General features: G+C 42.8%; 1 protein-coding gene across 1 annotated transcript; it reads left to right on the top strand.

Moving 5' to 3' along the window:
- The first annotated feature begins 75,022 nt into the window (after positions 1–75,022).
- Positions 75,023–134,469, top strand: XDH (xanthine dehydrogenase). The gene is made up of 36 exons (XM_061168661.1): positions 75,023–75,064; positions 81,219–81,276; positions 84,264–84,360; positions 85,666–85,774; positions 88,916–89,042; positions 89,997–90,058; positions 93,333–93,401; positions 93,720–93,806; positions 94,912–95,053; positions 97,262–97,354; positions 97,981–98,132; positions 99,392–99,485; positions 101,142–101,251; positions 103,390–103,574; positions 105,001–105,175; positions 106,587–106,670; positions 108,267–108,436; positions 110,163–110,286; positions 111,973–112,092; positions 112,573–112,669; positions 113,651–113,775; positions 114,501–114,634; positions 115,049–115,136; positions 116,372–116,458; positions 121,362–121,553; positions 121,732–121,877; positions 122,693–122,774; positions 123,281–123,376; positions 124,017–124,145; positions 124,735–124,809; positions 126,982–127,034; positions 128,822–128,936; positions 129,595–129,660; positions 131,122–131,310; positions 132,622–132,798; positions 134,419–134,469. The coding sequence occupies exons 1-36, from the start codon at positions 75,023–75,025 to the stop codon at positions 134,467–134,469; spliced, it is 4,002 nt and encodes a 1,333-aa protein (XP_061024644.1).
- The last annotated feature ends 9,710 nt before the right edge of the window (positions 134,470–144,179 follow it).

Here is a 144,179-nt window from a genome sequence, read left to right as displayed (position 1 = left end):
GAGAGAGTGAGGAGTGCTTGGATTTACATTATATTTTAAAGGTAGAGCCAATATCATGGCTGATGGATTGGATGTAATGTGTGAGACAAATAGAGAAGTCAAGGATAATGCTAAGAGTTTTGGGTTTTTTGACCTGAGCAATTGATTGAAACTGATGGGGGACTATCTGAGGAGAAACATTTTTAAAAAGGTAGAAGAGGAACTGAGTCCAGTTTGGGGTAGAATAACTTTGATATATCTAGTAGTTATTCAAGTGAAATTATTGGGAAGACAGTTGGATGCACATGTCTGAAGATACTGTGTATGAGTTGGATACCAGGGCTGGAGGTATATACAGAAATATATGGCATTTAAATCCATGAGATTGGGTGTGATCACTATGGGCGTGAGTGTAGAGGGGTCAGAGAAGAGGTCTGTGGATCAAGGGCCCTCTGGCTTTTGTTGTAAAAATTGCCACTGAGCCATCTTGGAGCTATCCAGAACTTTTCTCTCTTATACACTCCACATCCAATTCATCAACAAATCCATGTTCTAACCACTGCCACAGCTATCACCCCAATCACAGCTGCCATGATCACTCCCCTTGATGATTACAGTAGCTTTCTAACTTTATTATGGCAGCTGGAGCAGACTAATACAGATGGTAGTGACTTTTGTAGTGCCTGATATCTGGGTGACAGTACCTCTCCCCACCTCTCCCCACTTTGGTTCTCTAGTCCTTTTAACACTTTTAAGCAATATCTCCTGCATTAAATTCCTTTGAGCTGAAAATACCTAAGGTGATTTCCATTTCTTTCTGAATAAATCCTGATGGACACAGTATTTGCTACCAAGGATGATGGCATTCACGTTGGATCAAACTGCATCTATTGATATAGGTACAATTGCCAGAGATTTTGAAAACTCTGTGTTATCAAGAGCAGCTGGAGTGATTGCTATCAGCTTGCTTGTTTAGTTGACTGAAATCTGGACTCAACAGTGGCCTAATTCAATGAATCTGAGGTGCTATAACTTCTTTGGTGAAACAGAAAGGAAGAAATCCAAAAGCTTAGGGAGAAGAAAGTTGGAATACCTTTTTCAGGTGTGACCCTCCTATATTCCACTGTGTCTCCAGGAAGACCCAAAGCATTGAGAAACGCATTGATGAGAAACACCATAATTTTGTAAAGCTCTGTACTGTCTGTCTCTTGCTACCTGGGCATGAAAGTGATAGATGCCACTTTACAATACACCTCCAGAGTGGCTGAGACTAAGTGCCAGCACTTAACTGCCTGAGACAACATGGGCCCAGGTCCTGAAATGGTCAGTAGGGATGGGACAGCAAGGTGAATATTGTGACCCATTGTGACAATTTGATCTGTGTCCTTAGGACTGATAGATGGGCATTCAACGAAAGTAATAAATATAATCAGAAACATTTGAGACCTGGACACAGATCTTGTAGAACTGTGTGCTCTCACCCTGATCCCAGACTCAAGCCAGTTCAGTGACTTGTAGCCTCTTGAATGAAGAAGGGACTGAGTCTCCTTGAGGAAGGAGCCCATGACACGACCAGAGTTATAGAGTGTAAATATTCCTCCAAGATTTCCCCCAAAGGACCTGCATCCATATAGCATGATGATAGTGAATTGAGGAAAGAAAAATAACAATATCTTTAGGAATTGTAGACAATAAGTTGGAAGGAATGTTACTCCCTGGGGACCTGAAAGGCATCCGTAGTCTGCCAGAGTGGGGGCCTGTGAAGGTTGGGCAATAAGCAGAGTTTTAGTCTAAATTGATCTCACAGTGGGCCTAGAAAGTCTGAATTTACCTCAGGTTATTTCCTAAGTTCCCAAATGCATGATTGGAATAGACACACTGGTAACTGGCAGAATCACCAAGTTCGTTCCTTCACTTATGGGCTGAGGGTTATTAAAGTAGGGAGATCCAAGCAGAAGATGCTGGGGCTTCCTCTCCCTACTAATCCCTGGGTGAACTGCAATTGTTGGTACTACCATTAAGGGCTTGAAAGATGCAGAAATGGTGATTCCTTCCATATCCTTACTTAATTTGCCTGTTGGTCTGTCCATAAGGCAGATGCATCTTGGAGAATGACTGCACATTTTTGGAAAGTTAATCAGATGTAATTCCAATTGTAGCAGCGATACAGCTGGAGTAGGTGCCATGGAAGACTGAGCCACCTATTCATCAAACTTGCTTATGTTTTAGAACCATTTCTACTCAGTTACAGCATGGTGTCGTGCATGCCCAATGCTATAAACTGGGATTCAGATAATACCCAGCTCACATGTAAAAGAATGAAATTAGAACACTCCCTAACACCATACACAAAAATAAACTCAAAATGGATTAAAGACCTAAATGTAAGGCCAGAAACTATAAAACTCTTAGAGGAAAACAAAGGCAGAACACTCTTTGACATAAATCACAGCAAGATCCTTTTTGACCCACCTCCTAGAGAAATGGAAATAAGAGCAAAAAATAAACAAATGGGACCTAATGAGACTTAAAAGCTTTTGCACATCAAAGGAAACCATAAACAAGATGAAAAGACAATTCCTCCTGAGAGGCTGAACCAAGATGGCGGAGTAGAAGAACGTGCTTTCACTCCCTCTTGTGAGAACACCAGAATCACAACTAGCTGCTGGACAATCATCGACAGGAAGACGCTGGAACTCACCAAAAAAGATACTCCACATCCAAAGACAAAGGAGAAGCCACAATGAGACGGTAGGAGGGGTGCAATCACAGCAAAATCAAATCCCATAACTGCTGGGTGGGTGACTCACAGACTGGAGAACACTGATACCACAGAAGTCCACCCACTGGAGTGAAGGTTCTGAGCCCCACGTCAGGCTTCCCAACTTGGGGGTCCGGCAACGGGAGAAGGAAATCCTAGAGAATCAGACTTTGAAGGCTAGTGGGATTTGATTGCAGGACTTTGACAGGACTGGGGGAAACAGAGACTCCACTCTTGGAGGGCACACACAAAGTAGTGTGTGCATTGGGACCTAGGGGAAGGAGAAGTGAACCCAGGGGAGACTGGACCAGACCTACCTGCTAGTGTTAGAGGGTCTCCTGCAGAGGTGGGGGGTGGCTGTGGCTCACCATGGGGACAAGGACACTGGCAGCAGAAGTTCTGGGAAGTGCTCCTTGGTGTGAGCCCTCCCAGAGTCTGCCATTAGCCCCACCAAAGAGCCCAGTGTAGGCTCCAGTGTTGGGTTGCCTCAGGCCAAACAACCAAAAGGGAGGGAACCCAGCCCCACCCATCAGCAGTGAAGCGGATTAAAGTTTTCCTGAGCTCTGCCCACCAGAGCAACACCCAGCTCTACCCACCACCAGTTCCACCAATCAGGAAACCTGCACAAGCCTCTTAGATAGCCTCATCCACCAGAGGACAGGCCGAAGTAGCAAGAAAAACTACAGTCCTGCAGCCTGTGGAACAAAAACCACATTCACAGAAAGATAGACAAGATGAAAAAGCAGAGGGCTATATACCAGTTGAAGGAACAAGATAAAACCCCAGAAAAACAACTAAATGAAGTAGAGATAGGCAACCTTCCAGAAAAAGAATTCAGAATAATGATAGTGAAGATGATCCAGGACCTCGGAAAAACAACAGAGGCAAAGATGGAGAAGATGCAAGAAATGTTTAACAAAAACCTAGAAGAATTAAAGAACAAACAAACAGAGATGAACAATACAATAACTGAAATGAAAACTACACTAGAAGGAATCAATAGCAGAATAACTGAGGTAGAAGAACGGATAAGTGACCTGGAAGACAGAATGGTAGCGCTCACTGCTGCAGAACAGAATAATGAAAAAAGAATGAAAAGAAATGAAGACAGCCTAAGAGACCTCTGGGACAACATTAAATGCAAAAACATTCACATTATAGGGGTCCCAGAAGGAGAAGAGAGAGAGAAAGGATCAGAGAAAATATTTGAAGAGATTATAGTTGAAAATTTCCCTAACATGGGAAAGGAAATAGCCACCCAAGTCCAGGAAGCGCAGCGAGTCCCATACAGGATAAACCCAAGGAGAAACACACCGAGACACATAGTAATCAAATTGGCAAAAATTAAAGACAAAGAAAAATTATTGAAAGCAGCAAGGGAAAAATGACAAATAACATACAAGGGAACTCCCATAAGGTTAACAGCTGATATCTCAGCAGAAACTCTACAAGCCAGAAGGGAGTGGCATGATACACTTAAAGTGATGAAAGGGAAGAACCTACAACCCAGATTACTCTACCCAGCAAGGATCTCATTCAGATTCGATGGAGAAATCAAAAGCTTTACAGACAAGCAAAAGCTAAGAGAATTCACTACCACCAAACCAGCTCTACAAAAAATGCTAAAGGAACTTCTCTAAGTGGGAAATACAAGAGAAGAAAAGGACCTACAAAAACAAACCCAAAACAATTAATAAAATGGTCATAGGAACATACATATCGATAATTACCTTAAACGTGAATGGAATAATGCTCCAACCAAATGACACAGGCTTGCTGAATGGATACAAAAACAAGACCCATATATATGCTTTCTACAAGAGACCCACTTCAGACCTAGGAACACATACAGACTGAAAGTGTGGGGATGGAAAAAGATATTCCATGCAAATGGAAATCAAAAGAGAGCTGGAGTAGCAATACTCATATCAGATAAAATAGACTTTAAAATAAAGAATGTTACACGAGGCAAGGAAGGACACTACATAATGATCAAGGGATCAATCCAAGAAGAAGATATAACAATTATAAATATATATGCACCCAGCAGAGGAGCACCTCAATACATAAGGCAACTGCTAACAGCTATAAAAGAGGAAATCGACAGTAACACAATAATAGTGGGGGACTTTAACACCTCACTTACACCAATGGACAGATCATCGAAAATGAAAATAAATAAGGAAACAGAAGCCTTATATGACACAATAGACCAGAGAGATTTAATTGATATTTATAGGACATTCCATCCCAAAACAGCAGATTACACTTTCTTCTCAAGTGTGCACGGAACATTCTCCAGGATTGATCACATCCTGGGTCACAAATCGAGCCTCAGTAAATTTAAGAAAAGTGAAATCATATCAAGCATCTTTTCTGACCACAACGCTATGAGATTAGAAATGAATTACAGGGGAAAAAATGTAAAAAACACAAACACATGGAGGGTAAACAATACGTTACTACATAGCCAAGAGGTTACTACAGAAATCAAAGAGGAAATCAAAAGATACCTAGAGACAAATGACAATGAAAAGAGGACAATCCAAAACCTATGGGATGCAGCAAAAGCAGTTCTAAAGGGAAGTGCATAGCTATAAAAGCCTACTTCAAGAAACAAGAAAAATCTCATATAAATAATCTAACCTTACACCTAAAGGTACTAGAGAAAGAAGAACAAACAAAACCAAAGTTAGCAGAAGGAAAGAAATCATAAAGATCAGAGCAGAAATAAATGAAATAGAAACAAAGAAAACAATAGCAAAGATCAATAAAACGAAAAGCTGGTTCTTTGAGAAGATAAACAAAATTGATAAACCATTAGCCAGACTCATCAAGAAAAAGAGGGAGAGGACTCAAATCAATAAATTTAGAAATGAAAAAGGAGAAGTTACAACAGACACCACATAAATACAAAGCATCCTAAGAGATTACTACAAGCAACTCTATAAAATGGACAACCTGGAAGAAATGGACAAATTCTTAGAAACGTATAACCTTCCAAGACTGAACCAGGAAGAAATAGAAAATATGAACAGACCAATCACAAGTAATGAAATTCAAACTGTGATTAAAAATCTTCCAACAAACAAAAGTCCAGGATCAGATGGCTTCACAGGTGAATTCTATCAAACATTTAGAGAAGACCTAACACCCATCCTTCTCAAACTCTTCCAAAAATTTCAGAGGAAGGAACACTCCCAAACTCATTCTATGAGGCCACCATCACCCTGATACTAAAACCAGACAAAGATACTAGAAAGAAAGAAAATTACAGACCAATATCACTGATGAATATAGATGCAAAAATCCTCAACGAAATACTAGCAAACAGAATCCAACAACACATTAAAAGGATCATACACCATGATCAAGTGGGATTTATCCCAGGGATGCAAGGACTCTTCAACATATGCAAATCAATCAATGTGATGCACCATATTAACAAATTGAAGAATAAAATCCATATGATCATCTCAATAGATGCAGAAAAAGCTTTTGACAAAATTCAACACCCATTTATGATAAAAACTCTCCAGAAAGTGGGCATAGAGGGAACCTAGCTCAACATAATAAAGACCATATACGACAAACCCACAGCCAACATCATTCTCAATGGTGAAAAACTGAAAGCATTTCCTCTAAGATCAGGAACAAGACAAGGATGTCCACTCTCACCACTGTTATTCAACCTAGGTTTGAAAGTCCTAGCCATGGCAATCAGAGAAGAAAAAGAAATACAAGGAATACAAATTGGAAAAGAAGAAGTAAAACTGTCACTGTTTGCAGATGACATGATACTATACATTGAGAATCCTAAAGATGCTACCAGAAAACTACTAGAGCTAATCGATGAATTTGGTAAAGTTGCAGGATACAAAATTAATGCACAGAAATCTCTTGCATTCCTATACACTAATGATGAAATATCTGAAAGAGAAATTAAGGAAACACTCCCATTTACCATTGTAACAAAAAGAATAAAATGCCTAGGAATAAACCTACCTAGGGAGACAAAAGACCTGTATGCAGAAAAGTTTAAGACAGTGATGAAAGTAATTAAAGATGATACCAACAGATGGAGAGATATACCATGTTCTTGGATTGGAAGAATCAGTATTGTGAAAATGACTATACTACCCAAAGCAATCTGCAGATTCAATTCAATCCCTATCAAAATACCAATGGCATTTTTTACGGAACTAGAACAAAAAAATCTTAAAATTTGTATGGAGACACAAAAGACCCCGAATAGCCAAAGCAGTCTTGAGGGAAAAAAACGGAGCTGGAGGAATCAGACTCCCTGACTTCAGACTATACTACAAAGCTACAGTAATCAAGACAATATGGTACTGGCACAAAAACAGAAACATAAATCAATGGAAGAAGATAGAAAGCCCAGAGATAAACCCATGCACCTATGGTCAACTAATGTATGAAAAGGGAGGCATGGATATAAAATGGAGAAAAGACCGTCTCTTCAATAAGTGGTGCTGGGAAAACTGGACAGCTACATGTAAAAGAATGAAATTAGAACACTCCCTAACACCATACACAAAAATAAACTCAAAATGGGTTAGAGACCTAAATGTAAGACCGGACACTATAAATCTCTTAGAGGAAAACATAGGAAGAACACTCTTTGACATAAATCACAGCAAGATCTTTTTTGATCTACCTCCTAGAGTAATGGAAATAAAAACAAAAATAAACAAATGGGAGCTAATGAAACTTCAAAGCTTTTGCACAGCAAAGGAAACCGTAAACAAGATGAAAAGACAACCCTCAGAATGGGAGAAAATATTTGCAAATGAATCAACAGACAAAGGATTAATCTCCAAAATATATAAACAGCTCATGCAACTCAATATTAAAAAAACAAACATCCCAATCCAAAAATGGGCAGAAGACCTAAATAGACATTTCTCCAAAGAAGACATACAGATGGCCAAGAAGCAAGTGAAAAGCTGCTCAACATCACTAATCATTAGAGAAATGCAAATCAAAACTACAATGAGATATCACCTCACACCAGTCAGAATGGGCTTCATCAGAAAATCTACAAACAACAAATTCTGGACAGAGTGTGGAGAAAAGGGAACCCTCTTGCACTGTTGGTGGGAATGTAAACTGATACAGCCACTATGGAGAACAGTATGGAGGTTCCTTAAAACACTAAAAATAGAATTACCATACGATCCAGCAATCCCACTACTGGGCATATACCCAGAGAACACCACAATTCTAAAAGACACATGTACCCCAATGTTCATTGCAGCACTATTTACAATAGCCAGGTCATGGAGGCAACCTAAATGCCCATCAACAGATGAATGGATAAAGAAGTTGTGGTACATATATACAATGGGGTATTACTCAGCCATAAAAAGGAACGAAATTGGGTCATTTGTTGAGACGTGGATGGATCCAGAGACTGTCATGCAGAGTGAAGTAAGTCAGAAAGAGAAAAACAAATACTGTATGCTAACACACATATATATATATGGAATCTAAAAAAAAAAAAAAGGTTTGAAGAACCTAGGGGCAGGACAGGAATAAAGATGCAGACATAGAGAATGGACTTGAGGACACAGGGAGGGGGAAGGGTAAGCTTGGACAAAGTGAGAGAGTGGCATGGAGATATATACACTACCAAATGTAAAATAGCTAGTGGGAAGCAGCCGCATAGCACAGGGAGATCAGCTTGTTGCTTTGTGTTCACCTAGAGGGGTGGGATAGGGAGGGTGGGAGGGAGACGAAAGAGGGAGGAGCTATGGAGATGTATGTATATGTATAGCTGATTCACTTTGTTATACAGCAGAAACAAAACACCATTGTAAAGCAATTATACTCCAATAAAGATGTTAAAAAAAAAAAAAGATAATACCCAGCTCATAATGAATAGCCATGATGGAATTGTACCTTGAGCTCCATGGTCAGGCATTCAGTCTCAACTAGGGCTCAGTAGTAAGCCAGAAGCTGTTTCTCAAAGGAGAATAGACATTTGAAGCGGAGGACATGGCTTTGCTTCAAAACCTTAGGGTTCTGTGCCTCTACTGGGGCTGGACAGAAATTCCATTCAGTATCCTTATCTGCTGCAGGCACTGTGACCATCGCAGGATCTTCTGGGTTACCAGGCCCAAGCGGCCAAGCAGCTTTCATTAATCAGACTAATTGCAGAGGCTTCTCTTGCTCTTGGCTGAATTTGAATCAGGCAACCTTGTGGGTTTCTCAATGAGTCAGAGTAACTAATGCAATTAAATGTGGTATATGTGTAGAATGACCTTCCGTTCCAATCTGCCCAGGCCAGTCCCAGTTGATTCTAAAAGACAAAATCTCAACCACCACAGCGTCTTTAATGTTTTATTCTCTTGGATGCTTTTACTTTTATATAGATCGTCACCATTTTACTCTCCTGGAAAAATACTTTGACTCTTTTATAGAGCTTCAGTACTTTACTCCCTTGGACAAATGCCATGGACCTTTATAGATGTTTATTACTTACTGGGCAAATACATGTCTTCTTTTGAATGTTTGCTATCAGCACCCATTTCAAATAGCTTATTTGGAAATTATCTAATTTATGATGGCAAAATCTAATCCCACCCTCCTGCTGAGGTCTTATCTCCCCTTTCTGGGGCATCCTCTCCTGTTGACTTCAAGGAAATTCTCAGAGGATTCTTGGATTATATTTATGTAGGAAGGAAACATGAATGTGTTAAGGATGTGGTAGTTAACGCCCCAAGCTGGTGAAAACTCACCACCTTTTTTCCTGCAGGCAGTTTTTACAAATACGAGTCTTATTTTTAAATCTGAAGTCTGAAGGCTATCTGTAATAGTTGCTACCTGCCATTCCCATGCAAATGCTTTTCTAAGCCTAGGGCATGGAAAGTCTTGGTTAGGAAATTAAATTTTTTTTTTTTTTTGCACTTTGCCAAAAGACTGTACTTTAGGCCTTGGAAAAGAATGCTTTGCATTTCAGGTTAAATATAAAAGCCTGTAACCATCAATGACTCAGAGCAGTAGAGTAGATCTGCAAATAACAGCCTTTCTGTTTAGGAAAAATAGTGCTTTCTCTCTGCTGGTGTAGAAAAGTCCCATGTCAGATGTGTAAGGCATCATTTTATACATGCATTAAGAATACTGATTTATAGTACTTTTAATAAGAAAATGAAAAGAAGTGTTCATAATGTAAAGGTTTATTTAAAGTGCAGCTGAGTTCCTTCATTACAAACAGTACTCCTAAAAGCATGCTTACCATATCCTTCAAATTTTACTACATATATATATTTATCCACAAACTTTCAAGAGAATCTTTAAATATTACATTTCCCATTTTTAAGACAGATATTTTGTGGATCGAAAAATAGTTATCTTTTTCTTAGCTCTGTTCAGAAAGCATTTCCTTTAGTTTTTCCCTCAATTTCTCAGTAAGTCATATTGTCACAGTATCACTGACACTGACATAGACCGCTGAGTACTTTCTTTTTTTGAAAAATAGTGTCATTCTTTTATTTATATATTTATTTTTGTAACATCTTTATTGGAGTATAATTGCTTCACAATGTTGTGCTAGTTTCCGCTGAACAACAAAGTGAATCAGCCATATGCAAACATATATCCCCATATCCCTTCCCTCTTGAGTCTCCCTCTCACCCTCCCTAGCCCACCCTTCTAGGTGGTCACAAAGCACGGAGCTGATCTCCCTGTGCTATGTGGCTGCTTCCCACTAGCCATCCATTTCATATTTGGTAGTGTGTATGTCACTGCTACTCTCTCACTTCATCACAGCTTACCCTTCCCTCTCTCCATGTCCTCAAGTCCATTCTCTACATCTGCATCTGTCCTGTATATATTTTATATATATATATATAATATATATATATATAAAAATATATATATAATATATATATATTATATATATATATATATAATATATATATATTCCTGTCCTGCCCCTAGGTTCATCAGAACCATTTTTTTTTTTTAGATTCCATATATATGTGTTAGCATACGGTATTTGTTTTTCTCTTTTTGACTTACTTAATTCTGTAAGACAGACTCTAGGTCCACCCACCTCACTACAAATAACTCAACTTCATTTCTTTTCATGGCTGAGTAATATTCCATTGTATATATGTGCCACATTTTCTTTATCAGTTCATCTGTCGATGGATACTTAGGTTGTTTCCGTGTCTTGGCTATTGTAAATAGTGCTGCAGTGAACATTGTGGTACATGACTCTTTTTGATTTATGGTTTTCCCAGGGTATATGCCCAGCAGTGGGATTGCTGTGTCATATGGTAGTTCTATTTTTAGTGTTTTAAGGAACCTCCATACTGTTCTCCATAGTGGCTGTATCAGTTTACATTCCCACCAACAGTGCAAGAGGGTTCACTTTTCTCCACACCTTCTCCAGCATTTGTTGTTTGTAAATTTTCTGATGAAGCCCATTCTAACTGGTGTGAGGTGATACCTCATTGTAGTTTTGATTTGCATTTCTCTAATAATTAGTGATGTTGAGCAGCTTTTCATGTGCTTCTTGGCCATCTGTATGTCTTCTTTGGAGAAATGTCTATTTAGGTCTTCTGCCCATTTTTGGATTGGGTTGTTTGTTTTTTTGATATTGAGCTGCACAAGCTGCTTGTATATTTTGGCTATTAATCCTTTGTCAGTTGTGTCATTTGCAAATATTTTCTCCCATTCTGAGGGTTGTCTTTTTGTCTTGTTTATGGTTTCCTTTGCTGTGCAAAAGCTTTTGTTTCATTAGGTCCCATTTGTTTATTTTTCTTTTTATTTCCATTTCTATAGGAGGTGGGTCAAAATGGATCTTGCTTTGATTTATGTCGTAGAGTGTTCTGCCTATGTTTTCCTCTAAGGGTTTTACAGTGTCTAGCCTTACATTTAGGTCTTTAATCCATTTTGAGTTAATTTTTGTGTATGGTGTTAGGGAGTGTTCTAATTTCATTCGTTTACATGTAGCTGTCCAGTTTACACAGTCCCACTTATTGAAGAGGCTGTCTTTTCTCCATTGTATATTCTTGCCTCCTTTACCAAAGATAAGGGGACCATATGTGCATGGATTTATCTCTGGGCTTTCTATCCTGTTCCATTGATCTATATTTCTGTTTTTGTGCCAGTACCATACTGTCTTGATTACTGTAGCTTTGTAGTATAGTCTGAAGTCAGGGAGCCTGATTCCTCCAGCTCCGTTTTTCTTTCTCAAGATTGCTTTGTCTATTTGGGGTCTTTTGTGTTTCCATACAAATTGTGAAATTTTTTTCTAGTTCTGTGAAAAATGCCATTGGTAGTTTGATAGGGATTGCACTGAATCTGTAAATTGCTTTGGGTAGTATAGTCATTTTCACAATGTTGATTCTTCCAATCTAAGAACTTGGTATATCTCTCCATCTGTATCATCTTTAATTTCTTTCATCAGTGTCTTATAGTTTTCTGCATGCAGGTCTTTTGTCTCCTTAGGTAGGTTTATTCCTAGTCATTTTATTCTTTTTGTTGCAATGGTAAATGAGAGTGTTTCCTTAATTTCTCTTTCATATTTTTCATCATTAGTGTGTAGGAATGCAAGAGATTTCTGTGCATTAATTTTGTATCCTGCTACTCTACCAAATTCATTGATTAGCTCCAGTAGTTTTCTGGTAGCATCTTTAGGATTCTCTATGTATAGTATCATGTCATCTCTAAACAGTGACAGTTTTATTTCCTCTTTTCTGATTTGGATTCCTTTTATTTCTTTTTCTTCTCTGATTGCTGTGGCTAAAACTTCCAAAAGTATGTTGAATAATAATGGTGAGAGTGGGCAACCTTGTCTTGTTCTTGATCTTAGAGGAAATGCTTTCAATTTTTCACCATTGAGAATGATGTTGGCTGTGGGTTTGTCATATATGGCCTTTATTATGTTGAAGTAGGTTCCCTTTATGCCTACTTTCTGGAGAGTTTTTATCATAAATGGGTGTTGAATTTTGTCAAAAGCTTTTTCTGCATCTATTGAGATGATCATATGGTTTTTCTCCTTCAGTTGGTTAACATGGTGTATCACATTGATTGATTTGCGTATAATGAAGAATCCTTGCATTCCTGAGATAAACCCCACTTGCTGATAGTCTATGATCCTTTTAATGTGCTGTTGGATTCTGTTTGCTAGTATTTTGTTGAGGATTTTTGCATCTATGTTCATCAGTGATATTGGCCTGTAGTTTTCTTTTTTTGTGACATCTTTGTCTGGTTTTGGTATCAGGGTGATGGTGGCCTCATAGAATGAGTTTGGGAGTGTTCCTCCCTCTACTATATTTTGGAAGAGTTTGAGAAGGATGGGTGTTAGCTCTTCTCTAAACGTTTGATTGAATTCACCTGTGAAGCCATCTGGTCCTGGACTTTTGTTTGTTGGAAGATTTTTAATCACAGTTTCAATTTCAGTGCTTGTGATTGGTCTGTTTATATTTTCTATTTCTTCCTAGTTCAATCTCAGAAGGTTGCACTTTTCTAAGAATTTGTCCATTTCTTCCAGGTTGTCCATTTTATTGACATATAGCTGCTTGTAATAATCTCTCATGATCCTTTGTATTTCCAGACTCAGTTGTTACTTCTCCTTTTTCATTTCTAATTCTGTTGCTTTGAGTCTTCTATTTTCTTTTCTTGTTGAGTCTGGCTAATGGTTTATTAATTTTGTTTATCTTCTCAAAGAACCAGCTTTTAGTTTTATTGATCTTTGTTACTGTTTCCTTCATTTCTTTTTCATTATTTCTGATCTGATCTTTTTTTTTTTTTTTAAAGTATTTGTTTATTTATTTATTTATGGCTGTGTTGGGTCTTCGTTTCTGTGCGAGGGCTTTCTCTGGTTGTGGCAAGCGGGGGCCACTCTTCATCGCGGTGCGCAGGCCTCTCACTGTCGCGGCCTCTCTTGTTGTGGAGCACAGGCTCCAGACGCGCAGACTCAGTAATTGTGGCTCACGGGCCCAGCCGCTCCGTGGCATATGGGATCTTCCCAGACCAGGGCTCGAACCCGTGTCCCCTGCATTAGCAGGCAGACTCTCAACCACTGCGCCACCAGGGAAGCCCTCTGATCTGATCTTTATGATTTCTTTCCTTCTGCTAACTTTGGGGTTTTTTTGTTCTTCTTTCTCTAATTGCTTTAGGTGTAAGGTTAGGTTGTTTATTTGAGATTTTTCTTGTTTCTTGAGGTAGGCTTGTATTGCTATAAACTTCCCTCTTAGGACTGCTTTTGCTGCATCCCATAGGTTTTGGGTCATCGTGTTTTCATTGCCATTTGTTTGATTTCCTCTTTGATTTCTTCAGTGATCTCTTGGTTCTTTAGTAGTGTATTATTTAGCTTCCATGTGTTTGTATTTTTTCAGTTTTTTCCTGTAATTGATATCTAGTGTCACAGCATTGTGGTCGAAAAGATACTTGATACAATTTCAATTTTGTTAAGTTTACCAAGACATGGTTTGTGACCCAAGATATGGTCTATCCTGCAGAATGTTCCATGAGTACTTGAGAAGAAAGTGTATTCTGGTGCTTTTGGATGGAATATCGCATAAATATCAATTAATTCCATCTTGTTTAATATGTCATTTAAAGCTTGTGTTTCTTTATTTGTTTTCATTTTGGATGATCTGTCCATTGGTGAAAGTGCGGTGTTAAAGCCTCCTACTATGATTGTGTTACTGTCGATTTCCCCTTTTATGGCTGTTAGCATTTGCCTTATGTGTTGAGGTGCTCCTATGTCGGGTGCATAAATATTTACAATTGTTATATCTTCTTCTTGGATTGATCCCTTGATGATTATGTCGTGTCCTTCTTTGTCCCTTGTAGTAGTGTTTATTTTAAAATCTATTTTGTCTGATATGAGAATTGCTACTACAGCTTTCTTTTGATTTTCATTTGCATGGAATATCTTTTTCCATCCCCTCACTTTCAGTTTGTATGTGTCCCTAGGTCTGAAATAGGTCTCTTGTAGACAGCATATATATGGGTCTTGTTTTTGTATCCATTCAGCTGGTCTATGTCTTTTGGTTGTAGCATTTATTCCATTTACATTTAAGTAATTATCGATATGTATTTTCCTATTACCATTTTCTTAATTGTTTTGGGTTTGTTATTGTAGGTCTTTTCCTTCTCTTGTATTTCCTGCCTAGAGAAGTTCCTTTAGCATTTGTTGTAAAGCTGGTTTCATGGTGCTGTATTGTCTTAACTTTTGCTTGTCTGTAAAGGTTTTAATTTCTCCGTCGAATCTGAATGAGATCCTTGCTGGGTAGAGTAATCTTGGTTGTATGTTTTTCCCTTTCATCACTTTAAATATGTCCTGCCACTCCCTTCTGGCTTGCAGAGTTTCTGCTGAAAGATCAGCTGTTAACCTTATGGGAATTCCCTTGTATATTAGTTGTTGCTTTTCCCTTGGTGCTTTTAATATTTTTTCTTGTATTTAATTTTTGATAGTTTGATTAATATGTGTCTTGACATATTTTACTTTGGGTCTATCCTGTATGGGAGTCTCTGCACTTCCTGGAGTTGATTGACTATTTCCTTTCCCATGTTAGGTAAGTTTTCAACTATAATCTCTTCAAATATTTTCTCTGACCCTTTCTTTTTCTCTTCTTCTTCTGGAACCCCTAAAATTCGAATGTTGGTGCATTTAATGTTGTCCCAGAGGTCTCTGAGACTGTCCTCAATTCTTTTCATTTTTTTTTCTTTATTCTGCTCCCTGGCAGTTATTTCCACCATTTTATCTCCCAGCTCACTTATCCATTCTTCTGCCTCAGTTATTGTGCTATTGATTCCTTCTAGAGTATTTTTAATTTCAGTTATTGTGTTGTTCATCACTGTTTCTTTGCTCTTTAGTTCTTCTAGATCCTTATTAAATGTTTCTTGTATTTTCTCCTTTCTGTTTCCAAGATTTTGGATCATCTTTACTATCATTACTCTGAATTTTTTTTGAGGTAGGTTGCCTATTTCATCTTCATTTATTTGGTCTTGTAGGTTTTTACCTTGCTCCTTCATCTGTAACATATTTTTTGTTGTTTCATTTTTTTGTGTGTGTGCTGGGTGGGGCTGTATTCCTGTCTTACTGGTTGTTTGGCCTGAGGCATGCAGCACTGTAGTTTGCAGGCAGTTGGATAGAACCTGGTCTTGGTGCTGAGGTTAGGACCTCCAGGAGGCCTCACTCCGATTAATATTCCCTGGGGTCTGAGGTTCTCTGGTATTCCAGCAGTTTGGACTCAGAGGTCCCACCACAGGAACTCAGGCCCGACCTCCAGCCTGGGAACCAAGATCCCACAAGTCGGTGGCTTGGGGTTCCTCCTGTCCTTTTAGGTGCCCATGGTCCCTGGTCCCCCACCGGTGCCTGGTAGGTGCCCTAGTTGTGCAGAGACATGAATTCTGCATCCTCCTAGTCAGCCATCTTGTCTCCAACCTCTGCCGAGTATTTTCTTGCTTCAGTTTCTGACATATCAGTTGCCCTGTCTGCATAGAAGCTGCTCTTATGCCATACTGTCTCCTTGAATGTGCATCCACTGTGTGCAAGCAACTATGCTAAGTCCTGTAAGAGTTACCAAATAATGAGATCCTACTAGGTGCTAGGCTTCGAGCCATCATGCAGGCTGGCTCCTGACTGGCAAGCACACTCTGTGCTGGTAGTTACCAAGTCCGGAATTCCGCACATGGAGAAACTTTTTGGCCGGCGGGGCAGCCGCAGGGAGGTGGACGGGGGAGGAAATTAAATTTAAGGATCCAGTTTGATGGCATTTTTATTAAGGTTAAGTAATGGGAGCATACACTGGCCCCCACTCTATTGCCATTTTCCCCATGGATAGAATAAAAGATGTAGATGTGGACGCTGGAGGAGAGTTATGATGAAAGAAGAGAAGGAATCTGGGAGTGGTGGAAATTTGTAGGCAGAAAAAGTGACAAAGAAAGGGTTGGGAGAAAAAGCTGCTGAGGGTAAACCATCCTGTTACTTTTCCACCTGCAGAACAGGACATTTGAGAGGAAGATGATCTGTTTTGAAGGTAACACACCACCTACATTTGGCAGGAAACCAGACCCTGGCTAGGTGGTTGTGGGCCTGTCCTACTTGCTGTCCTATATGGAAAATTGATTCTTCCATCGCTGTGAAACCTGGTGTTGCTGGCTCTTGCTCTCATTTCCAACACTGGACTATCAGCCTCTTGAAAAAACACCCTCTCCACCTCTGGTGTCCAGTCTATTCAGTTACTCTGTAATTGTCAGTTCTTTCTCCCTCTCCTCCTCTGCTTCTACTCAGTACTGTATGAAGAGGTAACTGTGACTTTGGGGACCTCTTGAGTGTCTCCCTCTGTCTCTGTTCCAGGGGTCCTGGGGACCAAAGCTGAGTCACATTCTTCCTCCTTAACCAAAGCCAGCACCATGCTGAGTCACATCGGTGCCCGGGGCCAAAGGAAAAATGTGCACCCCTATAAGTAGGTTTTTACCACTCTTTTAATTTTTTTTTTCCTGGAACATTCAAGAAGTTGAACCAATATTGAAAAATCAACCTCTCTGTGCCTCAGTTCACTCATCTGTAAAATGGGAGTTAATTACAGTCCCTGTCTCATAGCGTTGCTGTGAGGTTAAATGCCTCTGGCTGACTGAGGCTGCTGCCTTTCTGCAATTCACTCGTAAGGCGCTGGAGAGGCAGTGATGAGCTGACCAGGTGCAGTCCTATTCTCCTGGAGCTGACAGTCTGGGAAGGAAGAGATAATTAAACAATAACAGAGTAACTCATGGGGTAAATGGCTTCATTTTTCTGACAGAGAACAAGCCTCCACAAGCCCTGTGGGGTCAGAAAACTTAGAAGATCTACCTCACTGTCTTTCTCACCTATCTTTCTTCAGTAGATCCTGATACTGCAGTGAGCAGATCTTTGTAGAAAAGCTTAGGGCTGTGCTGTAAAGTTTTACAGGGTGGGGCTGCTGATGGTGGTGGCAGGAAACCAGGCACTGTGTCATGGGTTCTGCTCTCATGCTTCCCTATTTTATCCTGAGCAAGAGGTTAGTTTCCTTGCCAGGTCTATGAAATATTGGGTGGTGGAGTTCCATGTGAGAGGGGTTCTTAACTCTCCTCTTCCCATTTCTTGCTGCCCTTTCCCTTAATCCCTTTTAAACGACACAAGCACACACCCTGCATATACACATACCTTTGTCATAAGACATGCCACATTTCCCTAGAGAAGTAGTCAAGCCTAAGTTCTCATCAGCCCCCTCTGGGTCTTGAAAAGTCCTAGTCTCAGGCGGTCCCTGTGTGTTTGCAGCTTTTCCCTTTCCTTCAGTCATGGCTGTTTCAAGGAGGGGGCTTGTAGCTACATCACTCCAACCTCTGCCTCCATCTTCACATGACAGTCTTCTCTGTCTCTATGTCTTTTCTTCGGTCTCTTATAAGAACATTTGTCATTAGATTTAGGGCCTATATGAATAATCCAGGATGATCTCATCTCGAGATTCTTCACTTAATTATGTGTGCAAAGATCTTTTTTTTTTCCAAATAAGTTCACATGATTGGCCACTGGGCTCATGTTTGCTCACTTCCCTGGGTGTGATGGGGTAATTGCTCAGGGCTGATTCTTTCCATGGGAGCACAGATTGGAAGGACCAGATTTGGCTGCTGGAAACATGGGCCAGCAAACATTTTCTGTAAATTGCCAGACAGAAGTCATTTGGGGCTTTGCTAGCCATACAGTCTTTGTTGTAAATGTTCAACTCTGTGGTTGTAACATTAAAGCATCCTGGACAATGTACAAATGAATGAGCATGGCTGTGTTCCAATAAAACTTTATTTGCAAAAGCAGGTGGTGGGCCAGATTTGGTCTACAGGCCATGGTTTGCTGACCATTGTTCTAGAGTATCTTAAGTCAAACATATTCAGTCATTACAAGAATTCATTTTCTTCCAAAATCTTACTTCTTACCTACCTCAAAAATCCCACCAGAACAATTCTTTAACCATATCAAGATCCATGGACTCCACCACCTTTTCACTTTCTCTCATCCCTGCTCATGACCTCACTTCCCTCCTTATCCTACCTGGTTCCAATGACTGTCATTAACACTATAATTAGTTCCTTGCTCACACTGGCGATTCCCTTGCTATGCCCTCTCCCCAGCCCATTACATATCTGGCAAACCCCAGCCCTGGGGAAATCTGACTCTTGGCTTTATCTGGGCCTCTACACCAGCCCACAGGCTGGTCTCGCTCTAAATTGATGTCCACACAGTACAAATGGACCCTCAGTACAAATGGAAACTGCATTTCCCTTATCAATTGCTCTTTTACTTGAGTCAACTCATCCACATTTCCTCCCTTCTGTGAACCTCCAACCCCCAAGCCCCTGCTTATCCGCCAATGATGACATTACTTCTTATTTCAGTGAGAAAATAGAAGCAATACAAAGAGAACTGCCTCATCTTCCCACCCCCCAACCAGCAATAGTGTCCCTCCTATGACAGTGTGTTAACAACTCCTGCTTCTATCGAAGGCTCCTTCTTTTAAAACACCCTCCGTGGTCCCACACCAACTCCAGCTACTGTCCCCTTATAGCAGCACTCCTTGAAAGGCTTTTCTCTATTTTTCTTCTCCACATCTTTACTTCCCATTCTCTCCTCAGCCACCTCCATTCCATCCCTCCACTGAAACCATTCTTCTGAAGGTTAGCAAAGACTTCCAGCTTGTTATGTCAATAGTCAAATCTCTTTCCTTATCTGACTCAGATTCTCAACAATACTTGAGATAGGTTTTCACTTCTTCCTTCTCAAAACCGTGTGTTCACTTTGGTTCTGGGATACCACACTCTACCGGTTTTTCTTCTACCTCTCCAGCCACTCCTTCTTCATCTCCTTTCTGGCTCCCGCTCATCTTAACCTCTAATCTTGGAATTCCCCAGAGCACAACCTTAAGATCACTTTTCTGCTCATTTCCCAGGTGATCTCAAATAATGGCATGATTTTAAATATCATTTATATTCTGCCTTAGTGCATTCAGGCTGCTATAACAAAAATACCATAGACTGGGTGGCTTAAACAGCAAACAATTACTTTTCACAGTTCTGGAGGCTAGGAAGTCCAAGATCAAAGCCCTGGCAGATTTGGTGTCTGGTGAGAGCCCACTTCCTGGTTCATAGATGCCATCTTGTCATTGTGTTCTTACATCATAGAAGGGGCAAGAAAGCTCTCTGGGGTCTATAAGGGCATTTATAAGGCCACTAATCCCATTCATGAGGGCTTTGCTCTGATGACCTAATCATCTACCAAAGGCCCCGCCTCCCAATGCCATCACATTGGGGGTTAAGATTTCAACATAAATGTTGTGGGGGACACAAACATTCAGTCTATAGCATTCCACACTGACCCTCCAAAACTTGTGTCCTTCTCACATTACACTAACAACTCCTAAATTTATATCTCAATTCTTGATGTCTCCCCTTGCTTCTAATCTTATAAATATATTTGTTTACTCAATAAAGAAACTTAAATATTTAATAGACATTTTGAGTGTAACAGATCCAGAACAGAATTCTTGATCATCCTCCAAACCTATTCATCTCTCATTAAGCTGTGTCACCATTCATCTAGTTGCTCAGGTCAGAACTTTGGAGTCATTTTCATAGCTCACATACAATCCATTTGATAATCCTTCAACTGTATCTTCAAAATATATTGTAAGTCTTTTCATTTACTTTTTATTTCCATTCTTACCATTCTGGTTTGTGCTATTGTGGTTGTTTTTAAATATTTTTATGAATTGTTTAATTATCTCCTTTCGAAAGTTGGAGCTTAACTCCCCTCCTCTTGATTGTGGGTTATACTTAGTGACGTCTCATGAATACAAGTGGTGGAAATGACAATGTGAAATCACATTTTGCTCTGGGGAAAGCCAGCTGCCATGTCATGAGGACACTCAGCATCCCTTTGGAGAAATCCATATGGGTTGGGGGGTGAGGCTGAGTGACCCATCTTGGAAGTGGATCCATCAGCCTCATTCAAGTCTTCAGTTAATGTCACCCCAGTTGACATTCTTGACTGTAACTTCATGAGAAACCCCGAGCCAGAATTACCCAGCTAAGTCACACCTGGAAAATAAATGTGTGCGACAATAAATGTTTATTATTTTAAGCTGCTATGTTTGAGGATAATTTCTTATTCAACGATATAAATAATATACTTTATTAGTTTTCTAGAGTTGCCATGACAAATTACCACAAACTAGGTGGCTTAAAACAACAGACATTCATTTCCTCAGAGTTCTGGAGATCAGAAGTCTGAAGTCAAGGTGCTGGCAAGACCACGTTCCTTCTGAAGGCTCTAGGGAGGAATCCTTCCTTGCCTCTTCCAGCTTCTGGGAGTCCCATGCACTCCTTAGCTTGTAGCTACATCACTCCAACCTCTGCCTCCATCTTCACATGACAGTCTTCTCTGTCTCTATGTCTTTTCTTCGGTCTCTTATAAGGACATTTGTCATTTGATTTAGGGCCCATTTGAATAATCCAGAATGATCTCATCTCGATATTCTTCACTTAATTATGTGTGCAAATATCTTTTTTTTTCCAAATAAGTTCACATTCACAGGTTCCAAGGGTTAGAATGTAGACATATCTTTTGCGGGGGTGGGAGGATGCCATTCAACCCACTATATACACAATTATTTCTTACCAGGATCAGTGCAATAGCTTTTTTACTGGTCTCCATGTTTTAATTTTTGTATTCCCCTAAACACACACACACAATTTATTTTAGAATAAAATGTAACTTCTTACCATGGCCCACAGAGTAGGTAAATTTAATCTCTGACCTCATTTATCAGATACTACTGATATTATCCAGGTTAGTAGGTGACCCTCAGGCAGGGAAAAACAGGGGCCAATCAGATTCTCATGAGCATGGGAGGTCAGCCATTCTAAGGAGAGGTATGTAAATAACACACACCCAAAGCCTTAAGCTGAAATCAGTATGTAAATTTCACAGAGACGAGAGGGAACAGGCAGGGAGTGAGATGGCTGGGAACACTTCCAGGGGCTGGGACTCAGAAGGAGGTGGGCAGAGTAGACATCAGAGGGTGAAGTCAGAGACACACGTATGGGGTTTAGCATTAGGTGGGTGAGTCCACGAAGAGGCACAGCATTGTTACAGCCACTGAGGTCAGTCTCTTCATTCCTCCTCTGCATCCCTGGGTCCTGCACAAGTGTAGTACCACCAAGAGGCAAGACTCCATTAGAGGATGGTAACTGTACTGCAGCAGTCACCTCGTGTTCTGGGAATAGAGCCTTTGCAAAAGTGAATTATCCAGATATGTGACTATCACAGTGGTGGAGTAAAAAGAATATGAATTAGACATCTGTTTTTAAGTTCCAGTTCTTCCACTTACTAGATAGACTTGTTTAAGTTACTTTCCCTCTTTGGAAAATTCATCTGTAAAATGAGCATAAAAGCATCTGTGCTGGATGCTCTGGATTGGGTCACCCAGTCTCCATTTTAGCGTTCTTCTCACTGGAGAGGCTGGAAGACTAAAAACTACATTTCTCAGTTCAAAATATGAATTTGATTTTACCAATTTGATACACTTGTATGATTTTTAGAAAGTTAGAGGTAAAAGGAGGCCATTTTCTGGGAAAAAAATTTGTGGAAACACATGACATCCCTACAGATGGTTCCAGGGTCAAGTCTCCAGTTTCCTGGGGGTAGAGAAAGAGGGGTAGTGTCCACAGCTTCTTGGTTTGACTTCTAATCCTGATCACAGATTGGGCTGTCCATTCTCCAATTTTCTGAGCATGAGAAGTAGTTGGCAGGGCAGTGGCTTTTTGCTTCTATAGTTACAGTGACAGTCTCAGAGGAATAGCTCCCATGGTGGATCAGTTCTCTATTTCTGGGGATTATTCCAAGAGGACCAGTCTGGAACCTGATCCTTAAGCCCTTCCCATGATTTTGAAAAAACCTAATCTTAGGAACCAAATCCTTTCTTGCTTAAAATTCTCAAAGTAGTTTCTATTTCCTGAATTGGAGAAAGGGACCCTTAGAAAGGGATGAGGGGGTGTTGCCTGGGAAAGACCAGTTCAGCATGAAGAAGACTCACAATATACTATAGCGTTTACCTTGGAGAGTACACTGAGGTGCAGGTCTGGCCTTTGGCTTACCGTTTTAGGACCTGATATATTAGGATTGATGGGGCTTGAACACTGACTCATGCTAACAAAGCTCTCAAGATGAGAATTTATGAAATCAGAATGGTGGTTGAATAATTTATAATGAGAAAGACACTGCCAAGAAGACCAGATGCAAGTTTTAGCCTGACTAGGAACTCTGTCAATTGTGGTCAAGCCACATGGGAATTTAAATTATCAAAGGCTGCTCAGTGAACAGGCTATAGAAACAAAGAAAGAGCCATACAGAGATGGAGTTGCCTCCTGTGCCAGACTAACCATGGGTCTCGGGCAGTCTCTCCGCTGGACAGTGCTTGGAGGGGACTCTCCAAAATGGTGTCCCTGAGGTCCTCCTTTCCATGTTTTTAAGACAGACCAGAATTCCTTCTGATTCTAAACATCACAAATCCTAAGACCTAGGAGGAATTCTGCTCCTTAGGTAATACCTAAGAACATCTCTATTCTATTTCATAATTAGTGGATTCTCAGTTTTACATCTCATAAGATAAACTTACTTCTCCAATTTCCAAGGTCTTAGAGAAAAACTATCTAAAGCACATACTTGTCAGGGTTGTTGTGAGGATTAAATTAAGTAAAATCAGTGTATGTGTTCAAAATACCTACCGTAATATCTGGCTTATAGCTGCATATTTAATAACATTAATTTTCTTTTTATGATCTTTTTTCCTCTCCCAGATTTGAGCATAACTTTAATAATATAAAATATCTTAATATAAATCTTTGGAAAGTACATTGTTTACTTATCTGCCTTCCTAAAGAAGGAATACCAAACTTAACTTGGCTTTTTCTTATTGACTTTTGGTTATCAATATAAACAGCCATTACTTTTAGTGTAATGATACTCTCTGGGGTTCATTTGGATATAGATTAACTTGTTTCGAAGCCAGATGGCTCTCCATTCCTTTGTTTTTCTTGTTCCATGTCTCCTACTTAGGATTTATAGTCTCCTCCTTTAGAGATAATTGGTACTTTGTTACTTCTAGGTACTGTCAATTTGCCTGTCTTTATCAACCATGACCTACCTGTAGGTTACAAATCAGGTACTAAGCCTTGTCAGAATTGCATATCAAATAAGAACTGTCAAAGCTCTGAGTGAGCATCTAAGCATTGACTATGGGTTCTAGGCAGGTGAGAGAAATTCTAGGTGGAGAAGAAGCAGTAAGTTTGAGAGCTCTAGACAGGATGAATACGGGGAGGCCAACCAAAAAGTACGCGCAGGTGTCATAAGTCAGTCCAAAAGCAACCTGAAATCAAGAGGTCAGTGCTAACAAGTATAGCCGAAGTCCTATTGGAGCAGAGGCTATTTTCTCTCTGCTGACACATACTGCCTGCCAATCAGGTGGAATTTACCGTAAATATGAAAGAACTGCAGAAAGCAGGGAGAGGAGCCCAGATGAGTCAGTAAGAAAGTTCTTTTGGAAATTACCCTGTGGGATTTTAATCCTACAGCCTCCACCAAAAGAACAGAATTTCTCTTTGTAATTTCCAGACTTGGTTTTTGGCACTGCACCTCTTCTTCAAGTCACCCTTATGTATTTTGAAGATATGAATATTAGCACTTCTTCTGGCATCTTAACTTTGCCTTGGGTACAGAGGTGAAGGCCCTCAATTAGCAGCCCCTAGAGGTCCATGCTCAATGAGAAGATGTAACTGGGCTTCCAAGAGGGGGCTGGGAAGTGTTGACACAGAGACAGTGTTAGCGCAAGTCCGTGTGCCCGAAGCACAGTGAGGCCAAACAAACCGAAACGTCGGAGTATGAAGCAGAGAAAGTTTTACTGCAGGACCACGCAAGGAGACAGGTGGCTCATGCCCTAAATAGCCTTGAGCTCCCCGAACGGTTTTGGCAAAGCATTTTTAAAAGCCAGGTGAGGCTGCAATGAGAAACCTGCAGAGCACAACGAAGAGTAGACCCCACTAGCCGCAAGTAGAGAAAAGCTGTGAGCAGCAACGAAGACCCAATGCAGCCAAAAATAAATTAAAAAAAAAAAAAAAAAAAAAAAGCCAGGTGAGGGAGGGGGGGTCACAGGGTATGTGATCAGCTCATGCACAAGTCTCTGATTGGCTGATGGTGAGGGAACAGGGTAGTGTCACAGAGGTTAACATTATTAGCCCTTAGGCTCCAGGACGTGTGGGAGCTATGTGCTCAGGGTCGTCAAGTAGTTAACGTCTTGCATTTGGGGGGAGGGTTCACATCTGTAAAACAACTCAGGAAATGTGCATCAAATACTGTTATCTAGGTACTTCAGAGAGGAGCTAAGGCAGAGGATATGGGGGAAGAGCCTGTCTTGGGAAGGCCCCATAGTGTCCTGCTCCCTTACAATTGGACTTGGAGGTGCAGGCAGGCAAGGGGGAGATTGCAATGTAAACATAGATTGCACCTCTCTAGGCAATCTGCCAGCAAAAGACTCAACCAAGACTTTGCCCTAATTTCTGTCTAACTCCCAGTATCTTTAGAAAAATATGTAAGATCTGAGCAAAGGTCAGTTATCATCAGGAAGAGTAGGCTTAATATTGATTAATGAAGAGTAAACTCGGACTCTCAGAGAAAGGATTATATTTAGAAAAACATCTTGATAAGCTATGTTTTGACATGAAAGAGTAGCCCTCAAAGAATTTTCTGGACTGGCTGGCATCAATCAAAGAAGACAAAACCATTTCTGCAAAAATCATGAAAGCAGAATTTTGAGTGTCCAGGGGCAACCTAAGAAGGGAAAAGGTGAGGACAGCCCCGTCCCCTTTATTTTCCTCCTTCCACCAAAGGCACAAGGAATAACCAAAGGAAAAGGGAGAGGGGGTATAGGGAAGAGGACTTAGCAAGATGCACACAGCTGAGGAGAGGCAGGTAGAGGTTCTGTATCCAACCTTGGGGAATTTGTAGGGGCTGTGACTCCCTGTCTGTGTCCCAAGATCCTTAATAAAACCTTTCTCTTCATAACTGCTTATGTGGTGTTGCTTTGGAAAAACAAGGGAAAGGGACTGAGCTCCAGGTTTGGGTTGCTGCAAGATGGAGAAGAAAAAGCACTCCAGGAGGGAAGATGGCAGAGAGTACGAGGATTCTATGAAAGGAGGAGGTGGATTAAGCAGTTGAAGCCAAATCTGGCCTGTGTACCCCAACACTGAATTAAATCTCAGAGACAGAGTTTTGGGTAAAGTAGAAAAGAATAGCTTTGTTGCTTTGCCAGGCCAAGGGGGACACAGTGGGCAAATGCTCTCAAAACTGTGTGTCCCAACCTGGAGGGGGTAGTGAGGAGTTTTATAGTAATGGTTCAAAGAGGGCGTGATCAGCTCATGGACATCCTTCTGATTGGTTGGTGGTGAGGTAAGTGGGAGTCAACATCATTAACCTTCAGGTTCCAACCGGTCTGGGGTCTATGTGTTTGTGGGCAGCATACCATTAATTTCTCCCACCTGGTGGGGGTTTCAGTATCTGCAAAACATCTCAAAGATATTGTTATGTGTGTCCCTTAAGGGAGAAACAGGACCCTGCCCCAAGGCTGCACTATTGTTTCTTTTGACTGTTCCTCCCTTGTCTCCACATCCCCTCCCTTCCTTAATTAGCAACTGTTTGAACCTGCCCCTTGGAACTCAGGGAAGTTCATGGAAGCTGAATGAAGCCTATTTCCTGTAATCAAGAAATGGGAGACACAGAAAGGCTTTTGTGCCCAGGAACCCCACAGGGTCCTGCTCAGTATCACAATGACTGGAATATATAACTCACTAAGAATTCCCAGTGATCATGGTGGAAGGAGAGTGCTGTGTGCTCATACTATGCAGGATCAAGTTCAACCCATTTTTATTTAAATCTCAAACGACTGGCAATCTGGGTGGGCTCGAGAGCACAGGGCACCCAGAGTCAGTGCAGTCAGGAGCTACAAGGTTTGGCTTAAAGAAGAGGAGGGTGTTAAGTACAAGATAGCATAAGTAGACCCTTGTGTCCTACCTTTGGAACAGATATTTCAACTTCTTACAGTTCCCCTTGACCTCTTGGAAGATGTTAATAACTTAACTTTCCAGAAGCCAGAGAGGGAAGCTTTTCTTCTAGTATTTCCTAGACCTGTTTCCTCCCACACTATGTTGTCTGACTGGCCAACGTGGTTTTCTGCTAATTCCTAAAATAATCCCTGTACTTTCTTCCTATTGTGTCAATACACACCAGGAGATCATACTGACTCATGCTCCTCAGGCTTTAAAAAGCCCATAGCACCAAATAGTACTTCCTCTTTTTTCTCTAAGTCTTAAAAGACCTTTGATGGAGATCAGTAAAATTCTGTCCCACTAAATATGTTAACTGCAGAGTTTTAACTACTTGATGAAAGGCCCTTTCCCTTGAGAGGAAAATATATTCCTCCAGTTAGAAACAACTGATCCTCAAGGATAAGTCACACAGCTCACTGCCTGGTGCCCACGTGAGGCTTCTAAGGACTCGCATTTGGGTTTGAAGTCATTTTGTATAAGGGACTTCTTGTTATGGAAGGGGACAAAGCTGAGTGGAGGAGTAGGAACATGAGCTCTCTGGAAGGTTCTATGCTGCTGCCAAATGCTTCCCCTGAAAGAGTGGAACACAGTGTCTGTGAGACATTTTGACACCAGATTACCCAAAGCTTTTAAGAGCCTTAGTCAGGGCCAGAAACCCTTACTCATGAGTAAGGATTTTGTGGATGAAAGGAATGTTTTGGCCTAAGTTTTTTAAACTTCATAAATAGAACCAGAGTGAAATCTGAGGTAAATAAAACTTAATGAGTTATAGCAGCATTATTCACAATAGCCAAAAGGCAGAAGTAGCCTAAGTGTCCATCGACAGATGCATGGATAAACAAATGTAGTATCGTTTGGCCTTAAAAAGGAAGGAGACTCTGATACAGGCTACAACATGGATGAAACTTGAAGACATTATGCTAAGTGAAATAGCCAGTCACAAACATGCTGCATGATTCCACGTGTATGAGGCACCTAGAGTAGTCAAATTCACAGATACAGAAAGTAGAGTGGTGGTTGCCAGCGTCTCGGGGGAGGGGAGAATGAGAAGCTATTATTTAATGGGTGCAGAGTTTCAGTATGAAAAGATGAAAATAGATCTGGAGATGGAGGTTGGTGATGGTTGCACGACTATGTGAGTGTACTTAATGCCACTGAACTGTATATTTAAAAATGGTTACAATGGTAAAAATGATAAAATTTATGTTGCGTATATTCTACCACAATAAAAAAAAAGTTTAGTGAGAAAGATATTGTGCTGTTTGCAAAATTTTGCATTTCTTTTTTTTTTTTAATAAATGTATTTATTTATTTATTTATTTTTGTCTGTGTTGGGTCTTCGTTTCTTTCTTTTTTTTTAATAGTTTCTCTTTTTTTTTTTAACTTTTGGATTTATTTATTTATTTATGGCTGTGTTGGGTCTTCTTCGTTTCTGTGCGAGGGCTTTCTCTAGTTGCGGCAAGTGGGGGCCACTCTTCATTGCAGTGCGCGGGCCTCTCACTGTCGTGGCCTCTCCTGTTGCGGAGCACAGGTTCCAGATGCGCAGGCTCAGTAATTGTGGCTCACGGGCCTAGTTGCTCCATGGCATGTGGGATCTTCCCAGACCAGGGCTCGAACCCGTGTCACCTGCATTGGCAGGCAGATTCTCAACCACTGTGCCACCAGGGAAGCCCTGGGTCTTCGTTTCTGTGTGAGGGCTTTCTCCAGTTGCAGCGAGCGGGGGCCACTCTTCATCGCGGTGCGCGGGCCTCTCACTGTCGTGGCCTCTCCCGTTGCGGAGCACAGGCTCCAGACGCGCAGGCTCAGTAGTTGTGGCTCACGGGCCTAGTTGCTCCACGGCATGTGGGATCTTCCCAGACCAGGGCTCGAACCTGTGTCCCCTGCATTGGCAGGCAGATTCTTAACCACTGCGCCATCAGGGAAGCCCTCTGCATTTCTTTTAATCATATTTTTCCACGTGTGTTCCATGAAAGCACTCATGAGAAAAAGATTCTGTTGTTTGAATCAGCTAGGGAACTCTCCATACACAAAGCACATTAAATACAGAAAAGTCGCTGACAAGACCTGCATTGAAATTTTTAAAACTTTGTTTAAGCCAGCTTTTCACATATGTATTTGACCTTAGAACACCTTTTCCCCAGAGATCCCTTAAATACCTGTTAGAACTGGTATTCCATAAAATATCAGCTTGGAAAGCACAATTTATTTATTTTTTATTTTTTAAATATTATTTATTTTTTTATACAGCAGGTTATTATTAGTTATCCATTTTATACATATTAGTGTATACATGTCAAACCCAATCTCCCAATTGATCACACCACCCCCCACCTCCCCACCGCTTTCCCCCCTTGGTGTCCATACGTTTGTCCTCTACATCTGTGTCTCAATTTCTGCCCTGCAAACCGGTTCATCTGTACCATTTTTCTAGGTTCCACATATATGCGTTAATATACGATATTTGTTTTTCTCTTTCTGACTTATTTCACTCTGTATGACACTCTCGAGATTCATCCACATCTCTAAAAATGAGCCAATTTCGTTCCTTTTTATGGCTGAGTAATATTCCATTGTATATATGTACCACATGTCTTTATCCATTCGTCTGGCGATGGGCATTTAGGTTGCTTCCGTGACCTGGCTATTAGTAAATAGTGCTGAAGTGAATATTGGTGTGCAGGTGTCTTTTTGAATCCCACTACTGGGTATATGCCCAGTAGTGGGATTGCTGTGTCATATGGTAATGCTATTTTTAGTGTTTTAAGGAACCTCCATACTGCTCTCCATAGTGGCTGTATCAATTTACATTCCCACCGACAGTGCAAGAGGGTTCCCTTTTCTCCACACTCTCTCTAGCATTTGTTGTTTGTAAATTTTCTAATGATGCCAATTCTAACTGGTGAGAGGTGATACCTCATTGTAGTTTTGATTTGCATTTCTCTAATAATTAGTGATGTTGAGCAGCTTTTCATGTGCTTCTTGACCTTCTGCATGTCTTCTTTGGAGAAATGTCTATTTAGGTCTTCTGCCCATTTTTGGATTGGGTTGTTTGTTTTTTTAATATTGAGCTGCATGAGCTGTTTATGTATTTTGGAGATTAATCCTTTGTCCATTGATTCATTTGCAAATATTTTCTCCCATTCTGAGGGTTGTCTTTTCATCTTGTTTGTAGTTTCCTTTGCTTTGCAAAAGATTTTAAGTTTCTTTAGGTTCCATTTTTTTATTTTTGTTTTTTTTCCATTACCCTAGGAGGTGGAACAAAAAGGATCTTGCTGTGATTTAGGTCAAAGGGTGTTCTTCCTATGTTTTCCTCTAAGAGTTTTATAGTGTCCAGTCTTACATTTAGGTGTCTAATCCATTTTGTGTTTATTTTTGTGTATGGTGTTAGGGAGTGTTTTAATTTCATTCTTTTAGATGTAGCTGTCCGGTTTTCCCAGCACTACTTATTGAAGAGACTGTCTTTTCTCCATTGTATATCCTTGCCTCCATTGTCATAGATTAGTTGACCATAGGTGCGTGGGTTTGTCTCTGGGCTTTCTATCCTGTTCCATTGATCTTTATTTCTGTTTTTTGTGCCAGTACCATATTGTCTTGATTAGTGTAGCTTTGTAGTATAGTCTGAAGTCAGGGAGTCTGATTCCTCCAGCTCCGTTTTTTCCCCTCAATACTGCTTTGGGAATTCAAAGTCTTTTGTGTCTCCATACAAATTTTAAGATCTTTTGTTCTAGTTCCATAAAAAATGCCATTGGCAATTTGATAGGGATTGCATTGAATCTGTAGATTGCTTTGGGTAGTTCAGTTATTTTCAAAGTATTGATTCTTCCAATCCAAGAACATGGTATATCTCTCCATCTGTTTGTATCATCTTTAATTTCTTTCATCAGTGTCTTATAGTTTTCTGCATACAGGTCTTTTGTCTCCCTAGGTAGGTTTATTCCTAGGTATTTTATTCCTTTTGCTGCAATGGTAAATGGGAGTGTTTCCTTAATTTCACTTTCAGAATTTTCATCATTAGTGTATAAGAATGCAAGAGATTTCTGTACATTAATTTTGTATCCTGCTACTCTACCAAATTCATTGATTAGCTCTAGTATTTTTCTGGTAGCATCTTTAGGATTCTCTATGTATAGTATCGTGTCAACTGCAAACAGTGACAACTTCTTTTTTTCCAATTTGGATTCCTTCTATTTCTTTTTCTTCTCTGATTGCTGTGGCTAAAACTTCCAAAACTATGTTGAATAATAGTGGTGAGAGTGGGCATCCTTGGCTTGTTCCTGATCTTAGAGGAAATGCGTTCAGTTTTTCACCATTGAGAAAAATTTGGCTGTGGGTTTCTCAGATATGGCCTTTATTACGTTGAGGTAGCTTCCCTCTATACCCACTTTCTGGAGAGTTTCAATCATAAATGGGTGTTGAATTTTGTGAAAAGCTTTTTCTGCATCTATTGAGATTATCATACGGTTTTTATCCTTCAGTTTGTTAACATGGTGTATCACATTAATTGATTTGTGTATAATGAAGAATCCTTACATTCCTGGGATAAACCTCACTTGATCATGGTGTATGATCCTTTTAATGTGCTGTTGGATTCTGTTTGCTAGTATTTTGTTGAGGATTTTTGCATCTATGTATATCAGTGATATTGGCCTGTAGTTTTCTTATTTTGTGACATCTTTGCCTGGTTTTGGTATCAGGGTGATGGAGACCTCATAGAATGAGTGTGGGAGTGTTTCTTCTGCTGCAATCTTTTGGAAGAGTTTGAGAAGGATGGGTGTTAACTCTTCTCTAAACGTTTGATAGAATTCAACTTTGAAGCCATCTGATCCTGGACTTTTGTTTGTTGGAAGATTTTAAATCACAGTTTCAATTTCATTCCTTGTGATTGGTCTGTTCATATTTTCTATTTCTTTCTGGTTCAGTCTTGGAAGGTTATACCTTTCTAAGAATTTTCCATATCTTCCAGGTTGTCCATTTTATTGGCATAGAGTTGCTTGTATTAGTCACTTAGGGTGCTTTGTATTTCTGTGGTGTCTGTTGTGACTTCTCCTTTTTCATTTCTAATTTTATTGATTTGAGTCCTCTCTCTCTTTTTTTTGATGAGTCTGGCTAATGGTTTATCAATTTTATTTATCTTCTCAAAGAACCAGCCTTTAGTTTTATTGATGTTTGCAAATGTTTTCATTGTTTCTATTTCATTTATTTCTGCTCTGATCTTATGATTTCTTTCCTTCTGCTAACTTTGGGTTTTGTTTGTTCTTCCTTCTCTAGTTTCTTTAGGTGTAAGGTTAGATTGTTTATTTGAGATTTTTCTTGTTTCTTGAGGTAGGCTTGCATTGCTATAAACTTCCCTCTTAGAACTGCTTTTGCTGCATCCCATAGGTTTGGATCATCATGTTTTCATTGTCATTTGTCTCTAGGTATTTTTTGATTTCCTCTTTGATTTCTTCAGTGATCTCTTGGTTATTTAGTAATTTATTGTTTAGCCTCCATGTGTTTGTGTTTTTTACATTTTTTTCCCTGTAATTCATTTCTAATGTCATAGCATTGTGGTCAGAAATGATGCTTGATATGGTTCCACTTTTCTTAAATTTACTGAGGCTTGATTTGTGACCCAAGATGTGATCTATCCTGGAGAATGTTCCATGCGCACGTGAGAAGAAAGTGTAATCTGCTGTTTTTGGATGGAATGTCCTACAAATATTAATTAAATCTATCTGGTCTATTGTGTCATTTAAAGCTTCTGTTTCCTTATTTATTTTCATTTTGGATGATCTGTCCATTGCTGTAAGTGAGGTGTTAAGGTCCCCCACTATTATTGTGTTACTGTCAATTTCCTCTTTTATAGCTGTTAGCAGTTGCCTTATGTATTCAGGTGCTCCTATGTTGGGGGCATCTGTATTTATAATCGTTATATCTTCTCCTTGGATTGATCCCTTGATCATTATGTAGTGTACTTCCTTGTCTTGTGTAACATTTTTTATTTTAAAGTCTATTTTATCTGATATGAGTATTGCTACTCCAGCTTTCTTTTGATTTCCATTTGCATGGAATATCTTTTTCCATCCCCTCACTTTCAGACTCTATGTGTCCCTAGGTCTGAAGTGGGTCTCTTGTAGAAAACATATATATAGGTCTTGTTTTTGTATCCATTCAGCAAGCCTGTGTTGTTTGGTTGGAGCATTATTCCATTCACGTTTATGGTAATTATCAATATGTATGTTCCTATGACCATTTTCTTAATTGTTTTGGGTTTGTTTTTGTAGGTCTTTTTCTTCTCTTGTGTTTCCCACTTAGAGAAGTTCCTTTAGCATTTGTTGTAGAGCTGGTTTGGTGGTGCTGATTTCTCTTAGCTTTTGCTTGTCTGTAAAGTTTTTGATTTCTCCATCAAATCTGGATGAGATCCTTGCCAGGTAGAGTAATCTTGGTTGTAGGTTCTTCCCTTTCATCACGTTAAGTATATCATGCCACTGCCTTCTGGCTTGTAGAGTTTCTGCTGAGAAATCAGCTGTTAACCTTATGGCAATTCCCTTGCATGTTATTTGTCATTTTTACCTTGCTGCTTTCAATAATTTTTCTTTGTCTTTAATTTTTGCCAATTTGATTACTATGTGTCTCGGCATGTTTCTCCTTGGGCTTATCCTGTATGGAACTCACTGCACTACCTGGACTTGGGTGGCTATTTCCTTTCCCATGTTAGGGAAGTTTTCGACTATAATCTCTTCAAATATTTTCTCTGATCCTTTCTCTCTCTCTTCTCCTTCTGGGACCCCTATAATGCGAATGTTGTTGTGTTTAATGTTGTCCCAGAGGTCTCTTAGGCTGTCTTCATTTCTTTTCATTCTTTTTTTCGTTATTCTGTTCTGCAGCAGTGAATTCCACCATTCTGTCTCCTAGGTCACTTATCCATTTTTCTTCCTCAGTTATTCTGCTATTGATTCCTTCTAGTGTAGTTTTCATTTCAGTTATTGTATTGTTCATCTCTGTTTGTTCTTTAATTCTTTTAGGTCTTTGTTAAACATTTCTTGCATCTTCTCGATCTTTGCCTCCATTCTTTTTCCGAGGTCCTGGATCATCTTCACTATCATTATTCTGAATTCTTTTTCTGGAAGGTTGCCTATCCCCACTTCATTTAGTTGTTTTCCTGTGGTTGTATCTTGTTCCTTCATCTGGTACATAGCCCTCTGCCTTTTCATCTTGTCTATCTTTCTGTGAATGTTGTTTTTGTTCCACAGGCTGCAGGATTGTAGTTCTTCTTGCTTCTGCTGTCTGCCCTCTGGTGGATGAGGCTATCAAAGAGGCTTGTGCAAGCTTCGTGATGGGAGGGACTGGTGGTGGGTAGAGCTGGGTGTTGCTCTGGTGGGCAGAGCTCAGGAAAACTTTAATCTGCTTGATTGCTGATGGGTGGGGCTGGGTTCCCTCCCTGTTGGTTGTTTGGCCTGAGGCGACCCAACACTGGAGCCTACCTGGGCTCTTTGGTGGGACTAATGGTGACTCTGGGAGGGCTCACGCCAAGGAGTACTTCCCAGAACTTCTGTTGACAGTGCCATTGTCCTCACTGTGAGCCACAGCCACGCCCCATCTCTACAGGAGACCCTCCAACACTAGCAGGTAGGTCTGGTTCAGTCTCCTATGGGGTCACTGCTCCTTTCCCTGGGTGCTGATGCACACACTACTTTGTGTGTGCCTTCCAAGAGTGGAGTCTCTGTTTCCCCCAGTCTTGTCGAAGTCCTGCAATCAAATCACTCTAGACTTCAAAGTCTGATTCTCTAGGAATTCCTCCTCCTGTTGCTGGACCCCCAGGTTGGGAAGCCAGACGTAGGGCTCAGAACTTTCACTCCAGTGGGTGGACTTCTGTGGTATAAGTGTTCTCCAGTTTGTGAGTCACCCACCCAGCCATTATGGGATTTGATTTTATTGTGATTGCACCCCTCCTACCCTCTCACTGTGGCTTCTTTGTCTTTGGATGTGGGGTATCTTTTTTTGGTGAGTTCCAGTGTCTTCCTGTCGATGATTGTTCAGCAGTTTGTTGTGATTCTGGTCCTATCACAAGAGGGAGTGAGAGCACGTCCTTCTACTCCGCCATCTTGAACCAATCCCAAAATAAGTTGATTTTTGGAAAGCACAATTTAAATCTTCCTCCAACCTGTAGAGGGGATGTGTCTGGAAAGTAATGGACGGTTTTCTTTGGAAACTCAGTTCTTTATAAATATACCTGGTGGACTTTGTGATTAGCAGTTAGAGATTAATTTGTTATGCTTTGTTAGTTCAGTAAAGAGACCATAAATAAAAAGTTCTCAGTGGATATGTAGTCTGACTCACCTACTGCAAAACTAGTAGGATTTTTGGATTTTGCTAATAATGGAGGCAACCTCTGTAACTCCAGTGGTAGCTACCTGGATTGCAGGCATGTGATTTGCAAATATAATAAAAATCAGTCAGTTGACAGTAACTGTCCCACAACTGACTTTTTTTTTTTTTTAATCTGCCAAGGGCTTCCCTTTTCCCTGATTGATGTAAGTATCTATTAGGCCTGCATGGATGGAGAAGCTAATGTAAGACATGATCTTGCTTTTGCAGTTACTATTTTATGCTTGGATTTTTGACCTACATCTCCATCCAGTAACATTATTTGATGGTGTATCTCATGCCCACAAATCAACATTTTGGGCACATTATTTCCACCTTCTGGATTTCATATTCCCCATCTCTAAAATAAAGAGCTTGCATTAGATTGCAAAATTCCTTCCTGTTAAAAAAAACACCCTTTTTCCAGATAAACGGGAGTCATTTTCCCTTTCCTTGCAAGTCAACATTTCTGTCTTTACCTTATGAAGATTTGAGGTCTAGATACTTCCTGTTTTATAAGCATTTGCAATTTGCATACAATATTTTTTATATTTCATACCTACCAAACACTTAACAGTTCTGTTGTTCTTCTGACACTTTTATTGCCATGTTTTTGACCAATTGTTCTTAGAAAAGGTGGAAGGTATGAAACTACAGCTATTTTAGAAAAGAATAGAACATTTAAAGTGAAACAAAGCAAAGTTTTAAAAACACCTACAGACATTCACAGAAAGATAGACAAGATGAAAAGGCAGAGGGCTATGTACCAGATGAAGGCACAAGATAAAATGCCAGAAAAACAATTAAATGAAATGGGGATAGGCAACCTTCCAGAAAAAGAATTCAGAATAATGATAGTGAAGATGATCCGAGACCTCGGAAAAAGAATGGAGGCAAAGATCGAGAAGATGCAAGAAAAGTTTAACAAAGAACTAGAAGAATGAAAGAACAAACAGACAGAGATGAACAATACAATAACTGAAATGAAAACTACACTAGAAGGAATCAATAGCAGAATAACTGAGGAAGAAAAATGGATAAGTGACCTAGGAGACAGAATGGTGGAATTCACTGCTGCAGAACAGAATAACGAAAAAAAGAATGAAAAGAAATGAAGACAGCCTAAGAGACCTCTGGGACAACATTAAACACAACAACATTCGCATTATAGGGGTCCCAGAAGGAGAAGAGAGAGAGAAAGGACCAGAGAAAATATTTGAAGAGATTATAGTCGAAAACTTCCCTAACATGGGAAAGGAAATAGCCACCCAAGTCCAGGTAGTGCAGTGAGTCCCATACAGGATAAGCCCAAGGAGAAACATGCCGACACACATAGTAATCAAATTGTCAAAAATTAAAGACAAAGAAAAATTATTGAAAGCAGCAAGGTAAAAATGACAAATAACATGCAAGGGAACTGCCATAAGGTTAACAGCTGATTTCTCAGCAGAAACTCTACAAGCCAGAAGGCAGTGGCATGATATACTTAAAGTGATGAAAGGGAAGAATCTACAACCAAGATTACTCTACCCAGCAAGGATCTCATTCGGATTTGATGGAGAAATCAAAAGCTTTACAGACAAGCAAAAGCTAAGAGAATTCACCACCACCAAACCAGCTCTACAACAAATGCTAAAGGAACTTCTCTAAGTGGGAAACACAAGAGAAGAAAAGGACCTACAAAAACAAACCCAAAACAATTAAGAAAATGGTCATAGGAACATACATATCGATAATTACCTTAAACGTGAATGGAATAATGCTCCAACCAAACGACACAGGCTTGCTGAATGGATACAAAAACAAGACCCATATATATGTTTTCTACAAGAGACCCACTTCAGACCTAGGGACACATAGAGTCTGAAAGTGAGGGGATGGAAAAAGATATTCCATGCAAATGGAAATCAAAAGAAAGCTGGAGTAGCAATACTCATATCAGATAAAATAGACTTTAAAATAAAGAATGTTACACGAGGCAAGGAAGTACACTACATAATGATCAAGGGATCAATCCAAGGAGAAGATATAACAATTATAAATATAGATGCACCCAACATAGGAGCACCTCAATACATAAGGCAACTGCTAACAGCTATAAAAGAGGAAATCGACAGTAACACAGTAATAGTGGGGGACTTTAACACCTCACTTACAGCAATGGACAGATCATCCAAAATGAAAATAAATAAGGAAACAGAAGCTTTAAATGACACAATAGACCAGATAGATTTAATTGATATTTATAGGACATTCCATCCCAAAACAGCAGATTACACTTTCTTCTCAAGTGCGCACGGAACATTCTCCAGGATAGATCACATCTTGGGTCACAAATCAAGCCTCAGTAAATTTAAGAAAAGTGAAATCAAATCAAGCATCTTTTCTGACCACAACACTATGAGATTAGAAATAAATTACAGGGAAAAAAACGTAAAAAACACCAACACATGGAAGCTAAACAATACTTTACTAAATAACCAAGAGATCACTACAGAAATCAAAGAGGAAATCAAAAAATACCTAGAGAAAAATTACAATGAATACACGACGATCCAAAACCTATGGTATGTAGCAAAAGCAGTTCTAAGAGGGAAGTTTATAGCTATACAAGCCTACCTCAGGAAACAAGAAAAATCTCAAATATACAATCTAACCTTACACCTAAAGGAACTAGAGAAAGAAGAACAAACAAAACTCAAAGTTAGCAGAAGGAAAGAAATCATAAAGATCAGAGCAAAAATAAATGAAATAGAAACAAAGAAAACAATAGCAAAGATCAATAAAACTAAAGGCTGGTTCTTTGAGAAGATAAACAAAATTGATAAGCCATTAGCCAAACTCATCAAGAAAAAGAGGGAGAGGACTCAAATCAATAAAATTAGAAATGAAAAAGGAGAAGTTTCAACAGACACCGCAGAAATGCAAAGCATCCTAAGAGACTACTACAAGCAACTCTATGCCAGTAAAATGGACAACCTGGAAGAAATGGACAAATTCTTAGAAAGGTATAACCTTCCAAGACTGAACCAGGAAGAAATAGAAAATATGAACAGACCAATCACAAGTAATGAAATTCAAACTGTGATTAAAAATCTTCCAACAAACAAAAGTCCAGGATCAGATGGCTTCACAGGTTAATTCTATCAAACATTTAGAGAAGAGCTAACACCCATCCTTCTCAAACTCTTCCAAAAAATTGCAGAGGAAGGAACACTCCCAAATTCATTCTATGAGGCCACCATCACCCTGATACCCAAACCAGGCAAAGATACTACAAAAAAAGAAAATTACAGACCAATATCACTGATGAATATAGATGCAAAAATCCTCAACAAAATACTAGCAAACAGAATCCAGCAACAAATTAAAAGGATCATACACCATGATTAAGTGGCATTTGTCCCTGGAATGCAAGGATTCTTCAATATATGCAAATCAGTCAATGTGATACACCATATTAACAGACTGAAGAAGAAAAACCATATGATCATCTGAATAGATGCAGAAAAAGCTTTTGACAATATTCAACACCCATTTATGATAAAAACTCTCCAGCAAGTGGGCATAGAGGGAACCTACCTCAACATAATAAAGGCCATATATGACAAACCCACAGCAAACATCATTCTCAATGGTGCAAAAATGAAAGCATTTCCACTAAGATCAGGAACAATACAAGGATGTCCACTCTCACCACTCTTATTCAACATAGTTTTGGAAGTCCTAGCCATGGCAATCAGAGAAGAAAATGAAATAAAAGGATACAAATTGGAAAAGAAGAAGTAAAACTTTCGTTGTTTGCAGATGACATGATACTATACACAGAGAATCCTAAAGATGCCCCCAGAAAACTACTAGAGCTAATCAATGAATTTGGTAAAGTTGCAGGATACAAAATTAATGCGCAGAAATCTCTTGCATTCCTATACACTAATGATGAAATATCTGAAAGAGAAATTAAGGAAACACTCCCATTTACCATTGCAGCAAAAGGAATAATATACCTAGGAATAAACCTACCTAGGGAGACAAAAGACCTGTATGCAGAAAACTTTAAGACAGTGATGAAAGCAATTAAAGATGATACCAACAGATGGAGAGATATACCATGATCTTGGATTGGAAGAATCATTATTATGAAAATGACTATACTACCCAAAGCAATCTACAGATTCAATGCAATCCCCATCAAATTGCCAATGGCATTTTTTACGGAACTAGAACAAAAAATCTTAAAATTTGTATGGAGACACAAAAGACCCCGAATACCCAAAGCAGTCTTGAGGGAAAGAAATGGAGCTGGAGGAATCAGACTCCCTGACTTCAGACTATACTACAAAGCTACAGTAATCAAGACAATATGGGACTGGCACAAAAACAGAAACATAGATCAGTGGAACAAGATAGAAAGCCCAGAGATAAACCCACGCACCTATGGTCAACTAATCTATGACAAAGGAGGCAAGGATATACAATGAAGAAAAGACAGTCTCTTTAATAAGTGGTGCTGGGAAAACTGGTCAGCTACATGTAAAAGAATGAAATTAGAACACTCCCTAACACCATACACAAAAATAAACTCAAAATGGATTAGAGACCTAAATGTAAGACTGGACACTATAAAACTCTTAGAGGAAAACATAGGAAGAACACTGTTTGACATAAATCACAGCAAGATCTTTTTTGATCCACCTCCTAGAGTAATAGAAATAAAAACAAAAATAAACAAATGGGACCTAATGCAACTTAAAAGCTTTTGCACAGCAAAGGAAACCATATACAAGACGAAAAGAAAACCCTCAGAATGGCTGAAAATATTTGCAAACGAATCAACGGACAAAAGATTAATCTCTAAAATATATAAGCATCTCATGCAGCTCAATATTAAAGAAACAAACAAGCCAATGCAAAAATGGGCAGAAGACCTAATAGACATTTCTCCAAAGAAGACATACAGAAGGCCAAGAAGCACCTGAAAAGCTGCTCAACATCACTAATTATTGGAGAAATGCAAATCAAAACTACAATGAGGTATCACCTCACACCAGTTAGAATGGGCATCATCAGAAAATCTACAAACAACAAATGCTGGAGAGGTTGTGGAGAAAAGCGGACCCTCTTGCACTGTCGGTGGGAATGTAAATTGATACAGCCACTATGGAGAACGGTATGGAGTTTCCTTTAAAAACTAAAAATAGAATTACCATATGACCCAGCTATCCCACTACTGGGCATATACCCAGAGAAAACCATAATTCAAAAAGACACATGCACCCCAATGTTCGTTGCCGCACTCTTTACAATGGCCAGGTCATGGAAGCAACCTAAATGCTCATCAACAGATGAATGGATAAAGAAGATGTGGCACATATATACAATGGAGTATTACTCAGCCATAAAAAGGAACGAAATTGGGTCATTTGTTGAGACGCGGATGGATCTAGAGACTTTCATACAGAGTGAAGTAAGTCAGAAAGAGAAAAACAAATATCGTATATTAACGCATATATGTGGAACCTAGAATAATGGTACAGATGAACCGGTTTGCAGGGCAGAAGTTGAGACACAGATGTCGAAAACAAACATATGGACACCAAGGGGGAAAGCCGCGGGGGGCTGGGGATGGTGGTGTGATGAATTGGGCGATTGGGATTGACATGTATACACTGATGTGTGTAAAATTGATTTCTAATAAGAACCTGCTGTATAAAAAAATAAATAAAATTAAATTAAAAAATTAAAAAAATAAATTACGTAACTGTGGTCACAGGAGAAATGGGAAATCCTTAGATGCTAGAAATGAAGGGGTAACTGGAAAAAAGCAGTGAGCTTTGGAAGCTGATGAGCACCTTTCCAGAGAGATTAGTGGTCCTGGAAGCCTTGCTTGGAGATTTTTCTTTTAACACCAAAACATTGGGCTGGGCCCTTGAGCAACTGAAAGTGATACCACTACATAAATTTGAAACCTTTAAAAGATTTGCATCGTGGTCCAGTGGGTAAGACTCTGCACTCCCAGTGCAGGGGGCCCAGTTTCATTCCCTGGTCAGGGAAGTAGATCCCACATGCCGCAACTAAAGATTCCACATGCCACAACAAAGATCCTGCATGCCGCAACTAAGACCCAATGCAGCCAAATAAATAAATAAATAAATAAATATTAAAAAAAAAAATTTGCCTCCTAAGTAAAAGGCAGAGTACAAAAAACCAAAAACCCAAACCCATGCATCAGCACTAAGAGAAGATAAGAAAAAATAAATAAATAAAAAAATAAAATAAAAACACCTATAAATGACAAGGTTCAAGGACAACCATTATAAGAACTGAAATGGAGTGTAAATCTTCCAAACCAGAAAAGAGAAAGAAATGGAATAAGAAAATAAATATGTCACAGGGCTTCCCTGGTGGCGCAGTGGTTAAGAATCAGCCTGCCAATGCAGGGGACACGGGTTCGAGTCCTGGTCCGGGAAGATCCCACGTGCCACAGAGCAACTAAGCCCGTGCACCACAACTACTGAGCTTGCGCTCTAGAGCCCATGTGCCACAACTACTGAACCCATGTGATGCAACTACTGAAGCCCACATGCCTAGAGCCCATGCTCCGCAACAAGAGAAGCCACCACAATGAGAAGCCCGTGCACCGCAACTAAGAGTAGCCCCCGCTCGCCGCAATTAGAGAAAGCCCGCACGCAGCAATGAAGACCCAACACAGCCATAAATAAATAAATAAAAAGAAAGAAAATAAATATGCCACAAATTCAATATTTTAAAAAAAGAAAAGAGAAAAAAATCCTACAAAAGAAAACACAAAGTAAAATGGTAGGAACAAGCCCAAACACTTAATCAACAAAATGTAAATGACTTAAATATGTTAGTTAAAATAGGCTTAGAATGATTTTGAGAACAGTAATACAAAATTCAGCCATGTGCTTTTACAAAAGAAGTATCGAAACCTTACAGACATGGGAAGGTTAAAAGTAAAAAGAATAGAAAAAGATGAAACACATAAATCCTAAACAAAAGAAAACTGGTGAAAAGATATTAATTTCAGATAAAATGGACTTTAAGACAAAAAACATCTTTAGGAGCAATGTAGTGTCTACATAATATTTTGAAACCTTTAACACTAGAAAGATGCTTCAACATAGTTTCAAAAACAAAGTAAAAATTGATAAAATTACCTAGAATTACCAAGAGGAATGGCAGAATTCAGCATCAGAGTGAAATATTTCAATAAAAAATGTGCAATTATTGGGAGGTGAAACAGACAAATGTTAGGGTTGTGGTGAGGGTTAACTGATAAGGTGTATCATTTCACGTATAAAATTTTGGCTGAGCACCTATTTAGTATTAGGGCACTATTCTAGACTTTGGGTTAGAGGCATGACACACAGATGTGGTCCCTGATCTCGAGTCAGAGTCCAGGACCTGGGGTAATGTGGAGAAGGTGGCCAGGACACCCCCTCGCCACAGTATGAAATTTGGAGGTATAGTTCACATACTTGGGACTTAGATCTTCTTTGGGTCTCATCTGTAGCACTTAGGAACTGCACATATTGGGACAGTAATTTAATCTCAATCTATATATAAAATGGGATGCAGTGTGCACCTCCAAGTGTAGGTGGGTGACATGACATAAGGTATTTGAAACTCTTAGCACAATGCTTGGCATAAGTTCTCAGTAATTGATAGCATTTACTATTACTTGTTATTTTTCAAAAAGCTCTGAATCAGCAGTTGCTGCTGAACCTGATGATAAAGTTTTAATAACACTCTGTTTGAAAGCAATGGTACTTTGTGGATGAATATCAGATGGATGAATCTATTTTCCCACAAATCCTAGTTTTCCAGTTTTTTATTCATTTTAGCTAACTTTATAGTTCTGCATATTTGAGGCCCACAGTAGGCAAACCTGAATGCTATGTTTACTTTTGGCAGTTCTTAGTGTGCTTAGAATTTTAGAGTCAGGGTAATGCAATATGTCTTTTTTAGCATCCTGATCAGAATGGTCAATGTCTCCTGGCCATGCCTAGACCGTCTAACATGATATTTGCATAAAACTCAGAATCTGAAACCATTAACTCTTTAAAAAAAATTCTTTCATCAGTGGTTGCCTGTTTATATGAGCTGCCATTTCATTTTAAGAGATTAGCACTAAATGTGGCAAGGATTCACAACAGAACAGGTCCCAGTGCATTTCTGCTATCTGTCATTTTTAAAATATATCAATAAATATTTACTAAATTCTTCTTAGATGACAGACACTTTTCTGTGTCAGGCATAGCAGAGAGCACAATCATGAATAAGTCATGATTCCTACTCTGGAGGATCTCACTGTTTAGTGGGAGAAATAAGACAGATTAAAAAAAATTACTCTCCCTAAGATCAGGAAAAAGGCAAGGATGTCTACTCTCACCACTTCTACACAACACTGGTCTGGAGATAATAACCAGTGTAATAGGCAAAACTTTAAAAAGAGAAATAATAACATAAATAATGGAGATGAATAATTAAAACTCTTTATTCTCAGACAACTAAAAACTTCTTTGTATTTTGTCACAGTCTTTGTTTTAAAGTCGAGTTCGTCTGATACAAATATTGCTACCTCAGCTTTCATTTCATTTCCATTTGCATGAAATACCTTTTCCCATCTCCTCACTTTCAGTCTCTGTGTGTCTGGATCTGAAGTGAGTCTCTTGTAGGCAGCATGTACATGGGTCTTGTTTTTGTATCCTTTTGGCCGCTCTACGTCTTTGATTGGAACATTTAGTCCACCTATATTTAAAGTAATTATTGATAGGTATGCAATATTGCCATTTTGTTAATTGTTTTGAGGTTGTTTTGTAGTTCTTTCTTGTTCCTTTTTTCTTCTTTTTCTCTCTTCCCTTGTGATTTAATGACTATCTTTAGTATTATGTTTGGATTCCTTTCTTTTGTGTGTGTGTGTGTGTGTATCTATTGTAGATTTTTGGCTTGTGGTTACTATAAGGTTTATATATAGCAGTCTCTCTCTCTTCCCATTTATATATATATACTTATATATATATGTATATATGATTATTTTAAGTTGATGACTTCAAGTTCAAATGCATTTTAACAGCCTTGAATTTTTACCACCCCCCGTTTAATGTTTTTGAAATCATATTTTACATCTTTTTGTTTTGTCTATCCCTTAACTACTTATTGTAGATATAGATGATTGTACTACTTTTGTTTTTTATCCTTCCTACCAGCTTTATAAATGGTTGATCTACTACCTTTACTCTATGTTTGCCTTACCAATGAGACTTTCCTTTTGTAATTTTTGTATATCTAGTTGTGGCTTTTCTTTTCTGCTTAGAGAAGTCCCTTTAACATGTCTTGTAAAGCTGGTTTCTTGTTGCTGAACTCTTTTAGCTTTTGCTTGTCTGTAAAACTCTTGGTCTCTTCTTCAGACCTGAATGATGGCCTTGCTGGGTAGAGCATTCTTGGTTGTAGGTTTTTTCCTTTCTTCACTTTAAATATATTGTGCCACTCTTTTCTGGCCTGTAGAGTTTCTGATGAAACTTAAGCCGATAGTCTTATGGGTGTTCCCTTGTATGTAATTAGTTACTTTTCCCTTTCTGCTTTTAGTATTCTCTCTTTATCTTTTGTCTCTGTCATTTTAACTACAGTGTGTCTTGGTGTGATCCTGTTTGGTTTGATCTTGTTTTGGACTCTCTGTGCCTCCTAGACTTGATGTCTTTTTCTTTTCTCAGGTTACAGAAGTTTTCAGCTATTATGTCTTCAAATACGTTCACTGTCCCTTTCTCTCTCTCTTCTCTTTCTGGGACCCCTATGATGCAAATGTTAGTATGTTTGATATTGTACCAGAGGTACCGTAAACTGTCCTCATGTTTAAATTTTTTTTTTTTTTTTTGCTGTTCAGCTTGAGTAATTTCCACTACTCTGACTTCCAATTTACAGATCTGCTCCTTTGTATCATCTAATCTACTCTTGACTTCTTTAGTGTATTTTTAATTTTAGTTATGGTATTCTTCAGCTCTGTTTGGTTCCTCTTTATATTTTCTAATTCTTTTAGAAACTTCTAACTTCTTACTGTGCTCATCCATTCAACTCCCAAGTTCTTTGAGAATCTTTATAATCATTACCTTTATAATCATTATCTTTATAATCATTACTTTATTGGTAGATTGCTCATTTCTACTTCACTTAGTTCTCCTTCTGGGGCTTTATCTTGTTCCTTCATTTGGAACATATTCCTCTGTTGCCTCATTTTGTCTAACTATCTGTTTTTATTTCTATATATTAAGTGGGTCGGTTATGTTTCCTGATCTTGGAGAAGTGGCCTTATGTAGGAGATGTCCTATGGGGACCTGCAACACACTTCCCTCTGGTCACCAAAGTTATATGCTCTAGGGCTGTGCTCTGTGTGGGTTGTGTGGCCTTTTATTATAATGGGTTGACTGCTGTGGACACACTGGAAGGCATGTTTGGCCCCCAGCCCAGTTGGTTGCTAGGTCCTGCCTAATGCAGAGTATGCCAGCTACTGGTGGCCAGGACCAGGTCCTGGCATAGCTGGTTACAAGGCCTGAGGAGTCCCATCTTGGTGCTGGCCCACTAGCAGGAGGATCCAGGTATTTAGGTAGCTGCTTGCAATACTGGGGTTTCCAGGGCTCATGCTCACCCACTGGGTGGCAGGGCCAAGTCCTGGGGCTGGGGCTGGCCCACTGGTGGTTGAGGCATGATCCTGAGGTGGCTGGCTGAAAGGCCTAAAATGTTCTGGAGCTGGTGTCTGCCTGCTGATGGGTTGGTGGGGTCAGGGCCCAGGGGGTCCAGGAACTAGCACTGGCCCATTTGTGGGTAGAGCTGGGTCCTGGGGTTTCTGGCTCAGGGTCCTGGAGGTCCTAGAGCTGGTGTTGGCCTGCTCTTGGGTGGGTCTGTGTCCCAACAGTGGATAGCTCGGCCCTGAGGGTCCCAGGGCTAGTGCTGGCCCAGTGGTGGGTGGAGCTGGGTTCTGGTCCCTCTGATGGGTGGGGCCATGTCCTGGGGTGGTTGGAGAGCTAATGGGGGCCCATGGTGGCCAGTCTCCTGGTAGGTAGGACTGTGTCCCCATGCATCCAGTAGCTCATCCTGGGGTGTCCCAGGACTGGTGCTGACTGGCTGCTGGATGGGTCTGGGTCCCAAGGCTAATAAGCTAGAGAGAGGATTCCAAAATTGTGCTTACCAGCACTAGTGTCCTCCTGGTAAGATGAATTCCCCAAAATGGCTGCTTCCAGTGTCTACGTATCCAGGGTGAGTCCCAGTTGCCTCCTGCCTCTCCTCTCTGGGAGGCTCTTCAAGATCAGCAAGTGGGTCTGACCCAGGCTCCTTTCAAATAACTACTTCTGCTCTGGGTCTCAGCGTGTGTGAGATTTTGTGTGCATCCTTTAAGAGTAGAGTCTCTGTTTCCTATAGCCTTCTGGTTTTCTGCAAATCAAGCCCCTCTGGCCTTCAAAGCCAAACATTTGGGGGGCTCATATTCCCAGGGCAGGAGCCCTGGGCTGGGGAGTCCAATGTGGGGCTCTGACTCCTCACTCCTTGGGGAGAATCTCTGAAATTGTGATTATCCTCCCATTTGTGGGTCACACACCAGGGGGTGTGGGTCTTGACTATACTGCATCTCCCCCCAACTCCTACCCATTTTGTTGTGGTTCCTTCTTCATATCTTAAGTTGTAGAAGATCTTTTGTGCTAGTCTTCAGGTCATTTATACTCATAGTTGTTCTGTAAATAGTTGTGATTTTGGTGTGACTTTGTGAGGAGATGAGCTCAGGGTCTTCCTACTCTGCCATCTTGGCCACTCTCTCCCATGTATTAACTTTTTAAGAACCCCAAAGTAGAGTATAATACAAAAGCTCTACCTGTTTCTCCCCACTACTAAATCCAAACGCCTGGTGATGTTACCACCCAGTTTTCTTCCTCTTCTGTGTCTGGGAAGAAGTGTCCCTTCCCCTCCTCTGCAAAGCTAGGTTCCCTATTTGTGCTCTGGATCCCGTCTCTTTTTTTTGCCTTATAAGGCTGTTTGTTCCTTTATTAGGGATTCTGCCTCCACCTCTCTTTAACCCTTCACTCTCCATTGGATCCACCCAATAAATATTCAACATTAGTATACTACCCTTGTTATTCTCATCTCCTCCAAGTATTGCCCCAATTTTCTGCTTCCTTACTTAACTACACTTCATTCAAGAGCTGTCTGTGTCATGTCCTCACCTCTTATTAATCCTTCAGTGTATTCAGTTTCAGCTTCTGCACCCTCCACTCCATAGAAACCCATTTTCCTAGGTCACTACATGGTGCCAAAGCCAACGGTGTTTTCTCTGTCCTTGTTTTACTGGACCTTTTTGTGACATTCTAAGCTGTTGGCCACTTCTTCTTTCTTGAAATATATGCTTCCTCTCTTGGCTTCCATGACACCATACTACCCTGGTTTTCTCCTAACTCCCTGGTCTTCTCAGACTTCTTTTCCGGCACCCCTGTTCTTCCTCCCCTCATCTGAACTCTAATACTTTGAGCTCTTCAGGGAGCAGTCCATGGACTTCTTCTCTTCTCCCTTTAAATCATCATCCCATCCATTCCCATGACTTTTGACATTACTTTATATATTATGACCCTTCAATGAGTATCTGTAGCCCAGACCTTTCTTCTGGGCCTCAGACTCTTATATTTAATGACTTATTTGATATTTCTAATATCAAATGAAATGGCTCACAGGAATCTCAAAATTAACATGTACCAAAGAAACTTTTCATTCCCCTATTCCTGGCCCTTCATCATTCTTCTTCATCTGGGTAAATTTCATTCAGGCAAAACCAGCTCTATCTTTCCTGCTACCTTTCCTCATTCACTGCTCCTCTTCTCCCAACACACATTCTAATTCATCACAAAATGCTATTGATTCTATATCTAAATCTATAGTCTTGGAATCATTACGGATATGTCCATATCCATCTCCAGAGGGCTACCTCAGGCCACCACCATCTTTTGTTTGATTCCTGCCTAATCTCCAACCTGGTTTTCCTGTTTCAACTCTTGCCCCACTTCAATCCACTCTCCATGTAGCAGTAAAAATGATTTATAAATGGGTGTAGGATGATGTCTCACACTTACACATAAATTGCACCCACCCCCCATGATGGAAAACTATCAATGGCTTATTTCACTTAAAACACAATAAAACCCTTACCATGGTCTCAAGGCCCTGCATGATCTATCTCCTCACTAACCTCCTCTTGAACTGCTTTTCCACTCACTAACTATACTGATTTCCCTCCTCCCATCAGTACTTCAAGTAACCAATCCCTTTTTCCATCTCAGGGAGTTTTTACAACCTGTGTGCTCTGCCTAGAACATTCTTTCCACCACTCTTTGCCTGGCTAACTCAGTCAACACTCGGTTCTCTCATCACTTCCTCAGTATGGCCTTCTGTCAGCTTTTCTGTCCCTGACAGCCGAGTGTTTTCCATTGTAACAGCCCAATTTGCAAATATATATTTATTGGTGTGTTTATTGGTTTAATTTCAGTTTTTTTCTACATATATTTAATCTCTGTGAGGGTAGAGACCAGGCCAGTTTTGTTTGCCACTGTACATCAGTGGGCTCAGTTCCTGGTCCAAGTATTTGTTGAATGAATTTATTGTTGAATATAATATACATAATGATAAGTTCTCCAACTCTAGGCCAGGATCAATTGTCTGTTTTTCTGTGTAACTGTCCCTACTCCCTTAATCTCTAGTACAGGCAGGATGTACCATTTCTTCCTACAAAGTTCTGTTTTAAAGCCCTCTGTATTTGCATTTACAATGCTACTAATGTCACATGAATGAGAAATAAATCACTGTTCCTATAAATTATTGAGATTTGGGGGGCTGCTCATTGCCACCATTTAACCCGAACTACACTGACTGATGGACTCACTTCCTTGAAGTTAGATGTAGCCAGTGTTACTAGTTCTGCCAAGAAAATGTGGGCAGAAGTCACATGTATTACATATATCACTTGGTCATATCTCTCCAGGCTTCAGAAGTCATACTTCTGGGTCCAAATGCAGTGGGGCAGTAAGGAATCAGGAACAAAATGCAGAGATTAGGTGTTTATGACTTGGTAAAGAGAGAATGAGATTGCCTGGAAGAAGATCTTTTACATCTAATATAAGTGTGCCTTGACTCTCTCATCCAAATCCTTACTTCTGCCTTTGGGCCACCCAGCATTTTCTTGGATAGAAACAGACCTAAGGGTCCTGAAGTCCTGGATGTCAGAGACTTAGTCCCATCTCTGCTTGGCTCCCCACATGTGAAGTGAAGGGACGTTGTGTACTTACTGCAGCCGTGTGGCCTAAGGCAGGCTCTCAGGAGGGGTTCATTCTCCTCATGCCTCCTGGTGGTTGCTGGTGTGTCCCAGTGTGGGATTCAGGAACTCTCCCTTAAGAAGTGCCTAACTGATATCACCAGTTTATTGACAGATGCATCTGGCTGGTATGTTCTTGGGAGAGTGGCTAAAATACAGTATAAAATACTGCCAAGCTCCAACTTCTGCTTCAGGAAACATTTCCTGAATACCTGCTCTATTCCTGGAAATTAACAAACATTTCTCCTTGCAACCACCAGATAAGGAAAGTATTATCTCCATTAGACAGATGGGGATGTTGGTTCAGAGACCATAGGGATCTTATCCATGGGTGCAGAGCTAGTGAGTGAAGAACAAAGGATTTGAACACAAATATTTGAATTTCTCTTTCTCTGTCTCTCTCTGTCTCTGCCTCTCTCTGTATGTTAGTGATGTTGTACATGCAACTAAGCTCTTAACATTCCCTTCTCTGAATCTCATCCCTGGAATCTTTTTCTTGAAAGCTCTTCCTACTGGCCTGGTGTTAAAGGACATTTTTCAGTCTCCTGGAAATGATTGCTTTGTGACAAAAAGTAGTTCATAGAAGTTTGATGGAAGAGCCCAGAGGGGCAAGCCTTGGGAATAAAAAATAGTAAAACCTTCTTTCCTGATTCCTGTTGGTTACTCCAGCACAAGCTGTGCTGGGCTGATGTAGGGAACCAGGGATTCATAGAGCTCCCAGCTGGAGCCACTGGCCTGAGACAGTCTTCTCTGTGTTACTTCATACACCTGAGCCGTCACTGTTGTCCAACTGAATACGGTAACATAATCCAGAAGAAAAGACCAGCTGTGGGGTCCGTCTCCCCAGAACACTTCTCAGAACTAATTGTGGGCTTCCCAAGTTGGAGGGCATGCCATAATTAAAGGGATCTGCTGGGGCAGCCACAGGCACCCACAGCTCAGACAGTGCCTCCCATCCCTCCCACTTGCTGCTGCCATACCTGTCCTCAAGGTGCTCTACCAGCTCTTGAAGGTGACTAATTATTATGTGGTGGCTCTGCTGGGCATTTCAGGGCCTGTGGTCACTTGGGCCTTCAGAGAATTCCTCGTGGGAATTTGAATGGCATGTCTGTGTTATGTTAATCTTTGTACAGAACAGTGTATTCCCACCCTCTTCCCTGACATTTCCCTTCCTTTCAGTGGATGCTGGTAGGAGAGGGCTGGATCTCCAGGCCCTTACTGAAGGAGAAGGCAGATACTAGGTGTATGAAAGTGGATGCAAAGTTGGGCTCTTTAATTTAGATAGTGTCAATTACCGCTTCTTGGAGTTTATATCTGCTTACATACCCTATTCTTTTTTTTTTTAATTTGAAGCAAAATTTATTTTTATTTTTTAAATTTATTTTTTATTGAAGTATAATTGAATTACAATGTTGTGTTAACTACTGCTGTACAGCAAGGTGACTCAGTTACACATATATATACATTCTTTTTTATATTCTTTGCCATTATGGTTTATCACAGGGTATTGAATACAGTTCCCTGTGCTATAGAGTAGAACCTTGTTGTTTATCCATTCTATATATACCAGTTTGCATCTGCTAATCCCAAAACTCCCAATCCAACCCTCTCCCACCCTCCTCCCCCTTGGCAACGACCAGTCTATTCTCTGTGTCCCTGAGTCTGTTTCTGTTTCATAGACAGGTTCATTTGTGTCATATTTTAGATTCCACATATAAGTGATATCACATACCCTATTCTTACACTCTGGAAAACTGGCCTTTACTGACAGGTGCTGGACTTTAACTTATTCCTTATCTCATCTACAAAGTCCAATACAGCACTATGCTGCTTCCTACACAATATAAAACTGAATAACATCTTCCCCACCCCATGTCCAAACAGAAAGGGACTGAATGTGAGAGGGCACAGAGGGAACCTGGGGAGACCTTCTGGAGGAAAAGGGAGGCTCTGCTCTGACAGCCCAGCAGGGCAGTTGTTCCTTTCCAGAAGGGAAGTAAGAAGAGATTGTTTTAGCTTTCCAGGGATTTTTGTAGGGTAGGAGCAGTCAAGCCTGTGGTCTACCCCTTCCGGTCAGAGCTGACTCGGTTGGGTGCAATTAGGTTTGCATGATACCACTGGAAACCATGAGGCCATGGGAGTGGGCAGATGTTCCTGGCTCATCCTCCCTCTGCCTGGGGTTGGCTTTCTTTGAGCTACTTCCTGGTTTCCTTCCTCATCCTCTGCCCAAACCAGTTTCCCCACTTTTCCTTTCTCACTTTCCTTATAATCTTTACTTGTCCATTTCTGGGCCACTTCCATCCCTTTAGCAAACACTGTTTCCAAACCCCTTTCAAAACGTTTCTTATACGAGAGCACCCAGCATTGCCCATGACAGATTTCCAGACCATGAGTAACTCCCATTTGACCTGCTGTTTTCTGGAAAGTCCTATTTCACTTAAGCTAGCATTTCTGGTGACTGGGGTTTACTTAAGCCAAACTCACTTCCCAGTCCCTGGATTTTCATTGTTGGTTGTTACTATTTTGTTTTATAAATGTTGAGGGTTTCCTTCCTGACTCCTTATTTGTCCAAATCCAATGTTGATTAGATCTCTGCACTGGTCAGTTACCAGGGTCTACATGAGCTTGTCAGTCATAAGAACAAGGGGGGTGCTCAAGTCGTAATCTCAGGGATCCAGTAGAGAGGAAAGAGCACTGAAACTGGAATTAAAACCTGGGGTTCAAGTTCAAACTCTGCTGTTCGCTCACTCTCAGATCTATTTCTTCAGATGAAAATGGGGCTTATAACATTATGTAATACTTATGAGGATACCATGAATTGACGTACATGAAAGAGCTGTAGTGCTGTACAAACCATAGGGCATGATGACGAGTGCAGAGAAGTGTCACGGTAAGAATAAGTGTGAGATTAAGATGATTTTCTCTTTGGATGGGAGGGAAGCAGACTTAGGTAAAACATGTGAGAAGAATCAGTGCCTTTCCCTCAGCCCTTTATAGCTGAGCAGAGGTCATTGAACAAATATGAGTGACCACTACTAGGGATACAAAAAATGTAACATCTAGTCTCTGTGTTTTATGCCATACTAGAGGTAGACATAAAATACATTGGAAATAGATGAGAGAGCAATGAATTTTCCTTGGTGTGGTTGTGTGTGGAAGTCTGAGGCTATGGCCTTTGGGGAGCTGATTGCATTTAAGCTGAGCTTTCAAGGATTTCATTATAGGGAGAAATGGGGAAAAGGGGTTCTAAGCTGAGGGAGTGAACTGGGAAAAGGCATTGAGGTTTGGTGGTGAGTTTAGGGATTGGGGAATAGCCTATTGGCCAAAAGATGGGTTGTGTGGGCTGGGTCCAGATGGGTACTGATGGCACAACCCTGTATGTGAAGGCAAAGTGGTCTGTGCTGTGGACTCTTGGTCCTTCTCACTGCGCTTGGAATCTTTCTGTTTGCATTGGTTTGAGTTTTAGGAGAGGTTTTCCCTTAAAGCTGTGAGTCTTTGCCACTGCTCACCTACTTTCCCTCCTCTTTAATAATATTTATACAAGCTGTTGGAAGTGCACCACTTTCCAGACTCACTCCCAACATTTGCAGGGAGAGGGTACAAATGGAAGCCCATTTGCTATATGTTTACATATTTAAAAGTTGTAAACCAACTTAACAAATGTTAAATCAAGAGGTTCTATGCTCCTCACTTGACAAATGCACCTTTGTAATCACCTTGAAGGCTAGGTTTTAATTTATAGTTTACGGACTCTCCAGCGAACTGCCCTCCCCCGCCTCATAGTGCATCTCCCCTTTCCACCTTGACTTCCCATCCTCAGCTCTATCCCACCCTGTGATGGTCTTCTCTCAGGCGGATTAGTGAATAAGGCAGCTCACAAATCCAAGCTATGCCCACTGTCCCCAGGAGTCACCCTCTGGGGACCTCAGGTTGTACATATCAGGAGACAAGGGTGGTCATACTAAGAGCACAGCTCTCCTTTGCAGGAATAGACCAAGGAAAATGGTCAGATTGGGCCTTGAAGTGAGCTGGGGCCATTTGGTGGGAACCCAGGTACTTAGGGTATGCTATAAAAGGGGGAGTGATATAGGCTATGAGTGGTTACTTTCCTTAGGCCTAAAGGACCTCTCAACCCGTGGGGAGGGGAATAACCACAGGACAAATGGAGAAGGGTCCTTAAAAGGGCAGGCCCAGGACAGGGCCACCTCTTGCTTGGGCCTCAGGGTGGGGCTGTGATGAGCAGCTCCTATCCTTGGTGAGTCTTACTTTCAGGGTTACTGGGCTGACTTTGTAGGCGCACCCAACCTTGCCGGCAGGAAGACTTCTTGTCACCTCCATCCCCCAATAGATCTTTTAAGGGAGTCAACTCTATGCATTGGTGGACAAGAGTCTGACAACATATTTCATAATGCCATACAATGTTATGACTATTTCAGAGGCTTACTAAGGAGAAGATTACTCAAGGATACTCTATATTAGGAAATACTGGTCCAAACAGTTATATGAAAACGATAAGCATAAAATAAACTAAAGCACTTCTATCATCTGATATTATTTTCTTTTTTTTTTCACACACACACACACACACACTGTATTTTATTTTTACAAGAGATAAATAGACTGACACCAAGCATTGTACATGGATGACCACAACAAAAACAACAATGATTGCAATTACCAAACATGAAACACACTCATACTATGTCATAATATTGACATTCAGTCCAGTAATCCTCCACTGTAACAGCTCCTTTACTTTGCAGTGAAAATTGATTTGTATATTCTTTGCCTCTGAGTCCTTGTGGGATTTTTTCTTTTTTTAAATTCAAACAGAAAGTCACAAAAATTATACTCATCCTCATCAGTTCACTCAGTCCCATGTAATTAATTTTTTTTTTCATCTTGATCTTTTGTTAGCACTTTTATGAGCTCATCAGTTTTTCATTAGAGTTCTGAAAATGCTTATTCATTCAGTTCAGCAGTACAGTCAGGTACCAGAAACCTGTACTTGTCAGAGTATTTTCTTTTCCTTAACACTCTGGCTACACTGATGTTGCACAAGAGTTGGGAGTGTCCTGATAGCAACGCACAACTTGCTCAGAGATGAGTGAGGCTCAGAGGACATGAATATAAAGCACCGTTGCACACTTGAGCAGGCTATGCCATTGGAAAGAAGGATGCAAAAAAAAAAAAAAAAAAAAAAGTCCAAGTATTATCCCATACCATAATACCCTAGTATGACAGAGCTGGAAGAATACGTGGAGTTTTATAGATAGGAAAGGGCCTTGCTGAAAGTGTCAAGGAGGAACAGATCCTTGGTTGTCACCTGAGTCTCTTGTCTCTTAGACTGAGACTCTTTCCATGGCTTCATCTCAACACAATGTTTGGTTGCCAAAATTCTCTAGATCAGTTGAATGAGGGCTCTGTTTCATAACAAAGGGATGGGAAGCTAGAAGATTTTGCCTTGGAAAAAGATATTCTTTTTTTTTTTGGAACAAGCTCACAAACTCAGCTCACAGACCCACCATTGAGGCACTCTGATTTAGCCTCCAGGCAAGGTGCTTCATGCATTTCCTGGGAGCTGCTACTTCCCTGGCACCCAGACATGGCTACTGGGGCTGTGTGATTCATTCACAAGATCCTTGTCACCGTAGTTCCTACTTCCATATGAGATTCTCAGAATAATGGTGATAATTAGATAGAGGTGATGAATAGGGGACATTTAATATCACTGATAGTGATCAAGACTGAAAAATTATAGTTGCCAGGTCACTAAGGACTGTTAACTATTCTGGTCTGGCTACTCACCTGGTTCTAGAAGACGTCCAAGAATCACAGAGGTAGGAAATTAGACTAAGAGGCCATGGAGTGGTCCCTGAGGTAACTTCATCATCCTTGGGAATCACTCTATTTTTCCTCCCTTTGGGTATTCTGTCTTCCTTCTTGTCTCCTTATGTCCTAAATCTATCAGGCCCACAAGTATCACCTATGGGGGGTTAAAACTTTTCCCATCCAGGTTCATGTTCCCTTCATGCTCCAGGAAGCTACCAAGCCACCAAACGGTACTGTTTTCCAGAAGCTTCCTTGTTCTCCTAGAGAAAAATGGCCAAGTCCAAGTGTCAGGTAGACCCTGCAAGAAGACTCCTGCCTTTGCCCTTCTCTGCACATCCTGGGCCTGGGATTCTGGAGGAGTGGTGACAGTAGTCACATGGCCTGTTTCATCTGCTTCTCTCCTGGTAGAGTGAGGCTGGGACCTGGGACCTTTTTTCTTGGTCCCCAGGGAGTCAATTGTCAGATGGGTGACAGCTAAGATTGCACTGACTTCCTACTGTCTGTTTCTTCTCTCTCCCTAGAACTTTTTTACACTTTACATTTCCTTTGGGATTATAGAATCCCTTAAGATTCTTGTACTCTGACATCTTGTAGTCTGAAAATTTCTGTTCACTGGCTGATCTCTGTCTATGAAGCACTTTATGGGGACTGTAAGAGTAAAGACAGAGATATAAACTATCTCTGTGTGTTTTCAGAAGACAGACCTGAACGGCCCCAAGCCTGCTTCTGCCATACTGCACACCATTCTCCTTGTTGTTTCATCCCCTACTCTACTCCTCTGATTCTCTCAAGGTCAAAGTTTCTCACTGCTGATACCTCTTCAGTGTTAAGTGAGACTTTTATCAATGAAGCAGTTTCTCCCCTACCTCCAGCCCCTATAATAGGTGGTGTTGAGCTAGGAAAGCCTAGTCTCTGCTCTTTATTGCTTTCAGAAGATTCTAGAATCAGAGGAACTTGGGTTCAAATCCTGGTTCCCCCTTACCAGCCATGTGAATTACATAACCTCTCTGAGTCCAGACAGCTTTTTCATATAGAAAACAAGAAATGATATCTATCTTATAGGGATATTGTAGAAAGTAAATGAGATCCATATAGAATGCCTAATTTAGGACTTGGCATATATTAGTGGCTTCATAAATCTCTGTCCTCTTCAAAATGTCTACTACTAGGGAGGTGATTTAACTTTGACCAGTAGACTAGCCTTAGGACTGGAGGCCTTCCATTGCAGCATTTATAGCAAGAACTATATACTCTCCTAAAAGACCTTAAGGTTACTTGCTAGATCAGTGAGAAGATGTGGTCATCTTAATTTCTCCAGTCATCACAAAATGCACTAAAATAAAGCTAACAGTATAAGAAATCTCCTTAAATCACTCAATGAGAATCGCTCAGAGTGCTGTGATGTGGATGCAGCATTATAGCTCATGAGATTACAATTCACGCTTCAGAAAAATGGCAAATATTATGCCATGAAACTTTGGGATTACCCACAAATGGCTAAAATCTCAAATATTAATCCACAAATGCCAAGGATCAACTAGTTTTCAAGACTCTGGAGAGAAGGGTAGACTTCTTCCAAAAGTGCAAGAAAGGATGGAAGGGAAGGTCCCATCAGCAGTGGACAGCATTGGCCAGGCATGGATAAGACCACCAGGAAGGACTCATGCAGAAGGGAAGACTCTATGCAGAAGGTTGCTCCAGTTTCCTTTTCCTCTCCTTGAGCACTGGGAAAACTGAACTTAGTCTAGAGAACAGGTCTGAGGTGGCCAGCTTGCTCTCTGTCCCTGATTGCTTTGGGAACTATGCTCCCTTTTTGGGCTGTACGCCTTGGGATGTAAACAGTAGTTTAATGGATTTTTTTTTAAAAGCAGGAGAGATGGTGTTCCTTCTTTTTTAAAAGAAAAACAAAGCAAATAGCATCATTAGCAACACTATGTTCCTGTGGAGAGTTCTGGTTCAAGGACAGATTTAGAATGGGAACAGCAGGTGATCTTCCTATACACTCTTGCACCCTGACTTGACTTCCCAGAGGCTACTGTATTAAAACTAGGGAGGCAGCCCTGGGAGGTCTGAAGGAAGCTCTCAAGTTTTCAGATCATAACTATTTAAAAAATATCAATATATATACGGGACTCTGCTGGTGGCGCAGTGGTTAAGAATCCACCTGCCAATGCAGGGGACACGGGTTCAAGCCCTGGTCCTGGAAGATCCCACATGTCACGCAGCAGCTAAGCCCGTGCACCACAACTACTGAGCCTGCATGCCACAACTACTGAAGCCCGTGCGCCTAGAGTCCATGCTCTGCAACAAGAGAAGCCACCGCAATGAGAAGCCTGCACACTGCAACGAAGAGTAACCCCTGCTCGCTGCAACTAGAGAAAGCCTGCGCACAGTAACAAAGACCCAACGCAACCAAAAATAAATAAATTTATTTTAAAAAAAAATCACTATGTAAATCTGAAATCTGCATCTTTGCTTTGGGGAATGGTGATATTTAGGAGGGAAGGTAATGTTCTGAAATGTTGGCTCAGAAATCATGGATTACCTATAAGGTAAAATGAGGGTGTTCTTTAAGCCTCTTTGACCCTACCAAAGCCTGTCATAGTGCCCGAGACAGGGCAGAGTCCTATTAAAGTTGATAAATGAATGGGTGTGTGAATATTGCCTTGTGTAGAAGTTGCTCTGAGCCCATCCTTAAAACAGAATTGAGGATGGGGACACTAAAGGCCAAGGATCTGGGAAGGAGACCAAAATTGTCTTCTGCTCAGGGGCCCACAATCCTTGGTGGCCATCATTTACACACGCAGCTTTGCACATGGGTCAAGCCAGACATCTGAGCCATGCTCCCTTGCCTTTAACTAAAACCAGGTCCCCTCATTGCTCTAATTCATTTGTTTGTTCATTCAGTATTCAAGAAATATTTCTTTCTTTCTTTTTAATCATTTGCTCCATTTACATGAGAGAGACAGATTTGAGCTTATTTATAGAGAATTTGATTACTCTTGGGACTAACAAAAGACTACAAAGAAGAAATTTCAAAATACTTCTTGAATAAATGTTGTGTTCACCATGCCCAGGCAGTGTTTTGCACTGACAAAAACACATTAACACATCTGTCTTTGGGGAACTTATTGTATTAGTGAATGTAATCCTAGATGTTGTAACAGACAAACCCAGAAATCTCCGTGGGTAAATACAATACAAGTTGATTTCTTGCTCCTAAAAAGTCAAATAAGCAATAAGGTAGGGGAGGAGAATGCTCAGATCATTGTAATATTTATTTAAGGACTTTGGCTGACTTGAAGCTCTGTTATACTTAGTGTGAGTCTTCCAAGATTACCCTGGACGTTGACATTAGCGATCAGAGAGTGGGAGAGAAAATGGCAATCTGGAGATTGTGAACATCACTATCATCCATATTTCATTAACCAGAACTCAATAATATAGCTTTATCCACATGTAAGGGGGCTGGGAAATGTCGCACCTGGCTGGCAATTGTTTCCCAGCAGAAACTCTCTATTAGAAAAGGAGGGCATGAATATTTGGTTGGCAGGTAGACACATCTGCCACACTTACCTTCTATTAGGTTCAAGTAGATAGATAATACACATTTAAGTGAGTACATTATATAGTATTTCAGATGATAATAAGAAAAATAAATCAGGGGAGAGGAACAGGGCTGCAAACAATTGTGAAAATAGTTTTCCCTAATGGTACACATTCAGCCATATTGCCTACAGAGTGTATGTGAGTTGATCCTTTGAATGAGCAAAGTAGTAAGGACTCTCTTTCCTGAGTTGTGCTGGAGCAGCTCAGATTGGAAAGAGAGACTTTATTTGGTATCCAGACAAGCCCACATTTTCATCATCACAATGATGATGAGATTATAGAGTTTATTGAAAGATATTATTGGAAAACATAATAGGTGCAGACAGATAAAGCGGGTTTACATTTGCTTCTGGGCCTTTTCTACTTTTTGAGCTTTTTGTCAGCAGTGTTGACCCAGGCAGAAGTTCAGGTGCTTTTAGTTTTGACTCTGTATCCACTTTTGGATAGTACCACCTTGTTGATTCTAAAAGGATCTACTTCTCAGATGTACATAGAAAATCAAGGGTTGATTTTCTCAATAGTAATAGAGTAATGTGGCCTTTATGCTGAGGAATACTAGCTGGTTACCTAATATCAATGACAGAAATTTAGTTGGAAAGAAGCTGGTGAGGGACTTTAAATGGTTCTAAGAATGTATGGAGTGATGGGAGAGAGTTCCATATTTGGCAAAAGGCAGAGGCTTAGACATTTCTGAAAACTCAGTTCATTCCTTGCATTGTGGGCTTAATTCAATGGGCATTTATTGATCCTTTTTATATACCTGGCCCTATGCTGGGCACCAACAATATAGTAGTAAACGGTTCTGCTCCTGATCTCAGGGGCTCACCATCCAGGCCTGAGAGAAAGACTTCAACAACCAGAAGGCTGAATTTCAGCTGGACTGAGAGGACCCATGAGTGCTATGCTAAAAATCTTGGGTTTTATGCTTCCTAGTTAGTGAAGAAGTATCAGAGAGATGCTTTCTCTGCTGGGTAGTGGGTGACAGGTGTAGAAACCGGTACTTGCTTACTGTGAGACAGTTGGCAACTCAACTTATTGGACCACCATTTTCTTTGTCTGGAAAGGGAAGATAATAATAACTTCCCTGCTCATCTTGCAGGGCTTTTATAAGGATGAAAACAAATCACATTGTGTGAAAGAAATGCTATTCAGTTGTTAGGAACTATTATTAGGACTGGTTAATAATCTAGACATCTGGGAGAACAAGGGAGGACTTAGGTGCTGGGCAGTGATGCTCTGAGAATATAGCAAAATCTTTCATCTAGAATGGGCGTATGTAAGAGGGAAACCAGTCTTAGCTAAAAAAAAACAAAAAACCCAACAACTTAGTAAAAAATAATCTAAACGATGGAATATTTTGAAAGAAAGGTGATTTTTTTCAAGTAAAGTTTGTTGTAAGTGAAGGAAGTGAACAGGGGATGCCTGTCAGACACAGAAAAGATGCACATCTGGATTCAAAGAGAGGGAGTGAGCAGACCAGAGGCACTGCTGCCCAGGCAGGTTAAGGGCTGGCAGTGAGACTTCTGAAGGGAGCTGGGGATCTGCCAGGGCACAAGCTACCAGAGAATCAACTCAGAAGCAGCAAAGGCTCTACAGCTGTCGACCCAACCCAGCCTAAGCCTTCAGAGAACACGCCAAAGCTTTTCTGAATCGCTCTTCCTCTTTTGCAGGGAGTACTTGGCCCCAAGGGGGCTCACTCTTCCAGAAATAATGACTTGGTTCTTGGCAGCATTTTCTCTCTTCTTATCTTTTATGATTTCCTAACAGTGTTGTTCCAAGAGGAAGAGGTCTGTGTCCAGGAGGCCTCAGGGTTTATCTGACTTTTCTGTGGACTTTGGGACCTCACATGCCAATGCAGTGCGTATTATAAACCAAGCTGTCCTTAGGAAAATGAAAGAAATTAATGTCATGTAAGTTATAGTTGGCCTATTTCAAGACCATGAAATCCCGTTATTCAGCCCAAATTTGAGAATGCATCCCAACGTTGAAAGCATATACAGAAGGTCTTCAGCTTGGGGAAGACCTAATTTACAGCATCTTGAAAAATTTCAGAGAAAGACATGGTCACAAATATTCTTCTGAATTAGAAGTAATCATATTAAGTCAAAGTATCAATATGTCAAAGTTTTGTTACATCTCAGTTTTATAGAAACTAGTTATTACAGAAATAAAATCTGAATGACAACATAAGCCCTTATTGAATTGTTCCATAATAACAGTGGAATTTCTTCTCCAGATAAGAGAAAGAGGCTAATGATTGGCTGAATGGGAAGTAAATCAATCCTTACAATCAGTTCTCTGTATCCACCGGTTTCAAATCCACAGATTCAACCAACCAAGGGCAGGACATTCGATCCAAGATTGGTTGAATCTGCACATGCTAAACTGTGATTAGGGATATGAAGAGCTGACTGTATTCATTGTACTCTAGCCATTTTACATAAGGGGCTTGAGCATCTGTGGATTTTGGTATCTGGAACCAATCCACCACAGATACTTTGGGACAAAAGTATATGTTGAGTATTTACTATGGGTAAAACATCTAACCTCTGCCTCATTTAATTCTCACCAGTGTGGATTTTGTTATCTGGAACCAATCCACCACAGATACTTTGGGACAAAAGTATATGTTGAGTATTTACTATGGGTAAAACATCTAACCTCTGCCTCATTTAATTCTCACCAGTGTGGATTCCTACACAGCTGGTATAGTTAGCCCCATTTCATAGATAAGGATATTGAAGCCAAGAGAGTGATTTTTGCCAAAGGTCTCACAGAACTGGTGGAGCTAATATTCAAGTTGTCTACCTAACCCCAAACCTGAGCTCTTTACTCAGCCTTCCCCCTTTACCTTGACAGTGTCCTGGTGCTTTGGCTAGAGACTGGCTAGGAGGAAGTGGAGGTCTTGTAAAGCTGGGTAGATCAGTGAATAGGGGAAAAGCCTCTCCATCACAGAGGTGTGGGCACTGTTGGGAGAATTGACCCATTACAAAACACCTACCCAAGCTTAACTCCTCTACCTCTCCCAAACTCCTTCCCTCTTATTCCTTTTAAGGCAGGATTTCTCCATTGACATTTTAGACCAGATAATTATTGCTTATAGGAGGCTGTCCTATGCATTGTAAGGTGTTTAGTAGCATCCTTGGCCTCTATCAATTAGATACCAGTAGGAACTTTCCCCAGTCATGTCAATAAAACTGATGGAAGAAATGTTCACATATTGAGGTATGGGGAAGTAATTCTGGCTTATATATGATTTAACTTAAACTTTATGCTAACTAGAACAGCCTGTTTTGTGACCTATTAAACTACATTATACATATGCTTTAACCATTAAAGAAAAGAGTGCATTGACCAGAAGTAAAAATGTCTGTTTTAAAGATAAAGATTAAATGCCTCCATTCCTGAGACACCAGTGCTAGTACACTTCAATGACAAGGATCCTTTCCCAGGCGCCAAGGCTGTACTGACTTTTGGTGTACATGCTGATCTGTCATCTTTGAAATCTTGAAATAACGTACGCTTGTCATGTTTGATGTTCTTTGTTCTGACAGGATATAAAACTGTGCTGAAAACCATGCTTCTCAGGATCAGTTCCTCAAAGCAATCTGAGAGTCTGAGGCTATAGTCCTCAGTTTAGCTCGAATAAAGCTCTCTTCTATTTGTATGGTAGATTGATTATTGATGATTTCCTTTGACGTTACTTTGTGTAGTCAGCAAGTTATCAGAAAAACCCACCTGAGGTCGCCTGGAGTCTACTTTGGACTCAGTACCTAGCACAGACCCCTTGAGTCCCCACCGCCCTGGCTTCACAGAATTCTTCCTGTGCTTTGGTGAGTTCTTCCTGATATATGGACCTCCTTATCTTAAGTTTGACGTTCCTGTGACTTTTGTTCAAGTTGTCATCTTAAGCCTTGAAGTTTTATTGCGGAACCGGTACAATTCCTAGGTAGAAAGGATCTAGGAGGAATCCCTAGGCAGGAAAATCCTAGAAGAAATTTTTGTTATATTTCCTAGGTGAGAAGGACCTAGGGAGAATTTCTAAGCAAGAAAAGCCTAGAAGAAACTTTGGAGTGCTTTCCTAGGCAGGGACCTAGAGGTGATTTCTTACCCAGGAACCTAGAGGGAATTCCTAAGCAGGAAAAACCTAGAAGGAAATTTAGAGTTAAATGTGTTGGCTGACCTCTTTTTCAAATTTGGATTAAATTGGAAAGATTTGTATGTATATATTATGAAGAAGCTCTTTGAGAGCAAAATGAGAGACTGAGTCCATTCAGCTCTCAAAAGAAGGGACACTAGTTCCTTCCAGACCAGAGGCATTCTCAGGCAACTGACAACCTAGAGGAACTGTCTGAGAAATGATCGTCATAACGAGTAGTGGTCCCATAGGGAACCCCATCATGACACTTTATGTAGTTTATAGCTGTCCTGGGGATGCACATAAGAATTTGTCATTCAGTTCTCTGAGCCCGCACAGTGGTTTTAGACAGCTGGTTGGAGAAACCGAGACACAAAAGAGCTGAACTGACTTGAGGGCAACACCTTGATGAGCTAAGCTCACAAGTAGCACACTTCTTTTTTTTTTTTTAAGTTTCAGTTAAAGTTAAAAATTTCTGCCAAGCCAAAACCTCCCTTACTCTACTTTCCCTTGTCCTATAAAAAGCCTGATCCTACTTAAATGCCAGAATCATCTGGTCTTCCAGTAGCCTCGATGCTCACCAGCTGAATAAAGCCTTTAACAAATTTTATTCTGTCATGCAAATCATTTTGTTTTGACAACTAACATATTCACTTTAGACTTTCATTTATCTTTTCTCTCTAGAGTCATATTTTCTTCTTTTTATTCATTTCTGCTGTTTCATTCTGATTTATAAAAAACTTTTATTCTTCCTTGCCTTCCTCTGCATTTTTTACTTGAATATTTTTTAGATTTTATTTTGCAAATTATACATATTATTCTTTTTCTTTTCTTAGGCAGTTTTAATATTTTAACAAGCATTCTAACTTGAAATATAAAGTTTATCAACACCCCTAATAATACAAAGATTTAGAGCTTTGTAGTTGCAATCACTTTAAAAAATTTGCATTACTAATTTATTATTTATGTTGTTTTGCTTAAACCCACAATTAGATATTGGTGTTGGTGTTTTTGTTATTATTGTTAAATAAAATTAATTATTGCTTGTATTGTGTATTTTTTCATGACATATTTTCTAATATTTCAAATTTCCATCCAGTTAATCCTTTCTTTCTCTTTTTTTCTTTTTCTTTCTTTCTTTCTTTCTTTCTTTCTTTCTTTCTTCCTTTCTATCTATCTTTCTTTCTTTCTTTCTTTCTTTCTTTCCTTCTTTCTTTCTTTCTTTCTTTCTTTCTTTCTTTCTTTCTTTCTTTCTTTCTTTCTTTCTTTCTTTCTTTCTTGTGAGTTGTATAATAAAAAACTGAAATTAGTCACATTTATTGATAACAGTAGAGTCTATCATAAAGCCATAATTGTGAGTTACTGAAAAGGGGGGAAATTGAGACCATTGGAGTACACAAAGTCTAGAAATTTAGATGCCAATATGTTGGAGAAATCTTCTAAATGAGTTATAAAAATCACCAAGAATTACAACTGGGATAGCATTGGAAAAAGTGACAATAATCTAGTTGCTAAGACATTCAAGGAACAATGACCAGGGTATGGCAGATGAATATTACAAGGAAAGGTAGCAGTCAGTATGACCTGATGTACTGTCATAGCATTCTTTTTTTTTTAAAAACATCTTTATTGGAGTATAATTGCTTTACAATGCTGTGTTAGTTTCTGCTGTATAACAAAGTGAATCAGCTATATGTATACATATATTCCCATATCCCCTCCCCCTTGCTCTCCCTCCCACCCTCCCTATCCCACCCCTCTAGGTGGTCACAAAGCACTGAGCTGACCTCCCGGTGCTATGCAGCTGCTTCCCACTAGCTATTTATTTCACATTTGGTATTATATATATGTCAATGCTACTCTATCACTTTGTCCCAGCTTACCTGTCCCCATACTCATGTCCTCAAGTCCATTCTCTACATCTGTGTCTTTATTCCTGTCCTGCCCCTAGGTTCATCAGAACCAATTTTTTTTTTTTAGAGTCCATATATATGTGTTACCATATAGTATTTGTTTTTCTCTTTCTGACTTACTTCACCCTGTATGACAGACTCTATGTACATCCACCTCACTACAAATAACTCAATTTCGTTTGTTTTTCTGGCTGAGTAATATTCCATTGTATATATGTGTCACATCTTCTTTATCTATTCATCTGTGGATGGGCACCTAGGTTGCTTCCATGTCCTGGCTATTGTAAATAGTGCTGCAATGAACATTGTGGTACATGACTGTTTTTGAATTATGGTTTTCTCAGGGTATATGCTCAGTAGTGGGATTGCTGGGTCATATGGTGAGGAAACACAAGCTTTAAATGACACATTAAACAATTTGAACTTAATTGATATTTGTAGGACAATCCATCCAAAAACAACAGAATACGCTTTCTTCTCAAGTGCTCAAGGAACATTCTGCAGGATAGATCATCTCTTGGGTCACAAATCAAGCCTTGGTAAATTTAAGAAAATTGAAATCATATCAAGTATCTTTTCCGACCACAATGCTATGAGACTAGGTATCAATTACAGGAAAAAAAAACTGTAAGAAATACAAACACAAGGAGGCTAAACAGTATGCCACTAAATAACCAAGACATCACTGAAGAAATCAAAGAGGAAATCAAAAAATACCTAGAAACAAATGACAATTAAAAAAAAATGACCCAAAACCTATGGGATGCAGCAAAAGCAGTTCTAAGAGGGAAGTTTATAGCAATACAATCTTACCTCAAGAAACAAGAAAAATTTCAAATAAACAACCCAACCTTACACTTAAAGCAATTAGAGAAAGAAGAACAACAACGAAAAAACCCCCAAAGTTAGAAGAAGGAAAGAAATCATAAAGATCAGATCAGAAATAAATGAAAAAGAAATGAAGGAAACAATAGCAAAGATCAATAAAACTAAAAGCTGGTTCTTTGAGAAGATAAACAAAATTGATAAAACACTAGCCAGATTCATCAAGAAAAAAAGGGAGAAGACTCAAATCAACAGAATTAGAAATGAAAAAGGAGAAGTAACAACTGACACTGCAGAAATACAAAGAATCATGAGGGATTATTACAAGCAACTATATGCCAATAAAATGGACAACCTGGAAGAAATGGACAAATTCTTAGAAAAGTACAACCTTCCAAGACTGAACCAGGAAGAAATAGAAAATATAAACAGACAAATCACAAGCACTGAAATTGAAACTGTGATTAAAAATCTTCCAACAAACAGAAGCCCAGGACCAGATGGCTTCACAGGTGAATTCTATCAAACATTTAGAGAAGAGCTAACACCTATCCTTCTCAAACTCTTCCAAAATATAGTAGAGGGAGGAAAACTCCCAAACTCATTCTACAAGGCCACCATCATCCTGATACCAAAACCAGACAAAGATGTCACAAAAAAAGAAAACTACAAGCCAATATCACTGATGAACATAGATGCAAAAATCCTCAACAGAATACTAGCAAACAGAATCCAACAGCACCTTAAAAGGATCTTACACCATGATCAAGTGGGGTTTATCCCAGGAATGCAAGGATCCTTCGATATATGCAAATCAATCAATGTGATACACCATATTAACAAACTGAAGGGCAAAAACCATATTATAATAGATGCAGGAAATCTTTTGACAAAATTCAACACCCATTTATGATAAAAACTCTCCAGAAAGTAGGCATAGAGGGAACTTACCTCAACATAATAAAGGCCGTATATGATAAACCCACAGCCAACATCGTTCTCAAAGGTGAGAAACTGAAAACATTTCCTCTAAGATCAAGAACAAGACAAGGATGCCCACTCTCACCACTATTATTCAACATAGTTTTGGAAGTTTTAGCCACAGCAATCAGAGAAGAAAAAGAAATAAAAGGAATCCAAATTGGAAAAAAAGAAGTAAAGTTGCCACTGTTTGCAGATGACATGATACTATACATAGAGAATCCTAAAGATGCTACCAGAAAAATACTGGAGCTAATCAATGCATTTGGTAAAGTAGCAGGATACAAAATTAATGCACCGAAATCTCTTGCATTCCTATACACTAATGATGAAAAATCTGAAAGAGAAATTAAGGAACCACTCCCATTTACCGCTGCAACAAAAAGAATAAAATACCTAGGAATAAACCTAACTAGGGAGACAAAAGACCTGTATGCAGAAAACTATAAGACAATGATGAAAGAAATTAAAGATGAAACAAACAGATGGAGAGATATACCATGTTCTTGGACTGGAAGAATCAACATTGTGAAAATGAATATACTACCCAAAGCAATCTACAGATTCAATGTAATCCCTATCAAACTACCAATGGCATTTTTTACAGAACTAGAGCAAAAAATTTCACAATTTGTATGGAAACACAAAAGACCCCGAATAGCCAAAGCAATCTTGGAAAAGAAAAACGGAGCTGGAGGAATCAGGCTCCCTGACTTCAGACTATATTACAAAGCTACACTAATCAAGACAGTATGGTACTGGCACAAAAACAGAAATATAGATCAATGGAACAGGATAGAAAGCCCAGAGATAAACCCATGCACATATGGTCACCTTATCTTTGGTAAAGGAGGCAAGAATATACAATGGAGAAAAGACAGCCTCTTTGATAAGTGGTGCTGGGAAAACTGGACAGCTACATGTAAAGAATGAAATTAGAACACTTCCTAACACCATACACAAAAATAAACTCAAAATGGATTAAAGACCTAAATGTAAAGCCAGATACTATAAAACCCTTAGAGATAAACATAGGCAGAACACTCTATGACATAAATCACAGCAAGATTCTTTTTGACCCACCACCTAGAGAAATGGAAATAAAAGCAAAAATAAACAAATGGGACCTAATGAAACTTAAAAGCCCACAACTACTGAGCCTGCGCTCTAGAGCCCGCGAGCCACAACTGCTGAGCCCACGTGCCACAACTACTGAAGCCCGGGTGACTAGAGCCCATGCTCCGCAACAAGAGAAGCCACTGCAATAAGAAGCCGGCGCACGGCAGCGAGGGGCAGCCCCCGCTCGCCGCAACTAGAGAAAAGCCCACGGGCAGCAACGAAGACCCAACGCAGTCAAAAATAAATAAATTTAAAAAAATGCACACGAAAAGATGCTCAACATCACTAATTATTAGAGAAATGCAAATCAAAACTACAGTGAGGTATCAGCCTCAAATTGGTCCGAATGGACCATCATCAAAAAATCTACAAACAATAAATGCTGGAGAGGGTGTGGAGAAAAGGGAACCCTCTTGCACTGTTGGTGGGAATGTAAATTGATACAGCCACTATGGAGAACAGTATGGAGGTTCCTTAAAAAATTAAAAAATGTAGCACACTTCTGATTCCCTACACTGTCCTTCGAAATTGTTAAGACCTTATAAATAAAATGAAAGTAAAAGGTAAACAGTACTTCCAAAGCCTACCATCTCCCAGATGGGCAGCCACCCACTAGAACTCCAGCTGAGTTCATGTACCGTTGGTACTGAACCAATACAGTACTATCAGGTACTTATCTGGCCCTAAAATGACCAGGATGGGGCTCTTTTGACATTTTGAAACTGGTTTTTACATATGCAGCTAGAAAATAAAGCTGGCTTGATATAATATCTTTTCAAAATTCTGACCCATAGGGAACAAAAGTATTTCTAGGAGAAACCTTGAAGTTATAACTTTTACCATGTCCTTGAAATGTAAACATAGCCTACATCTCCTGAGACTATGGCCTTGGCTTAATCAGTAGAACCTAAAACTTGGAACAAACAAACAAATGAAAAAAAAAAAAGGGAGAAGAGACCTTTTCAAACTCAAGTAGGAAAACTATGAGATCTCTGTCTGTGTATATCTGGATGTATGTATGTCTATGTATATGTCATAGACATGATATGTCTCTACCTTCAGGTGGTGTTATCAAAATTAATTTGTAAAAGATCTCTATTTAAATAGCTTAAACAAATAGGTGCTTATATAAATTCTCAGAAATATAATAGAAATTTACTCAAAGGACTTTTGGGTTCATGAGATCTGGGAAATATTCAATATTAAATTAATATTCAGTATTAAAGTTAGTTTAAATTGTTGGTATAATTAATACAGACATGTTTTTAGAGTCATAAACATTAGAATAATACTTTAATTGTACCTGGGTTTATGGGAAGTCAATAGACTCCTGTTATCTCTGTTGGAAAATTTGTCAATAAGAAAATTAACTTGGTGTGATGATACTTTCATAAGTAATAAAATAGAAATAAATGGTTTTTAGGTAGATTCTTTAAGAATAATTATGTTTTATGGTATGTTTACTTAAAAATAGTTTCTGCAGATTTTTGTTTACTTGAAACTTTAGAGTTTTGCTAAGTTAAGTTTGATGATGGGAATTCATTTAATATCTAGATCATTTTTAATAAGATAAAATACTGAAACATTAATGCTAAGCAAGTCAATGTTTACCTACTTTTGTCTTTTATTAGAGAAAAACTAAAGATGTTTGGTTTATTGGACACACATCTTGTACCACATTGAGGAAAGAAATTATGCTGTGAGAATATGTATGTTTCTAGAGGTTATGGAATATGTACATAAGTTTGCCAGTCAGGAAATGCTGGTATACAGACAGTTCGCAGTTGTTGCTTCTTGGTTTTTTGCTAGCGATTGAGGTTCTTAAGGGTTAAAAATTGTAACATATACGTAATTAAACATACTAGAAAAATAAGAGAAACATTTCAATATGCAAGGAAAGTAGGATGTGTGATTCCAGTAAAAGAAGATATGAGGAATGGAAGTGCATTTTGTTAAGGTAAAAAGAAAGTGACTTTGTCCTGAATCTGGTTATTTCTAATGGGAAAGAAAATAAGAGACAAATTTGGATATAGAAAGTTGTGGGAGGTTTGTGGAAAAGGCACCCTGAGAAAAGTGGTGGTCAGGACTGGCTAAGATGAGATTGAATTTAAAGGTAAGCTGCTGCAAAACTAGAATTTGGTTCTCTCCCTGTTAGGAGGACAAAGTTTTCTTGGAATATTGATCTGTTTTGATAACGGATTGTAAAACTTTCTTTACATTTTAAGCAATCTGTTGTCTTTCTGTATTTGCCTTTGAAATATTTTATTGTCACTTTGGCTAAGTGAATGACTAAACATTTTTTTCACAGTGACTTATTTGACTGTTTTAAAAACCTTTTTGATATCTTTGAAAAACTTCCCCAAACTCAAATTCTAAATGAAGTCTTTTGGTTTAGAACTAACTTTGAGATATTTTTCTCTCCTTATAAAAAGAGAGACATTAAACTAATTAGGCATGTTGTCATGGGAAACACTGTCAATAAATAAAATATTCAGCTTTCTTTATGTAGTAATAAAAAGTAATATTCAGCTTTCTTTATGTATTGTCCATACATATGGACACTACATATGCATTATAAGTGTTCCAGAAATTATGTGAAATTCCTGGAAGTCTTATATGTCCTGACATAAAATGTTATCTGTCATCAAAATTGAGACTCACACTAAAGGGACTGAACTCAAGTATAAGGGAAATGCCCAGCAGACTTTCATGCAAAGGCAAAAACAACAGAATCTGTAAAGATTATGGCATGTATAAAGTCCATTCTACTTCTGCAAAAAATTAACCCCTCACTGTCAGACTTTTGCCATCCTGATGTCCTTGTAACATGGCAACAGCCTGCTCCTAAATCAGAGAAATTGAGATGAGTAAGGAATAGCTGTAAATTAAATAGTTGGGCCTTGGGAAACCCAAGACGACTGCTTGGCTCTTCCTGGATCCCTGGCAAACTCCATTTTTCATTTGATGGGTTAAAGCCTTCCCTTACTGCAAGGCTGGTGCCCTCACAATGACAACGAAACTGTTAGAAAATGTTTTCTACTTGGGGTATACCTTCCACAGTCTCCAGTGATCAATGCACCCACTTTCCTGAGTAAATTGTAGGAGCCTTAACAAAAACCTTGCAAACTTCTTGAAATTATCTCTGACACTATTGCCTTCAATCATCAGGCAAGATCAACAGAACTAAAGGAAATATTGGACTCAAGAAGAACAAGAATTAGTTACATGGGATTGAATGAACTGATAAATATAATGGTAATTTTAGTGATTTTTTTGTCTGAACTATTACTGACTCATGGATTCACATCTCTCATTTTAAAAAGTCCCCTCCACCCAAGTGGACTTTGACACCTATTTCTGACCTGGCTTTCACTGACTGAGGCAAGTACCATCAAACCAAGATGAGAAGAAGACATCAGTGGTAGGCAACGGACCCAAGTATCTGGACCAAGCCTGTAAGACTCGCTCTACCAGTTCAATTGAACTGTTTACCAAATGTTTATCTCTCTATCAAATTGAAAATTATTGTTTTATTTCTAGCTATGCTTTTGCCCCAATGTTCAGGATGAAAAGAACATTGTCTAGTAAAGTTGTCACAGCGTATAGCTACTGAGGACAATTTAACAGATTGTTGGATCTGTCATCAAATTCCTCAGTGAATACAAGACTGATTTAGGCCCCTCTTAATACCTGTCACCGACTTTTCTGATGTTCCAAACATTACCACTCATCTAGAATGGCCTCTCTCTGGCCTAACATTTCAGGTTCAAATTCTTCACATATTAATGTGTCCATCCCTTGTCTGATACTGTCCTCAGTCTTTAGAGACCAGATACAGCATACCCTAGGACTGCTTCACTCTGTTCCTAACTTAATTAACAGATGTCTTAAAGAGAAAAACATGAGTAAATTATGCCAGCTACTCTTAAATGTCAAATGCCATACAGATAGCTTTTGGAAAAGCTGCGAGAAAAATGATCCGTGGTTTAATACTATGTTAAGAAAACTTCCAATTAACAAGGCTATCAATGAGACTGCTTGTGCTTCCCCAGGTTTTATCTTAGTATGTGGTATTAGAATTGACCCACTTTCCCAAAGATGGGCACATAAATGTCTTAACAGCTGGCAAATAGAATCATTATGTTTACTGGTACATTATGCTACCCCGTTGTTTCTATATAAGGCAATAGATGAACCTCCTTTCTCTGTTCATTACAGAGTCAAGAGATCCATTTTAGTAGGACACCAAGATACCTGGTGGGAAAGTCTTTTGGGAATCTCGATTCATAGTGCAGGAGTATATGTAAGCAGAGAGATGATCAGAAATCTATCAGTCACCATTGGCCAAATAGCTGAGGACACTGCAGAAAGCATTGCAGCACAACAGACAGCCCTAAACTCCTTCGCCCAAGTAGCATTTGATAACAAGGTTGCCTTAGATTTTCTGCTGGCTTAACAAGAGTTGTGCTATTGCTCACATTACTTGTTGCACTTATATCAACACCTGTGGAAAAGAAGGCATACACTTAGAAAAAAAATTCCCAAAAGGCAAAAAGGCTAAAAGATGTAATGGGAAACTAACCCTTTAAATAATCTCTTTGGTTAGCTTCCTTCAGTAATAGGTCTTTTTTTTCCTGCTTTGCTTTATAGATGATTGTCATTGTTGTAGTATGTATTATTATTCTTTTCCTAGCTATCAAGGTACTCATGACATGTATCACTGTTTGCTCTAAGTTGACTGCTCCAAACACACGTATAAAGTTTGTGCAACAATTTGATATAATTGATAATATAGCCTATGTTTATCCATCGTCCTCTACCTCTGTGTTTACTTTGGTTGATGAATTAATTACTCCCCAATGAGAATAATTAGGCAACTCTTTTTCTTAGAAAAAAGAAAAAGAGAGGAAGTCCTAGCACTGAGGGCCATGTTGGGCAGGCAGCAACCACTCTGGCATCAAGGGACAAATATTTTGGTCATCACTGCTTTCTTTTGAAAGATTTTATTCAATCAAAAAAAGGAAATGATGGAAGAAATGTTCACATATTGAGGTATGGGGAAGTCATTCTGGCATATACATGATTTAACTTTATGCTAACTAGAACAGCCTGTTTTGTGACCTATTAAATATACGTTGTACACCTGCTTTAATTGATAAAGAAAAGGCTGCATTGACCAGAAGTAAAACTGTCCATTTTAAAGATAAATAGTAAATGCCTCCTTTCCTGGGACACCAGTGCTGGTACTCCTTCGATGGTAAGTCTCCTTTCCTAGGTGCCAGGGCTTTACTGACTCGCTGTGTATGTGCTGATCTGTCTTTTCTGAAACCACGAAGGGATGTACCCTTGTCATGTTAGATGTTCTTTTTTCCAACAAGGTATAAAACTGTTCTGAAAACCATGTTTCTCTGGAACTATCGGAGACACTGTCTCCCGGAGTGTAGTCCTCAGTTTGGCTCAAATAAAACTCTCTTCTATGATTATTATTAATTGATTATTGATGATTTCTGTCAACAAAACATATCCCCAGACATTGCCAAAAAGGCTCCTGGGATGAAGATCCCCCTTCCCCAGTTAAGAACCACTGTTTTATGCTGACCAATCATCCTAGTTTGCCTTGGACTGATTTGGATTTGCCAGGGATTTAGTGCTAAAACCAAGACAGTTGGGGACAAATTCGGATGATTAGCCATCCTACAAGTGGAATTTCATCTCCTGCTTAAATAAAGTCTGTTGTGGAGAGGGGCATTGTGTTGATAACATGGTGGTTGTCCTGGCAGTCTTCAGTTTCTCTAGATTATTCCTGTACCAAGCACATCTGCCCAATACTGCTTTCTTCCCTGCTCATATTTATCAAGGGGTGTAGGGGAAGTGACCTACTTCACAGAGGCTAGCTTAGTAGAAGAAAACCAGAGAGAATGCTGGTGTGTGTGTGTGTGTGTGTGTGTGTGTGTGTGTGTGTGTGTGAGAGAGAGAGAGAGTTGGGAGGGGCAGTTCGGCGCTGGACTTTAGAGCCCATTGGTGCTGCCTGGGTAGGTGATATGCATGTGTGTTTACACCAGGAGTTAATGGAGACTGGATGGGGGAAGGTTTTCGGCTCTGTATTAATTTGGCCTATGCCTATGAGATATGCACATTTTATTTGGTACAGTATTTTGAAATATTTTTATGAGTTATTGTGACAATTTAATCAAGGGTATTTCCCTGAGAGAAACAAAAGGAAAACCTCAGAAGTGGTTTGTTATCAGGATTATTTTTGCTGTGCTGTTGAGAATATATTTGCAATAGTAATAAAAATTTTGGTTGTTTGCTTATTTATGAAGCACTTCCAAAAATACATCATTTGTCACTCAGCCTTTTGCTCTTGATGTCATTCATTTGCCCATTTACAGGATGAAAATAAGTGAGTTCTGAAAGTGATAAGAGACCTGCTGAGGTCAAATGCAAGATTTTGCATCAGAATAACTGGACTCTGCCTCTTATGACTCCAGACCCCTCCAGGCTCTGGGAGAATGAGTCCTGCATGTAAGTTCTGAGTCTGGGTTGCTGTAAACCTAAATGGTAAAATGACAAGTGTAGACGCTGAGGGTGTGAATCATCTCTATTGCCGTGACTGTCACTATGACCATGGCCCTTCCGCCTTCTCCGTCTTCAGCAAGTGGGAGGATGAAGCAGGTTCTGTGAGGGTGGTGCCTAAGACCCACAGTCATCTGGCACCAAGGCATCCTCCTTGCTGATATCTGCCTGTGTCTTCCTCTGTGCTCTTCGACACAGGTGTTGAGGGTGTGATTTGCTGTGTGTGATTGCATTTTCCTTGATTATGTAAACGGGTGGCTTTTGCCAAGAACTCTCCATGCCCCGAAGCTCTGAGCTTGGTCCCTCCCACCGGCTGACTTCATTTCATTTTTTGGGGAGGCGTATTTTTCAAGTTGCAGAGCAGTAATAACTGGCAGTGCCTCTTGGGCATACGGTACCTGGAGTTCAGGGACCCCCAACCCGTGACAATGACAGCAGATGAGTTGGTTTTCTTTGTGAATGGCAAAAAGGTAAGCAGAAGTTGACCTTTTCTCTGGTTTCCCTGATCCCTGGGAAGGATGTGTGTCCTCTGGAAAAAACCTGTTCTTGTTCTCTCTCTTTTGTGTTCTCCCTCATTTGTTCGCCTTCTCTCTTTCTCTCTCTTCCTTCAAAGCTGTTGCTGCATTTGGGGTAACACTGGGGAAAGAAGACCTTCTCAGGGTTAGAACACAGTCAAGATACTCACAGGGCAAAGGGGTGATGGGGAGGGAAGCGAGAAGAAAGGCGTCTGTGAGTTCCACCCGTGCTCCCTGCAACCTCTTCGCGAAGAGACAGGAAGCTGAGAAAGGTGGACAGGGTTCTAGGTGAGGTTGGAGGTCGCCTCCGTTTCTGTGTTTAATCAAATGTATCCTAAGGCTCTTGTTGCTTTCTTTACCAAGAAAAGGAGCAGAAATGTGTTTTCTTGCTAATGTCAGGGTATAAGATGTACACAGCTTTGAGTCTGATATTTCATCTGTGTAAATGTAACAGCTAAGTTGTGTGAGGACATATACTGACATCTTGTGGCAAGCCACAATTTTTATTTCTTAAAGGGCATGCTTCTCTCCCCCCCCCCACCCCACACTTAGTTATACATATAAATATTGCAAACCTCTTACTTTGATAAAAATTTCTCACTTGGATTAACTTCATTGGTGCACAGGGACCTAGGGAAGGTGGGGATGGGATAGGGCAGAGGGCGGTCTTATGATAAGGGTACCAGTCCTTGCAGCACCGGAAGGGTGAGAATCTTTGCAGATTTTAATGCAGGTGCAGGGAGAAGAGGGGGCAAGCACATCACATTGTCTCCACCGTCCACTTGCTCTCCACTTGCTCTCCCTACATGGGTGTTGAGGTGCTTGCATCTGCTTCAGCTCCCTTGTTGGAAAGGAAAGGGACAGTAAAAGGGTAGCCTTGGTTGCACGTTGTGAATGACCGTGTGCACAGTATGAGTGATGATTATACCCCATGGTCAGAGCAATTTTATTTGTTTTGCAACACTGGCAATTTTGAGTTGAGAAATTGGGCGACTTTGGAGGCAATTTTCTAGAACTAAAATGCATCTAGTGCTTAAATTGTCAGGATATATTTGGGTGACTAGCAGGGGAATTCCATGAGCCATCACAATGTCAGTGCTCCCAGGACTGTTGGATTCAGTTTGAGTGGTATCACTGGGTGGCCCTGGGAACTGGGGTCAGCTGTGCTCTTCCAGGTGCAGAGCTGTCTCTCTGTGCCGACTTCTTTTCAGGATTGGTCTCTGGTAGCAAACTAAGAGGCAGGGCAAATCTTCCTTGTTGGTGGCTGTTAGACTTGCAGCCAAGAATTCCAACGACTTTGTCACATTCAGCAATTACATTGTAGAGATTTAAGAAACAGTCGTTGAATTGGCTTTCTCGACCCATTACTTACACAGTGGCATCTTCATGGCATTTTTCTAAGCAATTTTTATATTGGGTGAGCAAACGGATTCAGTGGCTTCCAAGGCACAGTCTCACTCTAAGGTTCGATTATTTATTAAGCCATCAGTTCACATGTGACGGTACAAGCTTCTGTTCTTCTTTGGGGACGGTTTGCTATGATGCACCGGATCTAGACACGAGCATTTCAAGGTGAATCTGGTTTGGTGAAAATTGTTTCCCCACGTATTTTATTTTCACCTTAGGAAAGCAATTTAAAATTTGTAGTTAGTATCATTACATCAAACCCTACTATCTCTTGAAGCTTCTACTACTACAGGTTTCTGTGATGAATATCAGTGCTTTTAATTTTATAAACACGCAGACTTTTGAGAATCTGCTGGAAAGGTGGTGAGGCAATGCAAGGAGGGATGAGGTGAAAGCAGTGCTATAAAACCTAGACCAAGCAAGGGAATTCCCAGTCAAATAAAGACAGCTGTAAGTTTCTTCCCAATTCTATTCCCAAGATATTCTAGATCTTTTGTTACCAGATATTGTGCAAGGAGGTTACCAAAGAAGCTGTTGGTACTTGATGACTCACTCTTAAATATGAGCTTCCTACTCTCCCTGTTTCAGACCACTGTCCAGGATTCTGTCTTCACTCGCTGTGGCCCTGGAGAGTGTGTAAGATGTAAATGATCAAATACCTCGAGGGCCTTCTGTGGTGGTGACAGGCCTTGGTGACTATGGTTTCCACATCTGATCTAGAGTCAGAGTCGAAGGGAAAGAGCGGCCCAGGATTTTGGTGTCACTGTAGTGACCGTCCTCTTGGAGGACAGGATTCTTGTTTTTCTGAACAGTCACTCTCTGGTTAGTGGAGATGGTGGCCCCTAGAGGAGTCTGGGAAGATTGGGCATGTAGGGTGCAGCTGAAGGTGTCCAGGAGTGACCCCCATGAGAAGCAGCAGTCAGTGATGAGACAACACTCACTCAGTCACTCAACCACCCACCTACCCATGTCGTCAACATTTACAAGCTCCTCCCAGGCCTGAGCCTATGGGACACATATGCGCTGGAGGAATACAATCTCTAAGACCAGGCACTTACCATTCGGGAGTTTATGAACTAGTTGGCAAAGTGGATTGTGATTAGGTAAGGTACAATATTCCAAAATGTACTTCAAAGGAAAGTATCCCCACCAGATACTCTTCTTAGATATTCTTAGACAACTTTGTATAGTGTTGGCACATAGTAGGTGCCCAATTAATGTGGACAGAATGAATGGATGAATATTAAAACCCTGAGAAACCCTCTACTAAAGAAATTTATTTTTCAAACTTTGTACTTTAAAGGTATTTTAAATTTACAAGGAAGTTGAAAGAAGAATACAAAGAAATATTAAATAGACTTGCCCACATTCAACACCTAACATTTTACCACATTTGCTTTAACATCCTCTCTTTAAGTATACATACATGTGTGTAGATCTATGCATATAAATAGACACATAGATAAATGAATACATAATTTAATATATATATTTACGCATGTAATTAATTGGAATAAATACATAAAGTATAAAATTTTCTTTCTGAACCATTGAGGATAAATTTCAGATATCAGGGACTTCCCTCATGGTCCAGTGGTTAAGAATCCTCCTTCCAATGCAGGGGATACAGGTTCAATCCCTGGTCAGGAAACTAAGATCCCACATGCTGCAGGGCAATTAAGCCTGTGCACTCTAGAGCCCGTGCACCACAACTAGAGAGCCCGCTTGCCGCAGCTACTGAGCCTGCATGCTCTGGAGCCCACGTGCCACAACTAAGACCCAATGCAACCAAGTGAATAAATGAATAAATAAATAAGTATAAAAAATAAATTTCAGATATCATGCTTCTCTATCCCTTAAACTAAGAATAAATGTATTCTTACATAACCACAATCTAATTATAAAAATCAGGAAATCTAGTGTTAATATAATACTAGTCTAATCTATAAACTTTATGCAGAGCGTTATTCCAAGTTTCCCAGTAAAGTCATTTATGGCTTTCACCCCCCAATCCCAGGATCCAGGATCATGCCTTGTACTTAGTTGTCATATCTCTTTAGTTTCCCTTAATCTGGAACAGCTCCTTAGCTTTCCTTTGTCTTTTGTGACATTGATGTTTATGAAGAGAACAAGACATTATTTTTTAAAATGTCCCTCATTTTGAGCTTGTGTCATGCTTTCTTCTAATTAGACTCAGAGTCTGCATTTTGGGCAGGATACCAGAGAAGTGACATGTCTTTCTTGGTGGATTATATCAGGAAGCACATGTTATCGGTTTTCCCCATTATTTGTGATGTGAACTTTGATCACTCAGTTAAGGTGGTGTCCACCAGTAGTCTTACAATCTCCACTGTAAGATTACTCTTTTCCCTTTATAATTAATGAATAATCTGTGAGAAGATACTTTGGGACTATGTAAATACCTTGATTATCAAACTTTCATCTGCTAGTTGCAGCATCCATCGATAATTCTTGACCAGATCAGTTATTGTGCTGAATTACAAAATGGCCACCCAAAATGGCCACTAGTTGGTATTCTTCTGTCAGGAAGAACTTTCCTTTCTCTCCTACTTGTTTGTTTATTTATTAATGATCGGTTTGGACTTAAGAGTTTCAATTCTATTTAATGGTTTGTAATCCATTATGGCTATTATTTGTTTTGGTGCTTGAGTTTTACCAGAGCAATCTGTTTAACCCAGCATTTCCTCAGCTCACTTCCCCACAGTGTTTTTCTTTTAGAATACACATTTCCTTTCCTTCTGTTGAGAGAGGGTTCTGTGGAGTTTGCTGGGACAAACACTGCAGCCATGCCATGAGAGTGGTATGGTCATTCTCTGAGGAATTCAAGGAAGGTTGGACCACTTGTGACTGGGGTGATAGGGAAGTGTTTGGGGTCTTCTAATAAGTCAAGATGCAGGTGAAAGAGGAATGGAATGGCCAAAGGCACAGGAGTTAGAAGGTTTAAGTTGTATTTTCACTGGAGTATGAAGACCAGCTTGGCAGGGAAGCAGGAGGGGGACAGGCTGAAAATGAAGACTGGGGACACATTGAAAAGGGTCTTGAAAGACAGCCTAAGGAACTTGGATGCTACCTTGAATATGTGGGAGGTCACTGAAGGCACTGAGCAGAGAACTGATGCGATGCGATAAAAGGAGAGCAGCAGGGCAGGAGGAAGGGGAGGCAGGAGCCTCTTAGTAAGCTAAGAGGACCTTATTGCCATCTAAGAGAAAGGTAATAAAGATTTTTATTTTGTGTATTTATGATTTCATTTCCAGGAGAAAAGAAACAAGTCCTTGTGTGAAATTTGTAACCAGGAAAATTTGAACAAGCTGGACCTGTGGGGTGTAATCATAAAAGAAAATTACTTTTACCTTCCACTTTCCTTTAAACTTTATTCAAGGGTAAATTTTGGTAGTTTCATGACCTTCTGGATTACTCTTAGTGAACAAAAAATCCTATGGGCAATTATAAGTTGCCAAACACAGTTTCATTTCAGGACAGAGAGGAGAGGGTAGTGAGAAAGTTCTTATTTATTAGGTGCTGGTGTAGGATGGCTTCCCACTGCTGGGAACCTTCAATTGCAAGTCTCATGACATGGTGCGGGGGGCTGTTTTCTCAGTCTGGCTGTTCTCCCTCAGCCTCCAGTTTTGGGAGGTCCACTCCACACAGACTCTGATGGAGGTCCCATCACCTCCTGTAGTCAGTCTTTCAGGAATGATTTAAACACCTCCAAGCAAGTTCTCTCACTCACGTATGGCCTGTGCTGGGTCCATGGCACAACAATTTCACATCCTTTGCTCTTCCAAACTCTGGAAGTGCACATCAATCCTTACACTACAATTCTTCCTCAGCTTGTCTGGTAAGACTTTCTCTAGCTTTTAGCTAAGCCAGACCACCATATGCCCTGCAGCATGTGAGCTTTACACGTAGGGCTATAGAAGCCCCTCATGAAGCTGGAGGGGTGAGACAGATACCTCCTCCTCCTACTTTAGGAAGATGTGAGACTCATAGTGCAGGTCTCTCTAAAGAAACTCTTATCACACATTCTCTCCCCTTAATCATCCCAATCACCCAGACCCTTTTAGGCTTGATGATGCATGAGGAGAAGTGAAACAGGTTTTCATAGATTTCCTTTGATGATTTGCATCTGGAACTGGCACCACACTTCGTGGACAACCTTTCTGCCTTACGGAACATTCTGTTCGTGGGCCTTTGGCTTGAGATTTCTCCTCCATTTCTAACCTGTGTTAGGGCTGTTGACTGTGAGGACCCAACGCATACCACACTCTGCTATGAGCACAGGCTGGCAGACTGGCCGTCCACCGCCTGAGTCCACCCTCCAGGATGCAAAGCCAGAGGTCTGCATGCCCCCGCTCCCAGCTGTCCCTGGCGTTCACTAATGTGCTCCAGCAGCTGGAAATGAAATGACTTGTTCAATTTGAAGGGAACTTGGCCTTGGTCAGCCCAGCACAGCCGGCGCCGCACCTAAGTGCTCTGTGGTGGGTGCAGAATTTTAGAATTGCAGCGTGTCCGCAGGTACACGATTTGGCTTGCAGCTAATATGCTCATCTTATAGAATTAAGAAAAGCACCTTCGTTTTCATGATATATGTAGCACATCTCCATTAACTCTACAAATTCTTGGGTGAGACGATGGCTAAGTATACCTCTGATATAGTTTTCTTTGGTGTTTGCTTTTATAGGTGGTGGAGAAAAATGCAGATCCAGAAACAACCCTTTTGGCCTACCTGAGAAGAAAATGTATCCTGACTTTGGAGTGGGGGTGAGGGAGAGGGGGCCCTTGGGGACTCATTCTCTGGGCCTTACGCCATTTGCTAGTGACTGGTCTGGAGGCCGTGAAGTGCAGAGGAAAGAGCACTGGGTTAGGGCTCTGGACCCCTGTGTCTTAGTTGCATCTCTGCCACTTGGCAGCTGTGTGACCCTGGGAAGTCATTTGAGCCTGGTGGGTCTGAAATTCTCAGCTGCCAAGTAAGAATATGATTCTTGATGTTTTTCAAGTCTCCTGCATTTAAGGTTCTAGTAATGCCAAGGTTTTACCCTGGGCCTGTAAAACAAGCAGCTCCAAAAGACCCTCCTTAGCTCTGGCAAGCTTCATGGTCATTCCCCTCCCCCCACCCCCAGGAGGAGCAGAGCCTGCCTCAGCAGACCTTTGTTGATACATAAATGGGCTTCCCAGGCAGGGTGTCTAGCTCTGCGAAGGTGGAGGGAAAGCCAGGGGAAGGGGTATTTTTTGGGGAAAAGGATGCCTGAGGTGGGAATCGTGTAGAGGCATCATCCTCTGTGGGAATGGCAGGCACTGGGAAGCATGGGGTGGGGGACTCCTGAGCGGGGTTGGGGTGCTGCTCTGCTCCCAGAGTGGGGAGGGCTTCTGTAAGATCCCCCATCCCTTTTGTTCTTTCGTAGTAGGAAAGTATTCTGAGGCCCTGGAACAAAACCAGCAGTAAAGCTAGAATAAGAGCTAACATTAATGGGCACTGACTACATATGGGTGGAGTTCAAGGTGATTTATGTAGGCTCTCTCACTGATTCACAGCGATCCCTTTAACAGAGGCGGAAGTGAGGCTGGATGTGTTAAGGGACACACCTCCCCCTCGTGTGTTCTGGGCAAATGCTGGCAGACCTGGACTGAAGCCGGGAGCCATGCTCTGACCTTCCCACCCACACTGGAAACTCTCTAGGGGTCTGTTGTAGAATGACACCCATCCTGACCTCTGTCAATAAACCCTTGTGGCTCCCAGAAGCAGGGATGTCTGGTGGCTCCTTGCACTGACATACTTTGGAACAACAAAGGATCGTTTCAACACCCACAGAAGCCAGCCTGGAATCCATGGCCTTGCCGCTGGTTCTTTTACCTCCTGTCAGATAGCGGCTGGCTCTAGTGTACTTTGTCCTGGATTTTTGACCTGGCGGGGGCAGGTCTGGAGGTTCACAGCGCATGGACCTGATAGCGTTTTTTGTAGACCTGGAGTCACTCAGTGGGATCAGGAGACTGCATGAGACTCCATTTCCAGCCCATCTATCTGGGTGGTCTGGAAAGAGAGGCTCACTCTTAGAGATTGTTGATGTCAATTTTAGATTTCTAATACAGTTTTGAAGACCTGACAGCCTCAGAAATTCCTGATCATAGCAGTTGGCTGGTTTAAAGGCCAAATCTCAAATGAAATCCAAACCTGAAAGTTGGTATGTAAATATGAAGTCCTCATGGCTTGCTGTTGCCTGTGTTGAGAGTTGATTTGTGGGAGTTCCAGGCAAGAGAGAAGACCCTAGCCTTGACTTCTACCCTGGCTTCCAGAAGGATGCCCAGGCTAGCAGAAGACCTCTAGACTACTTTGGGCTGCTTCCATTCATCCTCATGTGCCCCTAGTGTGGTCTACACTGCTGATCTCATACGTCCAGACTAGTGAAAAGAATAACTCGAGATCTAGAGAGCCCTCCCCAGCTGTGCTTTAAAAGAGGCAGCAGCATGGTGGAGGAGGAGTCAGATGGCCGTGTTTGTTCCCTAACACTCAAGGTAACACAAGTGACTGTCACCTTGCAGGGCACACATTACATCTTGGGTCTCAGTCTTCCTTCCTTCCTTCCTTCCTTCCTTCCTTCCTTCCTTCCTTCCTTCCTTCCTTCCTTCCTTCCTTCCTTCCTTCCTTCCTTCCTTCTTTCCTTCTTTCTTTCTCTCTTTCCCTCTCTCTCTTTCTTTCTCTCTCTCTGTCTTCCTTCCTTCCTTCCTCCCTCCCTCTCTCTCTCTCTCTCTCTCTCTCTTTCTCTCTTTCTTTCTTTCATCAATTCCTGCCCTACCTGCTAACCACATTATTGTGAAGATCAAACGGGTCCATGGGTATAGCTGCTTTCCAAATAGAAGGTGCTTTATCATTGTTAGTTATTAACTTTATCTTGAAATTAGGGAAGTGACCAGGGATAATAGCCTCAGCTCCTTCTATCTTCAGTAGGAATATAGATGGCCTGGAGGCCTGTGGGCCTGAGGGAAAAGCAGCAATGGAGCCTGTGTGTCCCAGGGAAAGAGGCCACCATAACTGCTGTTCTGCAGAATAGCCTATTAGTTAGTTCAAGCACAAAGTATCAGAGATTTTGTTTCCCCCAATATATAAGAGGTGGCTCCAATATTGGTTTCTGACCTCAAAAATATCTTCATTTAAATTTCCATTCACATATCCTATGGGATGGATATGCAGAAGCCCCTGGTCCAGCCTTAATTTTGGTCCCTGGACTTCATCAATCCAAAAGGTTTGGCGGGGGAGTGAGGGAAGCCGAACTCAGCAAGTCCCATGCTGGCCTGACTGGCTTCCTTGCACGACCAGCTGGGGTGATGTGAGGGCTGCCCCACATACTCAGTCTTTGAGGTGCGTGATTTACCTGCCCAGTGAGACCACAGGGTTGGGGGACTGTTAAGACCACACCTAGAAGACCTTGATCCCAAGAAAATCTCCAGGATTAGAGGGCAGTGGAACTCCAGTCCCAGGGGATGACACATGGGTGCTGATGCCTTTCCTTTTCTGTACAATGGAACTGGCCTCATTCCCTGCTTCCCCGGGATGCAGGGCAGCCTGTCTGAATGGGAAGCCATGTGGGTCTGCTGCTTCCCGGGTTGAGGGGCCTGAGCCTGTGTGTGGACGAATGGCTCTTCACTCGAAGCTCAGTCCAGGCATTTCCCAGCAACCCAACAAAGACTTTTTTTTCTCTGAGTTCATATTCTTTAACCCTTGACCATCCAGTGGGGCTGAGAGGGACAAAGCTGGGCTGTGGAGAAGGCGGCTGTGGGGCTTGCACGGTGATGCTTTCCAAGTATGATCGTCTCCAGGACAAGATCATGTATCCTTTGCCTGCTGGCTGCTGGCCTTTGAGGACTATGATGCAGGGGTCAGCTTTTGAGTGAGTGCGTGTGTGCGCATATGTGTGTAAGCCCCTGCGTTTCTAAGTAGGCTTTGGTCATGAAGAGGGACATTATAGAATGATGTCTTAGGAGATATCTTCCTGGCTTACAAATATGGACAAGATTCTGAACTGCTGAAAAAAATCATCTTTTTAAAATTCAAACTTATATCACATCCCATGAAATCCTTCAGTTGGCCTCCATTGCCCCCAAATTAAAGTCCAATCTTTTTGTTCAACATATGAGGTCCTTCAATTTTCCCCACCTTTCCTCTCCAGTTTTCTTTCTCTTCGTGGGTCCAGCACTCCATTCATGCAGAAACAATTGTGAACTACCAATGCTCCATGCCCATTCATTTCTTGGTCTTTGCAGAAGCTGTTTCCCATCTTGAATGTCCTTTTCTCAAGGACTTCTCTACCTGGCTAACTCTTACTAGCACTTTAGGACTGGGCAAAATATCATCTCCTCTAGGAAGCCTTCCTTGACCTCCCAAGATTGGGTTAGGTGCCCCTTGTCTCTGCTGGTCCCATGGTGCCCTGTGCATAACCCTCCTGAAACACTTACCATAAAATATTTAAATTTCATCTTCACACTGGCTTCTATTTTCCTGAGTTGAAGGCAAGCTATTAGAGGACAGAGATTCCGTCTTATTCACCTGTATTTCCTCAGCCCTCGGCAGGGTGCCTGGCACATGGTTGGCCTTCAGTAACTGATGTTGTCTGTATGAGTGAATGAGCGATGAATAAAGGGATGGATGTGGGGAAGCTCTGTCTAAGGGGTTGGTGTCCCATGTCACCTGGGGATTTCCCCTCCCTCTCCCCACAGAGGAATGGGAGAAATGGAGGTGAGTGAAAGCAGAGAAGGAAAAGTGACAGGAGGTTCTGAAATTGAAGTGGCTAAGGACGGGCCCTGCAGAGAGAGGAGCACACTTTGGGCCTGGAGACTGCCAGAAGCTTCCTCTTGACTCAGCCTCCAGTGTCGGGCTAAGAGGCAGCTGAAAGAGACCCTGGCTCCCATGCTCCAGCTCAGAGGCCTAGGTCACACCGATGTCTGACTCCACAGGATGCTGGAGGGGCTCGGGTGCAGAGTCTTGGGTAGAGAGGTGAGGACACCTGTAGAAAAGACAAGAACATAATGTAGAGTGAAGAGAAGTGGTACAAGCATCACAGATCTCCCAGACCCTGCACTCAGGTCTGCTCTGATGACCTGAGTGGTCAATGGAATGACCTTAATCTGGGTTCCAGTCACTTTTCTGCCAATGCCTGCCTGGCCCCCATTTGCTCCTTGCACCATGTTGCCGTGACAACTGTGGAAGGAATCGGAAGTACCAAGACGAGGCTGCATCCTGTGCAGGTAACCAGAGGCTCTTACCAAGGCTGCAGACTTGCTCTGGGTTATTGGGCTGAGTGTCACTGCCCGGGCAAAGGTGGCATTCTGGCCCAGCCACCTCCCCAGATCCTCGTGGAGGTGAGGGGATGGCTGTGAGGCAGAAAGTGGAGGCACCCGAGCCTGAAGCTCCCTCCTGTGTCTGGGTGAATGGTGACATTGCATGCCCCATGGGAACCAAGAGGTCAACTGGATCTGGTGGCTGGTAAGTCCAGCTGTGTCAGAGCTGGAGGGAGGAGGGGCAGGGGAACTTTCTCACCTTGTGCCCGAGTGTGCTTAGGAAGCCCCCTTGCCGTCTCAGATTGAAGATTCCAAATGCTCTGTGCCCCTTGATAAAAAACCCACCTACTCCCTGCTTCCTCCAATGGTAATTTCATTGCACCTCTCACCTTCCACCCATGGATCATATAGACATGGGCTCATTAAAATGGAGGTTAGCAAGGGCTGAGTCAGAGAACAGAGACACATGGGTGTCTGACCAGTGCTTTCTTCCTGATGGTATCAGGCACCTGAGGATGAAGCGAAATTGGGAACACTTTGGGGAAGAGTGGGCAGTAGTCTGAGGGGTTTGTGGAGAGAGGAAGGATGCTCGTAGACAAGGTCGAATGGAGCCCACGTGGGAGCAGAGCACAGTGGGAAGGAAAAGCCACTGTTCCCGGTGCTTACGTTTAGGGAAACTGAGGCAGGAGGTCCTTAGGAGATTGCATCACGGAAGGTGCCTGAGCCAGGCCCTTTTCTTAATCTTCCCTTGACTGTGTCATTCAGATCCTGCCACCCTTGTGCCCCTTATGTGAGTCTGGAGCCAGGGTCGCCAGTTGAGCAAACTAATTACACTCCCTGGAGGGAGCATCTTGGGCCAGTCATGTGGGGTCAGAGCGGGGTGGGGTGGTATTGCTTCACTTCCGTGTCTTTGCTTCCTAGGCAGGAAAAGGGCAGATTACTAAACTTGTCCAACCTGCAGCAGATGTGAAAAGATTAATGAGGGCTTGTAATTTTCTTTGAAACATAGATGAAAGAAAGAATGAACCGTTTAAACACAGGGATCATATCCATAAAATCAGGCGAAAACCCTCTCTTTCCAATGGTACAGATCCTTATTCCTGACGTACTTCTTTTGGCTCCAAATAAGCTGTAGATTCCACTTCCCCTTGTCCATTTATGTTTCTCTCTTGGCTTCTACGACACCACACTTTCCTCATTTTCCTCCTACCTCCACGCTTGCACCATGTACAGCTCTTCCTCATCTCAGTCCCTAATTGCTGCAGCACCCTGGGCTCTGGCCTGGGCCCCATCCCTTCTCCACCTTCACACTCTCCCGAGGTGAGTTTAATGCCATCTACATGTGAATGCATCATATTTGTATCTTCAGCTTCGACCTCTCCTCAGAGACCAGACTCCTATTTCCAGCTGCCTACTTGAATCCCTAGATGGATGTCTAATCTCAGACTTAACAAAACGCTATTTCCACCCCCCGCAACTTCTTTCTTCCCTGGTCTTCCTCCATCTGAGTCAGTGGCAAAAGCATCCACCCAATTGCTCAAGATAAAAATGTAGGAGTCACCTATGATTCTTTCTCTTATACACCACACCCAATCCATCCAGAAGTAGTAACTACTCTACCTGCAAAGTTTACACTGAAATCTTCATTGTTTTTCTGTTTCCCCCATTAATGTTTGGTTCAAGTCACTATCCCCTCTTGCCTAGGTCACTTTAGTGTCCTGTTCCCCTGTTTCTTCTCTTACCCCTACAACTATTCCCTGCCCAGCAGCTAGAGTGATTCTTTAAAAACACAAATTTGATCATATCAATCCCTGCTGAAATTCCCCTTAAAGGCCTCTCATTGTCACACCCAGAATAACAATCCAGATCCCTAACCCTGGCTTATGAAGAGCTGCATCGACTGGCTGCTGCCTGTTCCCCGAGCTGACATCCCTTGTCCCAGGATTCCACCCACCCTGGCCTTTCAGCAGCTCTAGCACATCAGACTTTTGCACTGTTTGCGCTCAGAGCCTTTGCACTTGCTGTTCCCTCTGCCTGGGATACACTCTTCCCTGCTCCAAATTATGTCATTAAGTTCAACTCAAAGGTCACTTTTTCAGAGTGGCTTTTCTAACCACTCCAAATAGCCACTAGTCACTCTGGGTCATGCCCTCTTGTACTAATTCTCTACATAGCACTGACCTCCACCTCAAATTTTCTTCTCTGTTTTTGTCAGTATTTCCCCTGCTAGGATATGAGCTTCATGAGACCAGGAACCTCATCTCTCTTCTTCACTCTCTGTCCCCAGTGCCTTTACCACTCCTGGTACATGATAGTTTCTCAGTAAATATTTGTCAAATGAATGACTATCCATGCTAGGCACTGGGGATACAACATTCTAGCAATTTTACTTAATGTAAGTTCCAAGAGAGATTCCCAGAGATTAAAAAATAGTGTAGATGAGGAGAATCTCCTTGTAATAAAAATCTTGCAGGTTTGAATGAAAATTCTGTGACATTCAATGCTTTTAGTGAATTCTATATCACACATTTCCCAATTCTTAAGTCCCCACCCATTGGACTTCAAGGATTACCTTCACATAAGAATACAGCAGCATTCTAATTTGGAATAAAATGCATTCATTTGGTTGATTTTGGATGGTGGGGTACTGTAGTTAAAAGAACCTGACACAGCTCTTGCATTCACCATGTGTGATCTTGCATACATCTCTTAAATCTCTGAGTCTGCTTCCTCCTCTCTCTAGTGAAGGGAATGAAGGGTGAGAAGCCCCTCTGGCTCTAACAGTCATTGTTCTTTGAGGGGGCTGTCCTATTAATAACTCCCATGGGTTGACTCCCTCCTCTATGCCAGGGATGATGTTAAGAGTTTTACGTGAATGATCTCACTGAATCCTCTAAGTGCTAGGATGGTCCTAAACATATAGACAAGGCTTAGTGAGGCTTGGTAACCTGGCCAAGGTCACAGCTGGGAAGTGGCGGCACTACGATTTGACTTCATGCAGTCTGCTACCCTACACCGCCTGTCGACATGGGCTGGCTCCTGTTGAGTCACGAGGGAGCCTGGGAGGGGTTCTGCAACACAGGTGTCTACGTCATCTGCCCCTTTTAGGAGAGGATCGCCAAGAGCCACGGCTCCCAGTGTGGCTTCTGCACCCCCGGCATCGTCATGAGCATGTACACGCTGCTTCGGAACCAGCCCGAGCCCACTGTTGAGGAGATCGAGGATGCCTTCCAAGGTATGGGCCTTGAGGCAGGGCCCGGGAGGTGGAGTGGCAAGTGGGGCTCTGAGGAGGGCAGGGCAGGGCCAGAGTGGATGCCAGGAGTGGACCAGGAGTTCCAGGCACTGCCTTTTGAGGGAAAGGCTCAGGCCATCCCACCATGTTGGTTACGATTGACTGGAAGGTTGGTGCTTTCTTAATTTGAAGAACACTTGGGTGGTTTGGAGACCTTCTGGGGTCTGCTGCCTTAACGTTCATCTTCCTGAGGTGTCTTCCTGCTCCCACTCCGTGCTGGGATGGGATAGCCATGAGTGGCCGGAGTGGGAGGAGATCGTTTGGGAAACCGCACAGAAGCTAATGACATGGCGTCTTCCCTTGCTGTTTCCTCAGAGCAGGATTCTGCAGAGCAAAGGCCACATATGAGGAAGGAGGCCATGACTCTGAGCCTTGAGCAGGGACTGGCTTCCCACTTTGCCTTCTGTGAATGGGCCCAGATGGTTGGGTCTGGTATCTGTTCCTCTGAATTGAGTAGAGGAGGCTCCCCACTCATTCAATCCATTTCAATGCATCATTTATTCTGTCATTTATATGAAGTCCTATCATTTGTCAGGCACTATACAGGGTACAGGGGACACAGGGATGAAAGACACAGTCCCTCCTCTCAAGGAGTTCGTACTCTGAAGGGGAAGAGAGCTTATAATGTAGTTTGATAAGCTCACTGATAAAGCTATGACTAGGCACCATGGGAGGACTTAGGAGGAGCACCTGATTCAGTCTAGGCATTCTAGCAAGGCTTCCTGGAAGAAGTGGTAGATGTTTTGAAGTCAGGGATACAAGCAGGAGGAGGGTCATTCCAAGCAAAGAAAATAGAATATGTAAAGAGAGCATTTAACTGAGCTGGGAGCAAAGCCACAAACCCCTTAGCTGCTCCGGGGCCTGCGCTGACACTGCAGCTTTTTCCTTGGCCCACAGGAAACCTGTGCCGTTGTACAGGCTACAGACCCATCCTCCAGGGCTTCCGGACCTTCGCCAAGGTAAGTTGGGGTGCTGGGACAGCAACAGCCCTGCTCCTGAAGCAGCAACACTCAGGAATCACAGCTGGGAGGGATGCCAGGGGCCTCTGGGTTACAGAGAAAAATGATCAGATGGCCAGCTGGCGGGTCCTTCTGCCGCAGGTACCTGGCAAGGATGTTGGGCTCTGCTGTTCTTATTCTTGGGGGTGGAGGGAGGTGGTGGTTCTCATCAACAGCACGGAGACTTTCCTTCCAGGGAAGGCCTGGAGAACTGGTTACTGGAAGACATGCTGCCTAAGAGCTAATTTCCTCCAGGGCATTCGGGCTTGGCGTCCTTCCTTGGTGACTGGCATGCTCAGCCCATGGCACAGGTGCTGAACGTGGCAGTTAATAACAACCCAGCCTGACTCAGCACTCGAGTCCCTCCTCCTTTCCTGTCCCAGCTGCTCTCTGCAGCTGGCACTCTGCTGGGCTTACGAAACTGCTAATTAGATCTTCAGACAGTGTGTGATCCCCTGTAGTGTTCATATAACCCTGAGTGAGAAACCACAGCTGGGGTGCATGAGCATTGATTACATAAATGCAGACACACACCTGTCATCTGGCAAGGAGGACGGAGGGCTAGCTTCTCCTTTCTTGGCTTAATCTCCCCAGATTTTACCCGATTTCCCAGCTGAGTCAAGTTGATCCTGACTCCAATCAAACTCTCTCGTCTCAATTTGATTCTGGGTTGAGGGGAGAGTCACAGACTCCTGTGCCTTTCACTGACTTTTAGAGTTGGCACAGTACAAAAAGGAGTATTGTGTCCAAATAGCCCAAAAGGGTGGAGATGGAGATGGAGCCTCTAAGGATGGAAAATGCCACATCCTGGTGAATGCTGTTGATGATGAGGAACCAGGAGGTACGGATTTAAATGAAAATGATTGAAAGCTTAGATTCAGAATCTGCAGACCTGGGTTCAAATCCCATTCCATCACTTAACTGATGCATGATATTGGGCAAATTTCCTTGTTTCTAAAATGGGGATTGTAATAATACCTACCTTACAGTGCTTGTGGAAAGGACTTCTTGAAAAGCTCTTAGGACAATGCCTGGCACATCTTACATTTTCAGTAAATGGCAACATAAATTGTGATGCTGGTACATTTTTTCCGTCACCCATATTTGATCTTCATGTATTGCTTAGGCTTCCCTGAGAACCAGGGATTGTTAATCTTGTGCATGTACTTATTTCATAGGAGGCTTCTCAAAGAAATACAGTCTGACCAGCTCTCCTAGTTTCTCCAGAGAGAAGGGCTTTTGAGTGTAGCTGACAATTATACTCCTTCTGTGGGTCAGAGTTTTATCATCATTTACACAGTTCCTGAGTCTATTGTGACACCATGGGAGGAGGTGAGCTGCACCCCCTTCACTCCAGCTGCCTGGCAGTGTACAGCAGAGCAGAGTAGAGCTGGATGCTCCAAGCAGGCAAAATGACTGACGCACAGAATGACGCTCAGAAGCTCATGCATGTTACTCATTGGAGGCCCCCAAGGCCTTTATTCAGAGCCTTTTAATTGTTACCTTACACACAGTTCTACAAAGCTCATCTATCTAGTTTTCATGGCCATAGCACACACCGGAAGAGGGTGAGGAGAGCATGCTATAGCGAGGCAGCCTGTTCACAGCAGGAAATAACAACATCATCTAGCAGCAAGGAAGGAAATGGGGGAACCATAAAAATAAGCCCAGTAGTTTTAGCCTACTGAGAAAAGTGGAAATCTCACTGGGGAAAATCCCTAGCCTTATCCAACCGCTGTAGACCTTGAGGGCAGTGACACATTATTGTACGTTACAGTAATTTATGTCATAAACACATCAATGAATTATGGAGGAAAAAGATCTAAGTGAGAAAGTGCTGGCACTTTCATTATCTGAATAATCCACTTTTGCGAAATACATCCTTCCCCACAAGGACCAGGTGAGGGAGGCTGTTGTCTTACTGTAAGCAGGGCCTGGTAATTCTCCACATCACTCCTCCAAAAAGAGAGATGTGAAGAGACCCTCTCCTTTCTATCCAAAGACAGAGGGGAAGGGCAAGGTGGAGGTGTGGCGGTATAAGATAGACCGAGCCGCTCTGAGATCCAGTGGCAAAGCAGTGAATGCAGGAGGGGTCTGCACGCAGGGCAGCATGTGCAGGGGGGTTGAGGCAAGTCTGACAGCGCTTGCACGTTCTCAGAGGCTACACCTTCAGCCTCCTTGGCCCTCTGAGAACTTCCTCGGGGACGCTGGTAGGTGGAGACTCACCCTTTGGGAAACGTCGGCATGAATGGTGTCTTCCGCGATTCACGTTCGGAAGGGCTACTCCCAGCCTGCACCCCCAGGAACAGCTGCCTTGGAAATGTGTCCCAGGTCTATGCCTGGGAGTTCCCCCACTTTTGCCTCTTAGCACAACTCCACGATTCTGTAGTGTCTTCTGGGGCCCTGAGCTGAGACTCCTGCCTCCTTGGGCTAGATCAGTCAGGTGAACACACCCTTTCCCACCTTCAGTGCATTGGTTTTGGGAGGTAGCAATCTGGGCTCTATTCTGTGCTCCGCCATTGGCACCCCAAGAGGTTCTGAGCAAGTCCTTTCCCCGTAGGTGATGAGTCATCAGACCTGTACATATCCTCCAGAACAGGCCTGCAGTGAGGGGTAAAGAGTGGGAGCTTTCTGGCGAGAAGTGCCTGATAAGGAGTGGGAAGGCCATCAGGCACACTGGCCGGGCACACCTCTGGTCCTGAACGTCTTTGGCAGGAGCCCCACAAGGACTCCAGCCTGGGAGGCGCCCAGCCAATTCCCATAGAACTTGATGGTTTAGAAGTAGAGGCATGAGGGGCTTCCCTAGTGGTCCAGTGGTTAAGACTCTGTGCTTCCCCTGCAGGGGAGGCAGGTTCGATCCCTGGTCAGGGAACTAAGGCCTCCTCAGGAAGCAGTACTGAAGAGGAAAGTGGGCACAAAGAGATGATTTGATAAAATAGGACTAGCTTTTATGGAGATATTTTCTCATAATTAAGTATCCCTGCTGCTTCCAGGAGAGGTCCTGTTTGTTTACTCTCAAGTTATTTAATCGACATTAACCAAGTGAAAGTAGTTAAAGCAGAGGCCTTTCCTCTGTGCAGAGGCAAGTGGGATGGGGGGGGGGTATCTGCTGTCCCTTTTGATGCTGGAATAGGTATCACACCCAGATTTCATTTGATAGTAATACTCTAGGTTCTTTAGCTTCTGTGAAAACTCTTTGCAAATATCTTTGTGTGAATGTTGGTCATCTCTCTAGGATGGTGGATGCTGTGGAGGAAATGGGAACAACCCAAACTGCTGCATGAACCAGAATAAAGACCACAAGGTAAGTGGATCCTTTTCAGCCTGGAAGCCTGAGGGCCAACCTCAGATCAAAGGAGCCAGTGGGCTCTCTCCACACTCTGGGCAGTGGTGCCTGGAAGAGGAAACAGTTACGCCCCAACCATGAGGGTGGTGAATGTGTACATGAGCCCTGGATCCTCTGTCAAGACCTCCTTGTCCCTTCTTCCCAGGAGATACCAGCTCCGCCACCAGCCTGCTGGGGTCTGTGGATGAGCTCGCTTGGACAGAGGGCTAGGCCAGCCCTATGGGGCATTTTAAAGGAGGGGACAATGTATCACTCATCTGTCCCCTTTTCCAGCAGGTCACTCTCTCGCCATCTTTATTCAACCCAGAGGAGTTCATGCCCCTGGATCCCACGCAGGAACCCATCTTCCCCCCAGAGTTGCTGGTAGGTGATGCCCCATGAGCCCCTGGAGACCTGTTGGGTCCCACTCGTACCCACTGGGGCCTTTGTGCCCTCCTTGTCCTGTAGGTTTCAGCCTGAATTTCCCTTCCTTTCTCTGACACCCAAACATCAAGTCCCTGAGCCACATACTCCCACAGGGACCCACACTTCTCTCCTTCTCACACGTGTCACTCTGAGGGAGTGGATCCCTTTGGCACACTGGGTACAGTAACAGGAGCTCCAGGAGTATTTGGTGACCTCCTGGCTAAATCTCATGGATAAGCCCTCAAGCAATCCATTCTTCTTTCTGTTAGCAGTCCATTTATATACGAAACAAACAAACAAAGAGAGCTGTGTTCAAAGGACACAATCCATGGCCTGCAGCCACGTCTTGAGGACACCTCTCATGCCTACTTTCTCACCTTGATGATTCTGCTCCTTCACTCCGACATTCATGACCAAAATAATAATAATAATAATAATCAAGCCACTCTCAAGGTTTCTCAAGTGCAGATTTCTCAGGGGGTGGTGAGCTCATGAAGCTCACCATGAGCTCATGAATTCATGCTTTATGAATTCAACAGGCCAGAAAGAACAGCTTTGCAGCAGACCGCCAGCATATCTTTCTCTGGATTGTGAAACCTTGAAAAACCATCAGTTTGATTTGGGGGTTTTCTCTCTCAGCCCCACATCACCCCTCATGCTCTAGAGCCAACCTTCCATTGCATTCCCTTCTGATCCCCCTCCCGTACCTCCTGGAGACAGTGTGGGACAGTTCAAGTCACCTTGCGGCAGTGACCTTCAGCAGGTCCCATAACCTTGATCCTCAGGTTCCTCCTTCACCTGTAAAAGATGAGACTAACAGTGCCTCCTTCCCTGAGATCTTCTGAAGACTAAGTGACATAATGTCTATAAAAGAGCTGCAACGTAATTCCTGCCTCGGTACATGGTGTTCTCCCTCTCTTCTCCCCTGACGTGCATTTTCCGTCTGAATTCAGTATTAAACAAATCCATAGAAGAGTTGATCCCCTTGCAAACTTAAAGCAATGGCCCTGGGAATGGCAGTGGGGAGGAAGAGGCAGCACAGTAAGAAAACTTCATTTTCCAGAGGCTGAAAGACATTCCGCAGAAGCAGCTGCGTTTTGAAGGGGAGCGTGTGACCTGGATCCAGGCCTCGGCCCTGAAGGAGCTGCTGGACCTCAAAGCGCAGCACCCCGAGGCCAAGCTGGTGGTGGGGAACACGGAGATTGGTAAGGGCGAGGGGTGGCCCTGGGCCAGTGTGCCCAGTTCAGCCCCTGTGGCTGTGTGTCCTCTGTGTGTCCTCTTCTGGCCTCACTTCCACATTTCATATGTGGAGTAATGACACCTCCTGTAAGGGTTGTTCTGGGTATTAACCGAGCTCCTTGCTGACTGTTCTCCGTAAACACTGACAGAGAGCCGGCTCTGCGCTGGGTACTCAGGGAGAGCCAGGGGTACCCAGATCACCTGGACCAGACCCCTTCCCTTCAGTGTCTCTCAGTCTAAAGGAGGAGGGAGCAACGTAGCTCACGTGTCTGGGCCAGTGCCTGACGAACACTAGGGGTTCCATAAAGGTCACTCTCTTGCCCTCCCTTTGCTGGGGGTGATGTGGTAAGGCTAGGGAGAGGAGATGTCCACGTGTGACTGTGCTGGGTTGCCCATGACTGTGGCCACCTGCCATGTGGTGCCACCACCTGGGACATGAGGCCCACAGTACGTGAACAGGTCAGGGAGACACCAGATGTGCAGCTCTCGGGCTTGGTGCTTGAAGACACAGGAGCAGAGGTGCCCAGGTCCCTGCTCATCTCCATCCATTTATAAACTTGGCTTGGCCCGTTTCCACTTGGCTGGGACCCAAGCCCAGTGAGGATCCGAGGAGAGGATGGTGGCACAGCCGAGGTCTGCCTCAGAGGAACCCTGGTTTGGGGGGACTTGACATGCTTTTAAGCAGCCAAGTCCAGCTTGTGGGGGACTCCTGGCTCTGGCTCTGGAGGGACCCCCCGAGCCCTGGGTTCTGGTTGGTTCTTCAGCCACAGAGAGGAGGGTCTGGCTCAGGTCTGTGCTGGTGAAGTGCTGAGCTGGGCCACCCTTGTGAGCACAGGTTATGTACAGAGCCCCCTGCTGCCGTAATGTGACACATCAGGATGGCAGGGTGGCCTGTGAGACGTGCCTCAGGTGATATGACCACAATGGCTGGCCTGTGTAGCCATGACCCAAAGGCCCAGGGTCCCATGAGTTAAGGTGGAGAATGACGGGCTGGAAGAATATTTGGGGTCCTTGGGTATATGACATTTTCCTCGCCACGAGTCACACAATGTCCTGGGCTCAGTTAGATTCTAAGAGAAAGGCATTCACAAAGATATTATAAGCTCCAAATTAGAAATAATTGCTTAAGACCATGCCACAGCTCCACCCCGGCCTCCCTCACACACAGTCCTCACAGCGTAACCACCTACAACCACGATGTCGGGGGAAGTGGGTCATAGAGAGCCCCTGGTCAAAATGAGCCACTTGGTGGCTCCATCTGCATTCTTCGTCCTATGAGCTGATATTCAAACAGGCCAGACTCCTCAAAGCCTGCGCCTGCCTTCAGAGACCCTCAACAGCACCCGAAAGGGGGGGGGGGGTTGATGCACAGACATTTCCTTCTTACCCTTTTCCATCTACAGCCCTGTGGGCGGGGCTGGGAGAGGTGCTGTGCTAACTGGGTCTGAGGAACAGAAGCAGGTCTGTTCGCAGAGGTTTCTTACTTGATTCACCGGAAGGACAGAATCCAGACACAGACATTCGGTCGCACCAAGCCGTGCACCTTAAGAACTCAGACAGCTATTGGGAACTGGGAGGCCAACTTGAAGTTTTCTCTCTCAGTCAATTTTCCTGTTTTGTCTGAATGTTAGACTTTCATATCATATTACTATTACATCCCAATTCTAATAATTGCTCTGGTACTGAGATATGCCCGTTCTTAGCTTTGTAATTTGGGCAAGAAATTTAACCTCCCTGTGCCTCAGTTTCTTCATCTATAAACAGAGAAAATCACAGTGTTTCATAGGGTTATTGTGAGGATTAAATGAGTTAAAATATGTAAAGTTCTTAGAAGCGTTCCTGACTTATTTTCATGCCCTTTTTCTAATATTGTGATTAAACACACATGCACATATGCACACACACACACACACACCACACACACGAATTCAAGTTCATCTTATTTGAATTCCGATGGGGTTTTTTGAGAGGGAGAGAAAGACATAGCTTTCAGGCTGATTGTGCGGAAACTGCACTTAATCCCACATCTTGTCCACTGCACCCCCTAATCCCAAGACACCCACGGAGCATGTTACGATCGTGAATATGTCCTCCGTCCTGTGTGCAGTGGTGGGAAAAAATGCCCTGGTGATAAACAACAGACCTATAACTTGAGGCTTCTCGTTTGTCTTGAGGCATTGAGATGAAGTTTAAGAATCAGCTGTTTCCTGTGATCATCTGCCCAGCCTGGATCCCTGAGCTGAATTCAGTGGAGCACGGAATGGAGGGTAAGGGGAAGTTTGCCTGAGCCCACAGAGGGGCTGGGATGCTGGAGGTGGGTCATGCGGGGGGATGGCGAGTGCCAGGAAAGACTCCTCTTTGGCTCCCGCTGCCTCCTGCTTTTTTGGGAGCTGCCCTGCATGGGGAAAGCGGGCACCCTCAGTGCCCTCCTCCACGGAGCATCCATGGTAGGGTGCCAGCGGGCAAGGGGCTTGGGATTCTCCGTGGTTGTTCTCTATGCTGGCTGCATGCTAGAATTGCTCATGGAAATAGGGGGTAGGTGGGGGGAATTTTTGGGGTGCTTTTTTTTAAAAAATGCCAAGACTTCACCCTCAGAGATCTGATTTTATTGAGTTGAGAACCACTGGTTTAGAGAAACGAGCACTCTGGTTGTAGGGTCAACAGGCCTGGGGTTGAGTCCTGGCTCTTTTATTAGCTGTGTGGCATTGGGCAGGTCACTTGACCTCTCTGGGCCTTAATTTCCTCATCCATATAAAGATGTGTGTCCTGGTTTAGCCTTACTGGGGTTGCTGTGTATGGAAGTGCTTTCTGAGCTGTGACGGGGATTGCTGTGTATGGAAGTGCTTTCCGAGCTGTGACGGGGATTGCTGTCATTCCGAGCGTGTGTTCCCAGGTATCTCCTTTGGAGCCGCTTGCTCCCTGAACTCTGTGGAAAAGACCCTGCTCGATGCGGTTGCTAAGCTTCCCACCCAGAAAACAGAGGTGTTCAGAGGCGTCCTGCAGCAGCTGCGCTGGTTTGCCGGGAAGCAGGTCAAGTCTGTGGCGGTGAGTCCCTATTTAGGGGCCCAGGATGCACGTTTTCATCGCAAGGCGAGGGGGGCTAGTCTGGACTCTGCTGCAGACCCAATGGGTGTCAAACTTAAGTGCTTAGAATTGCCTGGGGTGTTTGTTGAAAATGCAGATTCCTGGGCCCCACCCTCAGAGAGTCTGAAGGCAGGTCTGGAGTGGAGCCCAGGGGTCAGGTTTTAACAAGCCCCACAGGTGTTTCTGATGAAGGTGGCCTGTGGGCCACCCTTGGAAGCACCCACGCTGTGACTCAGTCTTTACCCCTGAGGTTGGAGCCACCTGCCCCCCTCTTCCTGGACTTGGCCGAGGCTGCCAGCAGGTAGATGAGAGATAAGTTAGGGAGAAGCCGAAATAGGAAAGGGGACTGCCTTTCAGAGCTGGGGAGAGAACCAGAGGTAGACCCCCTGAGAGGAGGGAGAGGCCCACCTGTTGACTGTTTGTAATAAGTCTTCAGACTAGCCCCCAAATTCTGGGTTTGCTGACGGCGTTCTCACACCTGGCGCAATTTCAGTCTCACAGTGGTTGATGGAGTTGGGAGAAAAGCTGGCCCTTCCATTCCACTGCTGTTGTTGTTTTAAATTAGAACAAAAAACAAAGCAAAACAGCCTACTCCCATTCTCATCACCCTACCCCAGGCACCTGCCTCCTTTGATTACAGATAAGGAGACATAAACCCAGAAAACTCTACTGAGTTCCCAAGCTCAGATGCAATCTACTTCTGGGAAGGATTTTTTTTTTTTTTTCCTGGAGCAACTGGTTTTCTTCCTCTTTTCTAATAATAGGAACCCTGTGTCTGATTCTCCTTACATTCTTTGCCAAGGAAGCTCAGTTAGAACACACTGTTCATCCTTAAGGCTTCCTCCTCATTTTCCTTGATCTTTATCTTTTATTTCTCTTTTACTAAATCTCTATGGCCTCTGTGATAAACCACCTCAACCCTTTCAGAAAAAGTTTGGGTGAAATCGATCAAACAAACAAACAATTTAAACCGGGATGATCCCGGTTTACCAACGGGTAAATTTCAGAGCTGAGCGCCCACCCCAGGCATTGGAAGCTCTTGCATGTTGCCCGAATGCCCAAGTTCTTACTGTGCTGATCCTGTGTCTCCACAGGGGTGGAGAACCTCAGGGCTCTCCGTTCAGCAGGTGTCCCCCACCTTCTGTGTGTTCGGGAGCCAGCTGTGTGAGCAGGGCTTCCCTGGGGTGGGCTCTCTCACACGCCCTCTCTGCTTGTCCTAGTGCATTGGAGGGAACATCATCACAGCCAGCCCCATCTCCGACCTCAACCCTGTGTTCATGGCCAGTGGGACCAAGCTGACCATCGTGTCCAGAGGTGAGCTGCCTCACGCAGTGGTCAGGAAAGAGGGCTGGGGATGGGGTGGAGTCTCACAAGATAGGTCACTTTCTGGAGAAGCAGAGCCCAAAGTTCAATGATGCAGCTTTCCTAAAGTTTGGATCCCTGGCAACTGCAAAGGGAGATGTACCCAGGTTGGGGGCCAGGAGAGCTGGACCATCACTTTATTAAGAATTCACAACAGGACCTGTCAACCAGATGCCTTACTTAGCGGTGTGTGCTGGGGCCAGAGTACACTGCTCACCACAGCTGATGGCTGGGTTTTCAGAGAGTCTGAGCATTGGTTAAACATGGCAGCTATTAAAACTTAAACTATATAACCTTACAATGAAGTAAAGTATATTAACAAAATATAATAAACAAAGGTAATGGACTTATATATACTACCAAATGTAAAATAGGTAGCTAGTGGGAAGCAGCCGCATAGCACAGGGAGATCAGCTCGGTGCTTTGTGACCACCTAGTCACAAAGCTATACATATACATATATCCCTAGTGGGATAGGGAGGGTGGGAGGGAGATGCAAGAGGGAGGAGATATGGAGATATATGTATATGTATAGCTGATTTCACTTTGTTATAAAGCAGAAACTAACATACCATTGTAAAGCAATTATACTCCAATAAAGATGTTAAAAAAAAACCAAAGGTAATAAGTACTCAAAATTCACCACTTCCTAATTATTTTATTTCATTTTACAGTTGTCTATGCCCTTGAGGTTATTTCCATTTGTTATATTTGTAGAGTGGAAATGCTACATAATGGTGTACTCCTGTCCATCTTTCCTCGTTGGAGGGTCCCCAAGACCACCTCTAGGTTTGATGACTCTTAGGAGGTCAAGGAAGACTCACAGGACCCAGCATAGAGTCTTACTCATGGCTATGACTTATTACAGCAGGAGGATAGAAAGCAAAATCAGCAAAGGGGAAAGATGCATGGGGCAGAGGAAACCAGGCACAAGCTTCCAGGGCCTCCTCCCAGGGGAGTCACACAGGACATACTCAATCTCCCCAGTAATAAGTTGAGCTGTGACAACACATGTGAAGGGTAGTCTACCAGGGACGCTTGTTAGAGACTCAGCACCCAGGGCTTTTACTGGGGGCTGGTCATGTAACTCTGCCTGGCACCTACCAGAAGTCCAGACTCCCAGAAGGAAAGTCAGGTGTTCAGCATAAACCATATGATGTGTACAAACATTTCAGGCCCAGTGAGCCGTTCTTATCAGGGAATGGTGGGAACTCTCCTGAAATCCAAGGTCCCACAGGATAGCTAGTGGCCAACCTTGTAAGCAGGACTTTCAGAGGAGGGCAGGTCTGCTGTGTCAACTCTTTGCTACCCGCCTTTCAACATCACACTGAGCGATGTTGCTCTTTTAGCTTTACATTGGCCGTGGTAGGAGTAGTTATACCACAAAAACTAGCAAATGCTTTGAATCAGGGCTTTTTCTCAAAGAACTGATTGTTAAACAGTCACCAGCACACCAGTGCTTAGGGATTTCAAATGGAGCACCTTGGCCCCCGTTGTGCCAGCCACTGCCTCTGACTGTGGGCATCAGAGACCAGGATGGAGAATTCCACTGGTGGTCTGTCCTATGCTTTCCTCACATTGGTCCCTCTCTATCTTGCCTCTGTACAGGCACCAGAAGAACAGTTCCGATGGATCACACCTTCTTCCCTGGCTACAGAAAGACCCTGCTAGGTCCAGAGGAGATACTGCTCTCCATTGAGATCCCCTACAGCAGGGAGGTGAGATGCTGTCAGAAACATCCTGACTCACCCCTACTCCTGCCAGGCTCCAGACAGGGAGACCAGAGCCTGCCTCGGGAACCAAACTTAGCATCTCTTCACTTTAACATTGATGTTCTTGTCTCTGAACCTTGCCTTTAACCAACTGTATTACTCTCTGGACAATGAGGAGTTTCAGGGTAGGGGGCACAGGGTATAGTCAATGAAACCAGACAGGTAGATGTGTGATCCTGAGTGAGTCATTCATCTTTCTGAGCCCCAATTTCCTCATCTGTAAAATGGGCCCATGTTACTGACTGTGCGGGTTATTGCGAAGACTGAAAAGAAAGAATTCATAAGGTTCCTGGCAGATATTCAGGAGCTGGTGGAGATCCAGCTAGTGCTAGCGACATAATTCCAAGAACACATCTAGTTGTGGAGTATCCCTGCCCCAGTTTTCGTATGATGAAGTGTGGAGTTTGCATGCTGGGTAGAGAAGCTACCTGTGAGTCAGGTCCTCACATGCTGACCTTGGGCTTGACAAGGTGCTTTTTCACTGACCTTGCCCTGTGTTGTCTTGGATGGATTTCTGCTTCACGAGACGGTTTTCTGGCTTGTTGGGGCAGGTCTGGGCTCCTCTGGCCGCCTTGCTCTTGTTCCTTGGGGCCTGTGGTGTCTTGAGCTGGTGTGGTTTTGTCCTATACATTCCTCAGTGGGCCTTTTAGAAAAGTGATCTGTGAGAGCCAGGAACCAGCTGTAAAGGAGAGTATTAAGGGTTTACCAGAGCTTGTGCTTTAGCGTTAGTGTTTAGTGTTAAAGGCATGTTTTGCCCTTGCTGATTTTGACCTCGTTAATGAGAATACTAATTAAATTAAAGCAGTTATATCCCTGTAGTGGTTTCTTAATGATTTTCCAGCTTGTCCTTATAGACCATTTTGAACAGGGATTCCCAGAGTTTTTGTATTTCACAGATCAGTAGATTTTTTTTTTTTTTAATTATGAGGTGGGGAAAGGAAGAGGAAACAGGCGTAACACTGCCCAGTTTTTATTTTGCCGGGTAGGGACATTAACAAAAAACATTTTATAAATGAAAAGAGGTTTTAATACCCAGAATTAGGTCTTTCTCAAGAAAGAACAGCTGATGACCTGATGCTGACACTGCATGAACCCCGGGAAAAATGTTGCCGTGGGCGAGCACAGTCCTGGAAGTTAGCGGCTGGAACCTGTTCCAGAACCGAGCTCAAGCTCTGGGCTCATTGCCCCAGGGCCATGTTAGACATCAGAAATCTAGACAAGCTTTCTCATTAGGAGGGGTCTCCGTGGCTTCTTCAACAAAAGTCTGGGGCCATTTTGAACCTGAACAGTGGGGCTCCTTGTTTCTCCAATAAACCTTTCCTTAAACCTCCCACCTTTGACATTCATCAGAACTTGTGGTGCCAGGGTGAGCTCAGACCTCGAGCAGAACCTGAAACAGATGGTTCTTACCTGGAAAGTAACTCACACTCTCCTCCTATCTCCAATGACAGAGATTGGCTTGGATCCGGGGGAGATGTATGTTCAAAGCACAAAGGCAGCTACTGTTTCATAGTGAGTCTTTCTTTCAGGAAACAAGATTTCTAACCATAGCCAGTAGACTGGTAGGAGACGCAAGTCAGGGAGAGCATCTGCAGAAGCCACAAACACCTCCATCTGATGCTGGGTTTCAAACACCCTTTGGCATCGCACTGTACCTGCTTGAGAGGTGGTCAGGCCAGTGGAGCCTTCAGAACAGCTCTGGGGAGGCCGAGTGGACATGATTCCGGGCACCAGGATGGGGAAGCCGTGGTGGGGCTGAGCCAGTCTCTCAGGAGCCTTCGTGAAAGCACCTTGCCTCCTCCTGCTCTTTGGTTGAGAGCACCCAGTTCTCCTGTGTCCCTGATTTCCTATTTTCCAGACTGATAGGCAGAAATCCTGGCCCTGTCCCAGCTTCCAGGAACATTATCTGGAACTTCTCCTGAAAAGGTGGTAGTTATGTCCCGATCTTTGACCTCTACCACCAGCTCTTGGCTGCTCTGTGATGGTCTTACCACCTCACCCCATCTTGTATCCCTGCTTCAGGCTCACCATTTGCAGTCCTTGCAAAACAAGGTAGGAAACAGGTATTTTTCTGTTATTTTTAGGGTGAGTTTTTCTCAGCATTCAAGCAGGCCTCCCGGAGAGAAGATGACATAGCCAAGGTGACCTGTGGCATGAGAGTCCTGTTCCAGCCAGGAACCACGCAGGTAAAGGAGCTGGCCCTTTGCTATGGTGGAATGGCGGACAGAACCATCTCAGCCCTCAAGACCACGCAGAAACAGCTATTGAAGTAAGAGCTAACAGCAAAATAAAATTGCTCCTGCTGCTACTAATATTATCACTGCTGCTGCTACTACTCTGACTACCAGCAGTATTACCATTGCTGCTACTACTGTTACTACTGTAGCTGCTTCTACTACTACTACTGTGATTACTGCTGCCACTAGTGGTATTACTGTTAATAGTGTTGCTGCTGCTGTACTACTATTAGCATTGCTACTACTGCTGCTTTACTAATACTATTACTACTTATTGCTGCAGCTACAACTACCGTTACTATTGCTACTACTGCTGCTGCTTCTACTACTCCAATTGCTACAGCTAGTGCTACTCATATTATTTCTGCTACTATTATTACTACTGTTCTACTACTACCATTACTGTTATTCCTATTGCTATCACTACTATGACTAATATTACTATTGTGGCTACTGCCACTATTATAGCTGCTACTACTACTGCTGTCTCTTCTACTACTAATATACTATTATTGCTGTTACTCCTAGTATTACTACTACTGGTGTTACTGCTGCTGCTACTTTTAAAGATGCTACTATTAATGCTATTATTATTGCTATTACTACTACTGTTACTGCTACTACAACTATTACTATTGCAACTAGCACTGCTGCCGCCACTATTACTACTAATAGTATCACTACTGCTGCTGCTGCTACTTCTACTACCAGTAGTATTACTGGTGCTATTGCTATTACTACTGGTGCTTCTCCTATTTCTATTATTACTTCTGCTTCTACTATTACTATTGCTTTCACTACTACTACTATTACTGCTTCTGTCACTGTTAGTATTACTACTACTAGTATTGCTGCTGCTACTATTGCTATTGCTACTATTACTGTTACTGCTGCTACACTATGATTATAGCAACTACTATTACTATGGCTACTATATGGCAGCAGTTGTACCAAGCACTTTGCTAGCACTGTCCTATGTAATTCTTACAATAACCATATGGATAGATAAAGCTTAACTTTGGAGTTTGGTTCCTTGGTTCCAATTCCTGGCTCCAGTGCTTAACAGATGGGTAATATAAGTCAAGTTACTTAATTTTTCCATGTCTCAGTTTTCTCATTGGTAAAATGAGTGTAAAAATTTTCCTGACTATACGTTTTAATTTAAATTAAAAACGACATTTCATATAAAGCACTTGGGACATTACCTAGTACATTATACGAACTCAATAGATTTACCTATTATTATTTTTGTGGTCTTTAAAAAATTGTATCTATTTTTAAAGAAGAGAAAACTGAGGCTCAAGGAGGTTAAGTAACTTGCCTAAAGTCACATAACTATAAGTATCTGAGCCACATTTTGAGCTGAGGTTCATGACTCTAAGGCCCTGTGCAAACCACTCACACAATGGATTCTGAGAGCTGGGTGGGAGCGCTCTCCCACAGCCTGCTCTCTGGCAGGTTCTGGAATGAGAAGCTGCTGCAGGACGTGTGTGCAGGCCTGGTGGAGGAGTTGCCCTTGTCCCCAGATGCCCCAGGTGGCATGATTGAGTTCCGGCGCACCCTCACCCTCAGCTTCTTCTTCAAGTTCTACCTGACAGTGTTGCAGAAGCTGGGCAAAGAGGACTCAGAAGATGTGAGTGTGGGGCCTGGGCAAGGCAAAGACTTCCTGCAGCACTTGTGTTTAGGGATCTGGGAAGCTGGCCAGGGTAGGAGAGTGCCGTGGACCAGGTGGTAAACGTTCCTCTCCTCTAGATGTCTAAGGACAGAGGAGCAGGGACCAGGGACACAGCCTAAGGAGCCACATGGAGATGGGAGCCAACTGGGTGGCTGAGAGGCAGAGCACTGGGCTGGGAGTCGGGGATGTGGGTTCTTATCCTGGCTGTGTCATTACCTCAGGTGAGAACTTGAGTAGGTCACCACTCTTTCTGTGTCTTAGCTATAAAATCTGGGGGCGGGTAGACCAGCTGATCCTTCCAGCAGTGTAGCTGATACAACTGTGGTTGTGTAGTTAGAATGGGAATGTGATGTGATGAGAATGTGAGGTGGGGCTGCTACAGTCAGGGGAGATGTGCATCCAGGAGAGGATGCTAGTTGAGGTAGAGTCCAGCTCCTGAGAAAGGTTTGCCAGCAAGTATTTATTTTGCACCTATTATATCATAAGATTGTACTGTGTGCACTAGGGGTGGCATGGGGGAGCCTAGTGTGGGAGAGAACGGGATCAGTAAAGGTCAGCCTGGTGTGGCAACTGTACTATTGTGGCAACTGTATAGGAGATGGAATGGGGGGTGGGGCACAAAGGAGAGAAGGCTTCACAGCTGTGGGTGCAGCAGAGTGAGATCCCTTCTTATAAACATTTGTAATACTTAATTTTTTCTGATTATGTAAGTAATAAATTTGTGGAAAACTTTAGAAATACAGAAATGTATAAAGAAAAAATTAAAATTACTCTCAGATCTTAGATAAAGCCACTGCTAATATTTTTCCTTATTTCTCTCATCTTTTTCCTATGTTTATCTGTCCATCTGTCTGTCATCCTATTTGCTCCATCTCTCTCTCTCTTTCTATCTGTCCTTCCATCTGTCTATCTATATATCTATCATCTTCCTATCCTTTGATCTGGATATATCATTTTCTAAATAGATTTTGTGTCATGCTGCATACAGAGCTTCACGTTCCCCTTTATTTTGTTAAGATGATACTATGAGAATTTCCCCTACCACTAAATATTTCCCACAGAATTGAGGAGAAAAAGGATGACTTTTCTAGGAAGACTGAGGGAGAAGGATATTCCCAACAGAGAAAGCAACATGCATAAATGCAGGAAGGAGGGAAACTTTGGTTTGGTGTGTCAGAGGAAGTAGGGTGCAGGGGTGGGGGAAGAGAAGCTGTCAGAGCCCACGTTCAGATGTTGAGATAGATCCAGCCAGTACCAGGAGTGTAAATGAGGAGATGAGAAAGTTGTTACTTTTACCACTTGGGAACAACCAAGGATGGGATCAATGATAGAAATAGTCACGATCACCTCTGTTATCTTGTCTCCACAGAAGTGTGGTAAACTGGACCCCACCTATTCCAGCGCCACCTTACTCTTTCACAAAGACCCTCCAGCCAACATCCAGCTCTTCCAAGTGAGTACAGACGGTATGTAGCTAATATCAGTGGCCCTTGCAGGGCACCTCAGATGATGCTGACCATTGGTGAATGACCGACTCACATTGTATGTGGGTGCTTAAAGCTCCTTACCGTTGTGCATAAATGTCTAGTGAAGGAAATGGGAATTATATTAATGTGAATGAAGCCATTCCCCCCCTTGCTCACCTAAATTTCTCTCTTGGGATTCCTCTCATCTTCACCTGCTCCTTAAAAAGCTTTTTTTCCCCATTTTGTTTTTTTCTAGTTCCTTTGTAGGGCTAATGTGCAAAGCTAGGAGTTCTCTTGAGCATGTAAACTAAACAAAATTTTAAAAACCCAATTTCTATCAACAGTAATTTTTTGACAGGTATTAGTTAAAGGGTCAGCTGTAAATGTTTTGGATTTTTGTGGGCCACATAGTCTCTGCTGTAATTCCTCAACTCCATCATTGGAGCACAAAAGGAGCAAGAGGCAATACATAAATGAATGTGTGTGGCTATGCACCAATAAAACTTTATTTGTAAAAACAGGGAGTGGGCCAGATTTGGCCCATTGTCAATGATTTGTAGACCCCTGCTCTAGAGTGTAATGGTCCAAAGCATGAACTCTGGGCCTGACTGCCAGCACTTGAATCCAAACTCTGCCATCACATAACTGTGTAACCTTGGACAAGTTACTTTCTCTCTGTGCCTCTTGGGCAAGTTAATTATGCCCAGCTGCAAATGTGGCTAATGAGGGCCCCTGTTTCACAGCATGGTTTTGAGGATTCAATGGGTTAATAAAAGTGAATACCTTAGGTAGTTCCTGGTATATAGTAAACTCTCAATAAATACTAGCCATCATTATTATTACTTTGAAAAAACACACAAAACAGAGTTTTATTATAAACTGAATACATTTTAGAACATTTTGAAAAATATAGAAAAACATAAGAAAATAAAAATCACCCCAAATCTCACCTCCAAGAGAAAATCATTATTATATGTTTGTATACTTCTTTCCATTTTTTCCTATGCATATATGGACATATTTGTACTATATTTATAACATTTTTCCACAGAATTTTGAGTCATTACACACACACACACAATGTTGTATGTCCTGCTTTTACACTTAGCATGAGCATTCTTTCCTTCTAATTAAAATTCTTCAAAACTGTCTTTTAACAGTTGTATGTTATTCCATCCTGTGAGCATAGCATAGTTTATTTACCCAACCCTCAAAAACATTTGGTTTCCTTGTTTTGTTTGCTCCTGCATACAGTCAGCCCTCATCTGTGGATGTGGAACCCATGGATACAGAGGGCCAACTGTACTGCCCCATTTTATATAAGGGACTTGAGCATCTGCAGATTTGGGTATCCATGGGGGGTCCTGGGCGGATGCCCGTGGATGACTGTATAGCGATACTGTGACCACTCTTCTCAATGCCTTCTTACCTGCCTTCTGTCTCTTTCACCCTGTTCCCCGCCTGCCTCCTCCATTCTCACTCCTCACATTTGCTTTGGCCTGAAGCTCTCCATGGCTCCCTGGGGCCTCTAGGGGAACTGTGTCCTCTGCAGCTCAGCCTGATTGGTGGCCATGTTGTTTCAGGAGGTGCCCAAGGGTCAGTCTGAGGAGGACATGGTGGGCCGGCCCCTGCCCCACCTGGCCGCGGCCCTGCAGGCCTCTGGGGAGGCTGTGTACTGTGATGACATCCCTCGCTACGAGAATGAGCTGTTCCTCCGGCTGGTCATCAGCACCCGGGCCCACGCCAAGATCAAGTGCGTGCAGTAAAAACACTTGGGAAGGGGGGTGCAGGGAGCACCTGCCAGGCCCTGGAGATGCCACGACGACAAGCCTCCTCCAGGGCCTCCCAGTCCAGAGAGGAACACGGGAACTCTTGTTAAAACCAGTCTGGAGAGGAGCAGGAGACGTGAGGGACTCAGGGGTGCTGGGAGGGTGGGGGGATGACATTGGAGAGATAGGCAGGGGCCAGATCAGGAAAGCCTTGGGATGTTGAACAGGGACATAACACTTGGCCGGAAAAGCAATGAGGAGCTGCTGAAAGGCCTTTCTTATATCTGCACTGTGGATATTGGGCTAAACTTCAGTGTAAGTCTTCAGGAGAACTTGAGTCAGCACCAAAGGGAAGAAGGAGGCTTTAGCGTGCCTGGCATTGACTTCCTATTCCAGTGCTTAGCAACTTGACCTTGGCTTGTGTGCTTAAGCTCTCATTTTCTCCATAGGGTACTTTTGTGAGGATCAGTGATAGTGTCCACAAAGGACCCAGCAGAGAATAGTCACTTGTAGCCGTTTGTTGAACTTTGAGAGCCCAAATGGCAAGAATTGCTACCTCAATGATGATGATGATGATGATGATGATAAAAACACTCACATCACACAATATTTGCTGCAGCCTGGTTTAAAGCATTTTGCACATGTGGCCTTATCTCTTCCCCACCACAACCCTATAGGCAGGTCATATTATTATCCCCATGTTCCAGATGAGGAAACTGAGTGGTACAGCAAGGGCCCTAATGTGCTAAATCTGGATAGGTATTAGCTGTGATGTGGGTGTTGGAGCTCTCCAGAGTAAATGCTTTTCGGTTCTCTTATACTTGGAGACCAAAATAGGGCATTGTACAAGGTCCATGGGGACAAACATGTCCTATTCATCTTATAACTCTCACAGCACTCAGCACGGTGGCCTCCACGTGGTAAGCATTTAATCAGCATTTGCAAAATAGGATAGGATAGGATAGAAGGTAGAAAAGGGAAATGTTAGGGTGGAGGAAAAACTGTCAAAAAGAAGACAAGGTTAGGGCTTCCCTGGTGGCGCAGTGGTTGAGGATCTGCCTGCCAATGCAGGGGACATGGGTTCGAGCCCTGGTCTGGGAAGATCCCACATGCCGCGGAGCAACTAAGCCCGTGCGCCACAACTACTGAGCCTACGCATCTGGAGCCTGTGCTCCGCAACAAGAGAGGCGGTGATAGTGAGAGGCCCGCGCACCGCGATGAAGAATGACCCCCGCTTGCCGCAACTAGACAAAGCCCTCGCACAGAAACAAAGACCCAACACAGCCAAAAACAAATTAATTAATTAATTAATTAATTTTAAAAATATATATATATATTTAAAAAAAAAAAAGAAGACAAGGTTATCCAATTGGGTAATGGGTCTTTTTTTTTTTTCCCATTTAAGTTCATGGATCCCTGAATTCTATCAATAGACTCTTTGAGGGTATAGATCCCTGTTCTAGATGATAGTATCTGTTCTCCCTACGGAGGGATGGATGGGATTGGATGGGGAACTACAAGGAGCAAGATTTATAAGATATAAAAATATAGCTGAAGATATTTTAGAAATTTTCTCTATTATACAACCTTTTGGGAAAAAATTATTGATACACAGGTAAAAGAACAGCATAGTTCATCATTGTGTCAGGTGACAGGTCTTCCGCTTCAGTTTTCCTCCCTGGCTCCTCACATTCCTCCTCCTTCTTGCAGGTCCATTGATATTTCAGAAGCTCAGAAGGTGCCAGGGTTTGTTTGCTTTCTCTCCGCTGATGATATTCCTGGGAGTAACGAAACTGGACTTTTTAATGATGAGACAGTCTTTGCAAAGGATGAGGTACATCTTGGATTTTTTTAAAAAAAATATGAAGTTAGTGGAATGAGTATTTAAGTTTTAATTTGTGTTTTTTCCTCCAAATCCCTGATCTTGAAAAGATTATACATTTGCACATATCACGGCCATCATCCAATTAGCCAGTATCCAGGACAATCAGTAAAGGGATAGAATATGCCTGGTAGCACTTTTACTTTTAACTTAATGTTTATTTATTTGTTTAATTGATGGCTGCAGCTTGTACATAGTATAAGACATAGTAGGATGACTCCATGCCAAAGTGGCATTAAAAAAAGGCTGGTGACTGTATTTTAACTAACAATCAGGTTCTTAAGTGTACAATATTAAGCTCCTTTATTAAAAGAAAATAAAAATACATTAAACAAACCAACCAGAATAGAAATTACAATTACAATACCACCACTATGTGTATTGATAATTCACTTACATGGAAGTTTATCTATTGATTTCAACCATATATGGAGTTCTGCCAAAAAAAAAAAAAAATCCCAAACATTCAAGGCAGCTGCTACAAAAACCTATATAGTCATAGGACAGTTGTCAGTCATTTTATAATTCCAGTACAGATCAAATGTTGCAAATTGGAGGTTGATGGGTGTTGCTGAAGGACAAATTCAACTTATTATTAAGGTAAAAGTGAAGGAGAGAATGAAAAACTATAACCCTGAGACACAAGGACTCCAAAAGGAGAGCATTTGATAGAACACAAATTGCTTTACAAACTTCAAGAGCCTCTAAGACCATAACTAGCATTATGTTTAGTGAAAATCAGCCAGGTTCAACAACCACTAGGCTAACCAATTAAGTCAAGAGCTTAATTGGGTTCTGAAGAGGTAATTATCAGAGACAGACATGTTAAGTATTGGTTCCTATTGTCAGAAATCTCATATTCCAAAGTGATGAGTTGGACAATTTTTTTGTTTATTTTTGGAGGGATGTTGGAAAAAAATTATCCCTGAAGGAGAACCATAAAGTTTCTATAGGAACTGAATTTATTACATGAAAAGAAAACAATAACCATTAATTATTTTATAAATCTAACAACCAAAAAAACTGGTTTATAGGCCATAATGTTTAAGAACCAGTATTGGGGAATGACCACTTTGGGGCATCTAGGTGAAATATAACACATGATTGCTGCCTTTGAGAAACTTTTGGTATAAATCTGAGAAACAGAAGATAAACGAGAGTAGAGTGGTAGAAAGAAAATAAAACTGGAAGTCGGGGGTTAAGATTTAGTCATGGTCTAGTAATGAGGCAATTGTGATCTTGCTATCTGGGTCTCCATCTCTTCATATGAAGAACAAGGGTGTTGGGGTAGATCTGAGTTGACAGATATACTTTATGGTGCCATGCTTTCCATTCTGCTGCTCTTGGCAGACATCACTAATCAATCACCACATTTTATCCTGGGCAGCTTCTCAACAGGCTGCCATCAGATACTAGTTATCCCCAAGTCCTATTCCAGTTCTACTGATTCTAAACACTTATGAAGAAGCACGTAACCCCAAATAGTAGGATAAGAACATGAAGAGGCCCCAGGACATTCCTTAAATGTACCTTAAAAAATTATGGAGACGGGACTTCCTTTGCTTTTTTGAACAATCAGAAATAATTTGCTTCATGAGGAGCACGTTATGTTCTTTAACCATCTGGCTCTGCTCCTAGGTGACTTGTGTTGGGCACGTCATTGGTGCTGTGGTTGCCGACACCCCAGAACACGCACAGAGAGCCGCCCATGGAGTGAAAGTCACCTATGAGGATCTTCCAGCCATTATCACGATTGAGGTAACTGGGGAATGGGCTGCCTGGAGAGGCGAGAGCTACCTGTTCCTGGAGGCACCTTTATTAGGATCCTCTAGGGGAGATTCGAACAGCAGGTGGAATCTGACCAGATAAGTTTTTAAATCTCCTCCAGCCTGCGATTGTGGGGTCCTATGAATCCTTCCTCATCATGATCCTAGACTCAGTCCATAAATGGCCAAGCTGAGTTCTTCCTTCCCAATTTCAGCTCCAGCTGGTTCCTTGAGGGATTCTTTGCTGTTCCTCAAGATCCAGGGTTGTATGTCTATATCTAATGAAATAGAGAAATAGGACACCCTGGGCTACAATTGAGCTTTAAGTGCGTATAAGAAACTTACAGAGATGGCTGTGTGACTTATGTGGGAAGAGAGAGGTAATAATTCCAAGAGCTTCTCTTCTCCAATTCCTTAAATCCACCTTCCGTCCTTTAAAGCCAAGTCACTGAAGCTTCGTTTTAATCCTCAGGATGCTATAAAAAACAATTCCTTTTATGGATCTGAGCTGAAGATTGAGAAAGGAGACCTCAAGAAGGGGTTTTCGGAAGCAGATAATGTTGTTTCAGGTATGGCTGCACGATGCAGCAGTGGGAATGGGGTGGCCCTGGTTTATGAGTTAAATTCAAGAGCTGTACCTGAGCCCTGGAGCAAGGGAGTGATTTCCTGACATTTCCTAACAGAAGAGTCTCTCTGTTGTTTGTAACAAAACACTAGACAGGTGGCTGGGAAAGAACTTCAGCATCTTAGTCTCTACTCTCCTGTCTCTAGACTGGACATACCTAAGTGATTCTGGAGACATTATAATGTGTTGGATTTGGAAGACTGTCTAGGGAAGATAAGGGTCACAGATGTCTCTAACACAATATTGTAAAGCAATTATACTCCAATAAAGATTATAAAAAAAAAAAAAGGGTCACAGATGTCTGACTAGTCTTGGGTCTGCCCAGCCTCTGGCTACACAGACTTCTGGTCCTCCCTATCTGCCTAAAGGCAGTCTTCACCCATCTCCAGCTAGTGCTCTCTCCTCTCCTCCCCCTTTCCCTCCTGCACTGTGAAATTAGGTCCAGAGCTCTCACCCCAGAGCAAGGCTGCCTATCAGCCCCCTTTGGGGATGGTTTTCTACATTGGTTTCTGTGCATCGCTAAGTTACTAGTAAGCCAGCTATCCAGCTGGACTGACAGCTTTGGGTCTGGAAGATGCTGTTTATTTTCAGCTTCTGAATCACATCTGTTAATTCCTTTTTTACTTTTTCCAAAATTTTACAATGATAGTCTAAAAATCTTTCATTTCCACTGGCTGCAGCAAGAAGGGAGCTTCACACCTGATGCATTTCAGTGTCGTTCAGATTTCTTTGTTAGGGTGCGGGGGTTCAGCCCCCAGATGGCTAAGACTTTGAGACCCTTTTCCATCTCAGTTGGGGAACTGAAAGGTTACCTGTGAACAGCTGGTAACTGCACAGGGCCCTGGATGAGTACATCCTCTCCTTAAGCAAACTCACCGTCTCTGTAGCATCGGGCTCACTGTGAGGAGTCTTGTCGCTTCCCCAGGCGAGTTGTACATCGGTGGCCAAGAGCACTTCTATCTGGAGACTCACTGTGCCATTGCTGTCCCAAAAGGCGAGGCAGGGGAGATGGAGCTCTTTGCGTCCACACAGAATATCATGAGTACCCAGGTAGGTGTCCAGTGGGTCAACCAAGGGCCGGGGAAGAGGGAGACATGAGCTGATCCAGGAGGGGATGTGAGGGTAGTGGTTCGAAGCCAGGCCCTGTCACCAACAAGCTGGTGTCATTGAGCTTGTTATATAACTTTCTCATCTATAAAATGGGGCCTGTCCAGGACGTTGTAATGATTAGATGAGTTTTAAAACTTGGATGGAGCCTAGAAAATGTTAGCTTTTATCATTCCAATGCTATATTGCCTTGGTCAGATCCTATCTGGCCTCAGTTTCCTCATCTGTTAAATGAAGGGGTTGTGCTAAGTGAGAGCCATGGGGACCACTACGTTATCTGCAGTGGCTCAAATATTCCTCATTTCTCTATTGCGTGTAATAGGACAGTGGTTGCCAGTGTTTTGGGCAACTGGTCTTACCCTCATGACTCACCAGTTCCTGGCCAAATGGAATGAGTTTTGGCTCTGAAAGTATGCTGTGAACAGCTGCTCACCCCTCTGGTTAAACACGAGTGTCTGAATTCAGTGTGCAGTGACTGATGCGCGCTAGACCCTGGCACCACTACCCAAAGGCTGCCCTGGGACAGGAGGGGGATTCTCGAATCAAGGAATTTCAGAGTTCATAGCAGTAATTAGGCTTCTGTGTGTCGGGTAGGCTCTGGGTCAGGCCTGAAGTAAGTCCAGGTGGCATATGCATTCACTGGGAGTATTTTGTTCTTTTGCCCACAGTCCTTTGTTGCAAAAATGTTGGGGGTTCCAGTAAACCGGATTCTGGTCCGAGTGAAGAGAATGGGAGGAGGCTTTGGAGGGAAGGAGACCCGGGGCATCATGATGACTGTGGCTGTGGCCCTGGCTGCATACAAGTGAGTTCCCCCCGTGGGCTCTGGGAAGAGGAATAAGGCTGCCTCTGCCAGGAAGGCTTTCTGGATTTCCCCCTTTGGGAAGTAGATTCCCCTTGCTTCAAATTTTCACAGCCCTCGGTTTTTAGAACTCGTGGGCATAGGGGTGAGGGCAACGTCACCTGGTTCATTGTATTCAGATGCATGTGTCCATGTCGTATCTCTCCTACCTGGCTGTGAGGACCCCAATGGCAAGGACACACTCCACACCCCATACCCCACACCTGCATGTCCCCCATCTTGTCCAGCACAGTGTCTAGACAGCGAAGCAGCCCAGTGTACCAGGTGGAGAAAGAAGGCTTCCTTGCTGTTTTTATCCCTGAGACTCACAGGGCTGGGCTGTTGTAGAGGTTTCTCATGCTCTGGTGCCTCCCCCAGGACTGGCTACCCGGTGCGCTGCATGCTGGATCGTGATGAGGACATGCTGATAACTGGCGGCAGACACCCCTTCTTGGCCAGATACAAGGTTCTAGATGTCGGGAGCTGTGCCGGGTGGGCAGTGCCCTCTGCTTAGGAAACTGGGGATAAAGATTCAGGGATCCTGGGCTATACTCTGACTTTTGTCATGACTACCTGTAGAAATTCAAAGAAGGGATAACAAGGAGAGAAATTCAAATCAACCAACAGCAACATAGGAGGGTGATCCTGGGGGAGGCTGGCAGGCCACTTCCCAAGAGATGCCACAGGATGCTGTGCATGACTTTTGTGAATTTGCTGTGGTCCAAATCTGGTCTTTGTGCACTCAGGCTCAGAAACATGATTTGTCAGCAGATCTGGGGTAAATCCATCCCACAGGATGGCCTAATATTAATGTGTTTACAGCCTGATGTCAAAGTCAGAATGACCACTTAGTAATTTCCAATGAGAAATACAACTTTCCAGGGGCCTGGTCAGGTATAAGCTGTTAGGGTGCCTGCTCGGCCAGACCATGTATGGCTGAGCACTACCCAAGTGCCCTGTGGGACTGTCCCTTTTCTGGGCTTCTGTGGATGACCAACTACTGTTCTGACCATGCATCCTCCCCTCTACACACCAGTAGAGGCTTACAGGTCCCAGTCTAGTGCTATAAACCTGGGAGCCCTCTGTCTCCACAGGTTGGCTTTGAACATCTCCTCTTTAGCCTCTTCTGACTTTATTCCATGATTTAACTCACCAAAAGGGATTGTGTTTCTCTTATTCCCAAATTCTTGTGGGCTCCAAGAAAGTAACTTGGTCTTTTGGGGTTTCAGGTTCCTCACTCATGAAATGACCTGTCAGGGTTTGTTTAGATAGTTTACACGAGGTTGGGGATATGAAAGCACATTCATGCTTGTGCAAGGTGTAACTTTTGCTGTTTTCTGGCCAAAAGCTGTGAGGGAGTCTCCAGTTTCTCTCCTAGTTTCTCTTCCCAGCCCTCCCCTCCCTGACCTATCATGACCAATGTTCTTTCTTCTACCTCCTCACTTCCGCTGGTAGAGCGAGAAGCCAGGAGTAGGGAGGAAGAAGGAGTGTAGGGAGAAGGGGTGTCCAGGGTCCATTACTGGGGAGATGTTAGTTCCTCTCTTCTTCACCTGTGAAGTCTGGTGATCTCTTAAGTTCTACTTTATTTCGTGGTGGGATGTCTTATTCTTTCTGTTTTCTCCAGGTAGCATAAGTGGGAGGAGATGGTTAGAGACAGACAAAGGAAGGGGACAGTTGAGAACTCACTCTCCTTTTTTTCAGGTTGGCTTCATGAAGACGGGGAAGATTGTGGCTCTGGAGGTGGATCACTACAGCAATGTCGGGAACAGTCAGGACCTCTCTCTTGGTGTATGTAGGACGTGCCTCTGAATCCGGGGTGACTGGGAGGTCACGGGTGTGCCCCATAGCCTGTTTGCACACACGGGGATAGACCTCCTCAATTCTTGCCTGTTGTTGCAATAGCCTCCTACTTGGTCCTCACCTTCAGGTTCTCCATCCTTGGTTATTCTCTAAAACATGGAAGTGATCATATTACTTATCTGACTAGAAACTCATCCTTCTGGTGCAAGATATTTTGCCAAGCAAGTAAAGTTAGTTACAAAACTTTATGTATAGTATGGTGACATTGAGTGCGTGAATGTAATACTAATTTGTGTGTGTGTGTGTATATAATGATATGCATGACAAAAGTCTGATAGACCATACTCCAAACAGTGACTGGGTGGGATTAAGGGGGGTACTAACTGTCATTTTCTATATTATGCATTTCTGTGATGTTTGAATTTTAAATAATGACTTGATTTACCTTTTTAAAAATAATTTAATTGAAATATAGTTTACATAACATAAAGTTCACCCATTTGAAGGACAGTTGACCTTTGAACAATGCAGGCATTAGGGGCACCACCCCCAACCCCACAGTCAAAAATCTGTGTATAACTTTTGACTCCCCCAAAACTTACCTACCAATAGCCTACCGTTGACTGGAAACCTAACCAATCACATAAACAGTCCAATAACACATATATTATATGTTATATGTATTATATATGTATTTTTACAATAAAATAAGTTAGAGGGAAGGAAATGTTCTTAAGAAAATCATAAGGAGAAGAAAATACAGTACTGTACTATATTTATCGATACTGTAAATTTACATAATCTGTTTATAAGATGAACCGTCTGTCTGTAAGTACCTACATCAATATTATCTTATATGATACAAAACACTGTAGATGTTATATGAATTACTAACACTAGACATCAACAATGAAAAGATAATGTGAAAGAGAAATTCATGTTTATTTACAGATACAGTGATTCATGCATTGATAACGAAGCAGCAGCAGTATGATTGCTTTATGGTAGCCCAGTGTAATCAATACGATTGCTTCAGGATAGCCTAGCCTATACACTAATGAATGAATCGTTATAAAATTTTTATGGCATACAGTAATTTTTATGGCATACAGTATATGATTACAGTCATAGACATAATATAGTACTGGAAACATTGTTACATTTTAAAAAACCCACTTCCCTGTGATGATAGGCTGATAGGCAGTTTCTCCAATTACAAGAGAGGGGCATACTGAACAGTAATGTAATTCTTTGAAAGCAAAGTTATAAAACAGTAAGAAAACTAACATATTATTTTATATTTAAGATCACTTATGTTATACCTATGTAAGGATAGACTAATATCTACATATATCCTATGCATTCATGTCATACCTTTTTCTTAATTTTTTGATATTTCTAGCCTATTCAGTTCATCTGTGAGATTTTTCAAATTGTTGCAAATCTCCAAAAAACTTTCCAATATCTTTATTGAAAAAATATGCTTATAAGTGGACCCACACAGTTAAAACCATATTTTTCAAGGGTCAACTGTTTTACAATTTTACGGTTTTAGTACATTTAAGGAGTCAGGCAACCATTATTGCAATCCAGTTTTTTTAACACTTCAGTCACCTCAAAATTATCTCTTATGCCCATTTGCAGTCACTCCTGTTCCTACCCCTCAGGCCCAGACAACAGCTAATCTACTTTCTGTCTTTATAGATTTTCCTTTTGTGGCCAATTAATATAAACAGAATCATATACTATGTAGTCTTTCATGTCTGGCTTCTTTTCTCTCAGAATAATGTTTTTGAGGTTCACCCGTGTTTTAGCATGGATCATTCCTTCATTCCTTTTTATTGATGAAGAATATTCCATTGTATGAATAGACCATTTTTTGTTTTCCATTCACCACTTTAAGGACATTTGGGTTGTTTCCAGTCTTTAGCTTTTATGAATAAAGCTGCTTTGAACCTTCTCACATGACATATACTTTTGTCATTTTGCAAATTAACCAAGTTACCTTGGTGGTACTACATTTTAAGTTTTTTAAATCTTAATTTTATAACCATATTAGTTATATATGCATAGATTCTTGTTAAAAAAAAAAGTCAAACATTTCAGGAGAAGCAGAAGTTCCCCATTATTCCCACTTTGAATGTGCCAAGGGCTTCTCTAATTGGCTCAATTAGGAAACATTATACTTCAGATCTAATGTAGGAAACTGTTCAAAAAAGAAAACATTTCTGGTAGTCTCACCAAATATAACACTTGCTTCTTGGTGTTGTAGGAAAATCAGGTTGAAAAAGATATAGGACTTATCCCCAAAGCTTTTACAAGTGTTAAAATTCAATCCAGCAAATATTTATCTAGCCCCTAGGGTGATGACATATAGAAGAATATGGCACTGTTTCTGCCCTCAAGAAGGTCACAGTATGGTGGGGGAGACAGATAATAAAAGATAAAATGAAGTACAATTGACAAAGTGCTAAGGGAAAGCAAAAATGGAATTGAGACATATAAAAATCATCTAGGATGACTAAGACTGAAAAAATCAAAGACCCCCAAAAGCAACCTGTGGGAAAGAGGCTATAAATGGGGAAGTAAACTAAAGCCAAAATGAAACAAACAAACAAAAGCTACCATTTAGCTCATCAGAGAGACGAGTTATTACACTTTAAAGAAAGAACAGGATGCTATAAAAATGAAGCAGTCTAAGAATAAAAATGAAGCCTTGTGAATTAAAACTGTGAAAACAGAAGGGTTGAAAGAAACTTGAGGTGCTCTCTTAAAAAAAGAAAAAACAATGGGGAAAAATAGCAAGAAAATATAAGAAAATTTGAGGACCAGTCCAGGACATCCAAATAATAGAAGTTTCAGAAAGAAAGAATAGAAAAAAGAGAGAGAAGGAAAACTATTAAGAAATAATTCAAGAAATTTCCCAAAACTGATGGGCATATATTTTGAGATTAAGAGAGCCCATCCAGTAACCAGCACAATAAAGGAAGATAGACTTATGCTAATTTACATTATTGTGAAATTTTAGAAACCTGGGGACAAAGGAGATATTACAATTTTCAGGGAGGAAAAAAAACGGAACTCATTCCAAGAGTTGGAAAGGTATTGGTTGGATTTCTCAATACTGGGGAGCTAGAATGCATTAGCAAAATGCCTTCAAAAATGCTGAGGGTAAATGGGAAACTTATTGCCAGCCTAGAATTCTGTATACAGCCAAATCATGAATTAAGGGTGAGAGCAGAATAAAGACATTTCAGACATGCAAGTTCTCAAAAATGTACCTCTAGATATACACTTTTTGGGAAGATATTGACGGTTGTACTACAATAATATAAGGGTGTAAAACTAAGAAAAGGGAAGACATGGGATCTAGAAACAGGAGATTCAATGTGGAGAGAGGCAGAGGGAATCCTTGGGATGAATGTGAGGGGAAAACCCCTGGGTGACAGCTGAACAGAAGCCTAGGGGCTGCCAATTTAAATTGAAGCTGGCCAGAAGGCTCCAGAAACAATTTCTTCAAAAAGATGAGACTGATAGAAAATCAAATGTGTTTGAACATATTGAAAACAAATTTGTAGTAATATGTGCATAGAAAATGAAGCAAATGAAAAAAGTAAAGATAATTGTTAACTCCAAGGGGGAAAATATTATCAAGAAAGAGAAGTAAACCTAGTATAACTACATGGTTCAGCTGTAAGTGATGTTTACAGAATGATTAAATGGACGGTTGATGAGAAGAAAGTATAACTATACAAGGACGAGGCGAGACAGGAAGCTGGTGTATATGTAGAGAAAGGGGGTTGGGCAGGAACTAAATCCTCCTTTTCCATGATGGGAAAACAGTATAAAAAGTCTAAAACTGAACAAGTCAAGAAATGGCAATATAAACACATTATTTAGAGATGTGGAAGACAATGTAAATAGCTGACAAAGAATAAGTGGTTGCTTCTGGGGAGTGGAAGGAAGAAAGTGGAGGTGGCTGCTGTTTTGCATAACATGGCTTATGGAACTATTTGATTCTTTAAACTATTTGCAGTACAAGTTTAATGGGAATAAAGTCACCAATTTTTTAAAAGAGGCAAGTGATCAATTCCAACTAGAAGATCTGGGAGGGGCTCCTCCATGTGAGAGCTGAATGGGGATTTTAGCAGGTGGATATGGTGGGGAGGGGCCTCACGGGTGAGAGTAACATGCAGTCAGAAAAGAGGATCAAAAGTATATTGGGGGGACTTCCCTGGTGGCGCAGTGGTTAAGAATCCACATGCCAATGCAGGGGACGTGGGTTTGAGCCCTGGTCCGGGAAGATCCCACATGTTGGGGAGCAACTAAACCCGTGCACCACAACTACTGAGCCCGTGTGCCACAACTACTGAAGCCCACACGCCTAGAGCCCATGCTCTGCAACAAGAGAAGCCACTGCAATGAGAAGCCCACGCACGGCAACAAAGAGTAGCCCCCTCTCGCCGCAACTAGAGAAAGCCCGTGGGCAACAATGAAGACCCAACGTAACCAAAATAAATAAATAAATAAATTTATTTATTTAAAAAAAAAGTGTATTGGGGAAAGGTCAGTAAGTGTCTTGAATTCCATGCTTAAAGATATACAGACTTCACTCTGGAGATAGTAAGTGCCACTTTGAAGCAAGTGCTTGACCTGCTATGACCTTATATTTCAGAATGAGGCATAAATTAGAAGGAGGAGACACAGGAGGCCAGGAGTGCACTAAGGAGGTTTGCAATACCCCAGGAAAGCAATAATTTGGGCCTGAGGAAGAACAGTTGACTGTGGGCCTGGCAGAGGTGGGGATGGGCACAGCCCTTGAAATTCCTTTTTTGAGGAGCCAGTGAAATCCATGCATTGTTCTCTCCCATTTTGGTTTCTTCTGCTTCAGATAATGGAACGAGCTCTATTCCACATGGACAACAGCTATAAAATCCCCAATGTCCGGGGCACTGGGCGGCTGTGCAAGACCAACCTGCCCTCCAACACGGCCTTCCGGGGCTTTGGGGGGCCCCAGGCATTGTTCATTGCCGAGCACTGGATGAGTGACGTCGCAGTGACCTGTGGGCTGCCTGCAGAGGAAGTAAGCGGGGACTCTGGGAGCACAAGTCAGAGGGGGTTAGCCTGCTTTGTATCTTGGACATCTCCCGTGGGGGTAGAGGATGGGCAGGCGCTGGTGAGGGGCGGAAAGCTCAACTTCCAGTTATGCCCCCCTGGTCTCTTGCCACCGACCAGGCCTCAGTGTCTCTCTCCTTGGGAAGGTACGGAGGAAGAACCTGTACAGAGAAGGGGACCTGACACACTTCAACCAGAGGCTTGAGGGTTTCAACTTGCCCAGGTGCTGGGATGAATGCCTGAAGAGCTCTCAGTATCACGCCCGGAAGAGTGAGGTTGACAAGTTCAACAAGTAAGCGCCAGGAGGGGAGGCGCCTGACGTTGTGGGGCTCTCTGGGTTTCAGATTCTATAGCCTTCTTGCTGAACTCAAAATAATAATAACTTAATAGGTAACTTAGGAGGCTGCTGTGTTTGCTAACTCAGTCACAGCCATCTCTTTAAGATCCTGAAATGGTCTTCAGCCCTGGGGCTCGGGGCTCACAGCACTCAGCGTCATAGCACGTCAGCGTGGTCCATCTTTATACGTTTGTGTGCCTTCTGGGCAGACGATGTGCTAGAGAACACCGGCCTGGGACTAAGAACACCACGTTATGTGCCTACCTCTGACACTAATCTATAAATGTGACCTTGGCAGTCACTCCATCTCCTTGGGTCTCAGTTTCATCATCTGTAGAGTGGGGATAATTGTGCTGGCTCTGTCTTTCTGACAGAGTTACTTGGATAACCAAATATACAGCACAAAGAAAGTATTATCATTATCATCAGCGAGCCACAGTTCCTCCCTGGGGCGAGTACAGTCCAAGATCACCAGAGCACTCTGACCCAATCCGAATCCCACTCAGGGAAGCAGAGTGATGACACTTTAAAGTCAAGACTTTCAAGGGTGGGCCCTGTTTCAGCTCCACTGGAGGATCTAGAACCCCAATTTCCACTGTTCTCATTTTGTCTACACAATTGAAGCACAACTCAGTTATGACAGAGACTAAGTGGGCAATTCCAAGGATGCTTTGTCCCAATTTTACAAAGATAGTGACATAAAATATGTCCAATCTGACATGAATATAGTGGAGGAGCTGCTATGAGAATTTTTTTTTTTTTTCCTCCAGGGAGAATTGTTGGAAAAAGAGAGGATTGTGCATAATTCCTACCAAATTTGGAATAAGCTTCACAGTTCCTTTTCTGAATCAGGTAACTGCTTTATATAATTTTGTCCATCTCCACTGCACTGGGGCCCCATTTCCCCCTCTGCTTGCAGTGTTGCAAGGGAAAGCCCATTGTCACGGGAACAGAGCTGACCAGAGGAACGCTTTGCTGTTTAAATGAAAGTTGAACTTGCACATCCCTATTTGATCTGGGGTCAATGTCTAGTTCTTATCTTCCTGCCTATAGGACTACGGACATCTGTTCTGCCTTTCTGATCCCATTTCTTCATCAGGAGAATCAGGACAAAGACCTCCCTCCCTCTTAGGATGGGTGACAGAGAGATATAAAAAAAAAAGTAGTTTTGCAAACTACTGAAAGACTATATAATTAAATCATGAGATTTATACTGCTTTGATTTTTCTGTCTGAGGTTTCTATCCAAATTTCTACTGCTGGTTTTCTTTTTCCTGGGCTCCAGTACTTTTGGTCCCAGGCCTTAAACTGAGTTAGGATTTGCTGAATTTTCTGTTTGGTCTCGTTCTCTTCCCTTAGGCAGGAGCCCTGATCCATGTGTACACAGATGGCTCTGTGCTGGTGAGCCACGGGGGCACAGAGATGGGCCAAGGCCTTCACACCAAGATGGTCCAGGTGAGCAGTCTGGAGACCGTGGGCATCCACCCCAGCACTGTGGTGTCTGCGTGAGGGAAGATGCTGTGAAAAAGAGAGCAGTGCCACATACCAGAAGCAGAGGCAGGCCTAGGTTCTGGCCCTAGCCCTGCTGCTCATTTACATGTGACCCTGGGCAAGTCTGCTCCTCCTCTTGGCCTCAGTTTCCCCATCTGTGCAAAGGGGTTGACCAGGTGATGATTCAGGCCACTTCCATCACCAGCCCTCTAGGGCTCTGTGACTGTGTGTAAGGTGTGTGTGTCATGTGTATTAAGGTAGCTGGCTGCCCTCACTCACACGGGACTCCTCCCAGGGGCGCTGAATTAGAGTTGGCATACTTGCTTGGCCTGTGGGCACGGGCCAAACTGGATTTTTTTTAAAAGCCAGGGTTAGTTTAAAAAGGCATTGTTCATCCCCATTACATTTATGACTTTTTTTGAATCCAACCAAACCACTCCATTAAGTGCTACTTCAGATTCAGACAGATGTGAGAGCATCCGAGTCCCAGTAGAATTATGGTTTATGAGATGATTTTCTTTCCTGTAACAGTGAATCTGAATCCCATCTTGGGAAGAAGGTAGCCAAGCCCTTCCCTAGGGAGTGACGTCCTCTCTGTTCGCAGGTGGCCAGCAGAGCTCTGAAGATCCCCACCTCTAAGATATACATCAGCGAAACAAGTACTAACACTGTGCCTAACAGCTCTCCCACGGCTGCCTCTGTCAGCACCGACATCTACGGACAGGCCGTCTACGTAAGGAGCCTCAGGGGCCACCACGCTGAGGGCCAGCCCAAGGCGGGGGGCCTGGAGAGTCCCCGGGCTGGGGGCTGGAGTGGCTCCTTGCAGGCTCGCGGCTGTGGCCATGCCTCTGGCTCTCTTCTCCAGGGGACACCAAGCTAAAAGAGGGGCTCAAGACCCACGACCACTTCCATCAAGGCCAGGAAGGATGAACGTGGGAGGGCAAGGGCAGCTGGAGGGAAAGCAGGGGATTCTGGGAGGACACAAGACAATGGAGCGAAATTGAAATTCGATTGTGGGGTCAGCCAGGTCAGACCACGTGCTTTGTTTGATGTCATCAAACAAAGGCGTTTGATGGGAGAAGGCACCTCCTTAGGGATCCCTCAACATCTCCCCCTCTGTCAGCCTCAGGACTGGGTCAGGAAGTGCTCTCCAAGCAAGGGCCAACGGCTTCTACCCGGGGACTCAGACATTCCCAAGAGGGTGGCAAGGCTGTCTGAGTGGCACTCTGGGCACAGCATCGCTTGGAGGACCTCGGGGTTTTGTTTGGGTCTGGGAACGCAGAGGACTGATGTGTCTGCCATGTGGGGCATGTGTTCTTCAGGAAGCCTGCCAGACCATCCTGAAAAGGCTGGAACCCTTCAAGAGAAAGAATCCCAGTGGCTCCTGGGAAGACTGGGTAAGTCTGAGCTGATTCAAGTCGCTTTTGCAAATTAAAGTGAAGTTAAGAGCAGGGCTTTGTCCCCGACCCTGGGCAGGAATAGGAGGTCGGGATCTAGTCACACAGGCAAAGAGAAGTTGAGGTGCTCTGTGTGCTTTCACAGGACAAGTAAATGCTCAGCCATACTGGACCCCTCTCTACAGTGTTCATAGTTGAGGGAAGTCACTTGAGGAGAATTTTTGATCCAGAATCTTAACAGCCCTGTGGGAACTAGGGGTTCGGCTACCCTGAGCCTCAGAAGATGGGGTGAGTGCTACCTCTGCCTCACTGAGAAGTCTTGGTCCCTCGGGGCTGGTCCCTCGCCCCACTTGTTTGCAGTCTTGCTGAGCCTCGTTTTCTCCAAACCTCCATCTCTCGGAAGGCTGCCCCAGGAGCCTCTCCCCTTGCCCAGCTCTGGGGTCCGGAGACTCTATCTGTGAGGGGGCAGGGAAAAAGATACTGCCCACGAGTTTATATCGTCTCTGTGATTTTAAGAGTGACACAACAAGCACTCATGATAAGAATGAGCCCAGTTGTCTGATTTCTGGTTCAGAAGCCTGCATGTCAGAAACCCTCAGAGGGGGGCTGCAAGGAAGTGTCTCTCAGGTGCGAGACCTCAGCTCCTCCCATGAGCAGAAATAGCAATGGTGGCCCTGCCTCACCTTCCCCTAATGTTGGAGTGAAAGGACTGGATATAATAGTAACACATAAAATGTGACCACACGTGAACCAGCACAGATAGTACAAGTCTCCCTCAATAGAGTCAAAGAAAATAAGCTATTTCTCTCTGACTCACTCACCTTACTATGCCTCATACAACCTGTACTTCCCTGCCCACACTCATAGACACCACATGAATGTGGGTTGATTTTGGTAGTTTGAATTTTAGTATGGATTTGTAAGGCAACGTGATTGTTTTTAATAATGCCTTTCCGATCCGTTGACCTGGGCTTTGTCCTCAACTATCGGCCATGTAGTCCAGTGTTCCTTATAGGCAGATAACCCCCAAAAGGCCATTATCAGAAGGGTGTGATCAGGAGATGACAGGCATCAAAGCTCTTTAGTGTTTGTACTGTACTGAAAAACAAGCCATTACTGCCACCACTATGATCTATGTATATATTTGATATCGTGCACATATAGTAAGGATCCTAGAGAAATTTTTTCTCTAAACCTTAGTTTTCTCATCTGTAAAATGAAGATAATAATCTTCATAAGTGCTGATCTTATAGGATTGCACTGAATATTAAGTAAGACAGTATCTGTAAAGGACTCAATAGCATCTGGTATATAGTAAAGTGCTTGGTAATTGACAATGATCATGATGCAAACTATATCAGTATCAAATTAAATCTTGGAGCTGTGGATATTGAAAGAAAGAGAGAGAGAGGGAGGAAGGAAGGAAGGAAGGAAGGAAGGAAAATTTATTATGTAGTTAAAGAGATAGAATGGGTGGAGAGATGGATAGCTTTATTAATAGGAAAGTGTAAATAAGAACACAAGGCTAACATGTTAAGTATCAAATGAGCAGTGTACAGAGCTGCTGTTGTAATGCCCAGATTAGGGAGTAATCACAGGAGAAGTGGATGAAGAGGCAAGCTTGAGCTAGTTGCTGAGGGAAGAAAAGGATTTGGGCAGATATAGCAGAGGACCCACAGAAACAAAAGTGCAGACGTGTGGGGACATGAACGATTGGGAGAGACTTAACACTTGATTTTGGCTGGAGTAGCAATGGTGTGTGTGTTACATAAAGCCAGAGAGAAGACTGGGGTCCTGAATGTCAGGCATTTGGTCTATTGCTCTGTAGGCAATGGGGAGGCGTGGAAAGCTCTAGAGTAGGGGAGTGACATGGGTAGTGGGTGTGTTAAGATGATCCCTCTGACTGGGCTGGGCTACACGGCAGGGCGAGGAGGCAACTTGAGGCAGGAAGACCAGTTAAGAGGCTACTGCAGTGCTCCAGGCTTCAGATGACAAGGACCTAGTGCAGGGGGTACGGTGAGAAGGGGAGATAAAGTATGGAAGTGAGAATCAGTAGTAAAAAGAGTTGATCAGCTTCCAGATGAGGAGGATGAGCTCCTGAAAGTTTAGTGCTGGGCCAGGGTTTCTGGAAACCATGGTTCCCCCTTCCTGATGGCCATTTCCTCTCCTCAGGTCATGGCTGCCTACCGGGGTACAGTGAGCTTGTCTGCTACTGGGTTTTACAGGTAAGTAAGGCGCTGATCTCGCCCATCTTACAATGTGTTGTCATCCTAACCTCTGCAGGGCCCTCCAGCACTGAACTCTGTCAGCCTGTGGTCAGGAGAGAGCAGTTCCACCAAAATGCTTGTCTCTCCAATGGACTTCCACTAGCTTCAATTTAAAGATCCTCTAAAATACGTGGGCTTACAAAACTCTGTGCCAAAAGCATGAGCTGTCATATCGGAAGACCTCTGTTCTAGTTCTGGTCTTAAAGTATACTATTCCACTTGGGGGAATCACTGGTTCTCTCTGAACCTGTCTCCTCATTTATTGACATAATGGGTCAGTTACCAGCCATTCCCCCCTCAGGGTTCTCCTGCAAGAACCAGAGGCATCTGGTGTTCTGTGTTACCCGTGTGTGTTACTTTGTGCTACGCGTCAGATTTCTTTAAGGAGGCTTTCCTTCAAAAGAATGAGAGGAGGATTTAGAGCACGTAGTCCTGTTACAAAATGCAGAATTCAGTGGACTTAAAGTGAGTTTTAGAAAAGAGCACGTATCTTCCACAACTTTAAAATTCAGTAGCAGAGACCCTGTCCAACATCTTTAGAAGCTGTAAAAAGATATGATCGTATTTACTGTCAGCCGTAATGTTTTAGCTTTCTCTGGGAAATATAACTAGGACCTTTTCTTTCACAGATCAGTGGATTTGGAAAATAGTTCAATGTTTGCTTTAAAAGGTCTTGTGTGAATTTATGAATATATATAATATACATGTAATATAAATATATATATATACTTTTAGGGCAAAGTAATGTTTTGCCAGTGCTCCTAAGGTTATGTAATATTTGACCTACACAAACACAAACTAATGCAAATTTTCTCCTAAGTTCCTATTTCATTTTTAGAGTTGATAAAACTGGGGTTATATCAGGGAACACCCAGATGAAGATGGTGAGGTCAGAGGTCAAAGAAGGTGATGATCTCCTGGGAGAAGCCTTTTCCCTCAGCCCTGTATTGGTTTTGTTTCCATGCAGATTCTGATCACATCAGCTCACATCATTATTTCTGTGTAGCGAATAGAATAGCACAGATACAGAGTGTTATAAACAGAGAACACACACACATACATTCGTATATGTTGACTCATGCAAAATTGGAATCTTATAAGATATTCAGGATTGAAAAAGAAAAAAATTTATAAAAGAGCATCTGCTTTTATTAACATCCCTTTGCTCAAATCATCTGTTGAAACTTAGAAAGGGTCAGTAGATGAGGAGTAATGCCAGGCAAGGTGGCTGCTTTAAGAGGCACCCAAGTTGGCACGAGGTACTGATCTTACTACCTTTCACCTTGAGAAAGGTGAGCAGCCCCGTGAGCAGGTGAATTTGTATGAACAGCTCACAAGCCAGCCCAGAAAGAACCTTTGGTTCTGAGATCTTGAATTCCTATTCAGTAGATCATTTGGAGTGTAGCTTACATGTCCTTCATGAGCTCAGGCAGATCTGTCACCTCTCTTTCTACCCTGTAGAGGCCAGCATGCTGGGACCCTCCACTGCTCAGCTCTACAGAATGATTCATATAAAGGCCATTGGCAAAATAGAGCAGAGACAAGGGACAAAATGCTCCGGAGTGCCTGGGTTTCATGAACAGGTTCAAAATGTTCAAAACTCATGGACTTTTTTGAAGAACAGCTGAATAAAAAATAAAACCTTTAGCGTCTTAAGATTTTATGGGACAAGCTATTTGTGTTTGTATGAGTGGGGGGCATGTTCCTCTTAATACATGTGCAGTATTTTCTCTTTTCTCCCCCAGGACACCCAACCTTGGCTACAGCTTTGAGACAAACTCAGGGAATGCTTTCCACTACTTCACCTATGGGGTGGCTTGCTCTGAAGTGGAAATTGACTGCTTAACAGGGGATCATAAGGTAAGAAGTTTGCAAAACTTTAGTACTAAAGGGAAAAAGAGAAACATCTGAAATTGCAATACAAAGAGCTGATAGGAATGAACTTTCTGGTTGGGAAAATAATGTGTTAAATCATGCCTTGGCAAACTTTCTATAAAGGACCAAAGAGTAAGTATTTTAGGTTTTCTGGGCCACAGAGACTCTGCCTCAATTATTTCACTCTGTCTTGTAGTGTGAAAACAGACATGAACGTGTGTAAACAGATGCTCATGGATGTGTTCCCATAAAATGTAATTTATGCACACTGAACGTGAATTTCGTATAGTTTTCATGTGTCACAACATATTCTTTTTATTTTTGTCACTCATTTAAAAATGTGAAAACCATTTGTAGCTCACAGGCCCTAGAAAAACAGGGGATAGGCTGGGTTCAGCCTGTGGAATGTAATTTGTGAACCCCTTCCTTACATGATCGACCCAGACACAGACAGGTTCAAAGCCTCAGGAAACTGGGGACCTGCCCTTCCTATTCACACTCCTGCCTGAGTGTGCCCGGAGTGCTCTGCTTGTGAAAGTACTATTCAGGTTGGCACTTAATAACCTAAGGGTCACCAAGACCCATCTATCATTCCACACATCCCTTTCTTTTCAAACTGCTTTTATTTTGCTGTCTGCACTAGAACCTCCGCACGGACATCGTCATGGATGTTGGCTCCAGTCTGAACCCTGCCATCGACATTGGACAGGTAAGACTCCTGGTGGGTCAGAGTGGTGACAGACTTGGCCACTGATGTGCCCCACCACCTCCTAGGGTCCCCAGACACAGCATCTTGTCCACTGTCATTTTTAAGCAGGTCCTAGCACGGTACCAAGTGAGCCTCCCTGAGTGGGATTTAGGTAGATGAGAGCCCACCCACCTCTCGGGGCGGAAGACAAATCCACGTGGTTAAACCTGGAAAGGGCACTCATACATCAGAAAACAAGATGATGGGTGGTGGGAACACTGGGTGTGCACACACTCAAACGCACGCATACATGCACACACACGCGCACACGTGCGTAGTCTGAGCGGGAGCATGAGGGGGAGTGGAGACAGAGTTTGGGATCAATGTGCAGGCCGTGGGGTCTCAGGTCAGAGGCGTCTTCTCCCTCCTCATTCCTCTTCTACCGAGGACAGCTGTTGCACCCTAGGAAGTAAATGCTACCAAGCGCGGGGTGGTGGAGGGTCCTGGGAGCAAAAGACATGGGTTCCAGCAAGAGGAATAAACGGATGGCTGGAAGAAAATCACTTTTGGAAAATAAGAGAGTATTAAGCAGAGCAGCAGAACAGAAAAAGACAGAGGGAGGAATCAAGAACTGAGGTATTGAACATCTGGCAGAAAATGTTCATTATGTTTCTCGAAACTGGACAGTTACTGAGTATAGAGAAACTTAGTCATAAATCTGTTTATTAACTCACTGAACAATTGTGGTGAGGAGCCCCTCCTACAGGCAGGCGCAGGGCTCAGCATGGCAGACACAGATGCTCAGCCCCTGGTCTCCCCCAAACACACTTGTTTAGCTACGATGGTGCCACATATCATGATTCTGAGCAGTGAGGCTGGGAGAGCAGACGTGTGGGCCAGCAGAGCATGGCAGTGCCCTTTAAGAGATCTGTAAGCTACAGCAGAGGCGCTCTTCTCCCAGAGGGCAGGCAGGGCTGGGAGTTCAAAAAGCCTCAATTCTACTATCCAGGAAAGTCCTCCTCTCTTGTGGGGCTGCCCCAAAGCGCATGGTCCCACTCAGCACATAGGAGGGGCGTGGGCCCCTGCGGCACACTCAGCCGCCATTAGCCCACGAGCTTGCTTCTCAGCTCGGGGTCGCCATTTCTCCCCTGGCAACGTGGAAGGAACATCTCCATCTGCCCTGTGGCAGGTTCTAATGGGAAATTACGCCTACAGCTGCGTGTCGCTCCTGGAATGGCCGACAAGTTCTGAAACTGATTTCAACCTCAGTGCCTTTGCTCTGCCTACACTGATGCCTGGCAAAGGCCCAGATCAGTTATCCTGGGCTGGGGAGGGAGCCAGGGAAGCATTGGGGGGCTGTTTTCAGCTTCTTTCCAGGCTCCACTGCAGGTGGGGCTTGGTGCCCGCTGTGGGAAGCAACACCTGTCTTTGGGTGAGGGGGGCGGGAAGGCAGGGTAGCCACAGTCTCTGTCTGCCCTGCAGGTGGAAGGGGCATTTGTCCAGGGCCTGGGCCTCTTCACCCTGGAGGAGCTGCACTACTCCCCTGAGGGGAGCCTGCACACCCGTGGCCCCAGCACCTACAAGATCCCTGCATTTGGCAGCATCCCCACGGAGTTCAGAGTGTCCCTGCTCCGCGACTGTCCCAACAAGAAGGCCATCTATGCATCCAAGGTACTGTTGCCCTGGGTCTGTGCTACCTTCCAGTCTACACTGTGGGAAACCACGGGTGGTGATGAGGGGCTCCAGCCACCCGCCATGTGGGTCTGTGGGGGGCTCGTGTGGAAGAGAGAGGAGAGCCTGACACGAGCCTTGGTGAGGGCGATGGAGGGGTGGGCAGTCCTGCCTGGGAACATAGGGAACTGGGTCAAGGATGACACCACCTCTGTGTGGTCCAAGCCAGCTCTTGTGGGTACACTCAGAGGGATTCCTTAGTTCAGTCCTGTAGGTCGAATCCTGACCTACACCCCCGTCTCAGGTGTGCATCCCCAATGCTTGATCTCAGAGATGATCTCACAGGTCCAGCACCCATGTTGTCTCATGAGAATCAGCCTATTCATTGCACATGGGGTGGCGCCTCTGTGCACACACTTTCACCTCCTTCAGGGTCCACCACTAGACCTTAAGTCTTGATCAGCACTCCTGGATGGTTATAACCATCCTCTATTTCCTCCATGCCCCGAATAAGTATGAAACACTGGTTGAAAATCAATCAAGCTGATTGATACAGTCGTTGGTCTAGGAAGGAAGACAGATAATTACTTGTAACCAATGAGACACAGCCCTTTGCTCATCTCACGGTTTACTTTACTGTGGGAGGGCCTGGGATACTTTGTGATCCTTGCCATTGGCTCTTACACTTTACTGCACATCAGATCACTGGGTGGTGGAGCTCATGATAAAAATGCAGCTCCACTGGGCTCACCCTTGGAAATTTTGATTAGGTTGGTCTGGGGTACAGCCCTGGAACCTGCGTTTTTAGCAAGTGTCCTTAGTGATTCTGATACAGGCAGTCTGTGATCTATGCTTTGGGGGGATAAAACAACCTCTGCTAGAAAATAGTTTAATTCCTATTTGTCATGATGCCTCTATTTCAGCAAATTGTAAGAATAATTATGATGCCTGTAAATGTTGGTGACAGAGCTGCAGATGGATTATTCCCCTAGGCTTATTGCTGTGAGGAAAGGGTCAGATTTTTTTTTGTCTGTAAAATATAGTTACTTAATATATCTTTCAACGGTCCATTGTATTTGCGTGGTGTCATCAGAGACAATCACATAGTAAGAGTTAGAAGAAATATACCCACAAGGCTGAGTCACTTACTAGACTGATTGTTCTCAGGTTCTGATTAATTTTGACCGTCCCTCCTGTCTTGCTCGATGTAGCCACTAGCGCCGGCTGGGCTCCCCGGCATCCCCAGCCCTGCAGATGTGGAAGCTGGGCCCTCCCCTGACTCCCCGCCCATACTCTGCTCTGTCCACTCAGGCTGTTGGGGAGCCGCCCCTCTTTCTGGGCGCCTCCATCTTCTTTGCCATCAAGGATGCCATCCACGCAGCTCGGGCTCAGCACACAGATAATAATACGAAGGAGCTTTTCCGGCTAGACAGCCCCGCCACCCCGGAGAAGATCCGTAATGCCTGCGTGGACAAGTTCACCACCCTGGTATGATGCCCCCTCAGTCTGGGGAGGCGGGGCATAGGCTGGGGAAGGTTCTCTTGCAGAGAGAGGGGTGAGACGGTAGGCTCTCTCTCAACTAGGAAGCTTTGGGTCCACGCCCGCCCTCTGCTATGCAGTTGAGGTACCTCCTCCAATCTGCAGAAAAATAACAAGAAACCCTTAAAGCTGCAGCTTGCAGCTAGGCCTCCTGAGAGGAAGGAGGGCTGTTTGATGCACATTTATCACCCATAGATTTCATTATTTTCCATAAAGACGAGGGTGATGGATAACACGCCAGAAGAGCCTAATCTTTTGTGCCCATCACTGGCGTTTTTGAGACCCTTCTTTGTTAAACACACTGTGTGAGGTACTAAGGAGATGGAGAGAAAAAGAAGAATTAATGAATGAATGAGATGGACCACATTTGTTCTGTGATTACCCTGTGCCATGCTGATACTGGGGACACATAAGTGTCCTTGAAGAATTTGCAGCCTTTTAGGAAACCAGATGATTGTACTATGTGGTGGTCGGTTACTACCTTGGAGGCGTGTGTAGCAGTGAACTCCACGGTCACTGGAATCATTTTGGGGAAGCCCCTATGTGATGCTTGTGGAGACAATGCCTGGCAAAAGGAGACTGTGCCAGGACAGTTTCATCCACTGTTGGAGCCTCAGAAGCAGCCCAGTCTCTGAGTTGGGCTGAAGTGGGCCCTGCATACACAGGACTCTCCAACTGCCTTTGCAGCCTCTGTTGAGTTAGCAGAACTGGATTCTTCCTGATACCCAAGTTGGATTTCCTCTTGGGTATTTGATAGGAAATTTGATAGGCCTTTTGGGTTTCAAGATGAAGCGGGTACTCATGAACCCAGTGTTCCAGGGATGGGAAGGGTACAGGAGAAGCCCTGGGGGCAGGCAAATCTGCCATCAGTACTGAGGGTGAGGAAGGCAGATGGGTGCCCAGTCAGGCTGCCCTTTAGGTTTTCCAGTAGATTTAGCTTCAGCTTGAGGACCACACAGCTCACGTGCGGGGCTCCCAGGCAGTGAGATGCCCACACCTGGGCAGCAACCTTCCCATAGCCCAGAACCTTCCCACCGTGGCCCCAGTGCTGACCGTTACACAAACCCCATTCTCAGCGGGCAGAGGGGCTGCATGGCCCCCAGTAAGTGCACACAGGTCACAAAGTTAGCTCCTTGGAAACAGTCTGATGCAGAACTCAACGATTTGATGAGCCCCTCCCTCTGAGGCCCTAGACCTAAAGCAAAGATTCTAACCTAAGCCCCTTCCTTTGTGATGCTACAACACACCGGTGATTTAAAATCCCTGCAATGGATTTGCATGAGCAGCTGATCCGGGAGCCAACTGTGCTTTTGAAGGACTGTGTCACATGACATAGGACCACTTCTGTATTTGGTCATCCCTGGATCTCCAGAGCCTGCCACAGTGCTTACCACATGGAATGTGCTTAATAAAAATAAACGAATGACTAGGAAATCAAGGGGTCCTGCCCTGGGGGCACTCCCACCAGCTGGGACTGCAGAGTGGTGTCTGGTCTTGGAATGGTGGTTGGCACTGGTGTCCCGAGCTATGTGAAGACCCTGCAATAAGTTCTCTATTGTTCCTTCCTAGTGTGTCACTGAGGTACCAGAAGATTGTAAACCCTGGTCTCTGAAGGTCTGAAGAAAAAAGCCCCATTGGAGTCTTCTTATCCTACACTGGGGATTCCATGGAAGATGGAACTTGCCCTGCAGAACATGAATTTATAAAAGTTGCAGGATGACAACGGTGTGATTCATCAGGATGGTGTTTGGAAGAACACTGAATGCATTGGAAGATTTTGATCAAAAATTTGATTTATAAACACAATGATAAGCAAATTCAGAAATGTTAGGCCCAAGTGGCTAATAGGCAATTAGCATCATTTCATGTCTGTTGTAATCATGTATTTGAAATAGGTTTAGGAAGTGTTTGTGCTATGTCCCAACTCACTGGACAGCCTGTATAACCTCAAGTGTTGACAGCGTCTGTCCTTCAAAGAGGATTTCCACAAACCTCCAGAAGCGTAAACCAAAGTAACTCTAAATCTGTGTGCCTTCCTCAGAAAGCTTTTCCTTCAAACCAATGAGCGTCATATTATAACCTCATATCCACACTCAGATTTGCAATGGGACAGTGGGGTGAGATTCAAACCTCTAAGCACTTCATTGGAGAGAATAAAGAATGAAACAAATTCAAGGTTAACTGGATTTCATCTTCTTAAGCTGCATAAAGTAAGATTATTCTATAACACCAAAAGCCAACAAACCCAGTTATTGAGTACCTACAATGCATTAGCTTCTTCCTCTTCTCCTTTGTGCATTAAAAAAAGATCAGGTTTAAAAATCTTCAACTGAAGCCAGTAGTTCCCATCTACAAATGAGGCTACTCGAATCAAGATAGGCCAGAGAAAAAACAGTCAAGGAGCCTGGGTTCTCTTCCCAGCCATGTCTCTAACTATCTTTGTGACCTTAGACTGTCACTTCCCTTTTCTGTGCTTCATTTTACTGCAAAATGAAAGGATTGGACTGGAATAATCTCTTAAGGTCTTCTCTGGATCTAAACGTCTATAAATATATGACCTAAAAACTCCAGTTACATAAGGGAACTGCAGTGCTCAGAGGCTTGTTTCCCTTACTGTGATGTGCTATCTGGGCTTCATGAACTTGACTTAAATCCCCCCAAGTGTCTGAGGTTGGAAAAGAGAATAGGAGAAAGGCAAGCATCCCCTCTGCTTGTTCTGACGGGTGATTTCGTCACTACCTGATGCTAGGTGGACAGTGTGACCTTGTCGTGTGCCTTCACTGTATAAAACATCCAACATTCTGCTGGATGGGATCCACGGTTCTGGCCACAGAAGGAGGACAGTGTAAACCACGCAGCTGAGCCCGGTGCTTGATGTCACTAAGAAATGAAACTGTCAGCTGGTTGGCATGTGGGAAATGCTTATTAATCATCATAATCACACCAAATGCTGACATCTGCCATATATTAGCCAAGCTTCATTGCTAGAGAATGCACACACCAAACATTCACATGTACACACACACACACACACACACACACACACTTTCTTACAAAATTCCTTTCTTCAGAATATTCTAGACTGTTTTACAGCATGATGAAAACTGAAGAGCTTTAGAAATAAAACCGGTATTTGCACTGAGATCCACACAGGTCCGTTTCATTGATCTGGAATGTTCTAGGACGTGGCCTGAAACTGAGATGTGTCTGTCAGCTGTTATTTGTCTATCAGGGCTGAGCAATGACTGAATTCCCTTCTGAGCTTAGGAACAGAGGCAAGGCGGGGTGGTCGTGAAAATCAAACAGGCAAGTGCTTTGTGAGCTGTAAATCACCGTGCTATTCCGAGGTGTTGCCTTCCTCAGACACCTGGCCTTGCCTTGTTGTCTTATCTGTAAACTGCTTCAACTCTGTAAAGTGAGGGTCCTTGGGCTTGGTGTCGCACAGGGGATGCCAGCATTGTCTGCAGTATCTCACTGCAACCTGCAGAGGGCAGCGGAAGACTGGACATGAGACCATAGTCTCCAGCTGGCCCAGCAGCGTCGCGTCTGCTGCAGGTTAGTTACCAGGGAGCTGATTTAGGGCCTCAGGATAGACCAGGTGTCTTCAAAGGTCTCTTCAAGAGCCGGATTTGAAGCTGATTTAGGGTTTCAGACTGACAAAAATCTCCTCAAAGGAGCTCTCAGAAGACATGGGTCAGCTGTGGGAGTCTGAACTCCTGGTGAATGGCTGGCAGGGGAAGGCAGGTCTTACTTTCTCAGCATCTACAACTTGCCAGGTGCCAATTTTTGTGTTTTACGTACGGGGTCTCATTTAATCATCCCAGTGGCCTTAAGAGGTAGTACTTTAATCTCTGTAATGACATGAAGAAGAAACCCTACCCACAGCCATGCAGAAGGGTTACTCACGGGCATTTACTCCTGGAAAACAGGCTGCGACTGAGCCATGCAGGCAGGGAAACCTGGCATATACCGGGAGTCCATCTGCCTGTCAGAGTGGACCCGTGCTACGCAGGCTCCCAGAGGTTGGAGGAGGCCCCGATCGCCGATCTGTTCGCCTGTGTGCAGGTTAGGATTCTCACAGGGGCGTGACCAAGCCGTGGACTGTGGTCCGAGGGCAGCTGATGAACTTCAACCAACTGCAGCTAGAAGGTGGCTGGGGAGCCAGGACGGGGAGGGCAGAATGGATGGAGGTCGTAGGAGGAACCGTGGGCAAGGGATAAGGACAGAAATAGTCCCAGCGGATTGATTTACGACTGGGAACATCCCCGGCCCCATGGTATTTTTATCTTTAGCGGAGGGGGAGCCTGGAAACCATTCCCTTTGCTGCCTATTTTAGATCCTGGGACAAGGCTGTTCGGAACATGCAACTTCCTTGACCTGCTGAGGCTTGACGTCGCCCTGGGGCCCCCCAGACCCAGGGACCTGTCCTTTTGTTTTGTCTCTATCCTGGACTGGGGGAGTACATGTCCCCAAGGCAGGAGACAGATCCTGTGACAATCTCATCACCTGAAACAAAGCAGCCCACCAATGGGAATGGAAATGTCAGGAACTGCCCAAAGGGTTTTTGGCATCATCTCTGTCCTTGAACTGGCCTGGCCCTGACCTTGTCCAATCTTCTAGACCGACTCAGCATCCTAGAACTGGAAAGAACTTGGGAACCATCAAACTCAAGCTTTTTGTTTAAGAGCCAAGAATCATAAGCCCAGAGAGGGTAACTGACTTGTCTACTGTCCCACAGTCCTTTAGTGGGAGAGACAGGCTTATGACAAGGCTGCCTGACTCCTGGTCCAGATGCTTTAAACTAAATCATACATCCACTAGTCAAGCGAGCCTTCTCTTAGGCAACCTTTGGGTCAAATTGCGGGGAAAATGATAGAATTCTAGTCAGGTGGGGTGGGAAGAAGATATGGACAGCTTGGAGCCCAAGACAAGCACTGTGCCCTACTGTCGCCTGTGCTCTAAGACAGGATGCTGCAGTTGGAATCCTTCTGAAGCTCCACAGGTGGGAACAAAACAGTAAGTGCAAAACATCCCCTTGTTCCAAAGTGATGGGCTAAGTCATCTATGCGAGACTTGCAGAGGGGCTTGGCTGGAAACGGACTTTGCTGCCTTTAGCTCATCACCTAACTCAGGGAATAAAGAAATGAAATATAGAGTTTGAGATATTGGAGAGAGAGTATGTCTTTGAAGACAGCAAGATGTATATCCTCCCTGTTAAAGAGAAAGGAGGGAGGGAGGAAGGGATGGAGGGAGAGAGAGAGATACCGTGTATGGGGCAGCATTTTCCCCCACCAGGTCAGGGGAGGGGGAGCTTCAGGGGTCCACTCAGAGACCCACATCCTGAGAGCTTCTTGAGTGGCTGTGGTTGGATCAGCCTGAGGCAGCAGGGCAGCAAGAGGAAGTGGGTGAGAGCGAGTTACCCATCCTCCAGTGTCAGGGCAAGGATACCAGTGTGGCCACACTGGAGGAAGCCACCCAGGAGGACTGCCTGGAGGGGGCGATGTAATCCCAACAGAAGGAGAGACCATTTTGTGCCTAGGGATCAAACTAGCCTCCGGTCAGCTTGCTCCAGGGTGGCCCACTGGAGCACCTTTCCGAGTGCTCTACTGTGGCTTTGTGATGGCCCGAGCCTGAGACCTGAGATTTCTCACTCAGAAATCTTTCCTGAGATTGAGCCCTGAATGTTGGGGGAGGGGGCTTAAGAACAGCAGTGCCCAGGCTGCTCCCACTGTTCTGATGCACTCAGAACACCAGCCCTAGAAGCACAGAGCGCGTTTCTGAGAGTCTGGGCAGCGTGTGGCTTGCTGCCTTCTCCTCCTGCCTGCCCATCTCCATCACATCCTAGCTGGGCTGGAGACCAGGGCCCTTCCTCTGTGCAACCAATTGTCCTCACCCATCAACAGTGTTGAACTGACCCATGCGTGTGCCCTGTGTTCTTCCTCCCATGAGATGTGTATTTCCTGGGGTCCTCCTGTCCATGTGATGTACTGGAGGGAGGCTGCCTTTCCTTGCTTCCCACCAAGGCTGGAGTGAACACCTGCCCTGGGCAGTGGCACCAGCATGCCTCAGGCAGTGCTTGGCTATTTAGGAGCTGAGTGTGGGCGGGCCAAGCCCCTCTGCTTCTCCTCTTCTTCCTCTCTCTTGGGCAAGTCACTTAGTTCCTCTGGCCCTCAGTCTTTTCATCTGTAAAATCGGCTTGAATAATCATACCAACCCTGCAAGAAATTTTTATTTCTAAATGGACATGCATGAGGTATCCACCGCAGCATGGGGAATTGCCCTTCCTGCAAAAAGATTATAAATGGAGATACTCGACTTTGGTACTTGCTTCTAGTCCTTTATCAGACCCACATAATTGTTTTGTACTATAGTTTCTTAAAGCATTTCTATGTACTGAAACAATTATACACAGAAGTGGAACATCTTGTCTATTACTCATGTTTTGAGTGTTGTGTTTATAACCAGATACACTGTGAATTTGTTTGTTTCCCTGTGGAGGGTCTGTTTTTCCTTTAAGAACTTTTTTCTTGAATAAATTCAATTACAATGTATATCAAATATAAGTAATATGGAGAAAAATAAAAGACACATATATACTTCCCACCCAGTTCTAAAAATGTTTGTTTGCCCATATTTGTTTCTCATGCTTAAAAATGAATAAGTACAGTTGAAGCCTTCCATTTCATTCCACCCCCGCCCTCAGACTTGCCTCTCTGCCTTAAGGTAGTCAATATTCTAAGGTTGGTGTATATCCTCCCCCTTCATGTTTTTATATTACATGTATATTCATTCACAGGCAACGTACAGTAGTTGTGCATGAATGTGTTTCAAAAGTCATACCCATCAACCACCAGAATGACTAAAATTAAAAAGACTAAAAACTCAAGTGTGAATAAGATGCAGAGTAAGTGGAACTCTCACACACAGCTAGGGAAGTAAATTGGTAAAACCCTTGGGGAGAACTACTGAGAGTCTCTAGTTAAAGCTGAAAGTCTGCATACCCCCGACCCAGGAATTGCTGAGCTTATACCTAAGAGAAATGCATGCACATATGCACCAAAAAAAAAAGTCCAAGACTGATCATAGGAGCACTGCTTGTAATACCTCCAAACTAAAAACATCCCAAATGTAGATCACCAATGAAAGGCATAAATTATCGTGACACATTCCTACAATGGAATCCTAGCATAGCAAAGAGAATGAATAAACTATAGCTACATGCTTCAACAAGGATGCGTCTCCCAAACATAATATGGAATTAAAGAAGCCAGACAGGAAACAAGTACACACTTTGTATGTGTATGATCCCATGTATATAAATTTCAAAAATAGGCAAAACCAATCTATAGGATTAGAGGTTACGAGAGTAGTTACCTTTGGGCAGGGGTAGCAACTAGAGTAGAGCAAGGTGGAGGAGACATCTTCTGGGATGCTTGGTAACGTTCTATTTCTTAACCTGAGTGTTGGTTACCAGGGTGTTTCGCTTGGTGAAAATTCATTGAATGGTTCATTATGATGTGTACATTTTTATGTATGTATATTGCTCTTCAATAAAGTTTCCTTTGGAAAAAAACCCACATCCATGATATCATATGGTGAAATCCTTCTGCAACTTGCTTTTCCACTCAACCTTATGCTTTTAATATGTATTCATTTGATCTAGTTCAGCCATTTATCTATGTAGTGTTTTATGATACGTATATGCCAAATTTTATTTTTTCATCCTCATACTAGCGGATATTCATGCTGTTTCCAATATTTCATTGTTACAAACAACACTGTGGGAAACATCCTCGAACATACCTCCTTCTGCAATGGGTGAGAATCTTCCTCCACGGCCCATACTCCAACTTGGCATTTCTGGGTATGTCTACTTTGTTCCTTTATTTCTGACTGTTCACGTTATGTTTTAGTTGAGTCTCTTATAAATAGTATATAAGATGAGGGTGTGTGTGTGTGTGTTTAAGTGCAATTTGAGAATCTTTCTAACTGGCAAAATAAGGTATTTACAGGAATTGTGATTAATAATGTATTTTGATTTATTTCTGTCATTTCGTTTGGTGTTTCTCTACTGACCATGTTTACTCTCTTTTTCCCATTGTCTTCCACTGGCTTAATCAAGCTATTTCTTTCCTTCCCACCCTGCTCTCTCTACTAGTTTTTTGGTTCTACAATCTATTTCTACTCTTTTAGAGATAATCTTTAAATTTTTAACATGCACACTGTATTTAGAAGAGCCTATGTTTAATTAAATATATATGCTGCCACGAAACAGGTTAAGAACCTTAAAATGCATGAACTCTCTCTTAAAATGCATGATCATCCCCTATCTTCCTCCATCTCTGTAACTGAGTAGTTTCACCTTGTTCTAACACTTTCTTTAGTCACTGTTGTGTTATCCTTGAAAAGTTTAGTTGTATTCATATGTTTGCCTTTGTTTTCTCATCATTGCTTTTATATCCCATGCTTCCTTCTGGGTTCAATTTCCTTCCTTAAGAAACACATCTTTTAGTAGTTTTTCAGTCAGAGTTTGTGAATGGTAAACTCAGTCTTTTTTGTAAAAATGTCTTTATTTTGCCCGCATCCTCAAGTCATGATGTAGTTGGGTATTGAATTCTAGGAAGCAGCTATTTTCTCTCAGTCCTTGCCATATATTTTTCTGATGTCAGTCAAATTGTCATTCTTTTGCAGGTAATACATCTCTCACTGGCTGCTTTTCATCTGTTAAGGTATTTTAAGATATTCCATTATCTAGGTATGTGTTAACTATTTATTATGCTTGGGATTCTCTCTGCTTCTTCATTCCTATGTCAACGTCAAAGGATATTGGTGGGGATCTACTCTGCTCAGTCCCTCAGGGACCAAGTGTAACAGAGGCGCCATCATCTGGTAGTTGCACCAACGGGGCTGTGAGGTCTCTTTGGAGCTCTTACTCTTGACCTTCTGACTTCAAGCTCCCTCTTCTTTTTGGAACGTGGGGGGTCTCCCTTTCTTTTTTTTTTTTGAGCTCAGCTGGGTGTTATGTTACATTTTCTTCTACATTTCTATCCATTTGAAGCAGAAGAAGAACATTCATTTAATTAAAACTTCATGTTGCCAAGAAGTTGAATCTTTTAAGAGGTTATATTCTAAAACACTTTAGGTAACTTTCAATCCTATTTATTTTGCATATGAATTTACATATCAGAGCCAACTGCCAGAGCATGATTCCAAGCATCTCCATATTCATATACCCTTCTGTTGCCCATTCTAGTTTTCCTTAGGCTGTCAGTATCCATCATCAATCAGCTACTCCTTTCTATATTTGCAAATATTTCTAGGGTCCATCTTTCAATTCCTAATTGCCACAGCAATTCATCTTATTAAAATAACCATCCGTACAGGCTGTGAAACATACTTCCAAGAAAAATTTAGCACTGACTACACATGAGGTGCTGTGCCCTGGAAGGAAAATAAAGATGAATAAGCCTCAGATGCTGCCCCGAGTAGCACATCATCTAGTAGGATAAATATGACATGTACATAAATAACCCTAATTATATAACCCAGCGGGACCATGGCAATGGCTGAAGAGGCTCAGGGGCAGAATGCTTTGAGACTTCAGAGGGGACACACCGATAGATGGATAAACTGGAGAAGGCTTCATGGAAGTGGCATTTGTACTGAATGATGGTGCTGAAGGATGGTGTGTTAATTTTCTATTGCTGCCATAACAAATTACCACAAATTTAGTGCATTAAAACTACACCTTGTAATGTACAGCATGGTGACTATAGTTAATAATACTGTACTACATATTTGAAAGTTGCCAGGAGGGTTATTATCCCACAGTTCTGTAGGTCAGATATGTGGGTACCATGTGGCTCTGCTGGGTCCTTTGCTTAGAGTTTCACAAGGTCAAAATCAAGGTGTTGGCAGGGCTGCATTCCTTTCTGGAGGCTCTGCAGATGAATCTGCTTCCAAGCTCATTCAAGTTGTTGGCCGGATTCACTTCCTTGTGGTGGTAGGACTGACGTCCTGATTCCTTACTGGCTGTCAGCTGGGACCTGTCTTTGCTCCTAGGGGGACATTCACGTTCCTCCTCATGCTTTCCATGTGCCCCACCCCTGCCCCCAGCAGTGAGGGCAAATCCTCTCATGCTTTGAATATCTGTGATTTCTTCTTGTCTCTTCTGACCCCAGCTGGGGAAATTGATTAGATTGGGCCCCACCTGGATAATCAACCTATTTTCAGGTCTGTAACCTAATTTACATCTGCAAAGTTCCTTTTGCCTTGCAAGGTAAGGTATTTACAGGATCCAGGGATTAAGGCGTGGATTTCTTTGGAGAGCCATTATCCTGCTTACCTTTGATGGGTAGAATTTACATAGGCTGAGCCTGGCCAGAGGGCTCTTCAGGCAGAGGGAATGGAAAGAATGAACTTTGGAGACAGGAGACCTGCTGCGAGGAGCAGTGAGAACAGCCGGGTGTCCCCCTAAGGAGCAGAGACAGGCTCCCAGCTGACATGTCTATTAATATTCTTCCTCCATGTTATTTTTAATGGATACATAGTTTCCTATTGTATGGATGGCACCGTGGTTTATTTAATGAATCCCCCAATGTTGACATTTGGCTTGTTCCCAAGTGGTTTTACCATCATAAACAATGCTGAGATGAGCATAACAAAGGTTGTTTTTATGGACACAGCGGACAGGATGTGCTCAGACTCCCAGCAGGAATGCAGAGGGGAGCCTGGGTGCAGTCGCAGCTGCTGGGGTGAATGCCTTCTTGCCCGTGTCCTCAGCGGGGCCTCTTGGCTGTTCCCATGTGTGTCTTGTTTTGCAGTTAACTTGATCCAGTTGCACCCAGGGCTCCAGTTGGGACCCTGGAGCTGCGGCGTGAGGAGGGGGTGTCGGAGCAGACAGTGGGCGCTCAGGGTGCGAAGGCAGTAAAAAGGAGCGACGGTAGCTGTGTGCAGTGCTGGGCGGGTTAAATGACTGCCTGCAGCCGGCTGACCCTGCCCTTTATACTGCCACATGGAAAACCAACCTGATTACAATAAGCTATCATTCTAAAGCAAATTCTGGAGGGATTATTTCTATATATACACACACGTCTGCTTTAGCTTTAAGATTACTCATATTTTAACAGCAAGCTACGTCTTAAAGTCTAGTTATTGGGAATGTTCAGGCCCCACTTGTGTTGGTATCATTCTACACCCCTACGAACTATAGGGCTCACCATATAATCCATAATAAACTAAATCAACAATGACAAACCCACAGTAAGTTATCATTAAAGACCAAGAACAGCAGCAATTCAAAATCATGACCAACTCAAGACAGTGATGGG

This window comes from Eubalaena glacialis, chromosome 14 (assembly GCF_028564815.1).
Source record: "Eubalaena glacialis isolate mEubGla1 chromosome 14, mEubGla1.1.hap2.+ XY, whole genome shotgun sequence".
Lineage (NCBI taxonomy): Eukaryota > Metazoa > Chordata > Mammalia > Artiodactyla > Balaenidae > Eubalaena > Eubalaena glacialis.
This window is presented reverse-complemented; position numbering and strand designations above follow the sequence as displayed.

Excerpts from the sequence above, each read along its gene's own strand:
- XDH (XM_061168661.1), top strand. The coding sequence starts at position 75,023 with ATGACAGCAGATGAGTTGGTTTTCTTTGTGAATGGCAAAAAG. Across the intron at positions 121,878-122,692 it reads GAGGTTGACAAGTTCAACAA|GGAGAATTGTTGGAAAAAGA; the intron begins GTAAGCGCCAGG and ends TTTTTCCTCCAG. Across the intron at positions 124,810-126,981 it reads GTGGCTCCTGGGAAGACTGG|GTCATGGCTGCCTACCGGGG; the intron begins GTAAGTCTGAGC and ends TCCTCTCCTCAG.